This window comes from Diospyros lotus, chromosome 2, assembly GCF_014633365.1.
Source record: "Diospyros lotus cultivar Yz01 chromosome 2, ASM1463336v1, whole genome shotgun sequence".
Lineage (NCBI taxonomy): Eukaryota > Viridiplantae > Streptophyta > Magnoliopsida > Ericales > Ebenaceae > Diospyros > Diospyros lotus.
This window is the reverse complement of record NC_068339.1, coordinates 25,812,631-25,954,744: the sequence shown is the minus strand read 5'-3', so window position 1 is coordinate 25,954,744 and position 142,114 is coordinate 25,812,631. Positions and strand designations below refer to the sequence as shown.

Sequence of the window (142,114 nt, the reverse complement as noted above, 5' to 3'; positions counted from 1 at the left end):
ATGGAAATTCTAGTGGTGGAAAAGGGTCAATATAAAGCAAAGATGGAAACACTAAAGGGTACAAAGCTGCTAGCTCCTCCGTAAAAAAGAACTTCGGCCAGAACACTTCTGAAAAGAAATGGTACGTAAGTCCAAAATCCTATGTTTTCGTTGTAGAAATTATGACCGTTATCGTTCAGAGTGTAGAGTTGATTTGAAAAAAAGAAATTCTTAACATGCTCTGATGAGGTACAGGAGAAAGAAACTTTGTTATTAGCTTGTGGTGCCTCTGAAGAAGAACACCTTGGGGATTGGTATTTAGATACCAGATGCAGTAATCACGTGTGGGGAGGAGTTATTTTCTTAGTTGGATAAGTCGGTACATGCAGAGGTAAATTTTGGAAACAAAGCTAAGGTTTCAATTATGGGAAAAGGTAAAATTCTTATTCAGTTGAAGGATGGTTCCCATGAACATATTTCTATGTCTTTTATGTTCCTAGTTTGCATTGGAATTTATAAAGTATGGGTCAACTGCGGCGACCCCACGCCTGGAATCCCTATGACCAGCGAGTCCAAGAGGATGTGTCATAAAAGAAGGAATACAAAATAAAACTCAATTAAAAACATTCACTCCAATACCCAAAATAATAAAGGCTACAACCATTTGTCCATTCACGACAAAATAAACATCATTCTTTACATTTCATTGGGCTCTCTCAAAAGATACACATCAAGCCCTCATGAGAAAAACGCAATCATTAGCATGACACAAACCAATTGACATCCCAAGACCTTTTGATTTAGGAGAGCTCCGTACACATCTTACCCAAAAAAATATGCCCCACTAGAATCACCCTCCACCTTAGTCTTGTCTTTGCCTATAATGAATGATGTAAAGCAAGAATGAGCCACAAGGCCCAGCAAACATAATATGTAGGAAAATGACATGAGAACATGGATTTCAACATTAAATAGACTCAATCAGTATCAAACCATTAATCACATAAAACAGCAAGAGCCATCAAAAGATAGGAATACACAATAACACGAGTCCACAATAGATGTAGAACATGATGGCTGAGTAATAATGAATGGGATACACCATAGCACGAGTTAATAATGGATAAACTCATCAATGAGGAGCAATGCAACACAACACCATTAACATCATCACATGCACCATCCTCATATGCTCAATGAATAAGGTTTACAAATCTTTGAAACCACATAAACTCATATATATACATATCAAGCGACTCTTGGGGCATTCAGTTCAACCCTAGGCCTATGCCCATAAATAGCATACGATCCTTATCAACCCAAGGTCTTATCATATCATACGCCACAAGGTCTTTGGGGCTCGTTAGCTCAACTCAAGGACTATGCCCATATACAACAAAAAAACTTTGAGGCCCATTAGCTCTACTCAAAGGCTTGGCACACAAATATCATTCATAATACATTACATATAAAACATGCTCATGAAATGTTTTCCCATACACAAACTTCCATATGACCCAAAAATAGCTCTTTATCATGCTCATGCATCCACATTTATCCCCCAAAAATATTTACCCAAAAAGTGGAATCAAGAGGGATAACTTGATTTTAATAGTAGAAAAATGAGAGCATTAGTCAACAACCCTCAAAAAACGGTCAACGATGCTGCATGTTCTACACCCTAACAAGAAATGCATCATTTTCAAGGAATTATAGGGTGACACAAACCCTATTTAAAGTTCCAAAGCATTTCAACTAAAGCCAACAAGAATCAAGGGAGATTTACGATCATATCTATATAGACATGTTTCAAGAACTTTTCTTTTTAAATAGGGAGTTTTGGTTGATAAAACTCAAAGATACTTTGCTTCAAGAGTTAGAGAGCTAAAGGAGAGATTAGAACTTGTCTCTTAAATAGATAAGAGGAAGAAGAACTTGCATATGGAAAAAAGAATAAGAGGAACTTGCCTTACAAAGCAACTCCCTTGATTTAAGCTTGAAAAAAGCTTCTACAATGGTCCAATATATCCACACTACAACAGATTTTGCTATTAATGACAATTTTTTAGTGGCGCAATGAATTTTTGTCACAAAAAGTACTCTTTTGTGACGATATAAGCATTTCGTCACCAAAATTTGTGAACTGTTATTTTTTGGAGATGATTTTGAGATTTCGTTACAAAAATAACGTCATGCATAAGTTGGCACCAACTTTTAGTGCCAACACCTGATTGCGAAAAGTGATTTTGTGACGCTTTGTATGTGTAGGTGACGAAAAATAAAACGTCATCATATTAATTTACATTGGGTGACGATATGTTTGTGTCACAAATAAATGGATGACCATCTGTGACGCATTGGATATTGTCACAACTGTAAATAGTATTAGGTGACGTTAACTTTGGTCACCCATTGATAGTAATATTTTAGCTTGTTGCATAAGATGACGACTTTAGGAATGTCACTAATGAGTGTTAGATTTGGGGACAATATGATATGCATCACGTATACAAGAATAACCCATTTGTGATGCATGACATATTGTCACATTTGTGAATAATATTAGGTGACGTTCAATTTCGCCACCTATTGTTAGTATATTGTAGTTTGATGCATAAGGTGACGACTTTTCAAATGTCAATAATGAGTATTACAGTCGATGGTGATTTTCTTTTTGTCATGTATGCAAGAATACCTATTTGTGACGCATTACATATCATCACATGTGTGAATAGTATTAGGTGACATTACGTTTCGTCACCCCTTGTTAGTAATATTTTAATTTGATGCATATGGTGACGATTTTAGAAACGTCACTAATTAGTATTACATTTAGTAATAATTTATAGTGTCACATATTCAAAAATACATATTGTGATATATTACATATCGTCATATTGGTGAATAGTAATTAGGTGACGGTAAGTTTCGTCGCCCATTGTTAGTAATTTTTTAGGTTGATATATAAGATGAAGACATTGGGTAACGATTTATTTGGCATCAGATATGGAAGAATACTCATTTGTGACACATTACAAATAGTCACATTTGTGAGTATCATTGGGTGATGTTGAGTTTCGTCACCAATAGTTATTGATAATTTTTGTGTTGTGCACTCACTATTACATATCATATTGGGTGACGAAAAAATGTGTCACGTATGGTTATTCGTCAAATAATGAGTAATTAATTACTTGTTAATAAATAATTATTAATAATTTTTTGACTATTAATACTAAATTTTAAACAAAATATTAAAATTTATTCTAAATAGCATGTATATTATTTATTATTTTATCCAATCTTAATATCTTTTAAATTTATTAATATTCATGTTGAAGTTTCTTGTCTTTTGTCTAAGACAAAAACAAGTGAGACTAATAAACAATAACGTATCGACAATAATATAATTTTATTTTAGAAAATAAACTTTAAGTTGAATGACTAGGGCAATGTTTAAGTATCAATAAATGTATTTTTTTGTTAGATTATATGCATTTATTGTATTTTATTTTCAAAAATTGAAATAATTTTATTGGTTAATGATAGATATATTATGATTTAAATTATTTACTTAACTAATAGAATTATTCGAATGTTAAAAATAATATGTAATAAATGTATCTTATTTAAAAATAAAATTAATTTATTGTTATTAAACACACTTGACTTTGAATAGTACACTATAATAACAATAATAACTAAAAAATAATAATAATCCCAAAAAAAGAGAATGAGTTTTAAAAATTATTGTTATTTTAGAATGAGTTTTTACCATAAACTATAAAAATGAACATATTGCCGTGTCATATTGTTTTAAGTTTAATTTATTTTTTTAAATCATTTTGATTTTTGAATATATAAACCATTATGGTTAGTGGAATCCAATGATTAGTTTTGATAATTGGAATCACCACCCTATTAGGTGGCCGACAACAACGCTAAGGCTAGACTTTAGTTTAATTTGTTTGGTTAATTATTCAGTTTTGGTTAGTTTGATTATTTAGAGTTTGTTGGCCAATTCGATTCGATTATTATATGCAATTCAGTTATTTTCGTTATTACTTTTCAATCGATTTGATAACCGAACCCATCGTTTGCACACTTTTATGTGAAACAAAGTTATATATGGATTCAAATTTTTTAAATAATATTAATTTGATGCAATAATTTAATTATTTTATTATCATATTTTATATTATTATGATAAATTATTATTTAAATTATTTAATAATTATGATAATTTAAATTATTTTACACAGTTATCATAATCTGAAATTATTTTATTTTTATCAATCAAATAATTATTAATATTATTTTTATAATTTATTTTATTTTATTTAATAACTAAATAAAAAACAAATACATATATATATAAAACAACAAAAAAACAGTGACAAGAGATTTCCCGCCTCTTCCCCTTACCAAATCCCTAAATCCCTATTGCCCATCTCTTTCAAGTATACTGCAGGGTTGGAGTAAAGAGATTGAAGTATATTGTGATGGTACTTGTATCATCACATTTGAACAAGTTTTGTAAAATCTACTTTTTTTAATTTAGAACTTTTATTGAGATACTAATTAGATGTTAATTACTTTTTATATTTTTGGATGTATCATATTGAGATTTATTTTTTGTGATAGAGATTTGTTCATTATATATCAATTCATTTTGTGTGTAATATGATTATAGTATTTTTAATTTCAAATTTTAGATTAATTGATAGTGAGTATAATATTTGTCAAAGAAAAAAAATTACAGGTTTATACAATTTGCTACAAAAATAATTTTGTCACTTATTAGATTGTGCAATTTTGGGTGACGACTTATTTTTGTCACCAAATTAACAAGTTTAATTTATGAATTTATGACAATAAAACTTTGACCACCATCTATACATACAATTTTGAGTGACATTTTGTTTTGTTATCACTAAAGATAATATATAATTGTATAAATTTAAGACATTTTTAAATTGTCATCAATTGATTATTCTATTCTTTGACAATTTTATTAACATTACAAAAGTCATGCCTATAGTGACGAAAAGGTCTATCTATGACAAAAAAAAATTATTTTTTGTGACAAAATTTTATAAAAAAAATATATTTGATAGGTGACGATATTTATGCATCACCAATTAAGATACCGACCCAATTTATTAGTGACAAAATCAATATTTGTGATGAAAGGTAGTTATTTTTCGCAACGATCTTTTGTGTCACTAATTACATGATATTTTGTGATGTTTTAGTTTGCATCATCAAATCAAACTTTGATCAAACTATTAAGTGACGATTTGATATAATAGTGACGAAATATAAAAAGACTATAGTGATAATATTAACGTCACTGTTGTCACAGTATTTAGTGATGATAGAAAATTTGTCACTATAAGAAATCCCATCACATTAATTTTGTGATGATCTGAACTCTAAGATGACGTAATTTTATTGATTTTCGTGGTAAAATTACGCATCACTAAAGAAGGTTCCTTTGGTGATGACAAAAATTTGGTCACTTTTCCTTTATGTATTTGTGATGAAATAGAAAAAAACGTCACTAATTACTTTTACGGACCTAACGTGACGATGGTTGTGACACTATAAAATCGTCACCAATACAGTTTTGTGATGAAATTCTAATCATATATGACGATTTTGTGTCACCACTAATGTCCAAATTTCTTGTAGTGCCACCACCACCAAAATGGGAGAAACCACCCAAGGAAAGGGAGAAGGTGATGGAAGAACAACAATCGATCTCTAAAATTCCTTCTTAGAGCACCGATGATCAAGGCAGAAAGAGAGAAGAAGAAACCATCGCCTCATGAAACACCCTATTTTTACCAGCTTCTACAAACTTCTCCCCCCTATCCCTCTTAAATTTATCCACTGGGCGGCTTGGAAAATCGTGCCTCAACAGAAATCTATCGATAATTTGAAGGCATTTGTCGACAGCCAAAGACCAATCTTCATGAATGATCAACAGTCTCAACACCATTGATTGATAGTTTCCTCATTTTTCCCCCCTGAATAGTCAACAGACTACATGGAACAGGCAATCGGTAGAAGCCAATTTCCCCTCAAACCACCTCAAACGATTGACAACCTTAACACCATTTGTCGACCACCAGTGTCCATTACACTAAATGGTCGATAGCCTCACCCCACCTGTCGACCGCTAGTAGCTTCCTCCTCTCACGATGCTGCCTTCTACCTCATTGCACCAACCCGCAATCCCATAGATGATACCTCTACATACATTTACACACATTCACCCTTGCCTTACAATCGACAACCCTACATCCACTTATTCCATTTGACTTTGATTACTCAACATCAAATTTAGCCTATTTTATTTTGACTATTCAAACATCTCATGTGACATTTCTTCCAAATAAAATACATGTTACCTTTAGCCCCACTTAGCTCACAAATAACTAGTAAGGCATAATTAAATCAACATAGAATTAATTAACTTATTCCTTTTCATTTATTCTTTTCCCAAAATGCTGGGTCGTTACATCAACTATCTGAAAATGGACTTAAAATAATTATTTACAAAGGGGTTTATACAATTGATAATAAAAAAAATGAACTTGTTGCTAAGGTTAAGATGACTAACAATTGCATGTTTCATTTACCATTACAAACTGAAAAGATTTGTTCCTTTACTGTTGCCATTTTAGACACTAATTGGTTATGACATCTGCATTTTTGGTCATCTAAACTTTAATGGTTTAAGGGTTTTGGAAAATAAGAAAATGGTTATAGGGTTACCCTTATTGGAGAACTCTAATTAGTTGTGTGAAGGTTGTATTGTTGGAAAACAGCACATGGATTCTTTTCTAGTAGGAAAGTCACAAAAAGCAACGTAGCAGTTAGAGCTTGTGCACTCAAAACATTTGTGGACCAATGGAAACCGAATCACATGGAGGTAATCGATATTTTCTTACTTTCATAGATGATTATAGGAGGAGAATTTGGGTCTATTTTTTGAAACAAAAGTTTGAGGCTTTTGAAATATTTAAAGACTTAAAAGTCTACGTGGAGAAACAAAGTGGTTGTTTTTTAAACGTGTTTCATACAAATAGAGGTGGTGAATACACCTCTAATGATTTCTCCGATTTTTCCAAACATCATGGAATTAAACATCAACTTACAACGATCAATACACTGCAGCAGAACGATATTTCTAAAAGGAAGAACATGACAATAGTTGAAATAGCACACAATATACTAAAAGGTAAAAATTTACCAGAAGTGTTTTAGGCCGAGACAGTGTCATGTGAAGTTCAATTATTAAATAAGTGTCCTACAAAGAGTGTTCGTGATATGACACCTGAAGAGGTATGGAGCAGACATAAACCAAATGTTCAAGCTCTTAGAGTCTTTTGCTGCATTGCATATGCCTATATACTAGCTAAGAAATGGAAGAAGTTTGATGGTAAAGGTACAAAATGCATTTTCATTGGTTATAGTGATGTTACTAAAGGTTATAAATTGTTTTATCCTGAAAAAAGTGAAGTCATTGTTAGCAGGGATGTGGAATTCAATGAAACCGAGGCTTGGGATTGGACAACTAAAGAGAAGAAACAGATGGGGGTTAATCTAAATGAACCTGATATGGGTGATAATCTAATATTACAATATAAAACTCTAACACTACAAACCCTTCTAATTCTTCTTTGACTCATATTGAAGCATCCCGTAGTTCATCTCATAGTCGTGTTATGCCAACTCATTTACAGGGTTATATTATAACCAATGATAATGATGTGTTTGATGAGGAATTGGTAAATTTTGCATTATTTGCAGATTGTGATCCTCTCACTTTTGCAGAAGCAATTTAAGTTGATAAATGGGCTTATGCCATGGATGAAGAATTTCACTATATAGATAAAAAATGATACATGGGAGCTAACTTCTCTGCCACAGGGAAAGGAATCAATTGGCATGAAATAGGTGTACAAAATGAAGTTCAAACTAGATGGCCACATTGACCGGTTGAAGGCTCGGTTGGTTGTGAAAGTATACAAGTAGAAAACATGTATTAACTATTATGAAGTTTTTGCACTTGTAGCTCGACTTGATCCTGTTCGTATGGTGATTGCACTAGCAGCTCAAAAGAATTAGCAGATACATCAGATTGATATGAAATCTGCATTTCTAAATGGTTTTCTTGAAGAATAGGTCTAGGTCAACCCAGGGCCAGCCCAAGGCTTAATGGGGCCCTAGGCCATATTAAATTTTGCAGCCCTCCAAAAAATAATAAAAATCATTAAAAATTTATTTTTCTTTCTTTTTGAGATGCAAAATCATTAATTAAATCAATGATCTGATGAGCTAATTAATTTTATGGCCCTCCAAAAAAATCAACAGTCTTATGAGCTAATTAATTTCTTCCCATTATTTTTCACTTCAAGCAAGAATAGATTTTGTTGTGTTTTGCCTTCTGAAATTAAATTATTACAAGTTTAGAATAAGGATTAGGGACTATCAGCACAAGTAGAGAGGCGTTGGCTCAAAGTTTCATCATTTGTTTCTTTTTCCAATTTTTTATTCTACTTCTCTCTCTCTCTCTCTCTTATGTTTCTCAATGTTCAAACTTCAAGTCACACCTCACAATCACATTTATTGCGCAACACCAGAATATTGCTTGTTGTCCATCTTGATAAAGATGGCTACTGATGTACCTATATTTTTTGAGGCCCCAACCAGCAGCTACCATATTTTTTGGGGGCCCCAAAAAATTGGGGACCCTAGGCATAGGCCTCAGTGGCCTATGATGTTTTACACTTGTGATTAGTTTTGATGATGAAAAACATCATTTGGTTTTGATCCCCAAGTAACGAGTCAAGTTTATGGTTTTCAACAAAAATCAATTTCAAGTACTTATGTGAAATGAAAACCGAATGATCTATAATTTTTTCTAAGTCTAGAAGATTAGTACATTATAAGGAGACATATATGAAAATATTTTCATTTTGAAAAACTATTTCCCGATATTTCAATAGCTAACATTCATTGGTGTTAAAATGATTTTTAACGAATTTTTCAAGAAATAGAAAGTGTATATCTTGGAGGTGGTAAAATCGCAAAATCCTAAGTTTGTACTAAAAACCAAATTCTACTTTTTTATTGTTTTGATTTTTGATTTTTTAGATATTTTTATTGAATCCAAATGGGGGTACTTTCTTATTTACATGTATGTATTAAAGTAAATTGAAGGTAAAATATAAATAAAATAAAATGAGGACATTTACTTAAACTAGAGAAATGTAAATATGTTGTGGATTATATCATCAAAGCAGTGAATTTTTATCTTGGCAAACTGTTAACAGTTTGTTTCAAGATGTCGACAGTTTCAAACATTGCTCTTTGTATCTAAATGTCGACAATTCTTCATCAAATGTCGACTGTTTATGTCACAGACAGCTTCCAACGATTAGATTCTCCACTGTTCAAGTCTCCAACAGCTATATTTTTGAATGGGCTCGAAATGCTCTATAAATAGAGATCAAATGGGTGATTCAAAACAACTAAGAGGATTGATTTCAAGCTTATAAGTGTTTATTCTTTCAAGAGCTTAATTGTTTCATTTGTGCTTTATTTTTCTCTCTAAAGGCTTTGATTATCATTTGTATTATTTTGTTCAAGCCTTGTATTTCTATTGAGAGATCTTGTAACTAAGAGTGTCTACTCTTAGATCCTCTCCTTTTGTATTATTCTTGGTTTTCCTAGCTTGTTGTACTAGAGGACTTGCTTGTTGAAGCAAGGGGTTGAAATACTTAGCTTGGTGCTAGAGGGCTTGCTTGTCTAAGCAATAGGTTGTAATCTCCTAGCTTGTTGCTAGAGGGCCTATCTTGAGAGATAGAAGGTTTTTAGTGGATTGATTGAAAAATCCTTAATGAGGAGTTAAGGTAGTGGATTAGACTTGTTTAAGCCGAACCACTATATATCGGTGTGTCTCTTATTTGTTTGTGCTCTTTGTTTTATTTATTATTCCAAGCATTTCATTAATCCTCACTTTCATTAAAATCTCATTTTTCATCAAATGGATTTTCAAGGTTAATCAATTTTTTTAAAAACAACCCGATTCACCCCTCCTTGGTGTTGATGCCATTGCTATTCATATCTAACAGCCTATGCCTTGGGTCGGCCCTGGGTCGACCAACCCAATGGTTATGTGCAGAAAGGTCATGAAAGAAAAGTTCTTAGATTAAAAAAGGCTCTCTACGGTTTAAAACATGCACCAAGGGCTGGGTATACTCGGATTGATACATATTTCCAAGAAAATGGTTTTCTTAAGTGCCCTTATGAACCTACATTGTATATCAAATCTAATTCACATGGAAATATAATTATCAAAGGTTTGTATGTGGACGATTTGATTTTTACAAGAAATGATCCAAGTATGTTTGCAGAATTTAGGGAGGCTATGACGAGCAACTTAGACATGACTAATATGGGACTTATGTAACGGCCCGCCTCCTGGAGCCCCCACTAGCATAGAGAATTCGTGAGAGGGTCATTACTTGAGTGATATAGAACAGAAACACAAACTAAAAACTCAAACACCACCCTTATTAAAAGCATACATTTTTAATCACATAGCATTTCATAGACATTCTTACATAAGCGTTCATACCGTGAGCCCACATGTCTTACATAACATAGATCCATCTCAAAATTATAAAACATTATTCTAACATAAGCACAATGACACCCAAGACTTAGTCTCGGGAGGACTCTGCACTTGCTATCATGACTCGACAATCTAGACGCAACTCTGTCGAACGCACCTGATCTCAGAATACTCTTACCTGGAATGATGGAAAATGAAGATGAGTCGCGAGACTCAGTAAGCTCATGAAAGAAAAGCTGTAAGTTAAAGATAGGACTCTTCCCATGGCACCCCATGCAATTCATGCCAATGCAATCACGCCATGTCATGATCCATACGTGCCTTACTTCTATATGCATAATATAAAGTTAACTACACATAAAGGTCCTTGGGGCCCACATAAGCCACATATTGGCACCCAAGTTCCGCATACAAACCTGTTGCAGCCTAACATAGGCTACCATGTCATCATTCAATAAGACCCGTCTTTTCTTGACCTTGGTCGATTTTTCCTGACATTCAACGTTTGGCTTTTCCTGTCATCATAACATGCCTTTTGCTGACAATCATAACATGTATATGGCATGAGACCATCCAACCTTAGGTTCGGGATTCGTACTCCCCGGCTAACCTACCGGGTCCGTGCCTCGTAACCCGCTCATATCATAGCCTTGCACTTCCTGGCTAATCTACCGGGTCTTCCCTCGAGCCTCCCCCGAGCCAATCTCTAAGCCGAGCCGAAGCTCCCCCGAGTCGGTACTCCCGCCGCCCGTCCTAAGCTAAAACTCCCACGGGCTAGTACTCACGACACCCGGACTGGCATGGTACTCTCGCCCAAAATAACAGTAATAATAGAACCATGTAATGTAACACATAAGAAATGCAATGGCTTCTACAGCATAAACATGATGGCAAGGCCCCCATAAACCAAGCATCAGGCTATGCTGCGCTCACATAGGAATACACACATGCGGCATGCTCTAAATGCATATGTTCACCTAGGGTACCCAAATTGGCTCTCAGACCAACCAGGTCATATAAATGCTCACACATCCCATCACACACAAAGCATGATTCCCCAAATGAATGCAACTCAGCCCCTATGCAGCACACACATCATGATATGCACAAACAAATATGGGAATCTGGCAGTACTAGCCCTTCTGGCCCGTCTAGCGCTTATCTTAATAGCCGATGACTGCCGCCCATACATCCAGCTATCAATTGCCACGACCCACAATCGATAGTTAGTGGCTTTGTACCCCATACCCTTAGACACCCATATAGGCAACACTAAACTTTTATACTTTATACTTACCATTTCGCACACTTTATTCATGACAACATAGACACCATTATGTCATTCACATTCTCATCTCTTCTCATACCCAGGAAACCATCTCCACATTCATATTAAATTATTAACATAACCCCATAATCTTGACTACATCCGTTTTCTAAGCACCTAACCCCAACGGATTCGACATCATTCCCAAGGAAAGCGGAGCGATACGAAGCTCCGTAACGGACGGAATGAATGACACTAAAATATCATTTACTTAACTTATTTAATCACCAATAGACCTATTATTAACATACAAGTTATGGAATAGTTGCCACGCAGATTAGCGTTATTAATGTGTGGAACCAAGTCACGGTGAGGGAGGGAATAAAATACAAGAAACCCCAAAGACTTTCACGAGAATTAAAGATCATAAGGAGAGGGTTAGGAGCTTGCCTACAACCGGCTGCTTTCGGCCTCTCTTGTGTTCCCGTTGTGAAGTAAAACGTTTACTGCGATTAATAGAACTATGGCCTAAATTAATTAAATCTAACTGCATAATTTGCATAATCTAGCCGTGAAAAACTTATAATTTAAATATACAATGCTCAAAACTAATTTTACCCATTTACCTGAGTATTTTAAACAATGATTAATCTCAAAATTACCTTATTTTCCCTTACTTTTTCCTCTATTACCGCTGCTGGCTGCCTAATCTTCTTCCTTAATTTCTCCTACTCGGCTCATCTCCGGCATGCCTTCAATTGAAGCCTTTAATGGCTTCCAACTTGCTGCCCAAGATTCCATTTTATATAAAATTCAAGTGGCTTTTAAGCCACAAAAAGGAACGGCCAAAGACGCGGCCACGCACACGCATATATATATATATATATATATTAATTAATTTCATTTCATTTACTCTTTTATTATCATTATTATTATTAGTATTAGTATTATGATTTCTATTATTATTGTTATTATTTTTACTATATATTTTTTTAATTTTTTTATCCCTCTCAAACTCTCAAATACTCGATACGAACTTCCAATACCAAAACTTATTAATTATTGTTTACCCCAATATTTAGGGATGTTACAACTTATGTCTTATTTTCTTGAATTGGAAGTTATGTAAGGGATATTTATCTCACAAAAGAAATATGCATTAGACATTCTAATGCGGTTTAAGATGGAATCATGCAATCCTATCAAAACCCCCGTTCAAGGAAGACTAATTTAAAATATTTATTCATTTTTTATTTTATATTATAATATTATTTTATAATAATAATTGTAAAATTAACTTTATAATATGTATTTTTTTTTTTACGTCCAAATCTTCGAAATAATATCCTTTGTTGGGTTACTACAAAAACAGATTAAAAAAAATGTAAAATCCATATAAATACACATTTATGTAGGAAAAATAGCACAAGGTTAAGACAAAAATTAGATACAAATATGTATACAATTAAGGCCTATCAACGATTTTTTTATGTGTATGTATATACCATGTAACCCTATGGGCCGGTTACCTTTCGTATGCACGCTTAGGGTGTGAGATATGCTTCCATTGTCGTTTCTTCCGTATGAGTATAGGTGATCCTAGTTGAGCAAGCATGGAAATTCAGGGTGGTTTCTCTTCCATTTCTTTACCTTTTTAGGGCTTTTGCTTGGATACTTCAGCTTGGCTAAAGTATTCGGGTGGGGGTTCGACGGGTTTCCTCCTACTTTGCTAACATATGTTCCTGGTACTGCAAGAGTGGCAATAGTAGAAGAAGAGCTAAAGGATAGAGATCGGATAATACGAGCTGCTCGCGAAGGCATTTTAGAAGCCCAAGGCAAAATGAAAAAAGTATATGGCTCCAAACATAAGAGAATGACTTTTCGGTGGGTGGCATGGTGTATCTCAAATTACAGCCTTATCGTCAGTTGTCATTAGCTATGAGGAGAAATTTGAAGCTTCTAGAAAAATACCATGGACCTTTTAAGGTTTTGCAAAGGATAAGTAAGGTGGCGTATAAGTTGGAGCTACCTGTCTCTTCTAGAATACACCCTGTCTTTCATGGTTCATTGTTAAAGAAGAAGGTAGGGGAGGAAGTGGTGCAAATGCAGCAGTCGATGGTGGACTTGATAGAGGAAAATTTAATTCCAATTCCCTAGGCCATCTTGGATCGAAGAATACGAAAGGGAAAGCAAGAAGTGTTGATTCATTGGCATGGTCTATCTCCGATTAAAGCAACTTGGGAGAACAAAGATTTTTAGGAACCAATTGCCAAATATTAACCTTGAGGACAAGGTTGAATTTTAAGAAGGGAGAAGTTGATACGTGTCTATTTTATTTTATTAATTTATTGTTATTAGCTATAGCAATTGAATTACTGAATTCTTGAATAAGCCAAGTGGGTCTAGTCTTTAGCAGATAGTTGTTTTGTTGCCTACTCTTACTTTAAACATTGCAGAGATAATGGGATATTGTTTCCTTCTGTATATAAGTATTGATTGAAAAAAGTCAATAGAGGATATCTCTCAGAATCGTAAAGAAAAAATTTACTTTATTTTATTGGAGGTGCAGGGTTCTCTCGAATGATCCTGAATTTATTCCTAATACTTATGTTTTTCTTTGCAATTATTCAAAATAGGTAGAACAAGAAACAACCCATTTAGCTCGTCTGTACTAAAATGCTTTGATATTTTGACAATTGTTTTTGTTGATTTAGATACGTGATTCAGTTTTTCATCCCCTCCAATTCAACCTGTGATTGAGGTTAAACTATTACAAATTTGTCCCAAAAAAAATAGCACTTTCATGTGAATTCATATACATACATATATATATACATGTATGGTAGTCAGCAATAATCATTAACAAGAAATAAACATCAACCGTACAGCTTACTTACCCCTTATTAATCTTTGAATAATTATATAGATTTCTTCATAACAATCGTTGGAAAAAGATTAAGCAAGAGCAGAGACTTTTTGCTACCCCAATCACAATACCTTCAAATAGGTCTAAATTGCTCTTAGTAACTTGCATTAAGAAAGAAGGAATAGGCCGAATAGACTAATATATCCTGAACTTGGTTAATTTTCAATTTTATCATTTTTTGACATTTGCTTTAATTTGATCATCAAATTTTAACTTTTATTTCAATTTTATTATCGATCTAGCAAGTGTGTGTCCTAACTTACGTGACGGCTGATGTGTCAAATAACAAACAAGTAAAAAAAAAAATAGGGTCATTTTCGATCTTTAACTGTCCATTCGACATCCATAATGGAATCCTCACAACCAGCTTTATCACCAAACAGATGACAAAGAGAGGTTTTTGCTGAACATGTTGCTAATGTTGGGCAAAGCGGAGCTGCTGTGGATGGGTTGGGCGGGTTTCAACAGTGATGATCCATATAGTGCCAACATCGACTCTTCAATGGCAGTTCTCAACACCAACATTTGCGCGGCCACGAGCCTTCTGGTTTGGACTTGTCTAGATGTCATCTTCTTCAACAAACCTTCGATTATCGGTATTGTTCAGGGCATGATCACAAGCCTTGTTTGCATCACCCATGGCGTAAGCAAGCTTATAATAAATTTCCTAGGTGTTGTTGTTACATACATTTGTGTTGGAGTGTAAAGTAATTACGAGAAAAATTAAGACAAAAAAATTTAGCATGATTTAATAACGTGATAAATAATTAGTAACTTTGCAAGTCTTTACTTAATTTAAATGGACAAATGGATTCTAGAGTTATATATTTATTCTTGTTTGTTTGAAGGTAGGTACGTAAGAAACTCATTTCTTCAGGGAAGTATATATAGGGGGAATTAATTAAGTTCTCTTCGATCCCCTTTTCCTCTCTCTCTTTCTTTTAAATATCATCAAAAAGATTAATTGTTTTTCTCACCTTCATTCTTTAATTAATCCAAACATAACTTCTTCCTCTACGGACCATCTATATAATAAATTACATTAATTTAATTATCTTTAATTTAGTCATTTCTCAATCAATTAAATCATCTTACCATACTTGAAAAATAAAATTAACACATGCAAAATTATCATTTTAACCCCATTGACCAACCCCAATCCAATCTTATCATGTGACTACTTGACTCTTTAAGAAATATTTAGGTATATCTCCATGGCCAATGTTAATTTGATCATATCATGTATGTCACCAAGAACTATATATGGCCATGATCACAATTTGAGACTCTCAGCTTTTCAACTAACATTGGAGTGAGTGTAATTATTTCTAGATGTTTTGATTGATTCACATTGATTGATGTTGCAAGTCTGGTTCAAGGATGGGTGACTATAATAATGAGGGTTTTCTTTGGTAGTGTGCCATGGTTCACAATGATGATCGTCCAGAAAAGGTCAAAGTTGCTACAACAAGTGGACGACATGCTAGGCATCTTCCACACCCATGCCATTGTCGACTTTCTCAAGGGCATTCTGACAGGTCTGTTTGTAGAGCTAACACTTTGTGCCATCTTCTTGCCGATGACCAACTCTAGGGGAGGAGTTTACGATCAGTCGGCCACCGGAGTCCAAATCTTGAAATGGGAATAGAAGACTTAACAAGGTGAGCTTAAGAGCTAGTTAGTCTCAAATTAGTGAGGTTCCCACCTTTAAAATAACACTAGGAACCCAACAAAAGACCTAGACTATCCTCTTAGCTAATCATGATAGTAAACAATTCATAATAGAGTTGGTTTCATTAGCTTAGTAAGAGATGATCAAATTCCAATGAACTCTCAAGAATATACCCTCAGGCTTAACCTCTCCAAACTCACTTTCCCTTGACTTACACTTACACTTACACTTACACTTACGCTTAAGAAAAAAAAAAAAAGAGAGGATGGGAGCGGTCATCTCCTTTTTATATTGAACCTTTCCAAATTTTTGCATTTTTACCCTTAAAATTTAAAAAAAAAAAGGAGAAAAAGGCACACTTGGGTGGGAAGGGGCCTAAGTGGTCCCTTGACCATTTAGCCTACAAGAGCTAGCCTTGCGGGCTGCTTATTAGTCAAGGCCAACAATGGTTGGCCTTGTCAGCAACATGTTTGGCCCTTATGCCACGCAATTGGCCATCTTTATATATATTTTTTTCATATATATATATATATCAAGGCTTGTCTTATTTCTCTCATTTCCACATACCAATATTTGTATGCATCTGTTTTATTACTACTTTGAGTAATAATTTCACCATTTAACTTCATTCTTAACCAACTCAAATTAAATTAAATCCATATGATCAAAAAAATTGTCACTCAACCCATAAGTCATCTAATGAGTCACTTTGACCCGCTATAAGCTCAATTTCAAGAATTTGCTAGACACAAGCTATTTTTTTTTAATTTTTCCTTCAAAATAAATATTTTCCCAATTTACTCTATTATTTCTAAAATATGAAATAAAATTATGGATTGTTACATTTGTGATATCTAGACCGAGAGCACACATACCAGTGCGCAAATAACTAGACAAAAACTTAAAAAATAGAGAGTTGCATGCCCCCTAGAACACTTTATTTCTTTCATGGTGCTTACATATCTACTAACATGCTCATGAGGTGAAACCCACATACATAACATTGTGATGTGTTAGTTACACATGTTCATGAATCTTTGGCTTACATTTGATGGTGAATGATATATTAATACAAATAATTAGCTTAAGAGGGGTGAATTAAGCTTTAACCCAAAAACAAAATTCAAAAGTTAGCTTAAAGTGAAATGTAAATGAATTGAAAAATTGCAACACATGATGATTTATAGTGGTTCAGCTCCACTGCCTATTTCACTATCTTGGGTCCTCATTAAGAATTTCAACCAAACAACTTACTAGATAACTTTTAATGGGATCAGTTATAATCTCTTTACATGGTTTTTCAAGTCTAGATCAAAACCACTGCCTTTTATTGAATCAAGTGAAACCAACAACACCTTACAAGGATGGAGGTTTGCAAAAAGAAAAGCTATCAATAAGGTTCATAATACAATAAGGCTTCTCTCATTTTACAAAGGATTATGAATAGGAAGTGTAACTACTCTATATGTTTTTGCAATAAAACATATGTGTATAATGATGCCTCTTTGAACTCTTGAGAATAGCTTGGAGAATGATCAAGACGAAGCTTGTGTAAGTGTCTTATCTTTTTCTTGTCTCTTCTTCTCCTTTATAGCTTGTTGTCTTGAATGTTCTTCGGTTCTTGCCTAATGGTAAAAAAAATAATCCTCTTCTCTGCAAAGACATTCTCATTCCAACAATCATAAATGCATCAAAAATTCAAAATTTCATTTTATTTTTATCAAACAAACTTTAGACAACATTTAGTGAACTGATTATCATCTGAAAAGGCAAATCTATGAGCATTAAATACACATATAGCAACTAGCTAGTAATGACTATAAATTTAAATTTCAGCATACAAATACTTGAGTGAAAAATAATGATAATCGATTGATTTTGGCACATACTCAAGTAAACTAAATGATAATCGATTAGGCACAAGCTTCACTTGATTGCATAAATACTCAGTCGGTTACTTTTTATACTACAGAGACTAACTCTCCATCCAAGCTAATTCACTTGATTGTGTTATACTACATACTCAATTAGTCAGATAACATTATTTGAACACTAGATAACGATCAATCGATTGATAGATATATTTTAGAAAGAATACTCGATTGAACAAATTTTGGTATTCGATTGGACATGTTATCAATAGAGTATAAAATATCAAATGGTCAAAAGGAAAAGAAGATATAGAGACCTACTATTTGTTATTTGATTGACCTACTATTTGTTATAGAGACCTACTATTTGTTTTTTTCAAAGTATTCAACTAGGGTACTTAACCTAATCAACTAAATGAATCAAGATACTTGATTTGACATATACTTCAGTTGATTGCTTCCTTAGTCTAAAGACTTAACATACTTTAGCCATTCTAATACTTGATTGGATGATTTTGTTATTTGATTGATGCAAGCACAGAGGGTTTGTATTTTAGCACATTGTTTCCAATCAATTGGTGAACATGATTCACTCAGTTGTTGACTTAAATATTTGAATATATATTTCATCACTCAATTGCTATGATTCAAAGAGATATTCATGATTAATAAGCTGATACTCTTGAGCATTACCAAACTTGTTTGGATACTCGATTACATAGTAAGCCAAATATTTTTCTACTCGATAACTAACAAAAATTCACTCGAGTGGTGGTTTAAAAGATGATTAAAACAATCTTTCGCATGTCATTCACTCGAATACTTAGAAAGGTTAGAAAGTTCATACTTGAGTAGATTTGGATTCCCTTGAACTATGCATAAGGGCTCACTTGATTATTAATTAAAGTTTTTTATTAATATTTTATCATCAACATCATCATCATAATATATTAACTCGACACATATAAAATAGGTTGTCATTTCATTTGGATGAGTTTGGTGCTATTCATCTCGACTTGGGTGTGAAAGGTTGGAAAGAATGATTTGACTTGTGGTGTTAACCTATCTTTATATGGTCATGTGTATAGGTATCTACCACATCTATCATGAATAACAATCCCCTTTAAACCTTCACTAAATAATTTAACATTTAATTTGGCATAACATTATTGTCAAGTACTCAAGAAGGTAGAAAAGGGAAGGAGAAGGTGTATTATTAAATTTGTTTGTTTGAGAGACCTTTATGGCATTTTAGTGAAAATTGAGGGTAAATTTGGATCTTAGCCAACTCAATATGGTTTCTCTTTCTTGTGATCTATTTGTTTTATAAGATTATTTCTTTATTCTAGGACTTATAATCCAAATTCCTCTTTATATAGGTTTGATCTTTCACGCTGTGTTTCTTGAATTAATTTTGAGAAAGTTGATGGTATATTTCATTGTAAATAAAATTAAGGAAAAAAAATAATAACTCGAAATGATAACACCCCAATAATATTATAAAGTATTACAGAGATAGTCTACCCCCTTTCTTTAAGATGGCTTGGAAAGACCAAAAAAACTTGTAAGAGAGTCGAATGAATAAAGTGTTGTTTTGATTTTGATGATTTTTGATAATAAATATCTTAACTCAAAACTTTAATAAGTGTTGCTTAAACAAAAATTTTGAAATAAGCGTTTTAAACTTAGAGGTTTTGGACTTCAAGGTTTTGATCTTAAATAATTCATGAAAATAATTTTAAATTTATCTTTTAAATCAATTAAACCTTGGGGATTCTAAAATGTTGATCAAAGTTATAAAAGACAAAGAATGCATTCCTAAAATAGAAGAAAATCATCTAAACATTGAATCTAGTAGCAAAACTATCGACCTATTTCCTAATATCATCGACTGGTTTTTCAAAGTTAACATAAACTGTTGATTTCCTTTTTAAGACTGTCAACTGGTTAAGAAAAACTATCGACTGCTTCCAAAATCAAGTCAACCGATTTAGTAAATATCTTCTAAATCAATGTTTTAGGATTGAATAGTTGACTAGTTTTTCAAATTTTGAAATAAACTGTCGAATGCCTACTGAAACTATTGACAATTCTAATTCGAGAAATCTATTAATGGCTAGTTTTCTATAGACTGATTCTTTTCTATTTTGATCTCCAATGACTAGAATTCTACGGGGCATATTCAAAGCTATAAATACTAGGCACTTTGAAGATCACAGAAGTTGTTGAAAATAGTGGGATTGTTAGATCTTCAAATTAATTTTGAGCTTAATTTTTTCAATATTTTCTTTTTTAAGGCTTGATTTTATTTTGTAAATTCATTTTTAGCCTTATTATCACAAGATCTCACGTTGAGATTCTTGTGTTTAGTTGTGTAGAATATGGGTATGAAGTGTTTGTTGTTTGGTATTGTAGTTTACAATGCTTATAATGGTGATGTTATCTAATATGGAAATGAAAACGGAAAACATTTTTGATACGAGACAGAAATGGGTAAATGACATTTTTTCCAAAAAAAGTAGAAAACAGAAATACTGGGTAAAATGTAAATTAAAAAAATATAGAGATTATTTTATAAATATAATTTTTAATATAAATAATTATAAAAAATAGTTTAAATATAACACAAACAAGAAGCAAGAAGCAATTAGTGATGAGTGCGAAATGGAATGACTAAGAGAGGGAACGACGACTGAGAGACTGAGGCTTGATCGATGGTGACACAAGCACCAAGCAACAACAAACAATCGACGGCGAGTGCGAAACAGAAAAACGACAAGAAGGAATGACTGGCCAAGAGAGGGAACGATGACTGTGATATCGAGGCTCGATCAACAACGACATGAACACCGAGCAAACAAGAAACAATCGGTGAGGGAATGACGACAACAATCTTCGGGATTCAGAAATGGAAATTAAATTTAGGATTAAAAGACAAATGGTTAAAGATAGAAGCAATTCCCTCTCTAACCATAATCGGTCATCGAAACCTCGTTTCCAGTTGGAAAAACATTTTCGACAATTTTTTATAATTTGCGAAACGTCCCTAAATGTTTCACAAATTACAAAAACAACTTGAAAAATATTTTGGGACGTTTTTTATTTTTTCAAAACAAAAAAAATGTCTTAAAAAACTGAAATGATATCTCCCAACCCTAAAGGATGTTATGGTAAGGCTCTTAAAGGAATGACTTGTTGAACACTCTTTATTACCCATGATTGGAAAATTATTTTTTATACAATATTGTGCACACACACTTAATTTGATATTGTGCAAGATGGATTCAAGTTGATAAAATGTTTGTCTCCAAAATTAGAAAAATAATAAGTCAATTGAAATTATAAAGAAAATAGAGTATTTCTATGAATCTCTTAACTAAATGAAATTTAACATTTTTTAAGCTCGAATTTACTTTAAAATTGAAAGATGTCTTTCATTATTTAGTGCAGATCGAATAAAATTATAAGTATGATTCTTCAAAAAAAAAAAAAATTATAGAATAATTAATGGATACTTAAAATGCCTAACTAAAATAACGATATTATATATTTAAATAACTTATACAGGTGATGATGGATTTTAATAAAAATAGGAGAATTTCCTAAGATTTAAAAATGGTCGGAGGTAAGTATTTATTTGGCAATTAATTATTCCATAAAATTTTAATTTTTTTTAATTGCTCAATAAACTGAATTTATTTTAATGTAAGATACTGAGTTGACTGGTATATAATAATTGGGACGTCGCATATTGTTTGCGGAGCGCACTCATCATTTCTAGGGTTGCGATTTCCACAAACGGAACATCGAAACCCCTCTCGCTCGCTCGCTCGCTCGCGCTAGGGTTTCAACGATGATGCAACCGACAACAGGTGTGGCTCCGCCTCCCATGGCCGGCGATTACCAGCAGAGCCACCTCCAATACCAGCAGCAACAACAACAGCCATGGATGATTCCCAGTCAACAACAGCAACCTTTGCAGTATCAGCCACAGCCGCCCATGTACTACCACCAGCAGCCACCTCCTCAGCCGGCCGCCGCGGCGCAACCTCAGTACCAGGATGCCCAGCTTTCTAGCGCCGACGAGGTCCGCACGCTCTGGATCGGCGATCTGCAGTACTGGATGGATGAGCAGTATCTCATCAGCTGTTTCGCCCATACCGGTGAGGTACGTATTTATCTCTTTGCTTCCCCTCCTTGCTCCTTCTCGCTCTTGCATATATATATATTTGTGTGTGTCTGTGTACACATAGAGAGATAGAGAAATATCTATTTGCTTTCTATGCAGCAGAAAGAAAAAGGATTAGGCCTATTGGAACGCTCTGTCAATAAAAAATAAATGTTTGTGAGGAAAGTTGAATAGTTGTCAGCAATGGGCTGGTTTGTGTTTGCGGGGCAGGGGAGAGAAAATTCCACTATTTTTGTTTTACAGTAGAGCTTTTTAATTGCATTTGATTACTATACTAGTTAGTTGTATGATTATTTGGGGCTAGTACCCTCACAAGTGCATGTGCTATATTTATGGAATTAGTGTTGTTCTTACCCAATCTTAACATATGCATAGCGTGCTGCTTTTAACGCCTTTGTGTCTAGTATCAGTTTTCAAGTTCGTGTAACTTTTGACTATGTTTATCCATGTTAGATAAAGTTATTGTGTAGTTGACGAGAGTGGAAAGGATTGGAAGAACAACAGTTCATGGTGTATAATAAATGGAGATTATTTTTAGGTCTAAGATCTGAGAGACATACTTGGGATGGAGGATCATAGAGCTGTGCAGAGGTGTCTAGCGGCAGGCCAATTTCTTTTGACATTTTAGTTATTCTTTGGGGATTTGATATTTAATGAGGCCTTTATCTATCTGCCAATAAATTTAAAAGTTAAAACAGCGCACTTTAAACGGTTTTATTTATATTATAACAATGTTATTGCGCTGCTAATTGTTTCTGCTGCTAGTGGTTTTGCTTAAATGGCTGGCTAGAGTTCCCAAAAGAAGTGGGATGTTTTCTTATGTTGGAGAATATAAAATTGGACAGGCAAGACGTGTTTGTTGTTCAATTTTTTATGCAAATTGGCGAGAGTTAATTTAATAGCAGTAAACATTTCATTACTCTTGTAATTGTGTTCTGTGCACTTGCTGGTGCATAAATACAATGTAGTTATCTGGATTGTTTTTATAAGCCTGTGTGATGTATATTAACAAAGGACCTGGATACATGCATGTCTGATCCTTCATTTTCTGCCCCCCCTTTTGTATTAATTACTAGATGTGCTTACAGGTGATGTCTACAAAAGTTATCCGAAACAAGCATAGTGGTCAGTCAGAGGGTTATGGATTTATTGAGTTTGTGAGTCATGCTGCTGCAGAAAGAACTTTACAAGCATGTAATGGTACCCTGATGCCAAATGTTGAGCAGAATTACAGACTGAACTGGGCATCTTTTGGTGTGGGTGAGAAGCGTTCAGATGGCACCCCCGACTTCACCATATTTGTTGGAGACTTGGCACCTGATGTTACTGATTACATGCTACAGGAGACATTCAGGGCCCACTATCCTTCAGTTAAGGGTGCAAAGGTTGTATCTGACAAGATGACTGGACGGACAAAGGGCTATGGGTTTGTCAAGTTTGGAGATGAAAGTGAACAGTTACAGGCTATGACCGAGATGAATGGGAAGTTCTGTTCAACCAGGCCAATGCGTATTGGCCCTGCTTCTAATAAGAAGAGTGTGGGTAAGTTAAGTTGTACCCTTAAATGCATATTTAATATCAGTTAATATTTCTCATGTGGTCCTCGTATATATATGTCATGACCCTAGGAGCAATAGAAGGGCATCATTGTAATAGGGTTGCAATAGTTTGTTAGGATATTTTTTCCCTTTTTGTCTTGTAGCTTAGGTGGTTAGAAAGCCTTGTTTGGTAGCTAAAGTGAGGCTATATATATATTGCCTCAGCTGTGGGAAGAAGGCATGATGAGTATGAATTGAATATTCTGTTTTTCTCTAATATTCCCCCCCCCCCCTTCTCGGTGATCTCCTCCCTTATCTTCTTGCTGTTCTCTCCCTCCCAACCAATCTCTCCCCCAAGTTCTTCTCTAAATATTCCCAATCTTCCTTTCATACCCTAGCTCATCTTTAAGGGTGTGACAAATGGTATCAGAGCAGTTGTTCTTTGGTTGTGATTCATGCAATTTCGGTAAATAGATTCCGACAATTCTCGTTGGAATTGATTGAGTAGTGATTCGTGGATTCTGGCAAACTTTCTTAGTTGCGACAGAATCCACAGACTTCGGCTGCTGTAGTCGTGGCTCAGCGACATGGCTACAGAGCAAGTCGCGATCCAGTAGCTCTAGTAAGTATACGTTGGTTGTTAGGCGAAGCCAATTTGGTGGCAGATTCGAATCGGGCGAGTGTCTCTTAGATTGAATTCTGAAGGAGAAGCTGGAGATTGACCGTGGATGCGATTTCGGTAATTCTTAATTTGAACTTGGGAGGCGATTTACAGGAGTTGCAGTGAGAGCCCATCGGACTCTCAAGAAGTTGATACTTCTGACGTAGTGAATTTCGAAATCAACGCCGAGGCCTTGATTTCTGTAGCTTGTGCAATTCTGGCTATCCTAGCGGCTGGACCCAAGTCACCACATGGGATAAAGGCAAGCAAACCCAGGCGATCTTGGCTGTTGTATCTTAGTGACGGTCCTTAGCCTACTTCCATAGCAATCGATCCTCAATTCCAGTGAATCTTGTTAGTTGCAACACAGTTGCCCAAGGAAGTCGAGCAGCCTAGGCGATTCCAATAGCAATTTGGTTGAATGACTGCATCCTGGCAGTGATCTAAACTGGCGGTTCTTAGCTCTTGATAGGTGAGTGCAAGCAGCGAGTCTAATTAGATTTCGAGGAATCAAATGATGGGTCATAACCGAGAGAGCAAAACAACTCTCAGTATGAAATTGAGAAGCGAAGCACAGGTCGGTTCAAGAAGTCATGCATCGTTCCGGCAAATTCAAGTAGCACCAGAGGCGACGCGAACTGAGGAGCATTCACTATTGGTGTGGGAGTTTGTTGAAGGTGGTGACGCAGACAACTAGGAGGGTCGCGATTGGAGCGAACGATTGGTATGGGAGATCCACTGATGTAGGCAACGCGGACAGACAAGGAAGCTTCAGACTGGTGCGTTGCTTTCTAACCCAAACGGTGACTTATTGAATCCATCGCAATTGCTATCAAATTTTGAATATACCAGGCGAGAGCAAATTCGGGGCCGCCGACTCCTTCTGCTTGAGTTAATCGAGTGGCTCTTCTTCGATTGCTTCACCCTTCTTCCTCCATTCCCGAAGCAAAAGCAAAGCACTAAAAAATGAGCTTCCGTACTAGAGCTACTTTAGTAAGGAGTGCTATTGTGACACTCCAGCATTGAAGGTTGCTAAACCGAGAAAATTTTGCAAGATCAGCAATGGTGGAAGCAACGCGGATGAAGAACCTTGAGTCCCAGGTGTAGAAATTCCAATCGACAATCACTAATCTGCAGGCTCGAGTGGAATTACTAGAGATCAGATCCAATTGCACCCATGAAGCAATCATGGCAATGGATCAGAAGTTGGATTCCTCAGTAGGGGGCTTGGAGAGAAGGGTGAATGGAATCATAGATGAAGTAGGAACTTAATTTAGAGATCAACTACAGAATTTAATGGTCATGTTCTTTCGCCAAAATCAGTCATCTCTGAATGGATCAACTTCAAATATTCCAAAGAGTACTGGGAGGTCTTTTGCTACATCTTTCTCTACTCAATTTGGTGTTGTATCCCTTGTTTTTCATCATGCAGGAACCATTCAAGGGCTGCAGAGTATGCATGGGAGCTTTAATGTTCCTTCAAGTGGAATTCAACAACCTGCTGGAAGCCTTTCTAGTGGTTCTTTTGCCTCAAACAATCTCCCTATTGCCCTTTCTCAAATATCTCACGACAGGTCATTCAGGGGTGACAAACAAAGGTGGAATGAGTGTTGTTGGAAGCCCTGGATATAGCAGTGGCACAAATGGAGTTGGTGGTTCTATTCTTGGGAGTCTTCCAACCTATGCTGAAATTGGTAACTAGGGTGCTGTTTTAGGAATGGTAGTATCTCCAATTCTTGGAAATGTAGGATCTCGAATTATAGGTTCAATGGGAAACATAGTCAGTGGGGGAAATAGTGGGAGGAACATTAGCTCTGGTGAGGTTGTTGGGGGCAGCAGATGCAAAGGGACCATTTGATCTTTTTGCAAAAGAAGTTCATGTAGAGGGATATTCCAACAAACACATGGAAAAAAGAGTTGCTGAATTATTTGTATGGAATTAGGAGGTTAAGACTGAAAATTCAGTCAATATAAAGGAAGCTGGGGTCATAGTTAGCCAACCTTTTGTACGTGCACCAGCCCACATCGAAGAAACTGTGGTGGGAAAATTGGTAAGGACAACAACCGACAAATTTCAGCTGTTCACTTTGACCAACAGAGAGAGATTGATTTTGGTTGGGTTCCAGTCAAGGTGTACATGAGAACTACTACAAATTTGCTATGCATATAAAGAATTTTCAAAATTTCTCCATCCAAGCTGTGGAAGAGAAGGAAAAAGGAAGATGGGAAGCTATGGAGGTTTGACATTTCTTGGGGACAAGAAATGTTCTAAGGCGGAGGGAATTGTCATGACCCTAGGAGCAATAGAAGGGCATCATTGTAATAGGGTTGCAATAGTTTGTTAGGATATTTTTTCCCTTTTTGTCTTTTCCCTTTTTGTCTTGTAGCTTAGGTGGTTAGAGAGCCTTGTCTGGTAGCTAAAGTGAGGCTATATGTATATTGCCTCAGCTGTAGGAATAAGGCATGATGAGTATGAATTGAATATTCTGTTTCTCTCTAATATTCCCCCCCCCCCCCCCCTCTCTCTCTCTCTCTCTCTCGGTGATCTCCTCCCTTATCTTCTTGCTGTTCTCTCCCTCCCAACTGATCTCCCCCCACCCCAAGTTCTTCTCTTAATATTCCCAATCTTCCTTTCATACCCTAGCTCATCTCTAAGGGTGTGACAATATATGTATTTGTTTAATATGTGAAGTGCATTGCGTTCACACAAATTTCTTCCTGGTCTTTGGATGTCTATGTTATGATGTAGTTTAATTCCTCAGATTGGGTTTAACACTTTAGGTAGGATGACAATTGTTTGTGCAGTTTTGCTATCCGTAGTCTGCTAAGGAGTATTTTGAAGCTTGTTTCCTTTCAGCAGTCCTCTTAATTCTCAGATAAAGCATTAATTTTCAGAGTCATTTCTTCCTGTTCTTTCCTTTTGGAATTTTGGGCATTAATAATATGTGAATATTAAACCCTGCAACAACTTATAAAATTATTGTCTCAAAGCAGGCTTCCAAGATGGCTGTGTCATTTAGGGGCTGGGAACTGATTTCAGCTGAAATGTTTACCCCTGTAGTGCGTGTGGCCTTGCTTAGGTCAGTTTTCCTTTCCATGTCATTATTCCGTCCATCTGTTCCCTGTGGCATAACTTATGCTACAATGTCAAGTTCTGTCTCCAGTGCCTTTATTTATGGAGTTCAGTCAAGATTTATTTCATTTTCCGATTCCCATTCTTTATTACTTATCATTTATCAGCCAGGAGACTTGATACTTTGTCAGAATACGTCCTGCCATCTATTTATTAGTTTAATTTTTTATTTTACCCCTTGTTTCTCCTGTTATTTCTTGCCTTAAACTCATTTATTTAAATATTTCTTTTAACTTTCTGCTAGAGAGTCTCTCTTTCGACTACAGTTCACGGCATTGATAATGCCCAAGCTGCAAATAGGAGGCACAGATAAAATTTTTTGAATATACATATTTCATTTGCCTTTTGGCCCTTTCCCAGATTAGGTTGTTTTTGTTTATATGGGTCACTTGGGTCATGCATTTCCTCCAGAATTTACCCTTTATTCTTTTTTCTTGTGTCACTTTATATCTTTGTTGGGTGGTTTTTCTTTTTAATTTTAGTAATGGAATGCTTCTATTACTGGTTCCTGAAGTAGGTACTTGTTATACACTTATATATTTATTTGACAAGTAAATGTAAAAGAAAACCACTAGAAGTGATGAACCATATACAAAATAGTGATGTTAGAAATCCTAATTACACGAGTAGCTTGTTCCCAAATGCAAAAAAGACTAAGAATGTAAGAATGGATGTACCAAAGAAGAGGACCATGAATGGTTAGCCTAGGAAAAAAGTTAAATCTCTCAACACTCTTGAAGGCTTCCATACATCTTCCATGCCTAGTGTCCCTCTTGATCTGAAGAAGACTTATCCTTCAGACATGATTATCTTCGAAGTCGAGTAAGACTAGCTCCATGAATTCAAAAAATTGATCATAGATGTTGGCATCAAACTGCTATGCATCATGAATAGATAACAAAAGACTTGAAATATTGCTTAACTCTAGATAGTGAAAAGCAAATGATCATTGACTCCTAACTCCTTTTACACCTATGGCACTAATTAACTACAGCATGATTTTTTTGCCTAGATTAATAGAAAAAATAGAATCAAGGAAGGCTGTCTAAGAAAAAAAAAAAAAAAAAAAAGGTCATCTTGGGTGGAGGTTGGTTGCGATGTCCACAAGGACTTACCAAATTTGCAAGAGGTTGGTTGCGATGTCCACAAGGACTTACCAAATTTGCCTTGCATTTTTAACTTTTGACTTTTTTTACAGTGCATTTAACTATACATTTTCCATCAGCATACTGAATTTCATCTAGCTGTACTTCAAAAATTGTCACTTTTTCTAAGGTTAGTGGAGAAACTGTGAAATGTTACATAATTCATCCTAGTCTGTTTCTATTGCTGACTATAAAGGACAGACATGGCTTGGAGGGTGGGCCAGTGCTGCCAGCGACATTTTTGATTGTTTGTAAAACAGATGCGTGAGGGGATGTGCAGAGGATATGCATGTCCCCTCTGCAGATATTTCGGATGCATACGATTATGATTATTTTGTTTCTAAACCTGGATTTTGCATGCCTCTTCAGTTTCAACTGTACAATTCTTCAATTTCAGACTTTTCATGCTTCTATCCCCTTTTTCTGTGATTTTTGACTGAATTGTGAGGGACAAGGGTTGAAGGTGAGACAACTGTAGCCTCTGGACTGTGGGTTGTGACTGACCGCAACAATGGTGGATTGTGCTATTGGCTATGACTAACACCATCATCGGCAAGTGGCAATAGGATACAGATGAGTTCCTTGTGACTGGGTTTCAGGGTGTTGTTGCGATTATGCAGCGACTCTGGAGCATAGTTGTCAAAGGTGCAATGCACATAGAGGCGCAGCTCTGTGCACCTTATCACCACTGAGGCATAGTGCCATGCTTGAGGTGGTGCCTAGCTCATGCAAGGTGCACCGCCTCATGCAAGGTGCAAAGTGCAGGAGGCGCATTCCTTGTATATATGTGAATTAAAACCCTATTTCTTGTCCATTTGTCATCTTGGATCTCATTTCTTGTTGATTTGATTGCATATTCTTGCATATCAGTGAGGCAAACCTAGCGGTGTAAGTTAGAGGACTGTTGGATCTCTCACTCGACTAGATCCTTTGGCAATGATGTTCACTTACTAGAGAACTCATGTTTGCGTTCTGCTTCATTTTTGTTTCTTTATTCTAATTTCTTTTGCAATTTAGAAAAAAATAATTCTATGCTGTAATTGTTTTTCGCTGTCTGTTGCACTCTAATTTTTTTTTTTTCTTTCTTCTAATTGCTGTTGCAATTTAGAAGAAACTGATTGTTAAGAATAAATATTTTCATTGTGTGATCCACTGATTTTTTTTTCTCTCTCCCTCTCTTCTGATTTCTTTTGCAATTTAAAAGTAACTAATTGTTTTTCTGTAACTTTTTGTGTTGTGTGTTCTGCTTTAATTCTTTTTCTTTATTTTAATTGCCAAACAAATTATAAGAAAATAATTGTTTTCTTGTAATTTTTTTTGCAGTGTGTTCTGTTATAATTTATTCTTTCCTCTAATTTCTTTTGCAGTTAGAAGAAACTAATTATTGTTTTGCAATAATATTATTTGTTATTATAGGGTTGGTTAGTTGTCGTTTATAATTTTATGAGTTTACATTTCTATCTCCTTGTAGGTACATATTGAAAAGAATAGTGTATAAGTATTTTATAATTATTTTGAATAAATGTATCCCTCGTGCCTGAGGCGCTTCGCCTCACGCCTAGGCCCCAAGCACTAATTTGCTCCTCAGTGCGCCTTGTGCCTTTGACAACTATGCTGTGGAGCCTAGAGTTTGCTGGATTTTTGAATTGACTTTTGGCTTTGGGCTTCTTCTGTAGCTGTTCCTGTGTGTTGCAAAGTCTTTGGTTTCCATATATGTATAATATATGAAATTGATTTGAGTGGATTCTTTTTTGATACTTGATAATAACTTGATACATAATATATATTATTATATTACATTGAGCAGCGTGCATTATTTATTTAGCAATTGAATTCAACACTCAATAGTCTATTTTTACTTTCAAGGAATTCTCTGAACTTGATGTATTGTGGAGATATTATATTTTTCAATATTTTTTATTTTTTATTATATTATTTTGTATTAGATTTATGAATCTTAAATGCATATTATGAGTTTGGAATATAGTATTAATATTTTATTATGCAGTTAGAAATATAAAAATTTAGTATATTAATATTTTATCCCAATCATGTCCTACTTTTTTGAAAAATGCCGCATCCCTGTGTTCTCTTGTGCTTCATAGATTGCTGGTCATTGGTATGTTCTGTTCTGAAAAATTACTGACAGGCTGAACATGTTCTGTATTCATAATTTTGTGGACAGTACTTTTAGGGGCTGTTCAGATGTGAAAAACAGGCTAAACAGCCCTAGATTTCTGAAATTTGCTTCATAGAAAATAGAAAAGTTTTCGATTCAAATACAAAAATTTTCTAAATAGAAAATGGAGATCTGGAGAACCCAGTTTTCCAAAATTGAACTGTACATGGAAAATTCCTCAAATGAGTTTTCAAAATTTTCCTTACTAATTTGGAGATTTGGAAAACATGGTTCTCCACAAATTTTTTTCTAAACAATCTCCTTTTTCTTCTCTAACATAAATTATACAAAAGAAAAACCTCTTTCTCTCTTTCAAACATATGTTCCAATTTTCTAGATTGGATAGGTTTTTGTATTTCTAATGTTTGAATGCATTTTTCAATTTTTTGTAGAGAACGAAAACTAAAGATTTTATAGTTGGCAATAAAAAATGGAAAACATTTTTCCACAACCAAACAGCCCCTTGATGTCTAGCATTTTCTCTTGCGCTGTTACATTCTTGAGGACGTAGCACACTGTATTCATGATGTAAAGAATGCTTTGCTGTTTGTCTTTCTCATTCTTTTATGCTTTTAAGTAATGACTTTTTAACATGAGCTCTACAATTATATGGTTTTTACCCTGGACTTAGTGTAATAAGATAGCATATTTCACCCATGTGTGATTTTTTGATATTGGTAGATATCCTCAATGTTGCCATCTTGGGAAAACTGCCATGATTTGTGCTTTGTCAGTTCCTTCCCTTTTTGATGTTGATGGAATTTTGATGGCTTCAAATTAGCAATTATGTTTGGATAAATCCCTGTAATTTTTTGCTGGCATTGTTCTGCTGTGTGGAAGAAAAACAGAAAGGAAACATCTCCTCTTTTGATCATTATGCACCCAATTTCTTATCATCTTATCTTCCCATTTGCAGCTTCATATCAAAATACTCAAGATACTCAAGGAACACAGAATGAAGATGATGATCCAAATAATACAACTGTGTGTATTTTTCTTTGAACCATGGAAATATTACCCCCCCTCCCCTCATCTAAATCTCTCTGAGTTTTTATTTGTATGTAATGCTTGTGGCCAACCGTTCGTGTTGCCAGATATTCGTTGGTGGCTTGAATGACAGTGTTTCAGAAGACCAACTCAGGCAAGTCTTCAGTCCAAATGGGCAGATTGTCCATGTGAAAATACCAGCAGGCAAACGATGCGGGTTTGTCCAATTTGCTGATAGGTAATCTAAGTCCACCCTGTTCATCCCTTAGTTGGAATTAGGCAGAGAATTAACATGAGGAGTCTCCATCTTCCATGATGTGCAATGGCAGGCGGTCTGCTGACAAAGCACTAAGGTTACTAAATGGAACTCAGTTGGGTGGGCAAAATATTCGGCTGTCATGGGGTCGTAGTCCCTCAAATAAACAGGTTGCAAAATCAAATCTTAAAACTAACTGGTGCTTTCTACATTATTGAACTTAAATAACATTTCCTACTGAGTAGTCAAAAACTTGCTGTATTTGTCTGTTGGTGTTGTTCAGCCTCAAGTGGATCAAAACCAGTGGAATGGTGGATATTATGGATTTCCACAGGGATACGGAACTTATGGATACGCTGCCACAACCCAAGATCCCAATCTATATTATGGAAGCTATCCTGGATATGGAAACTACCAGCAACCCCCACCACAGCAACAGCAGGTAAGATATAGATGTGTTCGTTGATACCCCCCTTGGAAGTTTTCTCAGTGCTTAGAGAATGAAGTTTCCCCAGGAGTTTTAACATATGTTGATATCTTGTCAAGTAGTTATTCAGATATGAGTTTTCAATTCCTATAGTTGAGCCTATTGAATTGTTCGCCTTATTAATACCCGTGCCAACTTGAACTTGCTAACTGGAGTATCGCTTTTCTAATTATTGTCCTCAAAATCACTTTTTGGCAACCTCTATTAATCACATCATTTCAAAAGTTATGGTATATGCATTTACAACATAAGAGCATATTAAGCCTTTATCAGGTACATGTATTGTGTAGCTCTCCAGTAATTAATTTTTGTCTATGGCCTAATAAACTTCCGATGTTGTGCAGTGAAATTTGGATCTATTGATGAGGTCGGACAACATGGAGGTTGGTCCTTGTGAAAGAACAACATGAACGCCCATTGTTGTTTGATCACCCAGCCAGCAGCTAGTAGTGTTTGTAGGATGTTAAAATGGATAGAGGGATCTTTAACTAGCCAGCTATTTGCCTACTTTGAGTTATTTGTTTCTGTGTGTCCTATGGGTCTTTATCTCCCCGTGTGTTTCTGGACCTTCCCTTCATCTTACGTTCTTAACTGACATTCAGTCAATTAAATTAATTATTTCTTGATTTGTCGCTGGTAGCTTTTGATGCTGCCTGTGGTCCACCTGGCGATTTCTCTTTTTCCAATTTTCTGTTTTTTTTTTTTGTTTGATTAAATTTATGTTTAATTTTAATTCTTATACTTGATTAATTTAATTTAGCTTAATTAGAGCATGGGTGATGGAGCGGTGTGAGTAAAAAATTTAAATCAGAAAGATTTGCATAACACTTTCAAAAATGCATATTTATATGCTAGACAATATATATGCTAACATATATATTTGGTTATGGCATGCCCTAATCATGCCATAACCAAAAATGTAATTCGCATCATTCTTGATGTGTAAAAACTTGCTAGACAATATGTATGCTAACATACCACGGGAAAAGAAAAAAGAAGGCTCAGCCAACCTCAAAGCCTTGAAAGCTCAAGTTTGTAAATGTTGCTCTTGAAAGATCTCAACTCACTTTTTTAAAGGTTAATGTTACTCAAAAAGTTTTAGGTTTGGGTTATTGTCAATATTTGAGAAGGGATTGAAAGCAACTCAATTTGAGATCTTTATACGGCCTAAGTTGCCTCCCTACATTATTAGTTCTTGATGGATATGAATTTGAGAATGTGATAAGTCTTGGGCAAATAAATACACAAAAAATTCCGAATTTTGGATGATCGATAATTAAAATAAGTACCAAATGAAATAGGGCAGTTGACTAACCTAAGGGTGCTTAATTCTATGGTACCCAAAGTGTCCTAGTACCTTGAAGCTTTTAACTATTGGATTAATCTTGACTATTGGATTGAATAAAAGGTAACTTGTGCCAACTGGTCAAAAATTAATGATTTAAAAAACCTAATAAAAATTAAGCAAATTATAATAATCACTCCTAAAGTTTGATTTAATTATAAAAATTACTCTCCCATTTTAGAAATAGCAAGGATCACCCTAGTTGTTAAAACTAATATAAATATATATATATATAAACTTGTATAAATTAAAATCTATAATTTATTTGACAAATTTAATTTGATAAAAATATATTAAAATCTAATTTTGAAAAAATATATATATTCAATTTTTTTTATCATTACAAAAATAAAAATCACTGAAAATATAAATATATATTTCATAAAAGATATTTAGAAATTTAATTCTAAAAAAATATATTTTTTCCAAAAATACATCTAAATAAATTTTAGATGAAAAGATATTATATATATTATTATATTTTATATAAAATTGAAAAAAAAAACTATATATGATCTTCATATATATATATATATGTAAACTAAAAGTATATAAGATACTATTAAAAATTATTTTTAATTTATAATCATATATTTTTAAATATATAAATTAAAAAAGATCACTGCGAAACATCAATGATGGATACCTTTAGGTGCAACCATTATATCATGGGTAAGTGTGCAACCAACCTACTAAAACTAGAAACCCAAACCTAGCCAAACTTTTTGATTTAGTTTGGTTCGAGTTTTCATAAAAATTAATTTAGGTTCAATTCATAATATAAAAAAAATTGAAGAATTTAGTTTGGTTTTAGAAACGGGTATTGAAAAACTGAATTGAAGTCTAATAATTGAATCCAACTTGAATTCCAAATTGAATCATATACCTTTAGAATCATATACTTTTATTTATTGGATTTGCTCTATATTATTTGCATTTAACAATAATTCTATCAATGTTTATTCTATAATGAGGAAGTTTATTTAATTTTTTCTTTATTCTTTTTTTTTTTTAATTTAGTGAAAAAAATTTCATTTTTTTTGGAAATGGAAACCAAGCAATTCAGTTGAGATTTGGCTTAATTATACATTCAAATTGGTTTAAGCTAAAATAATTTGAAAAACTGGATTGTTATATTTGATCATGTACAATTTTTTTCTTTTCAAAAATAGAACTTTTAGCATTCCTAACTATAGGTACCCACCAATGATATACCATACCATGCTTATCCTTGTGTTGTAACATGGATACCTCTACATTGTTTCATGTATAGCCCAATGTTGTACAATAAATATCTTTATGTTGTATTATGAATACCTGCTTTATACTACGAATATTATAATATTGTACTGTGTCTATTCAAGTGTTATGTTACAAATATGTCAATATTATATCAAGAATACCTTAATGTTATACATGTACCATGGGTTTAGGTTACACCACTTATACCCTAACTTTGTACCATAAATGCTTGAATGTATTGTACAATGAATATCCCTACATTGTACTATGCATACCTATACATTATATCATAAACACCCCTAGTTGTACCAAAGTTATACAATTGATACTTTTACATTATACTACAAATAACTTTACATTATATAAGGAATACCGCAAGTTGTACCATAGTCAGGGGCGAATTTAAGTGTGAGCTGCCCTAGGCTGAAGCCCAGGGTAGCCCACAAGAAAAAAAAAATTAATAGGTTTAAAATTATAATTATTTGGTAATAGCCCACCCTAAATTCGCCCCAGCCCACTTGTCTGCTGAAACCCTTCTCTTCCCCAGGTCTTTTTCTTCTCTCGACTCTCGACCTCACTCTCGTTCACCCTCGTTTCCTCTCGCTCTCTGCTCTCTCTTTCTAGTTCGGCGTCTGCTCTTGCTAGCCCTAAGCCCTCGCTCTCTACCTCTCTTTTGCTCGTGCTCGCCCTCGTCCCCTCGCTCCCTGCATCTCGCTTGCTCACGCTCGCCCTCACTCTCGCTCTTTGCCTCACTCGCCCTCGGCCCCTCGCTCTCTGCATCAGCATCTCTCTTGCTCACGCTCGTCCTCAGCCTTTTTTGCTCTCGCTTGCCCTCACTCTCTGCCTCTCTTGCTCTCGCTTGCCCTTGCCCTTTTTTCTTTGCTCTTACTCGACCCCTCTCGGCTCTCGCTCTTGCCGGTCCTAACTGCTGCGTGCAACACTGTCTCTCGGCTCGGGTCTCGGCTCTCGCCTCTCTCCCTCTTGCTCGCCCTCTGCTCTGCGGCCTCTGCCTCTCGGCCTCGCCCTTGCTTGCTCCTCGCTGCCTCTGCCTTGATTCGATTGACATCTAGGTAATTTTTTTATTTTTTGCCATATTTTTTTACTTGTTTATGCTTGATTAGTTGATTTGTTGTTGATTGATTGGTTGAAGCTGTTGTCTTTTTTGAGCAAGTTATGAGTGATTTTTTTGCTAATTTTGTGTTTGCTTCAAGTTGGCTGTTTGACTGCTGCATTCAATTAGGAATACAATTGTTATATAACTTATATTGGCCTTGCATTTGCCTCAAATCTTGAGTTAAATATTTTAATTGTTCAATTATTGAATTGTGTTATTTTTTGTTTGTGTATCTTAGAATTTAGAATGGAACAACAACCTTCTGCGAAGAAAGGAAAAACATTGGATATTTTTTCAGAAAGAGAGATCATCATACTAGTGAAAGTACTTCAACTCATAATGTGCAAAATCAATCTAGTGAACTTACACCAATTGCTTCAAGTTTATCTCCTGAAATTGAAGCTTCTCCATCGTCAAATCCTGAATGTCAATGGTCTTCTTGTTGTCTACACTCTCACCCTGCAATTAAAATACAAAACAAAACACAATAAAAATTATATATATATTTTTTATTTTGGTGAGAGGTTTATACTCGTCAGTGTACGAGTACAGTTGTAGTCCAAATTTAAATTTATATTTTCTTGATGAGTCTAGGTAGTCCACTGAGAGATTTATTTATGACAAAAGAAAAAAAGAATGTCACACACACGCACACGCATTTAGATGAATTGACAACAAGGTTTTTTTTATGAATTTTTTAGATAACAAATACTAGGAAATAAAGCAAGGTAGAAGTTGAAATAAATACTGAATATGAGGATCTGAAATTGGATAACACTTGAGCTAAGACAATTTCAACGCCAACCTACTGATTTCCAAATTTTAGCAGACAAGGTTAGTAACATTAATTTAATTTCAGATATGAGGGTTTGTTATTAAATGCAATTAGAGATGATGATAGTTCTAGTTTAAGCAATCCCCATACATGATATGCGGGATTGTAGTTTAAGCAACTACTATAAATCCGATTGCAATTAATACACAAAACAACTAAATTAATCATCCGGGTTTGGGTATGATAGCGTTTCCAGTTCTAGTAACTCTCATTCATGGCATGAAAGCTCTAAGTTAGGCTTACGCTCCAATCCAAACCTAGTGATTTCTCAATAATTACTACACACCCATACTTAAATTTAAATTAATGTCACTCATTTTAAGCACAGCTTTCTTTGGGAATAATTGGCGTTGGACATTGTCCTTACCTTAACCTAAGATTAGATTTGGCTACTCATCTTTATTTGAAAGTTAATTGACAAGAATTTAAATGGTGTAATTTAAATAACAAAATTTAAATGACAGGAATTAAAATAGTAGAAACTAACCGGCCATTTAGGCGGTGGATAATTAAAAGACAAGAATTAAAATTACAGAAATTTAAAGGCATAAATTAACTGGTCATTTAAGCAGTGAATAATAAAGTAACAATAAATGACATTAGAATTTAAAAGAAGAAAGAAAGGAAGTAAGATCATAAGAGAAAATAATAGAGAAAAGAAGAGAGAATGAAAACAATTTTCAAATAGAGAATTCTAAGGAAACAATTAAATTTTGATTCAAAAATAATAATCTCTTTTACAAATACAATCAAGTGAGCTATTTATAGTCCACAAGATGCAATACAAACCACACAATTTCAATTATTCAACTAAACATAATTATATCTAATGGGCACTCACACACTTAAAGTTAAATGGATTTTAGCTATAATACACACCTAATATTAAATGGATTTTAGCTAAAATACACACATAATAAAGCATTCTTAATGTTAAATGGATTTTAGCTAAAAAAACACACCTAATAAAGCACTCACAAAACAAATATTTAAAAATAAATTTCTACAATTAAGTTTTTGATCTTCATCAAGATTAAAAATAATGCTTGGGCCTTCTCCAAATGATATCTTCCATGGGTTGCTCAAGTTGAGCCTTAATTCTTCATGGGCTTTAATTCTTCATTCTTCAATCCAATTTGAGTCTTCAAACCCACCTTCTTCATGCCTACAAGCAAACAATTAAGTGTTATTAAATTATATATTATGTATATATTTATATGATATATTATATAGTATATTATATACTTATATATTATATAAATGCTCCATGCATGCACTCCATTGTATATATGTATTATGTTATAATATATATATTATATTTACATATTTATTATATATATTATATTATATATATATATATATTACACATAACTATTCAATTAAACCAATTTAAAATCAAAACAGGGGTTATAATTGTAACAAAATTTTACAAAATTAACCACTAATCACTTGTATTGAACGGGATCCGAGGAAAAGAAAACAAATTTGTGAATATCCTATTAATGCACGGGATGAGATTAGATGAGCATATCTACTAGCTGGGCCATATCAACCATCACTTTTGAATTACAATAAGATCACTTTTGGAAATCAACGTCGGAGTTTTCAGAAAAATTGGTTCAATCAATTTAGGTGGTCAGAATATTCACCTTCAGAAGACAAGGCATATTGTTTCTACTATTTTCTATTTCTGAATGATGGTCATTCATCAAATATTTCGACGTTGGCTATTGTGGGATTTGACAATTGGAAGAGGGTTAACCAAGGAAATAAATGTGCTTTTCTTACTCATGTTGGTTCTGCACCTTCGTCACCCCACTTGAATTGTGTAAGAATGGCTGAAGATTTAATGAATCCGTCTCAACATGTTGAAAGGGTAATTCATTCACAAACAAAAGAGGAATCTCAAAAAAATCGCTTACGCGTAAAGGCTTCAGTTATAGTTGTCTGGTTGCTAGCACTTCAAGGTTGTGACTTTAGAGGTCACGATGAATCTTCATCTTCATTGAACCATGGGAATTTTATTCAAATGCTTAAGGCTTTTGCACAATTGAGTATGGAAGTTGATAAAGTTGTATTAGATAATGCTCCGAAAAATGCTCAGTACATTGCTCCAAATATTCAGAAGGATATTTTGCATATTATGGCTAACAGAGTATGATAGATAATTCGTGAGGATGTTGGAGATGAATGCTTTTGTATTCTTATGGATGAAGCAAAATATGAATCTAACCGAGAGCAATTGGCCACTATTTTGAGGTTTGTGAATAGTTGTGGTATTTTGACAGAACATTTTTTTGCAATCAAAAGCGTTAGTAACACCACGTCATTAAACCTAAAAAATGAGATATCTGATATTCTTGCTCGACACGACCTTCAACTTAGCAAAATGAAAGGTCAAGGATATGATGGTGCTAATAATATGCGTGGTACTTGGAATAGACTTCAAGCTTTATTTCTTAGAGATTATCCATATGCATATTATGTTCATTGATTTGCACAAAGGTTACAACTGGCATTGATTTCTGTAGCTAAGGATGTTAGTGTTATTTGGGAATTCTTTTCTCATTTAGATAATGTTATCAATATTATTAATTCTTCTTCTCAGCGCATTAGTGAGTTGCAAAATGCTCAAAAAAAAAAGAAGTTGAGTATATGTTGAGTATTGGAGAGTGTGAGTCTAGAAATGGAGCCAATCAAATAGGTAATTTGCAACGTGCTGGAGCAACACGTTGGAGTTCTCATTATGATTATGTAAAAAACATGATAGGCGTGTACTCTGCAACTTGCAAGGTGCTTGAATATCTTAAAGTTCATTGTTCAAAAGCAAGTTCTCGAGCTGAAGTCCGTGGCGCTTATAGACACTTTGCATGTTTTGAATTTGTGTTCAATTTGCTTTTAATGCACAAAATTATGAGAATAACTGATGTTCTTTGTCAAGCCCTTCAAAAAAAATCACTAGACATTTTGGCTGCTATGAGATTTGTTTCTACTGCGAAACTTATCATTCAAGAATTGAGAGAAGAAGGTTGGGAAGTGTTTCTTCAAGAAATAAAAGATTTTTGTTCAAGACACAACATTCACATACTGGATCTAGATTCTTCATATATGATTGGTCGTTGTAGTGATGAGACTATAGTTGAGCACCATTATCATTTTGATGTTTTCAATGAAGTAATTGATTTTGTATTGATGGAGTTAAATACACGATTTAATGATAAATCAATAGAACTCCTTTCTCTCAGTGTGGCTTTGGATCCCAGAAATTCATTTGAATCATTCAATAGTGATGATATTTGTACACTTGCAAAGAAGTTCTATCCTGAAGATTTTAGCAGTCAAGATATTTGTGCTTTAGAATATGAGTTGAAGTATTATGTTCATGATGTGATTGCTGACCAAAGGTTTCAAGTATCTACACTTGTTGAATTGTGCCAACAGTGGAAGGTCAGATACATACATTATGATAACTAGATTGATTTGTCTTGTATTGACATTACCTGTTTCTACTGCAACTACTGAGTGGGCATTTTCAGTAATGAAACTTTTGAAGACAACACTTCATAACAAAATAGAGGACGACTTCCTTACTGATTGTATGACACTCTACATTGGAAGAGAACTTGCTCTTACAATAGATGTAGATTCTGTTGTGGATGAATTTTTTGTTTCAAAACCTCGTCGAGCTCAAGTTTCCTGAAAATTTATTATATTGACTTTTTGGTTATATAAGAATTTTATTACATTAACTTTTTAAAATTTCAGCCCCCCCAACCTAAATTCCTGGATCCGCCCCTGACCATAGTTGTACTATATATACCATTAGTTATATCAAGGTTGTACCATAAATCCCTCTACATTGCATCTCACATACCCCCAAGTATGCCAAGGTTGAATAACAAATACCTTTGTGTTACACAATGGATACCTCTATAGTGTACTTTGGATATCCTTAATTACACTAAGTGTTGTAACATACTCTCCATTAGATTTCATCTGAAGAGCCTCCGGGGGAGTTTTCCTGTAGAAGTTAGTCTGGCCCTAAGAGAATGCCTGGAAGGGTCTTCGGGGGCCTCATTCCCTAAAGACTTGGGCAACCTTCCAAAGACCTTTGGGGACCAGCTTCCCTGAAGGGTTAGGCAGTCTTCCGAAGACCTTTCAGGGACTAGATTTCCTGAAGGCTTGGCCCATCAAGGTCTTACCGAAGCCTAACCTAGGGACTACTAGACACCCTCACCTAAAGGGGGTCGTGCCACATGCCCTCGTGCATGTGTTCCACGTGTCCCAGTCCTTAGAAGGGTATTAATACCCCCTAACCCCTCGTCTCCCAAATCCTTTGGCCGAATCCAAAGACATATCTTCTACTCTTCGATATATACGCTTTCGAAGACCTTTAACTTTTCAAGGAGCATTATTTGCATGTTGCATTCGCACATCAAATGCATCACTTTAGCACTAAGACCATGTCTGACCTAAGCAACGAAGGGCCCGTGCTAGAGAGATCCCTGCATGCCTTCTGACTGTCTTCTGTCTTTTGTCTTGCAAATTAGATGACCCTTCCGCACAACTCCTACTGGAGCCCTTCCGTATCTTCTTGCATTTGAAAACCCTTTTTCCTTCTGAAGCCACCTTTCCATAGGACCCCCTTTTGGGTGACTCCTTTTGAGCAGTGCTTATTCTTTTTTCTAGCCTTGTCGACTTTCTACTGAGCTTCCTTAAAACAAACAAGTTTCAATTGTTGTATTCCAGCCACAAGACCAAGGTTGTATCATGGATACTTCTATCTATAACATAACTACCAATACTCTATCACATTTATTCTTAAGTTGTACTAAGTATATCTCTATGTTATACTACATATATCCTTATGTTGTATAATAGATAACTCTGTGCAATTACACATATTGTAACGGCCCGCCTCCCGGAGCCCCCACTAGCATAGAGGATCCATGAAAGGGTCATTATTTGAGTGATATAGAACAATAACACAGGCACAATGACACCCAGGGCTTACATAATAAACATTCATCTCAAAAATATAAAACATTGACCTTAACATAGGCACAATGACACCCAGGGCCTAGTCTCGGGAGAGCTCTCCACTTGCTATCATGACTTGACGGTCTGGACTCAAACCCCACTAAATGTACCAGCTATCACAGACGTTTCTCTTACCTAGAATGATGGAAAGCAAACGTGAGTCGCGAGACTTAGCAAGCTCTAGAAAGAAAGGCTGAAGGGTACAGATAGGACTATTCCCATAACACCTCATGTAATTCATGCCAAAGCAACGTCATGTCATGCCATGCCAAATACCTTCCTTATTTCTAGATGCACAAACATATAATAAATTTCACATAAATTGTCCTTGGGGTCCACATAAAACACACACTGGCACCCAAGTCTAACACACAAACCTGTTAGCAATCTTTTATAAGCTACCTCCATACCATTTCCCTTACATGTCCATTCTTGTTGCTCACATCATAATCTATTGCCATGGGTCTCACCCCAAGATCTTTATGTTGTCGTGGGTCTCACCCCAGGGTCTTATTGTCGCCGTGGGTCTCACCTCAAGGTCTTTCCGTGGGCCACGCCACCGTGGGTCTCACTCCCAAGGTCTTATCGTGGGCCACGCCTACCACCCATACTCATCACCTATAGCCACACATTCTCACCATGCAGTGCAACAATTAGGAAATGCAACGGCTTTTGCAGCATAAACGTAATGACAAGGCCCCTATAAACCAAGCATCAAGCTATGCTACGTCCACATAGGAATACACACATGCAATATGCTCTAAATGCACTGGCTCACCTAGGGAACCCAAGTTGGCTCTTAGACCGATCGGGTCATGCAAATGCTTACAAACCCCGTCACACACAAAGCATGTCCCAACAATGAATGCAACCCAAGCCCTATGTAGCACACATCATGATATGCACAAACCAAGGCGGGAATCTGGCAGTACTAGCTCTTCTGACCCGTCTAGTGCTTATCGTAATAGCCGATGACTAGCGCCCATACATCCATCCATCAACTGCCACGACCCACGATCGACAGTCAGTGGCTTTGTACCCCATACCCTTAGACACACATAGACGACATTAAACTTAGTCACTTAAGCTTATCATTTTGCACACTCTATCCATATCAACATAGACTTCATTATGTCATTCACGTTCTCATCTATTCTCATACATAAGAAACCATCTCCACATCCATAATAAATTATTAACTCCATAATCTTGACCATAGCCATTATCTAAGAACCTAGCCCCAACGAGTTCAACACCATTCCCAAGGAAAGCGGAGCGATACGAAGCTCCGTGATGGTCGAAATGAAAAACACCAAGACATCATTGCTTAGCTCATTCCTTTAACAATAAACTCATTAATAAAATATAGGTCATAGGGTGGTTACCACGCAGATTATTATTATTAATGCGTGGAACCGAATCATGGAGATGGAGGGTTTAAAATATGAAAAATAACGAAAACTCTCGCAGGAAATGAAGAACATGAGGAGAGGGTTAGGAGCTTGCCTCTATTTGCCCAATTCTTGCCTCGTTTGTGCTCCCGTTGCGAAGTAAAATATTTCCTAATAATTAATACAACCATGACTTAAATTAATTAATTCTAACCGCCTAAACAGTATAATTTAATCGTATAAAATTTATAATTTAAACATAAAATATTTATACCAATTTTACCCACTTACCAGAATATTTTTAAACATTGAATAACCGCAAAATCCCTGATTTCCTCCCATTTCTTCCCACTTTTCTTCCAATTTTTTTGTTGGCCGAGCGCCATCTTCTTCCCCCATAATTCCTCTCTTTTTCCTCTCGATTTGGCCTGAAAAATGGCCAAAATTAGCCATTAAATGCTGTAAAATGAGCTGGCTTGGGTGGCAAGGCGAATGGGCGGCCCAGAGGTCGCCACGTGGTGCGACCAGTGGCTGCCTCGCAACCACCCCGCTTCCCCCAAAACGACATCGTTTCAGGGGCTTCTTTTGCTGAAAAATTCAACAAAATCCCCCCTGCGCACATGCTTCCCCTCGATCTCGATCCCGTACCCGCTGCCTGGCCGTCCTCGCGCGCGACCTCTCGCGCCACACGCGTCTTCAACATTAGTATGCCTCCAATTAATTTTAAACCCATCCCCAACTCACTTTCCAAAAATCGCAAAGACACCCCAAAACTTTCAGAACTCACCGTTACACCCAAATCCAATTTTCCTCTTATTTTACTTTCACCACACAATTTCCAGAAATTTCACTAATTTAATTTATTTTCTTATTTTCATAAATACTCCCAATTAAATTAATTATTCTAATTCTCATTTTTTCAAAACAACATAAATACACATTTTCTTAAATCTCCAAATACCCCAAATAATTTAATACTTCCTTTTAACTCACAAGTATTCAATAATCACCATAAATATAATAATTATTAATTATTAATTATTTTCAAATAATTTAATTAATTATCTTTAATTACTTATTTTCCTCAAAACCACATAAATAAATACTTCTTCTTAATTTCTCAAATATTCGGGATATTACACATATACCCTTATGTTGTGGGGTGCCTTAAAATTCTCCTAAGTTTTAAAGCAATTCTCGAGTTCTTTATTCCCTAGACAGTCTCTAGGATAGAACCTTCTCGAACCCCTGATGGGTCTCCTAGGACTAGCCTAGCATGCATATTTTTTTCCCAAGTCCAAGGATACCTTTTGGGGTTTCCCGGACCTAAGCCTAATGGCTTGAAGCCCCATTCGGGGCCACCCGGAGATAGCTATCGAGGTATCCCACCCTGAAGACTTTGTCAGGCCCTCCAGCCTCCTTAAGATACTCCTCAAAAGAGTTTTCTGACTCAACCATGGGTCCCACCACTTCGTTGATAAATACTTACCTCTTCGAAGGTAAACAGATCTTTTGGAACCCTTTTTGGACAAATGGATCTTTCTAGACTCTCAAACCTTTTTAGACTCACTTCATACATTTGTCCCAACATTCAATCTTTCTCTAAAACCCATTTGGAAATACAAGTATCCCTTTGGGACATGTAATAGACATACATTTGCATCATACTTCATACTTTGGACTACTGTCTGACTTAGGCATCAGAGGGCCTGCATGAAAGAGTCTCCCGCGTGCCTCTCTGACTTTCATTTGTGACCGCAGGCCAAGTTCCAGCCTAGCTAATCCGAAGGACCAGAAGCCCCTTCTCCTGAAGACCCAGTGAGGTCCCCTCATCTTGACTCCCCGAAGTCCCATCTGGGCAGCACATCCGGAAGCCCCGACAACCCATCCGGGTTCCTACCTCATCGTGTTTTGGCCTTAACCTGTTCCAAATCCATTTAACCTCACTCGTGACATCTTGAACCTTTTTTCGTGGTGAAGAACTCTGCTTTGACTAATCCCAAGACAAATAAATTTAATTATTGTAGTTAGGAAACAATAATTTGGCGTCGTCTGTGGGAAACAAACAAAAAAATATTGATTCATGGCTAAGGGAATGAGGTTTGTCTGAACTAGAAGATCTCAGCGCGAAGCAACCACATAGGAGAATTTGCCAGACCCTCATCGGAAACCAACAACACTTTAAAGAGGACAAGAACACTAGGTAGTCGGCTATCAACACCTCATAATGCAATACTAGTCTATGGAACAAACATTTCCAGTAACTTCCACACACACACAACCCTTATGCTTTCAGTCCTAAAGCCAACCTGCCCCAGAGGCTCTCAGTACGATCGAATACCGACTAACATACCAGGTCCCTCCGAAACCAAGAAATCCTCAATGATTTTCCTTGAGGAATTTCATAAATTGGAGCAACGATCAAATGCGTACAGCGCCCCCGCTACAACCGGCCGCCATCACCAATGGCTCCATCTTCCAGCTACTGCCTTCCGCCGGCCAGATCTGGCCACGCCACCGCCGCTGCCTGCTCCCTCGCATAGCTACCGGCCACTGCCTGGTTTTCCCCAGCCGCCACAGCGACCATCGCCACTTTTGCCATTGCTACCAAATCTGGGTTGATCCGACCCGGCCCAACCCGAATTAAGTTTGACCCATCCCTGATTCGACCCATTAGATCTGACTTGCACCCAATCCGACCTATCCAATTAGATCTGACGCATACCTGATTTATTCAAATCTAAGCCAGAACCTAGATCCAATATGCTAAGGCACATCATACCAAGACTCTGGCCTCGATGCGGTGCCTACATAGTCTTGCATATCCAATGCCCCCCATGGTGCTTATTTGCCCCTTACTTTAGTCATGATGAGAGAGCTATTGACTTTTTTGCCATTTACAGAGTTTTTGGTGTCAGCAATGCCTCATTCCTTCTGTTCCAGCTTCTGGCAAGGGATCGGTCAGAGACAACAGTTTCACTTACTATTGAAGCTTTAGCTCGGCTTCAAGATCTCGTTTATGACTGTGTATCTAACATTCTTGCTCCTCAACAACAAATTAGTGATTTGCAAGCTTATTGAGCTCATTTGTCAGGATTTACTCTTCCCAACCTATCCTGCACATTCCCAACCTGTTTCTCAACCTAATCCAAACCCAAACTAGAGTTTCGAACTTCCCATCATCCCAGAGAATGCCTCACTTCCTAGTTTCCTGAGGTTACTTCTCTACCTCACCCTGATGATACTAGCAGTAGTCAGATGCCACTCCCAGATGACATCGATGAGATGGGACTCGTCGTGTTTGGCAACCATCGTCGTCACTGAGCATCGGCACATTATCAGTCTATGGTTTGCCTTTTTCTTTTTCTTTTTTCTTTTTTTTTTTAGTAACTGTATGGCTTGATCTCTTGTAACTGTATTGATCATATAGAATGAATATTATGTTTTGGGTACTCCAATGTTTTATTCCCTTGTCTTACCCTCCATTGCACATTGATCATAAAATATCTCAGCCTCTTACAACTGTTTAATAATTAATCAAATCGAGGTAAAAATATCGACTTTTAAATATCACCTGATAATTCATGTCCTTAATTAAGTCACACATAGCTAAGCATCCAATAATTCAAGCTATCATTGGTAATTTCATCATTAAGAAATAATCCCGTTAAATATTCCAAAAATATATCTTGGTATTTTTCATTTTTCTTACGGTTTTTCATTGACTACAAGTGCCTATATCAATAGGCTCCTTATTTCCATAACTTCCAGATATCACTCAGCTATATCTCTCCCAATTTGCCTACCAGGATACCTAGACTAATCGTTTAGTCATACGAGAGTTCCATTCTCCAAAATCGAAATTCTCTAATTTCCAATCGATCTAGGTTTGCAGCTTCTCCTGCTATGACCTATCATCTTGGCACATCTACCATCACTTGTTTCTCTTAATCACGTCAAAGATTTGCATAATCCTTAAGACGACAATCCATAACTATACTCCCAACTAGAGCAGGTAGGTACTTACGTTACCTACGGTACTCCAATCCTCGCTGGATTTCTTCTTGAAACTCTAAAGTTTCATCACGAATCCCTAGATCCTCAATCAATTCTTTCAAGAAATTCCTCAAGAATCTCAAATCGATTTATCTCCGAAAATCTCGAATCAGATTACGATATCTAATTCCATTCATCTTCCGTGAACTCGATTTCCTTGCAATTATGGCTCTCAATCCACCATTCACCATGGTGCTTTCAAGTTCTCCTCGTCGGGTTGACCATCAGGCTACATAGACTAATCGTTTAGTCATACGAGAGTTCCATTCTCCAAAATCGAAATTCTCGAATTTCCAATCGATCTAGGTCTGCAATTTTTCCTGCTGCGACCCATCATCTTGGCACATCTGTCATCACTTGATTCTCTTAATAACGTCAAAGATTTGCATAATCCTTAAGATGACAATCCATAACTATACTCCCAGCTAGAGTAGGTAAGTACTTACGTCACCTATGGTACTCCAATCCTCACTGAATTTCTTCCTAAAAACTCTAAAGTTTCATCACGAATTCCTAGATCCTCAATTAATTCTTTCAAGAAATTCCTCAAGAATCTCAAACCAATTTATCTTCGAAAATCTCAAATCAGATTACAATATCTGATTCCAATCATCTTCTGTGAACTAAAACATAAGCTATTCGAATATGGTGGGATGTATTCGGATAAGAACTAGGACATCCGGATATGATTCAAGTCATCTGGATATCTTACTAAGACATTTGGATGCTATTGGAGACTATTTGAACATGAAATTCAACTTTTGAGATAAGCATTTGGATACTGAATGAGGCATTTGGATATTCTGGACCTATCCGGATACACGGAGAAAGCATCTGGATATCATTTGCAAAAACTATAGACTCATCCGGATATTACTTACAGAGAATAATAGACACATCCAGATACGACTCAAGGCTTTCGGATATTATTCATAGAAAGCCTTAAACTCATCTGGATACAACACAAAGTATCTGGATATCACTCACAAACAACTAGACACATCCAGATACAACTCAAGGTATCCGGATACTACTCACAATCACTGTTGGACACATCCGGATATGAACAAGATTTATCCAGATACCATTCACAATAGGCACTGGACTCATCCGAATGTGATACAAACCATCCAGATATATTGTTAAAGCCATTCGGATGTCACACACAGAACTTGAACCATCCGGATATGCTCGAAGGCCATTTGAATATCACTCACATAAAACTTTTTAACATATCCGGATATTACTCACAAACTTGAAAAAATTCATCCGGATATGAAAACTCACATCCAGATATCTGCAATTCTTAAACCCAGAACCGAACGAATAGAGACTTCTGATCTTGAACAAATTCTATTAAAACTACACAATTCCGAAGGAAATCTTGGGAAAACAAATCCCAACTGATATGCAACAATTCTAAGGATGATTCAAAGATAATATTGGATTGAATCGCTATAAAATCATGCACATCTTGATTATGCATTCACTATTTACGTATATATATATACACACACACGCGCACTGCAACTGACATAAAATTTGATAACTCAATGAAGAACTGGAATAATCTGGAATCAAACTTATTTGAACCTGTAATGGAAGGGATTACATGAAGAATACTTGTCTTATGCTTTGATCGGATTCCTCAAACGGTCCAATGGAAGTCTCCTAAGCAACCTTGAACTCTCTGTGTTGCTTCTTGACTTCTTGCTCCTTCACGGTGTGAGGAGAAATTATGGCTAATGGTTATATTTATACACATAACAGCCCTAGATCACACTCCTTCTACAACTTGGATTCCTTCTCCAAATCTAACTAGAAGACTCTCAATCCAAATCCATCTCATACATAGATTCTCACTCTCCCTTAAATACATAATCTCACTTAATTAATAATAATACAAAAATTATTATTAAAACTTTCAAATAATAATAAAACTCTAGAATTACCTTCATGCCTTTGCATTTAATTTTCACAATAAATAAATGCCATTAAATGCTATTTAAATACTATTCTTTCAATTAAAAATTACTACATTGCCATCTTGATAAATTTTTTTAACTCTAGAATTAAATGCTATTTTTTTCCTTCAAAATCTCTAAATTACCACATTAAATAATTAAATGAAAAAAAATTTTAATCAAATACTTCAACAATTAATTAAATAATTCTTGAATAAATAATGAGCCCTCTAATAGTTCGTTATATCACCGATTGTCGACATATCTCACGACGATGGGAAGAAACCCTATCACACGCCATTTTGTGTGTGTGTGTGTGTTATGGGTTCAATTTGAACTTAGATTCAATTTGGGTTTAAATTGAATATGGGTTGTCAACATATCTCAGAATGATGACAGATGTTGATCAATGAAAGATTGAATGCATAGGGTTTCTTATCATCGACTGAAGAAAGGAAAAGATGAACCCATAATAGAGAGAGAGAGAGAGAGACAGGGGATGGAAGGTGAATAGTTGACGAAAAAGTTGAATAGTTTATGGAAGTCGATAGGTTCCATTATTTCTTCTATCACCAAAGAAGGTGAACAATCGACGATGACTGGCAAGGAGATGGCTGACGATAGTTAGCTACGTCGTTCGTTTACATTTTTTTTCTTTTTTTTCTTTTTCTTTTTAACTTATATGTACATGTGGATCCCATAAATATTATTATTAAATAGCACTTGGCATGCCACATCAACATTGACACATGCCTTCTAAATTAATTTTAGATGTTGGATAAAATTGTACTCAATTAAGCCAATTGAGATATAATTATCAAAATTAAAACGATTGAATAAAGTCACAAATTCGTGAAAAGGTTTAGGTTTTTTTTACTATTTGCTCCTTATGTATTATGAATTGTTATCAATTTAAGTATTTAGTTGACACATAGGAATTGAATAGTGTTTACATGTTCTCAAAAATAGAAGAACTATTACTTGAACATTTAAATAGCTTCAAAGGGAAGATATCGAAGAGTTCAAGTTTACAATACTTATTCCTCCACAACTTGAGAATATTGAGTGTTTCTTCGTGTAAGAGCTTGGATTCTCTCTTCTAACCATCCATGGCCAAACTCTTCAACAACTTCAAGAGCTTCGTTAGAGTGATTGTAAAATGATGGAAAAGAGTGTAGCAAAGCAAAATAAAGCCTAAGAAGAGAGGTAGAGGTCAATAATATAGTGATCCAACTTGAAACTCTTCCAAACTCAAGAGGAAATTGTTTTTTCAAATGGTCATCATTGTAGAAACTTTAATAGTGACCAAGAATAAAGAGAAAAAAAGAGCTTTGCTCCTACTACTAAAATCAAGAGCACACCAGCACTACTGAAATCGAATTACCATGAGATAAAAATAAAAGTGACAGACTTGAATATTTAGTTACCTATGACTTTTACCAGTGATATAAGTTAAGTCTCCAATATTAATTTTACAAATTTTAGTTTTTATCATTGAATGATTTTTTTTTTTTTTTAAGTAAAGAGATAATTGAGGAGGAATATGAGGCTTTGGTAAATTAGTATATATTTTTATAAATATACACTAATTAAGAAATTTAGAATTTATAAACTTCATAGTGAAAACAAAATAAAACATAAGATCAAATCATTACATTACAAAATAAAAAATTATATAAAAGTAGTGCAAAATTATATATACATGTTGGTCCCTTAAAGTATGGTCACTCAAGAGATGTGTGAATTGAGAGATTAAAAATTTAATTATTTTAAAAATGAAAATCCTTGATAGATGATTTTATGAAAACTAATATTGTATAAATTTGTATAAGTGAAATTGTTTGATATATTTATTATGTAAGCCACAAGATGACTACAAGAAAATGAATAGCAATGGACAACACACAATATATAGTGGTTTGGTGTATTCCAAACACCTAATCCATTCTCTCAAGATCTAGCCGCTCTTGGGGGTGCACTAAATCCAACACCAATGTTTTCCTTTAACTCACATTGGAAACTATTACACACATAAATTTAATCGATTTTAGGCAACTAAAATAGTTCACAACAATGGTTTAAATGAATATAAAGATTTGTCCATTCTTGGACACAAATGAAACAATTAACATACACAAATGTACGAGACAATAAAAAAAATTATTGCATTAACCTCAATTGATGGAGATATTTGGATTTGGCTTGAGTACCTCTTCTCCACTTTGCCTTGAGCCTCTTGGATAAATGGACAACAAAGTTTGAGAGCCTTGGATTTGCTTGGAAATATGTTGAGAGAACTTGTGTGAGCTTTTAGATATTCAGAAATGCAAAAACTTCTCACAATTTCGAGTCCCAAATATTTATAGTTATTGCTGGACAATCTGCATAATGGTCAAATTTTTTTAACCGTTGGACTCGAAAAGTTGACTTTTCTAAAAGGGAGTCCACTTCCATTTGAATGAAAGTTGACTTCCAATACTAAAAGTCGACTTCTCCAAGTAAGAGTCGATTTTTCAAAAAACAACTCTCAGTTGAATCGACTCTACATAAATGGTTCTCGACTGGGTCGACTAAGATTATACAAAAGTTGACTTTTGACAAACTATGAGTCAACTTTCTAGAGCAGAAGTCGACTTCTTAATCCAGTTATTGAAAAAATAGTTTTAAAAGGAAAATAACAATTTTGATTATACATATACTATAAAAAAATATTTTATAAATTAATTAAAAATAATTAGGATCTATAATTTGTATATTATTAAAAAAATATCATTTTTAAAAATCATCAAAACTTAAATTAAGGATTAAATAGAAGAAGCTAGCTCAATAATACATAGCATTCAACTAATAAGGATATTATTTAAAAATAATGATAAAATATATTAATTAATTATATTTAAAATAATGATCAGTAATAATTATAATAAGTTTTATCTTTTTAAAAAGAAAAGGAAACAAAGGTGATTTCTATCCCACCATTTCACAGAGCACCATTCATCACAGCTCGTCCAAGTTCGCTCGCTCGCTCTCTCTCTCTCTCTGTCCCCGCCGGTATAATTCCTGGTGGATGAACATTAATTAGTATGTCTATTCCAAGAAGTTCTGTGCATCAGAGGTTGTGGTAGCCTTTGATATTGTTGGATTTTCTCTCCGAAATTGTCATTCTGGGCTTTGGGGGAATAGGGTTTAGGGGTTGATTTGGGGAATTGGAGAGGTGATGGCTCAAGCAGTGGAAGAATGGTACAAGCAGATGCCAATCATCACCCGTTCCTATCTCACAGCTGCCGTTATTACCACCGTCGCTTGCTCCCTCGATGTGCTCTCTCTCTCTCTCTCTCTCTCTCTCATGCATATATATATATATATATATATGTATTATATTACGTTATAGAAATGGGCGATTGCACTTGTTTGTTGATTTCATCTTTTACAACTCTAGCAGTTGAAATTCGATGAATTTTGGGTATCGTCGTTAGGTTTTTATTTTGGGTGGTTATTTCGAGATTGTGCATTTCATTTCTTATTTTTTTTACGGTGTGATGGACTAATGCATGTTGCAACAGTAATCAGCTGTTGCCTTCATCATTGTTTCGAAAGTATTATTGTTTAACTTGTAAACCTTTTTTGCAGATAATCTCTCCTTATAACTTGTACTTGAACCCTAAGCTTGTCCTCACACATTACCAGTTTTGGCGGCTCATCACCAATTTTCTTTTCTTCCGAAGAATGGGTAATTTGTTTAACTATGATCTTCCAAATGATCCTCGTAGTTGCTGTTTGTTATTCTGGTTCAAAAACGTTCTTCAACTTTTGATTGAAGTTGGGTTGTTACATGATGACTCTTGAACTTCAGATAAACTAAGAACAACGTTTCTTATGCTAATGAAACCACAAAGATACTAAATGAATGGAATTGAGAATCACAATGAAATGAGACATGGGAGATTGGTGAGTTCTTGTTCAAGTTTTCGTTATGCAATCAAACAAAACTCAGCTCAATTAAGCTTCACCTGCTAACCTGTGCTTTGTTATCTATGTTAAAATTGTGTGCCACCGCATGTTCTATTGCCAATCGTCCTGCTTTTTGTGCACCTGAATTCATATGTTTTTATTATCCTGATAGCTTTGCTTGAGCCAGACTGTATCTCCCTGTTGAGTACCTGTTTAAATCTTTCTCCAGTTGTTGAATTTCTATGAACATTCATGCTCAGTCACTTTTTTTTCTATTTTTTATTTTTTGGATACTATTTGGCTTGCTCCTGAATTTTCTAATGTTGCTGTGCTCTTCTATGAACTTCTTCCTTTGTTTACCACTAGTTGGCATATAAATACATGACTTATCTGTTAGACTATTAACTTTTCTTCTCTTTAATAACTCTTGGAATGGAATGTCACCCCATGGTGATGGTGCCCTGCATCCATGAGTTACCAAGGTGATAAATGATAGAAAATCAGTTGACTGGGGAGAGTGTGTTCAATTGGCTGTTAACGTTTTATGACTTACTAGAAAGGATAACCATGCCACCACTTCATAGTAAACCAACTTTTGTGTCAATTATAATGAATTAAGCTAAGATTGGATCATCTAATGACACATAAGTATTACTCAAAAAAATTAGAGTCCATGTATATTGTGTGCCTCTTGAGATGTGCTATCACTGTAATAGTCAATTGCTGTAGCATTTCCTTATATGTGGCAGCTAAATTTGTTTTCAGCTTTGTAGTGCATGCTCTTCCTCAAGTATCTTCTACTTCTTTTATGAGGCCACAAGTATGCTTCTGTTTGCCAGTTCCGAGTTCTTATTTCCTTGCATGCATCTTGCATACAACAGAATTTGGTAATACTAAGATTTATTGATACTGGTGTCCCATGTCAATCCTTTATGAGCTGATTATCCAATGTATTTTAATGACTTATGATGGTTACATAAGTTCTTAGGGAAATTTTCCGAAGTTGATGCCATTTCTGTAAAAGAGTCTACAATTGGGTGGGGCCATGTTTCTATTGCCGATATCAGACTAACCATGGAATAAATATTTATGCCTAGATCTGCACTCACAACATTTGGCTAGTCTGCTCTGAAAATTGAGTTAACAGCCATCCCAACTCCCTACATGAAAAGACTACAAACACCTGCAGGACCAAAAAGTATGTGCTTGTATAGAACATGCTTACTAACAAGATATGTTACAGCTATGCTGGTCATACAGTTTATCGATATGGTTCTCTGCAGTTAGTCAATTATGTCTAATTTGGAACTTCTTGCTCTAACTAAATCTGTACTTAGTGCCAAAAATATTGGAGTTTATTCAGACATGCACACACAGTTTCCTGCAGTTCATAGAACTTATTTTCTGACATTATTGTAGTTGATTGTGCAGACTTGGACTTTCTGTTTCACATGTTCTTCCTTGCCCGATACTGCAAGCTTCTAGAAGAAAATTCTTTTAGGCAAAGGACTGCAGATTTCTTTTATATGCTATTATTTGGTGCTACTGTTTTAACTGGGATTGTTCTCATTGGAGGCATGGTACCCTATGTGTCTGAATCGTTCGCAAATATAATATTCCTGAGCAATTCATTGACATTCATGATGGTTAGTGTTCTTCGGTTAACAATAAAATATGTCCGCTCAATAGAAGTTTTTAGGCAACGATTATTTTCGTAGTTTTTAGCATTGCTCTCCTTTTTACAGGTGTATGTGTGGAGCAAGCAAAATCCTTATATCCACATGAGTTTCTTGGGTCTCTTTACTTTTACTGCTGCATACCTTCCGTGGGTGAGTAATCTACTGTGTTGTTAACATAATCTTGTTAAATTAAGAGCTTGTTAGTGGGATTAAGGCTTGTGATTGTCGTTGTATGTCAAAATAACAAAAAAAGATGTTCATTCACAACAGCAACTCTTACTTTTGCAGGTTCTTTTGGGATTCTCTATCCTCGTGGGGGCTAGTGCTTGGGTAGATCTTCTGGTGCGTCTAAAATATTGTTTTCTCCCTCTTGTCTCACATGACCATTCCTGTGTGGTAAATGTGGTCCACATTCTTGGCAGCTTGGACCTGATACAGTGCTTTACTGTTAGTTTGTGCTGGAACAATATAAAACAGAATATGTTCATTTGCATTCAGCAATTTCGTTTTAATTGTTTCGGACATGCCATAAGGGGGGATCTTATAACTGGGTAAATGTTAAATGGATTGGCAGCGGAGTGCCTGCTAAATATAATTTTCTGAAGTCCCTACCCTATAAAAGCCCTTGACTGTATTCAGTAGGCTTGCTCACTGTGAAACATGCACTAGCGTACTCAAGACTCTTGAGTTGGTGGATAGCTAGGCCTTTCTTTTCTAAGTAAGACTCTCATGAATGGTCTAAACCAAGGAAGGTTATAGAGGTGGGGCCATGTCCACTCCAATTTATTGGAAAACCACATCTCTTGCTTGTCATAAATGCATATGCATATGCTTTACATTATGGGCCAGCTAAATTCTTAGTATTCGTTAAGGGTGATCCTAAATGGTAGACAATCATGGATCTAAGTGCCTTGCTAGCTTTGTGCTATCAATCTAGTTACCCAAATTGGTCAAGCTTCTGTCTTGCATTTTAGTGTTCTCACCTGCCGCCCATCGCTTTCCAGAAAAAATAAATAAGGAGAATATCCACACCCTTGTCTGCCATTCCTTGCATTCACCTTATTTCTTGGATGTACTAGAATTTGGAAGTTATGGGGTTAATGTTGGATTGAAAATAGACATTCTAGCTTACAACTCTGTATTGGTTATTGTCCATTTAATGTAACTCCATGCTTAGGGTAAATTATATTTGTGTTGTGATGAAATATTCAGATGGGGAATAGACATGAAACATGGATATGCTACAGAAGGTATGCAACTTCAAGGTGCATACAAAATATGCCTCCTTCTCCGTTTTCATTCCTGAGATTTCAAATCTAAAGACTCTTATGTTATTAACAAGGGGCTGTTGAACAATTATCCTTTTAAGCATGGACAGTAATAAGTTGCCTCTTGTGTGTTCCTGTTTATTCATTGCTTGCTGCTTTACTAGGTTATTATCCTCTTTAAAATAAGCATATTTTATGGTGCAGGGAATGATAGCCGGTCATGCTTACTATTTCCTTGAAGATGTCTATCCACGGATGACTGGCCGTCGACCCCTTAAAACTCCATCAATCATCAGAGCATTATTCGCGGAGGAACCTGTAGTGGTGGCAAGACCAGCAGACGTGCGTTTTGCTGCTCCACCTCCAGTAGAGGAAGTGCAACGAAACTAATCAGATCTCATGAAGGCTACACGGATGCTACTTTGCTTGCCTGTGCCCATCTGTCCATGGAATCAGTTGGATGTCCAAGAACGGAATTAGGATGACCTACGTTTAGGACGATACAGTTTTCTGACATGCTAGTTCATTGCTTCTTTGGTGTTCAATTTACTTCCACAGGTTTGGTGAGTATATTGTACTTCAGCCAGGACTGGGTACTTAACAGTTGATGTATAGGATCTTCTTGTTCATTTGTTTGACACTAAAGCTTTTGCAAGAAATTCGATCAGTCTTTGCTCGACTTCAAGGAGATCACCTTTGTCATTCATCTGGTTTTAATCATTTTGCTCCGGAGCTTTTCCAATATGATTTGGTCTTTGATCTTCATTTTGTATAAACTGGAATATTGTGTAGCATTAAGTCATTATCTTTTGTTGAAATGTTTAATTTTGGACACAACTCCCTTCTCAATGGCACAAAGGTCATCGTTATTAGAATACTTGTCTTGATGAAGTTGATGTGGCCAAAGTTGCCCCGACAACTAAGACATTTTACGCAGCTGTGAAATTGAAACATGGCTGTGGTTTGGGTCATTCTCCGTGGTTTATATTTAGCATCGGAGATTTTTGTGATTTGTTAGTTTGAATTATCAAGGGCATTAAAAAAAATAAACTAAATTCCACTCAAATTTCACGTGGTTTAAGTGAAATTTAGGATTTGAAATTTATTAAAAATGGTTTTTTTTTTTTTTTTTTATTGGTAAGTTTGTTAAATGCACTAAAACTCCAAACCAACAAAAGGGACTGTTGAAAAAAAAAAAAAACGAAAAACAGATGAACAGAAAACCATTATATATACATATATAAGAACTTTAAAATTCTAAGAGCCAGCCACAAGAGGTTTAGGTAAAAGTAACCTAAACTACAGGAAATCCGAGTTAAATTTACACGTTACTTGTCAGTTGTATAAGAGCAAGCCATTGCTGCATACTCATAATTCACGCTTCGTCAAATTCTCAAAGCCATTTTCGCACTTTGATTTGAATTTTGCAAGCATGGTTACAAGAGCCAAGAGGGGCATGCAATTCAAATGAATGGGAAGCAAGAACAAGAGAGTTCTTCATCCCTCCCTGTAAATGTAAGAAACCAATGTATTCAAATATGCAGCAATTCTTCTTTTTCCAGACTGGGACAATGGGGGTTGCGGGCAAACATCAGGATCAAAGTTTAGAGAAGTGTATAAATTTTGCCAAAAATCGTGAGACCGAGCAATGGAGTCTTGCAAGGGAGAGCATCCCAAGAGAAGTATATAAATTGATTGGATTGAACACTTGTGAAACATTATTATTTACATGACACCAACACAGCACACGAATCAGATAAAATTACCATTGATTTCCAGTAAGCTACAACTCACGGCTAAATGTATACAACAATAATAACATATCACGCCTTAATCTTACTAGGTCAAGTCGGCTGCTGCTAAATGTATAATGAAAGAAATAATTTACTTCTACAGGCAAATAGTACAGTATTCATACAATGATCTCAACAACCCTAAAAACAGAAAATATGTCGCACATTATCAAATTAAGAAACCTTCCTGCAAAAAAAATGTTGACAGTATCCAAACTTTCAAGCCACAGAATCCATGGAATGAAATTGTTATATCTGCATCAGTTCGGTGCAGAGAGCTCTTTGTATTATACATCCAATATAAGAGCCATACCAGGAAAACACATCTGGATTGATTGATTTTGTGGCTCTATTTCTCTCCCCCAACTCCATTAGCAACTAAAGCCGCAATCAATTTTTTTCAAGGTGAAAAGAATACTACCGCTGGGAATTTGTGATGTGCTCTGGCTAACGGATTGGGTGATATTGAGCTGATATTCTCTTTGGAGGCAACTTACGCAAAATGTATAGGACCAGGGCAGAAGGTAGGATCTCCACTAGCTGTTTTTGAACAATAAGAAGTCAAAACACATGCTTAAAGAAAATGTCTTCTCATCTGAAATCATGAAGCTAATATAGAGAAAGAGGTGGAGAGTACCATGTAATAGATCAAGTTTAAAACTGGATGATCCAATACGTCAAGTGATGCATCTGAATCAAAAGCAGAGAGAACAACCTGCATTGGACATTTTGAGTCAAAAGCCACGAGTAAAGCAGAGAGAACAATGAACAAATTTTATTAGCGTTTCGTCTCCATATAAATTCATGACCAAAATAGAAGGAAAAAGGACACAATGATAAAACTATTTGAAGCCATGCCCTATAAGTTCCACTCGGGCAGTAGTTAAGAAAACACTCTTCTTGAAACACCTGGTGAGTTGAAACAGTATGAGACCTAAAACTTACCACAAAGCATCTTATGAGGAAACAGGTGAAGCATATTGCTGTCACAGATCCAACCTGCAACAGTTAGCACGTATTAGTGTAATTAACTTTTTTTAATATTATAAAAGCACCAAGTTACTTGGACTGGTAACATTAAGTAATATAGATTTTATAGATGTTAGAAGAGAGTTGCTTCCCATGAGTCTGTGTTGTGTATGTGTGAGAGAGAGAGTTAACTTCAAAATCCCAACAATAAATAAGATGATATACTAGTATAAATGGTTAGATAAAGTCAATGATGCCTTCCAAAGTTCCAAATGGTAAGAGACGCTACATGGATTGTAATGGCAAGCGAACTTCTGTTCAAGTTTTAGCATCAAAGTTTGAACATTTGTTATAGATTTAAGCCTCATGCAACATGACACAATAAGTTTTTTTTTTTTTTTTCACTCTCTCCTAGAAGAGAGTTGCTTCCCAAGAAAGAGAGAGAGAGAGCTTCACAATCCCAACAATAAATAAAATGATATACTAGTATAAAGTGAGAAGCACCATTTTTATGTATTAGCTGTTACCTTTCCCAGCACTTATTGTTAAGATAAAGTCAATAATACCTTCCAAAGTTCAAAATAGTAAGAGAAGCTACATGGAATATAATGGTGAGAGTACTTCTGTTCAAGTTTTAGCATCAAAGTTCGAACATTTGTTATAGATTTAAGCCTCATGCAACATGACACAATAAGTTTCTTTCTTTTTTTTTTTTTTTTTACTCTCCTGAACCCCCCGCCCCCCGCGGAAAAAAAATAAAAAAAAAAATTATAACAATTGGATTATGTTACCACCATATTTAACGGCAGGACACAAAATGGAGAGTAGTTCAGTGAAGAAGCATGCAAGTTGGCAGGTTCCAAAAATATTAACATGAAATTTTTATTCATGGTATTTCCAAATGAGAGATTAAATAAAAACAAATGGATTTTATATCATTTTCCAGATAAATATCTTAATAGATCCTATGGAATACAACTCAAGCTGCAATTGGCAAAAATCTACATCCCTCTCTTGTACCATACTCATACGTGAAAGAATTTGATTAAACTAAAATAAAGAACTATTGGTAATTGAGCTCAAAGATGACAGAACCCCCTCCTTTATATGCTTGCTTTCATTGCTACTATTTCAATTTCCAAATGGCACTACTTCAATTCTTCCCGAACTGAGCTCAAAGATGACAGAGAGTTGAGCTCAAAGATGACAGAAAAGCAATTTCCTGCCACTATTTCATCTAAGTTGCTAACTTCCAATTATGGGAATGAAAATTTGGCACACAGGTAAGTAAAGTGTGAACCCGGAGGGATACAAGTATGTCAAGCAAAATCCATCAAAGAACTTTATGAAGTTTAAGTAAAGTTAGGATATTTCTATTTCTTAGATTCAGTACCTTGTCCTAATGGTGAATAACAAGACATTTTATTGTCTTTTAGATTCTTAATAATATTATCTATTTCAAAAGGATGAAAACCATATACTCCTCAAATTAAATCAATTTTGAAGGATATTGGCTTCTTCCCTTTGATCTGCCTATAAATTCAAATGGCTATCAAGTTTACTGTGACCGAAGAGATCTGGATCGCAATGTATTACTAATATAGAGTACAGTTAACATCAACTACCACCATAGAGCACAATAAACAATAGACACTTCCTTAGATTTCAATGGAAATGATAAAACCCAAAAGAAACCACACAACAAATTCTACAAAGTGTTTCATTATCCAGGAAAAAAAACTGTAATAGGACAAACCTCGTGAAGCTTCTTTCTTCTCCCTTTAGATTCAATAGGGAAGCGTCTCAGCATGAAAAATAACCTGGAAGCATTACATAGAGCAGCAAAAGGGGAAAGATGAGAAAACAAGAAAATTACGTTTAGGAATCCACGCAATGCTGATTGCTTTAGATTTTAGAATGACATAGATCCATGTAGATGATTTAGAAGATTCACCTTCCTCCATATAGCAAGAAACCTAATGCAGCCAGAAATGATACAACTGGAAAAAGTTACAAAAAAGTAAGCATGGGCAAAGCAATAATAATGTAATGTAAAGGCTGATTCAGAAGAATCTTCAATCCCCCCAGACAAAATTATTGAGTTGTGACACACATATAACAATTGGATAAGATGTCTAACCTGCAATAAATAGCTTCCCAATGAATTCCACAACACTGTTGTCATCAAACCAGAGATATATCCAAATACATACCTGACACCAAAAACTAATTTTTAAAAAGGTATTACTTAAAAAGGCTGGGGAAAAAATTTCAAGGGCTAATTTCTTCTCTGGGCATTAAAAGCCCGCTAATCATTGTTAGTCCACCCAACTTAAAGCCCTCAATTAAACCCTGATCATCTATCCTTGCTACCAAGCAGTGGAATAAAACCTTTTTCTGCAGAATAGGGAAGTCATGATTCACCTCTTAGTAAGGAATTCTGAGGACTAAGCAATGCACAACACATGCTAATACATTCCACACCAAACTTTCTGAAGTCCATATGCTTGATAAGAAGAAACTATCAAAAGCTAGACTCTTAGTGTGAAATGAGATGCATCCAATGGCCAGCTAAAAGAGTAAAATTTTCATAGAGAAAAGGGAGGAAAAAAAAGAAACTTGAATGAAAATTACTGGGTCAAAAGGAAAGCTTTCAGTGAATTCCTCATCATCAAAAGGCTTACTGCCAGACTTAGTTGAGACTTAGTTGTCTTTGTTGATGGTTCATAAGCGAATACAGGTCGAATGAATCAATTGAGCTGCTTGGCCTCACTCTTTTTTCCTATTTCATTTTCTTTGCTTTGTGCGCTTTACATTTTTTTTTAATTATTAATAGGAATTTTGTAATTAAGACCCCATGAATTGATTCAAATCTCATATTCATACTAGAACCATGATGATTCAATAAAAAACCCTAAACTAAGCCCAAGAATTCCACGAGTAAGAACCTTTGGATCATCACTTATTCCATAACTAGATAGAATGACCAAAAATCCAAAAAACAAAAAAACCTTTGTCTTTTGGTCAAAATAAGCATAAATCATAAATAAGAAAGAAGAAAAAAATTTCGATTTATAAATTCTAATTCTTTGGTTTTAAAAAATTTCGATTTATAAATTCTAATTCTTTGTTTTTTTTTTTAAATCCGGCTGCAATGTTTGAATATTAAGTATGAATCATAGTTCAAATATTTCTTAATCTATTTCATCTATTCCGTGTTCCAGACACTAGAGTAAATGTCCAACAAAGTAGAACCATCACTATTAAGATGCCAGAACAATTCACTGTATTGTTAATAGGATCAATTATAACAAGTCACACACTCATATTTCAGAAATACAGAAACAAAGAAATTTTGTGGTCAATCTAAGACTTTTCTCACCCCTCAATATATACTAAACGATTGCGTCCGACCACCTGATTAATGAAGACTCAAACCTAATCACCCCACTTTTGGAGATGAGGGAGACTTTACTCTATGTCTTGACTCGTCTGCTAATCTAATCCCAATGTCTTTGTTCCTGACAAGCTTGGATGGGACCATATCACTGTCATTTGTTTGTTACACAACATTGAATGTACAGTTCTTTTGTTCTTCCGGTTATGGTTCTTTTGCTCTTCCGGTTATGGTTCTTTCTATTCTTATTTCTTACTTATTTATTTTCTTTTTCTGACCTTTTTCAATCTTTTCTTCAAGTGGAATATTTGAATATGAGCCTTGTTCAACTGTGCCACCACACACCCATGAGTTGGAAATGGTACAAGCCTCGAGTAGGCATTTAGACCGGCATGCAGGACCTTTCTTGTAGAGGAAGGTCCTATCAGCTGGGGCTTCACACAAGGCCAAGTCACTTTCAGTTGTCAGACCAAACAACAAGGCTGAGGCTGCTGATACAGGGGTGGTGGATCGGCTCACTTTACACTTTCCCAATTGAAATGAATTCAAAATGCAAGATACAGCAATCACAACACGAGACTTGAATCGAGGATCAACCCCCCTCCTTGGGTTACAGAGGGCGTTAGCTCAATTCATAGCCTTCTTTTCTCCGTCCCTGTCAAGATAAAAAATGCAGCTAAGCATGCAGGTTGTTGGTTTAGCACAAGGTTAACTTGGCCACTTTGAGTATGAGTAGAAGTGCTCTCTTGCAGCCTAGATCTTGCTCAGCTTGATAGTTTCATACTGATGGATCGTAATAACAACAATTTTTTTGGAGTGAAGAAGATTATGTAAACACTCAAAATCTCACTTATCAGATTCCATTTATAGAAGACACCATTTTTTCTGAAGAATTTGCCATGATCCATCTGATCCATGCATAATATCATGAAAAATGGATACAAATTTTTGGCTGCTACTTAGTATCGGCTTCCCACTGGGTGGGATCAGCCATGTGCTTTCAGTAAGTGGTTGGAAAAAAAAAACAATTATACTTACTACACTGTAGATTATACAGTAAATCCATCCACCTGAAACTAATACTAAGATTGGGGCACAAAAATACAATTAAAAAGAATGCTTCATCTTTCAAGGCCCAGCATGGAAAAACCTACTAGGAAATTTACCTACAGATAGGTCCTACATTCAAGATTGTGCATTTAAATTAGTTTTTAAATCTTTTCAAGCAATTTTTTTCTGCACTTCTTTTTTGGGTGCAACCCCTTGAGAAATCATATCCATATGAATCAACATTTAACAAGTGATAGGGATAACTAGGTCACACACAAGTATGAAAGCCAAACTGGAGTGTTCATATGTATTATACTACAAGGAGAAGGCAAGAGACCTAACCACTCAATCCACACTAGTGCCTGAAATATCTGGCATATTATCTTTATCATGCCACAAATGATGGCCAATTTAAGACCAAGATCAGTGAGAACAGATATTGAACTACAAAAAAGCAGATTGCGCCAATATGATGCAAAATGCACAGGCGTGAGAGGACATGACATGAAGGTTTCTTGAACTATTGTAAATACTGGAATCCTCATAGTCAATCATCCAATATTAATCTTATATACTGCATCAAGTAGCACATCATAATCAAAAAGAGAAAAAGAAAAAAGAAAATAAGATTGTGGCATAGAGATACCTGTATGAAGTACACTCCAACATTTACTGAGATATAAACAAGCCGGAGCTTATCTGTTGGTAAACTTCTTGCCTGTGCATTGGTAGAAACATAAAAGACAAATAAAATTGAATGTGAATATTAGGAAGGAACATTGCATTCAAGAGGGCCTAAGTAATTAAATGATAGGCTATCCTTAGAATCATTAGTCAGTGCATACGGCACAAATAACTTACCTGATGATATATCTCTGCCCAAAATAGAACAAGGAGTGTGTAAGTTGAGAAAAACAGAAGTCCAGGAAGATCCAAAAGTACCAAAATTAGTACCTGATCCAAGATGGAGGCAGCCAACATCAGCAAAAAAGCCACTTAGTTTTCTAGACACAGATGCCATAACATGAAAAAGAATACTAGCCATTTTAATCCATTCAACTTCAGTTCAAAACTAGTTTGGTTAACAAGCTGCAGTTCTTTTTCTCCCCCTCCTAGTGAACAGACTTGACTAGTTGACTGTAATACTGGACTCTCAAAAAGTTTACAGAAAGCACTTGGAAAAAGAGTTCTATGTGAAATATACTAGCTTGTTAACTACTTCCAACTTAAGAAAGTTCTAGAAACTGGAGATACTTACAGACTGAGACATGAATACTGCTCATAAACATTTGACTAAAATATTATTTTTCTAAGCAATTGGGAATACAAAACTTTTGGAATAATAGTGTCAATGGGATTTGAAGAAAAATTTTAAGAACAGCAAGTTCAGCTGACAGTAGAGCGCGGCACTGACAGAATGCCATGAACTTCTACCACTTTCAATGTAATCAAATTCAAATATCTACCATCTCATTATCATGAGCGCACTTCATAGATAGACATCGAAAACAAGAAGCTGAAAATATCAAAAAGTTAGAAGACAACAATCAAGGACAATAAAAAGTGCTCTTTCCACTGCCAAAATAATGTGAATCCACTATGAAATAAATATGTTCCCATTTCATTTGTTTAAAGAGAAGGAAATCAGAATGAATTCCCCGGAATTTATTCAGTCTCTTGACTTTTTCATCATTAATCAACACATCAGACCATAGACATCCACTCTTTTTGATATTCCCTTCTTGGTCACAGATTTACATGGACAAATACAACTGTTGCAAGTAAGCTGGACAGATTTTTAGTTTCCTCTGAATAGCTCTCTTCCTTTCCTGGGTTAAAATGGTGGGCGCTCTCAGATCATACTCTTTTTTTTTTATTCAGACCTGGCTAACGGGGGTACACAGCCTTTTCGTAGTTTGGATTTCTGGCTGCAGCTTCATGATAAGTAACTGGTGGAACTCATTTCCATATTCCTGCTTTTTGGAAGCAGCCATTGATCTGAATCCAGTTTCACATGGTAGATCAGGGATTCGGCTCCAGAAGGGTTTCAGTTTTAGCTTCTAATTCTCATGCTTTGGTTGTGGTTGTGGAATTCAAATTGTGGTCTTGTTTTGAATACTTTTTGGTAGGTTTTATGGATTTTGTTGTCTGGGTCGTTCGGTGGCTATAATGTTCCTAATTTTATTTGCATTAATAAAATTCTACCTTCTTTCAAAAAAAAAAAAAGGGCTGCCGACCTATTCAATCACAAAAATAAAGAATGAATAAAAGAAAGCCAAAACACTTGCAAGACATGAAAAGGGCATGTGGGTCCAATCTGAAACAAGAAGCATGCAGAAACAATAAAAGCTTACCCTCAGGTGCAAAGTAAACACTAGCATGTGAAATCCAAATACAACTGCACGCACTGAAAAATGAAGTTTAAGAGTTAGATTTCGTAAGTAGCATTCCAGTGAAAGAAAAAAACCAAAATCATAACAATTACCTCCATTCACAATGAAGTTCAGAAGATGGAAAACCTTTTGAGTTGTCCAACCGTACTCAGGCACTCTCAGTTCAATCCTTATTAATTGAATCTGCATATGACAATATTGTAAGATTGGACGGAAGAACTTAAATATTTCATTTACAGCCCTAGTTATAGGATGAAATATTTACAACTTAGGAAAGATTACAATAATACACATTACGAAAGTATCCTAATTTGGAATTAGGAAACTATCCAAAAACAGAATTTAGAAACTTTCTAAAACCTTATCATTCTAGAAGCAACAGTCGTGGACAGCTGCTTCCTTGGACAGCTACTTTCTTGCCTTTCTTGAATTTCACATGCCTACACTCCTTCTCAAACTAGTGAATGAATGTCCATCATTCCTAGCTTGAATCTTCTAGAAGCCAATCCTTTTGTTAGAAGATCTATCACTTGTTTTTCGGATGGAACATAGAGTATTTGAATTATACCTTTCTCAAGCTTTTCCTTTATAAAATGCCAGTCAATCTCAATATGTGCTTAGTCCTGTTATGCTGCACATGATTATGAACAATGCTTATGACTGATTGGTTATTAGAAAATAACCTAATTGGCTCATTAACAACAATCTTCAAATCTTCTAGAACAATCCTCAAACCATAATAATTCACATAGACCAAGTGCCATAGCCCGCTTCAACACTTGACCTTGCCACTATACTCTGCTTCGCCAAGAGACCAAGTTCCCATCTGAAACACACAATATTCAGTAGTAGACCTTGTATCCATGAAAGATCCAGTATAATCTGCATCTGTATAGCCATGTATATCCAAAATACCACCTGATTTGAACAGAATTCCTTTACCAGGATTGTTTTCAAGTATCACAATATTATTCTTACAGCCTGCATATGATCCTCGGTAGAACTATACATAAATTGGCTTACTAAGCTCACTACATAGACAATATCTAGCTTGGTGTGTGACAAGTAGATTAACTGACCTACCAGCCTTTGTAACCTCCCTTTGTCCACTAGAGGACTATTGGCATCTCCTCCCAATTTAGTATTAGGTTCCAATGGAGTGCACACTCCTTTTCCTCCCAACAAGCCTGTTTCTTTTAAAAGATCTAGTATATACTTGCATTGGGATAGGAAAATACCTGCTTTGGAGTAGGCCACTTCTATTCCCAATAAGTATTTAAGTAATCCTAGATCTTTGATTTCAAAGTTCTGAGCCAGCTTGCTTCTTAGAACCTTTTATTCTTCCATGTCACCTCCCATTATGGTAATGTCATCCATGTAGACTAGTAATGTTGTCACCTTTCCCTCCAATGAGTGCTTGAAAAAGAGTGTGGTCCCCCCTACTTTGCTAGTATCCCATAAGCTTCATAGCTTTGGAGAACCTATCAAACCAAGCTCTTGGTGACTACTTGAGGCCATAGAGAGCATTTTTCAGCTTACACACTACATCTGCTCTTCTTTTCTCGAAACTTGATGTATGTTCCATGAACACCTCCTCTTCTAAATCACCATGAAGGAATTCATTATTCACATCTAGTTACTGTAAATGCCATCCATAGTGAGCTACTAGGGATAAGAGGATCCTCATAGTGGTCATCTTGGCCAGTGGAGCAAATGTCTCTAAGTAGTCAATCTCATATGTTTGGGTGTAACCCTTAGCCACTAATCGGGCCTTGTACCTTTCCAAAGATCCATTTGCATTATATTTTATATTGAAAATCCATCTACAGCCCACTGAAACCACCCCCTTTGGCCTATGCACCAGATCCCATGTGTTATTATTCTCCAATGCTCTCATTTCCTCCTGCATGGCTAGCTTCCAATTCTAATTCTTTAAAGCCTCATCCATCAATTTAGGAATGACAATAGTATCCAGGGAAGTTTATGCCTTTGGGACAGCCTGTGATAGGAGATATAGTTGGCTAGAGGGTGCTAAGTGTAGCTTTTAACCCCTTTTCTGATGGTAATAAGAATATCCAAATCATTAGGGCTAAAGTTAAAAGGATTTGAGGGTTGAATCATTTCAGTACCTGGCTAGGAATCAGATGTAGATCCTTGTTGAGGCTGAAGAATAGGTTGTTGTCTTCTATGGTACACAAATGGAGAGCCTTTGAACCTTACTGGGGATGAAACCTCTATTTTACCTGCTTGATCAAAAAGATTTTGATAACTGGGAAAAGGTGAGTGATGATCAAAATGATCAGAGATAGAATTAGAACCAGTAGGTTCTGATTCAGTAGGTATTTCGAGAGGGACTAAGTCTAGTCTAGAAAGGGAGCTCCCTTGGTCACCCATCTACTGATTTTCCCCCTGGAGACCAACGACCAAGGTGAAAAGAGCCCAAAAAAAAGGGTTGTGATTCAACAAAGGTCACATCTTTAGAAACAAAGAATTTTCTGGTAGAGGAATGATAGCATTTGTAGCCTTTTTGGGTAAATGAATAGCCAAGGAAGATGTAGCAAAGAGTCCTAGGGTCCAACTTATCCCTACTTTGCTTAGGAATGTGAACAAAGGCCACATAGCCAAAGACTTTAAGAGGTAGAGACTGATGTGTCAAGAAAATGGGATGATAAACACTAGATAGGTTGATGACCAAGGAGTTTAGAAGGCACTCTATTGATGAGATAGTGTAATGAGGACTGCTTCTCCCCAAAAATTCTCAGGGACTTGATGATGATGGAGGAGAGTTCTAGTTACATTTAGGAGGTGTCTCATCTTTCTCTCAGCCACTCTATTTTGTTGTGGAGTGTTGATGCAGGAAGACTCGTGGATAACCCCTTTTTGCTGAAAAAATTGATACAAGTGTTGATTAAAATAATCTCTTGCATTATTAGTCCAAAATTTCTGACTAGGAATGCCAAATTGAGTCGAGATCATTGTATAAAAGGGGGGCAAAACAGTACTAATAGCAGCCTTATCCTTGAGAAGAAACACCCAAGTCACCCTAGTGCAATCATCTATAAAACATATGAACCATCTAGCCCCCAGAACAATTAGGAATCCTAGATAGCCCCCAAACATCAGAATGAATTAGTGCAAAAGGATGAGAAGACAGTTTATTGCTAAGAGAATAGGAGACTTGATGATGCTTTGAAATTTCAATACATCACAATGCAAAGTACTAGGATTTAAATGTTTGAACAAATCAAGAAACATATTTTTTAGCAAATGAAAAAGATGGTGTCCCAGCTGATAGTGGTGGAGCCAAATGTGTGCAAGGGTTGTAGGAGACTGAGATGTGCAGGCTAGCTTAGGTTGAATCCCTTTAGGCATCAAATTCTTCCTCTTTAGAACATACGGCCCATTCCTCTCCTCAGCAACACCAATCATTCTTCCCGTGCCCATTTCCTGAAATTCACAAGTATGAGAGGAAAAAAATAATACGACAATTGAGTTCCTTAGTAAGTTGATAGATAGAAATCAAATTGGTTGACAAATTAGGGACATGCAAAACTTGTTTGACAAGAAGAGTGGGGCTAAGAGTGACACTACCCTATCCCTTTATAGGATAGATGTCCCATTGGCAATGATAATCTGTTTAGGAGTTTCAAGAGGCTTATAGGTGTCAAAAACAGTGAGATTATGGGTCATGTGGTCTATAGCCCTTGAGTCTAGAATTCACATGTCATCCTTAGTGACTTTTGAGGTAGTTAAAGAATTAGAATGAAAACTATTACCTTGAAGGTTACCTTGTTGGGTAATAGAGCATGATACATCTTGGATGGTTTTCAGGAACACCTTGAGTCTGTTGATTTCATCAGCATTTAGCTGGTTAAGCTCTGGTCCAGCCACAGATCCAGCCTTTTCTATAGTCTCTTCTTGCTTGTTGGAAAGATAGACTTGATTCCTAGAGGGTAAAATTTTGAAACCCCCTAATTTTTGTAGCACAGCTTCCTTCCCATGCAGCTTGAAGCAAGTTTCTCGAGTATGTTTAGGTTTTTTACAGTAGGAGTACCACAAACCTTCTTTCCCTTGAGACTTAGATGGCCCATTAGTCTTTCCTTATTGAGATTTGAACTTTAATCCTTCTCCTTTATTAATTAGCATGGCTAATCCTTCAAAAGTGGTCTCCCCCAACATGGCTATCCTCCTATTCTCCTTACTTCAAACAACAGAAAAGGCATCATTTAGGGATGAAAGCTTTTCTCTTCCAAGTACTTGAACCCTCACTTGGTCATACTTGATATTGAGTCTAGCCAAGAACTCCACAGTTCTATCTCTTTCAAGTATAGAATTGAGGGTGGCTGCATCTTTACCAAATACCATTTTAATGTCTTGGTAGTGGTCAAGTTTCAGCCAATTCCCATTCATCTTGTTGTAATATTCTATGATTGTTAGGGCCCCTTGCTTAGTGCTACTCAATATCATCTTAATTTCACAAATAACTGAAGCATCATGTACTTTAGAGTAAGCACGCCTAATTATCTCCCATATGTTTTCAGAAGTGGACAAAAACATATAATTTTTACTAACCTTCGGCTACATAGCATTCCGCAGCCATGACATGATCATAGTATCTTCTATATCCCAAGCTAGAAATCAAGGATCTAATGCCTTAGGGCTTGGAGTCGTTAAGTGACTCAGGTTTCCTCTTCCCTTTAGGAAGGTCTTCACCAACTGAGCCCACTGTAGGTAGTTCCTTCCATCCAATTGGTAAGATTGATGCATTCCAGGTAGATCTCCGGTAGGCAGACCTCTCATTGGAGCCTCAAATGAATCAGTCTCTCCTGAGATCATAGATGGACCAATCTCAGAAATTTCAGACATGTTTAGAGGGATAGATGGAGTAAAATAGTGCAATGAAGGCAGAACAGCAAGAAATAATTAAGGGCACTGATGGCTAGGGAATGGCGATGAAGGCCAGAAAAAGGCACAAAGCGCTGGAGGGCAATGAAGGCCGGAACAATCTTAGAAGGAAGGCTCTGATACCATGTAAGATTGGACGGAAAAACTTGAATATTTCATTCACATACAGCCCTAGTTATAGGGTGAAATATTTACAACTTAGGAAAGATTACAATAATACACATTACAAAAGTATCCTAATTTGGAATTAGGAAACTATCCAAAAACAGAATTTAGAAACTTTCTAAAACCTTATCATTCTAGAAGCAACAATCATGGACAGCTGCTTCCAGACAGCTACTTTCTTGCCTTTCTTGAATTTCACACGCCAACAAAAATAAAAAAATTTCAAATAGAAATTGCAAGTCCTGATTAATTAACAAGACCTTACACTTACTAAAAAAATAAAAAGACCTTACAATTGGAGTTTCAAGCACAACTAATACGAGCACACATAGTGTACCATACGACAAAATTTTTGAATTAAATCATGCCTGAAAGCATAATTCTCTCCTATAGGCTCATTGGTTGCCAAAAAGGCATTCTTGTGGGTTAGACCAGTGAAGCCGCAAGGCTGCATGGTAAATGTTCCCCTAGCCTTTTTTCATGTCTAATGTTTTGGGCACTTCTGATGTTTCTATTACCATATCTCCTCTCACTTGGTCTTATGAGACTGGATCTTTGGAGTCAAGTTACTAGCTGTGGCTAGTCTTTTCACAGTTTTGAAATGGGTTCTGGGTGCAGGGAGAGCAGTTGATTGTGAGGGTTAGTTTATGCTGTAGGTCCAAGGATGCGGAGCTTGGAAGCACTTTCTTTCTGGGGATAACCTACGCCCTGACAGGATAATTGTTGCTAGGGGTCATCCCCAAAATCGAGCGACTTCATTGGTAAGACTATGAGGGCTAGTATTCACTGTGAGGTTCTTCTGTGTCTCAGGTCAGACCAGGACTGAAGGATGGGATTGCCTGATAGGTTTTCTGAGACTGAAGTTTTATTGTCTGTGTTTGGCTGTCATGGAGCCTGACTAATGGGGAATGCAACAGAAAGCGATATTACAGGGCTCTCAAACTGCAGGAAATTGACCCTTCAGCATAGGTCTTAAAGAAACTGAGAATTTTTTGTCCCATTATAGGGGCTATTCATTGAAGGATGTGAGGCAGAGGCTTTTAAATTGCTTGAAAAACTGAACAGGGGAAGTACATTATAAGTACACCTCAAAGGGGTAAAAAATTCAGTGTTAGTTCTAGGAAAGAATGAGAGTTGAAAAGGATAATTTCAGGAATGAATCATGGAAAGGGTCATGTAGATCTCTAGGGAGAAAGGAGAGATACAGCGTGATGAAGTCAATTTCTTTATGATTAAGCACATTTTCTCCTGCAAAGTGAGACGACTGAATGATCTGGGAATGACTCGTTTTAGGAATTTCTCAAAAAAGGAGTATGGCCTCTTTGTCTCCAAAAGATGAAGTTCAAGGTTATGATCACCAACATATTAGAAGTCTTTGGGGTGGCAGGTTGACTGATTGGGTGGGGGGCTTAGGTCCTACCATAGAAAGGCTCTCCCCAAGAAGTGCTAACTAAAGTTTACCCTAGAACTCATAGGACCAAATAATATATCTGGAAAAAAAAAAAAAAAAAAATCGCCCAATAGACTACCAACATAGGATTGGTCATGACAAACTTTCCTTTAGGTCCTGGCATACTTACCAGACTAGTATCTCATATCTCAAAAATCTTACCTAGTCCAACCTCAAATACTTTCTTGGCCTACACCCAGTTGATGGCAGTCCTAGATTGACATTGACACTATCATGAGTTCTCACCCAACAAAGCCAATTGAAGTTAACTTTTGGTTTCATGAGACTAAGTAATATGTCAAAAACCTATAGACTACCAAATCAGATTAGATCATGACCTAGCTGTAGGTATTCTAGTATTACCCTACGGATACAATCAATAAAATTATATCTAAGGTGTCTCCTATTAGAGTAAGGAAGTAATTTGTTATGTGGTTTCTGAATTTCAATTTTTTTTTTTTTTCTGATAAATGCCAGATTCTTGATGTTATGCTAGAGGCAAATGAGTGTTTCTATGCTAGATTGAAGAACAACCCTAGTAGTCTTTTACGTAAACCTGACATTGAAAGAACCCCAGGCCAATTGAGATGTTCTTATACACTTACTGGATAGGATGGGTTTTGTTAGCTATTGTATTTCTACAGTTATGTTTTTTTCTCGTCAATTAAGTTTCCAGAGTTTTCTTCAAAAACTTAAGGGGTTAGGAGTTGGATGGGTTTCCTTGTTAGATTGACACATCTCCTCTTTGCAAATGACACTTCTTTTTTTTTTGTAGTGCATATAAGAGAAAGTTGAGAGGGGAAGCCTTTGATAATAACGATAAGATTGTTCCTTTTTGACTAGAGGGTCACGGGTTCAAATCATGGAAACAATCTCTTTCAAATGTAGTGTACAAATACAATCCACCTACAATCCTCACAAAGTGGGAAGACTCGTATAATGGGGGCACCCTTTTTATCAGAGAGGTTGAGGTTTGAAAGGGGCATTCTTCTTTGTCTAGACGCAATGTCATGGTTGAGGGCCAAGTTCACTAAAGGGTGAGATTTTAGTTATCAGAGGAGACCAAAGAGATAGATGTATTTGTGGTCGTCTTCCCTCTACCTGCCTTAGTTACCTTTGGGTCCGGGACATTCAGAATGGTGTTATTAAGAACACGTTAGCTGCTTGGGAAAGACGATCCCTTCCAAAGATAGGTAGAGTTACTTTGATTAGCACTATGTTGGAATGAATGAATTTCAAATGTGGGATTCATTTATTAATGAATTCTACATAGAATTCATTTGCAAGTGAACTCTCAAGTTTGGTATTACACAACTTAAAATATGAAATTCCATAAACTTACATTTGAAATAAATAAAAAATTGAAGTTTAATTTGTTCTTACTTCCTAAAATACTCTTGATATAATAACCTTTTTGCAGAAAAAAAGAACACAAGTTAAAAAGTGTCAACTATATTTATCTTTTACTGACCCATTTAACATTCAAACTTGTTGGGAAACTAATTATCTCATGGTAACCCGACCCCGGTAGGTATTGCAAACTTGTTGGGAAACTAAATTACCCCATGGTAACCCAACAGGACATTTCTTTTATTGTGAGTGTTATTAGTCAATTTTTGGATTTCCTTCGTGATAATCATTGGAATGTTGAGCCTCGCATCTTGAGATACATCAAAAGTGCACTGGGCAAGGATCTACTATATGAAGATAAAGGACACACTTAGGTTGTTACTTATTCAGATGTTGATTGGGTAGGATCACCATCAGATAGACACTCCACGCAACTTAGTACCATGGAAAAGTAAGAAACAAAATGTGGTTATCAGGTCTAGTGTAAAGGTTGAATATCAAGTTATGGTTGTAGCAACCTGTGAACTCATATGGTTTAAGTAATTGCTCTAAGAATTGAAATTTGGAGACATAAGGCAAATGAAGCTAATCTATGATTATCAGCAACTTTTCACATTGCCTGTAATCTAGTTTTTCATGAAAGGACCAAATATATAGAAATAGATCGCCACTTTGTTAGAGAGAGGGTTCCTTCCAAGATATCACATTAGTGAAGTCTAATGACCAACTAGCCGATACCTTCACTAAATCTCTTCATGGGCCAAGAATAACTTACATATGTACTGAGCTAGGTGCATACGACAAGTATGCTCCAGTTTGAGGGAGAGTGTTGAATATTGTATTTATTGTATAGTTGACCCAGCTGATTAGCTAATTTATAGGCTGATTAATAGGCTGATGCATGGCTGATTTGATAAACTGATTCATAGGCTGATTGAATAGATTGATTTATAGGTTGATTTGATAGGCTGTATTTCAAGCATAATTCTTTGCCTAATTTTATGTGGTAAATATGTTCCACGATTGACGATACTATAAATATAGATTAAAACTGAGATTCTTGCTCTCAAGCATTCAGCCAATTCTCTCCTCACATACTTAAAACATCAATTTTAACAACTAGCTGTAACCTCAACTAGTATAGATAATTGGACCCTGAAAATTTAAGCTAGAAGCTCTAACACACTCTAAATAAAAGAAGTCGTCCAATATTCAAAAACCAAATTCAACCGCTTTTCTCTAAGCAACTAAACTCAGCAAAATGACATACCTAACAAAAATTCAATTCAAACACTTACAAGAAAGAATGGAAGGAAACCAATATAAACTGAAGGAAATAAAGGTAATCCTTTAGGGCTCGTTTGACTGCAATTTCATTTTTAGTTTTTTGTTTTCGTTTTTAAAATTTTATAAACAAAAAGAAAATTTTGTTTATAAAATCTTGAAGGAGGAGACAAAAATCTGAAAATGAAATTGCAATCAAACGAGCCCTATAGATATCGAATTTAACTGTTCAAGTTATTGTAAGTTCCCAAAAACCCTAATTGTAATATCCACTAATCACGTCAACCAGAAAAAGATGTTGGACTTCCAACAAATAATGTATAGTCACGAGTCCTAGCGTAAAAGTGCTAGCAGAAGGTAACTTATGGGTTTATGGGACCAAGCAGTATACCTACAACCTCCCCCAATGGACTACCGATGTGTGATTGGGCAATCACGCACTTGAGATGGACGCTCTACCCCTCTCAGCTCCTCGTTCGGTCTGACTCCCCAAGACTAAGCTGGAAACCAGTTCAGTCGATTCCGAAACACAAACCAATTTCCCTCCTTTTCTAGTCAGCGACCAAAGAGTGAATCAAATTGTACAGTACAAGCACATATTCCAATTCAACGCCCCAAACAAAATCTGATGTATACATATATATATGTAGAGAGAGAGAGAGAGAGAGAGAGAGAGAGAGGAGTAAGGAGTAGGAACCAGGGCAACAGATGAAACTAGGGCGTAAGCGGCACAGAGAGTGAAAAAAATCCCATCCTGCCACTTAGTGGAGTCGTTGATCTTCTCCCACCAGCTGCCAGAGAGGCCTCCAAAGTGAATCGGCCGGAAGTTGAGTGGCATTCTCGTCATTTGGCTCGATCTCTCCCAAGCTCTCTGCAACAAGCAACAAGCAAACAAGTAGCAAGCAGAGAGAGAGAGAGAGAGCGAGAAGGGTGGAGCTTTCCACCAAGCAGTCTTTCTCAGCTTGGAATTTGGCTTTGGTCGGTATCACCTAAGCTTCTGGGATTATTTACATTTACAATCCCCAACTATTACTTATTATGATTAGGCCCCAACCTTAGAAATTGAAGTTAATTGCACAAACTCCCCTAAATAGTATATAGTTCACTTAACTATCGTTGTCTAAAAATTGAATCTATTTACCCCTTCTCTTCAGATTGTTCAATACAGCCGATAATAATAATAACAACTGAATTAATTAATACATTCAGAATTTATTTATAATTAAATTAAATAATATGAATTTACATTATAAAAAAGTCAAGTTTTATTTGTTTATCTATAATAATAATAATAATAATAATAACAGGAGCAGATATAGGAGACAGGCACGGGCTGTAGTCCATGCCAACCTCAACCCTCTCTTAAATCTTTCTTGGGATTTGAACTATTTGAGAAGGGAAGAGAACTAAAATCACTAATGGATTTAGGGATAGTCTTCTTTTAGATCTACCCTTAGATTGTCACAGATTCATTCTTGAATAATAATATATATTATAACGTCATTATAGATAAAAATAACATTCTTAATTTTAATATTTTAAATGGTCATTGTGTGACCATTTAAAATATTAATAATATATATTAATGATAGATGTTTATATTTTTAAAGCTAGGAAACTCTCACCCTCCCCATTCGGAACAAAGGACAAGGGCATGTTTGGATGGTTGGAATTGTTAGCTGATAGTTGAGTAGGCAACCCCAATTGATTCACGTGGAAGCACATAACATAAATTCCAGTGGTTGGTTGGGAGTTCCAGTAATCCCATATGTTTGAAAGTTGGATTTAGTAAAGCGACCCCCCGAAGATATATGAGAGGCAAAGCAAAAGTATACAACTTTGACCTTTAAATTAGCATATTAACCAAGCGAAGCATTAGATTAGATTTAACCCATTAGATTAGATTTAACCATCGTCATCACAAGGAAGGAAGGAAGGAAGGAAGCTGAACCCATCCATAACCATATATATATATATATATATAATTGAGTTCCCACTACTAGTTATAAGTTTACTTTTGCAACGACGTACAGGAAGATCAAGAATCAATGAATTTGCAAAAGCTGCGGCTGATCGTCCAGCTGCAGTGCCGATCGATGATCGGCCGGATTCCCAAGCCTATACATATATATATATGTTGCATATATATGTATATATAGCTAGCTAGCCTGGTTATATGTCACATGAATCCTTCAGATCGTCCTTGAGGTTCCGGTAACTGAAACCAGGAATGCCGTTCAGCCGGTGGCAGTCGGCAACTTCAGCGGCGGAACACATGCTCGGGAGGAAGCCGCCGCCGCCTCTTCTCTTCTTCCGTCTCAACGTAGCCATGATCAAGAAGCTGAAGCCTGCAGGCCGGTTTGTGGTGGTGCTACTGCCGCCGGATGGCGCCTCTACTGTGTTGTGATTCTGAGGCTGAGGCTTTCTGCAGCTGCCATGGCGGTCGAGTTCAAGCCGGCGAAAGTACTCTATTTCCTTCATCACCAGCGATGCAACAGTGCCACGAGTTCCCACCTCAACCGGGGCTGCCGCCGCCATGTCGAAAAGGAGAAAAAAAAAGGAAAGAAACACCAAAAGCAGAATCCCTAACTCAATCAGTGGAAAGTCAATAGAGCAAGAGCAGGGACGCCACGAACAAATCTTCGATCTTTATAACTCACAAGCGTTGAAGATGGCGATGAAGGAGGAGGAGGAGGAGGAGGGCTAATTAAGGCTAAGCTAGCTGCAGGGTGGATTATGGATCATCAAAAGAAGTGGTGTGTTTAGGGTATTTGTTTGTTGATGTCATTGGTGGGAGGACTCATGGTTCAGGAAGGGTTGGAAGCTTACTTTTTCCTTTATATTGGAAGTGGACAGCGTGACATACTGCATAATTGGAGCTGGGGATGGATGGAGAGAGAGGCTGTGATCATTCTTTCCCTCTTTCTTTTCTATTGAAAATTGCTTTCCCTTTTCTTTGTTTTTCCTCCAAATGATGACAACTCATGACTCTATTATTTTATATGTTTTGAGTAAGCTTAATTAGTGAGTAAGCTTAAAACATATGAAAAAGTAAAATTGGATAGATTTTCTGGTGAGATCTTATCTCAAAGTCTTTCGAGTGAAAGGGAAGTGGATTGGTGTTTAATTGTGAATGAGGTCTTTAATTAGTTCAAGCCTTTTAAATATAGCTTCCCTCTACTGTTTGTGACTTAGTGGTAAGATGTCAAAAATAGACTGCAAGTTTAATAAGATAATAATAAATACTTATATGATATTACTAAAGAGATATTAATTAGTACTTAGCAAGAGATTTTACTCGATTGAGAAATAAAGAATTAGGTAATTAAAACAAAATTTTATTTAAGAAAACACACAAACACATCTCTTTAAAGAATTTATATGATTATATATATAAACAATAATTAAAAATAGTTATCTCTATTATTGAACTAATTAAGTCAACCTTCAAGGTGAATTTTTTTTTTTTTCTACTTTTAAAACTTTTTACCCCTTCTTTTATTACCATTTGGTGCTTTTGTTTATGATGACATACACTTGATGGCCAATAATCATGTTTTTTAAAGTACTTTTATTACACCTCATGTTAAAACCCTAAAACTGAAAATTTAAGAATCTAAAAGGGACGTTTGGGCATCTTCTTTTTCACTAATTTGGTTACTTTTTAAGACCACAACCACAAGTAATGAAAACTTTGTATTTTTTTATTTTTTTTTTTTATAATTCATTCATATGAAAGTGACCTCTCAAATAAGAAAGAATTAATAAAATTGGACTCACCAATATTATAATGTACCACTAAACTATATATGATTCTAACTAATTAACTGATCTAATTATAATTTCTTACTTTTTGTTAAATTGAGAGGTTAGGTATTGTGAGGTACATTTTTTGGGAAATAATTTTTGAAGTGGGCTAGTGACTATTAAAATTAATAAAGCTGATTGTGACCCTATATATGAATATTTGCTTGGAATTTTTTAAGCTAATAAGAGTAAAAACTGTGGGTCTTTTTTTTAAATTTGAAATGAACATGATCGTAATCACCAATTCAATTCAATTTAGAATGATAGTTGGGCGGTGTGGAGGACTTGGATTGGCATATATTCAGAGGCATGACTTGAGGGGAAAGCAAAACTGATAGCCATAGAAATGAAATTAATTAATTGCTGAGAGAAGGAGGATCGATGGATCATGCATCACAATTAGAGGTGTTGTGGGGGTGTTGGCTGGCTGGCTCCAAAAGGTCTCAGGCGCCCACCTCAATCATCATCATATATATATAATTAATTGAGCAAATCCTTAATTTGCACAATTAATGTCAATTCGGCCAAAATTCAATAATTATTATTATTTTAATTGGTGAGATCAGAGATGTGAGCCCCCCCCCCCCCCCATCCTACCTGCATCAAACAAGTAGCAATGAGTGAGCCACACAGTCCTTCAATTTGTGTGTGTGTGTGTGTGTGAGTGAGAGAGAGAGAGAGAGCATATCCCAAGCAAGCAGTAGTCTGAAGTGAAGTTGCAGGCAGGCAGGCAGGCAGGCATGTGGCTGTTTGGTGTTCACTTCCTCACTTCTTCTGGGTTTCACAAATCTAATAATAATAATTAAATAAAAGACTTAACAAAATATATAGCATGCATGCAGCATTTAAATATTAGCTTTTATTCATATATATCTTTCATTCCCCCCCCCCACCCCCACCCCCACCAATTTCTCTCCCCCTCTATTACCCACACCCACAACCCCCCCGACTCAAGACGGCTCTTCCCCCATCATCCCTGGGGTGCCTTTGACTGCTTGGACACTGGACAGGAGGACACACCAGGATTGGAAAAGAAGAACAAATTAAGGATCTCTGAATAAAATATACAAAGACTATATTTATATATATATGCCATCGTTCCTCAATCTTTTACGAAAACGCTATTTCTACTGTTTCCTTTGTTTAGGCATAAAATATTTTTTTTTAAAATATCCTTTTTATTTTTTGATATTTGATTGACATAAAAAAAATACAAAAATCAAATTATTTTTACCTCTAAATATGTAAAATGACTTACTAATTTAAAATTAATATTTTATTTATTTATTTATTTTACTTTCATGAAACCATCCTTTTGTATATAAAGGTCAAACCCATATTTTTCTCACGTGAAAATTCTATCACCCTCTTAAATTTGAATCTAACTCATTCAATACTTAAACTTTATAATTTAAATATATTAACTACTTAATATGATTTAAAATAATAATGTGAGTTAGAAAAAATAACAATAAAAAAAAGGAAGAACAAAATAAGAATCGAACATTCCTTCCACCTTTTCTTTCGCCTTCGATCGTCGTTTTTACTCCTTTTTTTTGTCTCCCATCAACTCAAATAGAATAATATAGTCCCTTGTCGTATCGAGCAATCTTGATAGTGACACGTGAGATGAGCAAAAAAAAAGAAAAATAAAAAAAAAGAAAGAAACAAAAGAAGAACCAATCAATCCTTCTACGTTTCCCTTTACCTTTGGCCATCATCTTTGCTCTCTTTTCCTGTCTTCCCATCAATGTCACTTTCTTGATCAATCTCGACTATTCTTCTTTGCTCCGACCCATCATTTTTCTTTTCTAACTAACAACTCATTATCAATCTACCATTCCCTTCCCTCTTTGCTTTAATTGACAATCGACAAGTGACTCACCCTTCCTCGTCCTTTTTGCTCTAACCGACAACCTGTTAATCACATCCGACCCACCCCTCCCTTTCCTCTTTGTTCCAACCCACAACCTAATTATTGATGAGTTTGTAATTCAAAAGCCGTTAGACGTATTTTATTATTTTATTTTCACATATTTAATGACAAATCTATTATATGCTCAATACTAACTAAATAATTAGGTAGTTAGTAAGTGTAAATTACAAAGATTAAGTATTCAATAAGTTATATTCAAAACTCAAGAGAGTGATAGGCTTTTGTATAAAGTTTATGAGAAAAAAATATAAGTTTGGCCTAAATATAAAAGAATCTATATATATACATACACATGAACATAGATACATACATATAAATATATATACACACATGCACACGCAAATATACATACATACATATACATATACACTCATACACATATATACATGCACATGCACACACAAAAATACATACATATACAGACACGGGCACATATACAAACATACTATATATTCTTGATTCATGCATGCATGTATATATGTTTATATATATACATATACACATATAACTAATTTTTAATATAAAATATTTTACAATACAAACATCAAAAAATAAAATAAAAAATATTTTACATCTAAACAATGGAAGGCGGCAACTAGTTAAGCTATAAAAAATTGAAACCTAACACGAAAAAGTTAAAAAAAATGAAAATTAGGAACTGAAAATAGAAAAGTAATTTAAACATTGCTAGCGCAACCACTAGTTGTTATTTCCATCCTTTTTACCATAGAACCTTTATGGTTAGCCCGATATCAAGTGGCTGAAATTACCACTCACCACCTGTAAAAGAGTGATACTTTTGACACTTGAATTCGGGCCAGTAATTATGACTCCTTAATCATAAGGAGAATGAATGTTTTTTGGGTCCAAAAGTGGCGGCTGCCCAAATTTGATTTTTTTTTCCCTGTCCCTGTAAAAATAACGCAGTAAAATGGGGCCACAAAAAAAAAAAAAAAAAGAGACATGAATTATCACATTATTATAACAACAGATGAATCTGTACGCCTCAAAATTGGATGTTTCCTCTGATTAATTAATTATCTTTGATTATTCCACTCATACATCTATAACTCTCCCTCTCCTCTCCTTTCCCTTTTTCTTTTTATTTCAATTTTGTGAGTGTTTTTCAGTGTTCATATTGTCGTCGTCTAAATGCTATTTTCAATAGACTTATGATACATTGGGAAGGTGGCATGAATACCTCAACAACTTACGGTGCGAGGCAAGGGCATGTTGGAGGGCAACATCTACAGGCGCACCTTCCCGAAATAATGAATCGTACAACTGGCAGACGAACTGAGACAATTCCTCTTCATCATCGCCCCAATAAGGCATAGACCTCTCCCCGGTTTTCTCAGGTTCGCTGTCTTCCCAATCGCTCCTTGGACTGCCAGGTTCTGCTTCTTCCTCCTCTACTTCTTCCTCTCCAATCTCAAACTTACCATTCTCCAGAGCAGTGAAGTCGCCTGACCCATGAAATGTTGTCGTCTGCATTTCTTGGGGTTCAGCAGAAGGGCATATAACTGCCTTTGCACCCGAGTCCAGAAAGGCCTTGATTAAAGCTGGAATAGGACCGTATGTGCCTGTGCAAATTATTATCCTGTCCCTCCAAGCTCCAATCTGAGTTCGGTAAAAAATACAGAGAAATCATTGTGATTAGCAAAGATAAGAATGAGCCAAAAATGTGCAAAATGATCACAACAGAGGCAGCTATGGGCATCTGAACTATGTGACGGAAAATGCTATCCGTGCACATGCTTAGAAACAAGGCCCGCCCATTTTTGTTCCAAAACACTGAATTCAGTAATCCCAATATTTTCTCTCATATTTGTTCTCTACAATGTTGGGAAAGAAACATATACAATGATGAAATATTTATAGATGTTACCCTTTTGGCCTGAAAAATGCAAAATAGAAAAAAAAAAAAAAAAAAAGACTATAATTTTCCAAGAATTACATTCTCATATTACTTTTTATAATAGAACAGATAATTTGAAGGAACAAGAAGGTAGCTTGTATTATTTTCATTACATGTTTAATTGTTAAAAACAAATTAGCTGAACAACATCTTGAATTTTAACAGTAATGTAGAACATGGATGAACCAAGTCTTGGATATTTAATTTACTCCTATTCCATGTACATAATTGATGTGTTCCAGATAACACAGGTTTAGAGGAATTGTGCATTTAATATAATCCTTACCTGGCATCCTAGGAGAGACTATATACTAAAGAACTGTACATTTAACCTATCCTTACAACAACAACCAATCCTTGAATCCCACTTCGTTGGTGAGTTAAACAAATTCTAGCTCACTAATAATCATCTGGCATTTTAACGTATCCATATTCCATTCAAAATTCTAGGAGAATCAATACAAGAGAATGAAAACTATTTCTCCTTTCTTTATTAAGTGAACATCAGGCATTAAATAATTCACCCCGGTGACTTTTATTCATCCTGTATTGGAAATTATTATTATTATTTTTTTGGTTAGGCATCTTGGAAATTATTTATCTTAGTGTGATGATATGGTAACAGTACAATAACAATGATCTCTCCATTTCTTCTTTTCAACACGTGTCATTGAACATATATATACACATGCATATATAGATAGAAACTTGTCAGGAATACATAAGAGTACTACCTCCATCCCCCAAAATTTCACTGGACAAAAATAGCTTCTGCAGCTTGAGACCGTAAATTAAACTGATCTTACAATCTTATCCCAACAGGACTAATATCACCACTGAACATGAATGAGGGAATTCTAACAATCAATGATGTTGATAATTAAATAATAGTTTCCCAAGTTTCAGTAGCTTTGAGCATGATATTCCTGCTCATTGAAAGCCATTCTCCTAAACAACAAAAATCATATCAAACCTTGATCTCATTAGGTGGGGTAAACTACATGTATTCTAGCTTGCCAATCATGTCCACCTATGGTCATATTTTCTTTAAAGCCCTTATAACTCTCATACCATTACCTAATAATTTCTCACAATTTTTCTTGGTGAAAGCCACTCTCCTAAAAACATAACTTTTCTGATTAGGCACCTCCCACATTCCAAAGATTTTGATTCAAATAAGCAGGAAACATCCTCTTGAAAGAAATTTGTATTACTAACAATGCTGATTTCACATCCACTTTTTAGCAACACTAAACTCAGAAATAAAACCTTTCAGCTTTTAAAAATTTATCAGGGCATTTTTTATTTTGGATTAGTAAATTATCTTGACAACATGAAATGGCCAACTACAACTTATTTCAATTGAGCCAGAAAATAATTCGGTTGGGTCTAAATCAGCACATATCAGATAAAAGCTCAAGGAAAACTGTGCAGGTGTTTGTCAAATAAAACTTACAAGTTACAAAATTTAATGAAAACTCAACATTGAGATATTTGGACTTACCATCCACCGAACGTCATCAGGGGTTAAGTGCATAGAAGGGACTGTCCTACGGAACATGTATGCCCCAATTTCTTGGTCATCCTCCATAACCTTTATAAATATAGAAAAAGTGAAACAATTTTTATTATCTATATCTTAGTTATAAGTTGTAACAAACAAACAAGACCAATCCAGGATATGAAGGCATTGACCAAGAAGCATACTTGTGTTTGGCGTCCAATATATCGGTGAACAATGCATCCAATCTGGAAGTATGGTTTAAATGCAACCAACTCAGCAACAGTGGATATGTTGGTAACAGCTGATGTATACTTCTTGTCCTTGCCCCGCAACATTGACAGGAAGCTAAATTTTACACTCTGTACAAACTTATCTGCAAGTTCTCCAGGTTCAGCAACCACAAATACATCATTCTGCCAGCTACAGTAACACAAGCAAATTTAGGATCCACATTTACATATGGAGATAACACAGACAAGAAACAAGAGCAGGAAATTTGACCTTAATATTGAGCCACTAGTGTCGTTTTGGAGAGCTAAATGTACAATTCCTACTTGTGGAGAATTTTGTAACTTCTCATGCAAGGACCTGACAGGCAATGAGAGCTGCCTGGGTCCAGGGGGAGACTCAGGTGGTGAAGCAGCTGTTTTCCCAGATTGAAACCCATCCAAGCTTAAAGGTGGGACTAGATCTATTCTACCAATCCTTTGAGTCCCAATATCAGGACTGTACAGAAGTGGGCTTGACGGAAAGCTCCCAGTGAACAGTGGTGATACAAATGGTGTCGGGAATGTTGTCCCAGGTACAGCCTTCAAACTTTCTGATATCCCATTCATAAGAGACAATCTTATTCCATTTTCACTACAGAATTTCTCAAGTGACCTAGCATGGTGGAAAACTCGTCCTGAATCAAGACTATGAGAAGCTTCAACAAGTAAGACATTGTGTCTCCATCCCAGAGAGGGGCTCTTCTGGTTTAGCACTGAGAAGACAAGAAGTATTAAAGATCAAGTTAAAAGAAGATCTGAAATAACAAAACCTATGGCAAGCAGCTAAATAGTAATTGAGCATTTATACCAGTGTGTGAGGCCTTTCCGTGCTGTAAGGGTTGTGATTTCAAATACTCTGAGAGCTTCTCATCATGCTGATTCTGTAGCAGTCTTTCACAGACGCTCTTGAATGCAGAAGAATTACTTCGAATGTACTCTTCTGTTGCAGCCTCCAACCTTAGCCAGACAGTAGGATCAGTCTCGTCCAGCTCCATATCACAACGCTCATCCACTGAATTGTAAAGGAACATAGAATAGTAAATAAAATAACATGAATCAACTTTTCCTTGATACATGCCATTCAAGCTTGATCCAGATTGTTTCCCCAATAAATAGTAAAAAACAAAATAAGATAAGAAAACTGGGCAGTCTGAACTCTTTGAAGTTTAAATAAATGGCAGAATTCATTGAATTGCATGACCACATAAACACACCAATGACTGGAAAAAAAAAATCTATGGACAAAAAAATTCACCTGGATTGAAACGAAAATAATTTATTTCAGGAAGCATAGGAAGCAATGTAGTCAAAGCTTCCTCTACCCGGTCCACTGAACAAGCACTCTCAATCAACACTTGCCCAGTATCCAAATAACGCCATCCACCTTTTCGAATCTAAAATAGAACACAGATATATCAACAATGAATGGGTAACAGCTAGCATCTTTAGCACTATGGCATCTCCAAATGCACGGTCATTCAAAGGGGGTGTCAAGGGGCTTCAAAATTAAAAAACAGGAAAGGAGTGGAATAATGTCATCTACTTTCATTAGTGCTCCAGACCTCCAGGAAGCTTAGCCAGCAGTCCCTAGTTACTTCTTTTTCTTTTCATTAAGTAGGGTTATCTGGCAATTAAAACAAATATAATCCTACAGCAATTATCTGTTCACCAATAAGAGTGCATGCATTTGATACAGAAATGACATGATGAAGAAGACAATTCACCATTATAAATAAGTTCTGGTTTACTAAATAACCACTGACTAATATCCGCTGTAATGGAACACCATAGTGGGAACAACCCCCCCCCAAAAACTCTCTTCCAACAAGTATAATGGAAATAAAATGTTCAGAGAGAATTCAAGTTTTCTTCAGAACCTCAAAAATTATTCCAATGGCATAAAAAGTGAAATTAGAATTAGAGACCAGAACAGAGGTTACCTTTGTAGGAACTGAACCGCATCCAACAGAAACTAAACAGTCAATTTTTGTATCCGGCCATAAAAGTTGTGCTTCTCGTATGGCAAATATGGTTGGATTATTTGCTACAATAGCACCATCTTGCCAGCGAAACACGTCTGCATAAATATACAAAAAGAATGATGGTTAACATAAAGAAAGGACAGGCTAACATCATACATGTCCATGTGAAAAAATAGTTTACAACCAACTGATCAGTCTAGAATAATAGGAAAATACCGTCAGAAAAATCATCAAGATAATATGGAGCCGCAGAAGAAGCTCTTATAGCTTGCCATATGTGATGCTTACAACTTCCAATGAATGCATTGCGTTTGTATCCTAGGCCACTGAAGGCTGAACCTTCTGAAATTGCAGAAGGTACCTCGGGTGTGCCAGCAGGGTACTACACTTTGAAACCGATAAAACAATTAATCAAAGGAACACTGAATCAATGTAAATTCCAATTACAGAAGGATAATAAATTCATGCCAAACAACATGGAGTTCTCATATTGAACCTGGTAATTGCGGAATATAAAGGGCTGAGCTGGAACGACATTGACCAGAGTTGATACTACAAAAACTTTGGGAATGCTTTTCACAGCTGACTCAATCAAGAGATCACCATCCTCATCGGCACACATCTCCTTCAGCAACCTCTCAAACTGATCTGCACTGTGCTGCAAAGAAATAGTAACATTATATTGTCATAAGGTATCAGGATAGATTTACTTATGATAGGAGGAACACTGAGCTGATAAATCAATCCCTACCCTCAAATATTTCTTAGCACAAAACTCATGGAACTCATTTTTGGTTTTCCTTTTTTTTTCCTTTTGAGGGTAGGGGAAGGTTAAGCCAACAAAGAAAAAGTGATTGAACTAGAAGAATAAAAGAACTCAAGTACTACAATAGTGTTCTAAAATAAAGTGGTGTCAATATCTGTAAACCATATCTTATTCCAAACAACACATATTATGATAGCAGAATTAAATTTTTAAGAGATAACAAATATTTCTAGGAATTTTAAAGTTATTCTACTTTTGAACACTATATGCATCCTCTAGTCCAATACAGAGAAATTTAAGATGGGAAAGAAAAGGCTCTCGTACTTTAGATCCATGTACAACAACCCTAAAACTTTGTGATGAACTTTTGTAAAGCTGATCCAACTTTTCTCGCCAAGTTGCAGCTTCATTATCCTTTGGCACAGGTTCAGCGAAGACAAGTTTCCCTGATTAACAAGGAGCAAAAAATAATGAGTTACAGAAAATGTCAGAACGAATTAAAATGGTCATTCTTTGAGCAGCATAATTACCTAGTTTTTTGTATATTTCTTCACATTTTTCCAAGGACATAAGTTTGACTCCAAGAGCAATAGCAAGCATCCCACCTGTTGATGTGCCACATATAAGGTCAAACAACTCATGTATGTGTTTCCCTGTTCCTTTCTCAATTTCCTTTAAAATCTGCACCGTTGCAAGACCCTTCATACCGCCCCCATCCATTGAGAGGATACGCAAACCTTGCTTTGCAACAGGTTTCCCTCTAATAGCACGCCGTAGATTCTCATTTTCCCCTGTGGTCCATTAGTATAAACCTTATCAGGTTAAAGCAAAATGAATCTCAAATTATACAAATTAAAAGATATAGAACAAACCAAGAATTGCTAAAGCACGAGCAGCAGCTTTACGGACACGTGGTTCAGATGCAACTGTCAGCCGTAAAAGAAGTTCCCTCAAACTCTCAGAAGTAACAAGAGCCCGGCGGTTCTCTAGGCAAAAAGCTAGATTTCCAACTGCGAATAGAGCTGACTTTTGAACCTAATGAAAGATAAATCACCATATTAGATGAAGATGCAAACAATAAGGGTGCACCGTAGAAAAATCAAAGCCTAACTAGAATCTGTGAACTTGCCTCTGGGTTTTTATGTGCACATAATAATTTCAAGGATTTCAATAAATCCTTACTCAACATCTTTTGAGCTACAACATCAGAAGTAAAAGCTAAGTTGACCACAACTTGCAAAATAGAAATTAGTTCTTCAGGTCCAGAAGATTTCAACACTAATTTAACGGGTTGCATAATGTCAGATTTTATCAGCTGCAAAGCCACGATAACATCATCTGCAAGACATGACAGAGCACAGCATGCTTGCTCAACCTGAGACAAAGCAGAACAAGTTAGACAAGGAGCTGAACAGAACTAAGCAAGGAGTATCTTTTTTTCGGTTGTTTTGGGTGGGGGGGCTAACTACAATTTGCTGACTTACCACATGGCGGTTATCACTACTTATCATACTTATGAGCTGCCGTACAGCATTCTCATCTTTGCCAACAAACAAACGGTTTCCTTGGTCTTGGATTATCTTTGCAAGGGCAGATGCTAGCAGTGGGTGATGACAAGAAGAAAAACGAAATATAAGCGAGAAGAAGGCACTCAGTTTGTGTCGAGATGCACCAAAATAAGAACTATTCTCCATCTGCCACAAACCCACATGTCAATAAAGGCATACTTTACTTGAAAGACAAAGTGAGTTAGAAGCTCATAATAATTCCCTTATCATACGATACCTCTATCTGCACATTCACTGATCTTAAATTATCATCTGCCACAATTCTGATGTTTGCAAGAGACAAATGGCGAAGTTTGTGCAATGGCAGAATTTCAGGAAGAAATTCAAGGGGATTACCAAATAGTCTAAGAACACGTAACTCAGCCATAGCCCTGAATTAAACCAAAGAGGAGTATCAGACTTATAGCAAATGCGAACTACTAAACTTCATTAAGAATTACAGTACAAAAGGGTGAGCCATCAAAGTGTCATTAACTGATCATGAAATGACCTGAAATCAAGAAGAGGTCGAACCAGCTTATTGTGTTCCAATGACAACTCCACCAGTCCAACACACTGTCTCAACTCCACTGGTTACGGTTTCCAGGAAGAACAAGAAAAAGAGTAAGGTATACATTAGACCTCCAGAAATTTGAGGTATTTCATTCATTTAAGTTCAATCTTAGAGGATGCTTGGAACTAGGATTTTTTTAACATAATCAAAAACCAAAAGAACTGAATTTACTCATGTAGGCACATTATTGCATGAACATAAGTACCTCTATTTTCCTTCCACAAATCCTAGTTCCAAATGGAGCATTAGCAACCATAAATGCTGTTATCTGATGCTAAAGAAAAAGGATGATGCTATTTAGATAAAAAGAAATGGAATACATTTCCAAGCTTACCAGGTACTGAAACAAGCATATTGTAGTCAACACTTAGAACTTTTAAGTTTTTGAGATCCCCAAGCTCAGATGGCAAGACTGCTAGTTTGTTATTATCAAGGTATAGCGTCTCAAGAAGAGGCAACCGAGTTAACTCTACTGGTAATACCTGTCAACACATGCCGAAGTAATAACCACAAGAATGATTTTGCAATTGCAAGGATAGTACATAGGTATCTGTTAGCAATTCCTCTGTGATTAAAATAACTTAGAGAAATTGATCATAACTGGACAGGAAGCATAAACCTTTAAATTAAAGTTTCATTTATTACCCCCCTGACGAGGTGCCACTAATTGATTCCCCAAGGGAATTGGGCATCTTTTGCTAAACCACCTTAACTGAGTGAAGACCAAAAATTCTAAAGTATGACTGCAAAACTCTTTCTTGGGGGTCAAATAACTCATACCTTGTTCAAAATGAATGCAACACAGCAGAATCCAACTAACCATGGCAATCAAATCATTGTACGAATAGAACATTCCCAAAATGTAATTCTCCAAAGTTATTGATGATCCACTTACAAGATCAAATGAAAATCAGCTTTCAACGTGAGATCAATTAATTTCACTAACTAGCTTGCTGGAATTCAGGTTGTAGTGGGTTAGTCATACTTGGGTTGATAATTTAAAAGCTTCAAGAGCTTTATGAGAACAGTTTACAAAATTAATGAGCTTCCAAATGTCCTCAAGCATTACTTGTTTACATAATATGTCAAAATCTTGAACAGCACTAACAAGAGAACAACTAGCCAGGCCATAACCGGAGGGTTCTTTGGGTTAAAAAAAATGTATTAACATAAAAAAACACTTCCACTTGGTCTCAAATGTTTCCAGATGAACAAAATCTGTCACACAGAGATCAGGGCATTTCAATGTGTCAAACAAGTCTTAGGCAAATAAAAGGAAACCTTAACATACACTTACATATCTAATTTCTCTTCCAAACCTAACGCTGATATTTAGTAACAGAATGGAACGGAATAAATTATAAATGAGCGGAATGGAAATAAAGAGAATGGAACGAAAGATTCTTTCTCCTTGTTGGGGAGAGGATAGGATGAAAAGCAATGGAATTGGATGGAAGTAATGGATAGGATGAGCACTTTTAGTCTCCTTTCCATCCAATCTCCTCCAATTCGGGGGAAACAAAAAGTGCTCATTTTTAAGAAGATTGGATGGGAAGAGTTCCCATCCAACTCCTTTCCATTCCATTACTAAAAAGCCTCCCAAACAAAGAGAATATCTTTCCATCCTTCACAATTCCTTCCATTACTTCCCACTCTCCCAAACACACCCTTAGAATTGGGGTGCTAGGTTAGAAGCCTAACACAAGACCAGAAATTCGTGTATGTCTGCAAAAGGCGGATCAAATGTACTCAAGTTTGCTCTATCAAGCCAAGAACTACCACAGCTTTTATTCCGCAGACTACCACAGAACAACCCAACCCAACGTTTTAAGCTCCATTTCAAAAACCGGAAAGGTCAAATAGCATCACACCCAATATCTTCATCTTAATTTTTGTTCTGTCATCTACCAAACAGGAAAATATTTAAATACAAAAATAAGTGGTATAATTTACAGAAATACTCACCGACAACCCACAACCAACGAGGTTGAGCAGAGTAACGCTCGTCCAATGATCTGAGTAACTCACCACCCCATCCCCAACCGATGAAGTGCCTGCTGCCGTCGCCGTCGCCGTCCCCGGGGGCACAATACTCGAGCGCAACAGTCTCGTAAGCACCCCAATTCCATCACTATGCTGCCCGGACCCACCAACCTTGTACATCGTCACCGCCCTAAGCGGCTCCCTCCGCTTCACCACCTTCATATCCACAGCCACATTGCCCTCCCCCGCCTCCTCATCGGCCGCCTTCAATTCCAGTGCCACCGCGTCCTGCGGCAGCGGCAGCGCAACCATCAGATGAGACTGCAGCCTCAGAGCCACTTGATCTTCGTCATCGCCAGTCGTCCAATCAAGATCGATCCTGAACCCAGGCTCAAGATCCTGCGAGGCGGATCCCGTCGAAAATCTCGATGACGTCGACGGCGACGACACCGATGATGATGTAGGGCTGCGATCATCAAAGGTCTCTTCTGTCCCGTAGTTTAACGTCAAATGGAAGACCTCTGACGGCCGCTTCCAGCCAAGTCCCCAAGACATGGTTAGGGCTTCGTTGCAATGACGATCTGATCAAACATCAAGTTAAATCAATCGAGAAATGCAGTCCAACAATTTCTATCACTGTAACGTGACATTAATCTAGGGTTTTGGAGAGACGGATTGTGAGGATCATGATGGAGAGAGAAAGAGAGGCTTCTAGAGAGAGAGAACGAGGGCCAGTTCAGTTGAAAGTTACAGATCAAAGATTATGAAACTGAAACAACTATATACACCCCCTGTGAAATAGCTGTTTCCATTGCTTTTGCAGGGGTTTAAACGAACAAGACAAATGATACTACGCCGTTTGGCGTGATAGCCGAAGCTGCTGCTTCGTTCCAAACGGCGTCGTTTGGTTACAATATTGGACGGCTCCTGTTTAATCCCCCAAATGGACCTACAGAATTCAAAGCAAATTTGTCCTTTCCAAAAAAATCTAAATAATACATATTTTTTACGGAAATACCATCTCAATACTCAATTTTGATATTTTTTATGATATTTGTGTATTAATATATTATATTAATAAAAATATTATATTTTAATATTTAAATAATATTTTTATTTTTTTTATATGAGTTTTGCTAACAAATGTCCTTACAACACTTATTAGAGTGTGTTTAGTGTATTTTTATTTTAATATTTATCTTTTTTATAAATTTATAAAATATTTTAAAATATAATATATCTATTCTAAATATTATATAACTCTGCTGGATATGGGAGTATGTTTGGAAGTGTACAGGCTACCCTTACTATGAGTATGAGCTTAGGTTTTACGTAGATTATTTTCATATGACAAAATATAAATCTTATTGTTTTTTTTTTAACAAAAATGATGGTCGGAGACGAGCCTGCAATAGCGAGGGATGGGCCCTTGCAATTGGTCAATCTAGAGGACGACTGACATTTAAAAGCACTCTCACGCCCAGGATCAGTAAGAGAGTAAAAAATGACAGAATATCAGTGGATTAGAGAGAAAAACATATCTTAACTTTGAAGAGAACATGTTCATATAAAATAAAAAGAGGTCCTTCTACATGCATGCCTTGTGTGTTTATAGGGTAATGGGACGAAATATCCGGTGTCAGTGGAGATTTCCAAACAATAGCATGACATCAACGAGAGTCTCATTAATGTGGATGAGATATGCCATAAATGAGGATAGAATCTAGAGCGAGCGCGTAGATTTTCAACACACAATTGTAATGATGTTGCTGCAAGCCCAAAACCAAGTCGAGATTGTGTCATGAGAGATGGCCCAAGATTGGGCTGAGATTAGTCTGAGATTGGGCCATTAGAGATGGGCCGAGATTGGGTCGGAATAGTCCACTTATTTATACTTACGTGTTATTTAAGGAGTCGATAATATTTCTCGTTAAACTTTGATAACCCTTGTTCTTAATTATACATAAACATAATGAGTGATCGAGCAAGTACTAAAAATGAAATAAAGTCAATTACAAAAATCAAATATATAATTAACTTCTCAAGTAGATTAATGCAAATATCACCGCTAAGCTAACTTTCCATATTTTATTACATCATTGAAAAGTATATTGTACTTTTATTGTCTTTTTATTTTTATATATGTAATTAAATTATTATATTATATAATTTTTGTTTACTGTGTTATAAATGATACTAAAATCAACCCAAATAAACCAAAACCACTATCGTGAGAGTTTGAGCCAAAGAAATATCTAATGCTAACTCGGACGAATTAAATTTGACATTTTTTAAAAATATCAAAAATTAAAATATAAGAATTTGTCATGATTTAATCATTGACTTAATACTTTTATTTATTTAGTTATATTATTTTACGAATTTAAGAATAACCTTTTAACTATTGTTTTTGGACCAAAACTTAATATTGTTGCATTCAAAGAAAATAAAACCATATAGCTAGAGAACAAAAGCAAATGGAAGGCTACAACAAAAAGACAAATTATTGTGCTCTCCATTTCATATTAAATATAAGGGTGAGAATTCTTACTTGGGATGACGTCCCCTTGCGGACGCCCCGCCACGATATCCCTTTTCATGACGAGAAATTTAATTCGAGTCTGATCCACCCACGACTACACTGAGGGGAGGTGAGAATTCTAACTTGATTAGGCATAGATTGGCAATGGGCTGGGCTAAACTCATCGAATGCAGAGCAAACCTGCCTAGATCCATTAAGGCCAAATTAGACCCATATATATATGATCTAACAAATTTATGTGTGTGTATAGGTTTATATTTATAATCTACCATATTTATATATATATAGATTTTTAATTTTATATATATAAAACCTGGGTATGTATACATAATCTAGGTTCTTTAAATCAGTAGTCCAAATTATGTTCATATAAGACCGTTATATCAACTTGGGTTTTTGTATACTAATTCATTTTTTCTTTCCTTATCAAAAAAAAATTCCCATGGTGAATATCTATTTTTTAAATCCTAAATCTTAAACTCTTAGTCCCATAATTTACAGAAAAAAAAAAAACTCTTAGTCCCATAACTAATGTCAATTGCCCTTATCATTATTGTTTAAAACCATTAATTTGGCTGTTCTTTTTTCATTTTTACAATGTGGGATTGTGTCCTCTTAATACAAATCGGGGTCTTGAATCTTTCATAAGTAGTATTGGAGCCCTCCTACTCCATCATTGTGTTAGATGTTCTGTGATAGAGTTTTTAACTTATAATATATAAAAAAAAATATAATTTTTTTAAGATGATTGTCCTTGCGTGGTTCTCGGTACTCGTGCCCTTAATTACGACAGAAGAGGTAAATCGCAAACGTGTAGATGTAGTTAGTATAAGAATAACTACACAAAACAAGGATCGAATTCACGACCTACCGCACTGACATCGACATATCGCTTACCCGATCGCTTGAATTATGCCATGGAAGTAATTTTTATAAGTTTCTTTTTTCTTAACTTTGTAACTCTAAGTTTGCTAGATGTAGTTAGTATAAGAGTAATCTACATCGATTAAATAATAAATTCACATCGTTGATCTTAAAAATTAATGAATGAGTGTTTGAGCAAGAAATAAAACCAAAAGAAACTTTAGGGATGAAGGTAAACCATAGAGTGCCTCCATGAAAATGACCCAATCCACAGGGGCCCAAGTTCAACTACTTTAAAAGTCAAGTAAAATTGTGAGTTAATTAAGTATAAAGAATCGAGAATTTCAGTTTAAAGGTTCAACACAGAACACTCAACTATTAATCCTAAATTGATCGAGTAATGATTGTCAAGAGTTTAGAATTCAAATTTAGTATAAGTATACATCAAACTAAAATAAATTAATCAAGTAACTTTGAATATTAATCAACTAACATCTAACTCAAGTATCGATAAATTGATTGGGTAGTTTTGGATATTAATCAACTAACATCTAGAGTATTGGTAAAACAATCAAGTAACTTATTATAATATTCGAGTAATATTAGTATGTCTAAGAACAAAGTATAACAAATGTACTCTTTTAAGTTTAATAGAATAAGAGAAAAGATAATTGAGTATTATCCAAATAATTCTGCAAGAGTTCAAAGAGCTTGTTGAAATAATCGACTAATTAAGATCATTAATAGAGTAAAAGGTCACTTGGACTAAATCACTATGATATTAATCGACTATCCAATAAGATTAATCGATTAAGGATCTATATTTAAAAATTATTAACTATTATTGATTCTTACTCGAGTAACAACTAAGATTAATCAACTAAGATGTTATATTAATCTTGTAACCATTTCTGTTAATTAATTAATCTCTAATATTAATCAATTAATCATAGCAAAATTTCAAAATTATAACCATTACACTGCATTAAATGCAATTGATTTCTTGAATCCAAACGATCAAAATTACATTAAATACTGTTTGAATGATTTTGCATTAAATAAGCTTAAGATTGACCTGTTGCATTAATTTCTAACCATTGGCATTGAACAAAAATATATATATATATTTATTTTTAAGTTTGAAGGCTTTGATGAAATATATATCAATTAAATAGAAGCCTATATATAGCTAACTCTCGAATAGACAAAATGAGGAGAAGAAAAAGAAAAGAAAGTGATAGGAAAAATTGAGCTACACACTTACATTCCTCAACTGAAAAAGAGTTGAAGTAAAGAAAAACTTAGATTAACATACTCAGTCCTATTTTTATAGAGAGGTGGTTATATTCAATCACATCCTTTATACTCTCTAAAATTCTTTTCTGTGAGAAGCCCTTTGTATACTTGACTTAAATTTGCTCACGCTTCTTCCAAGTGTTTACCAAGCCTCGTACTTTCTCAATTTGTAAGGGTTTGTCCTTCGGCCTAAAATCAAAAAACACGGTGTAAGGGTTACTACTTGATCCTTGAAAAGGCATGTGTAAAGGTTATAGTCAAGCCTTTTGAAAAGCTATTGTATGGTTAGTGATTCAAATCCTTACTAAAGTGTTAAGGTAGTGGACGTAGAGCAATTGGGGCCAAACCACTCTAAAAATATGGTGTTCTACAGTTTTCATTTCAGTTTTTAACTTGTTGCTTGTGTTACTCATTTGTATAAAATTTTTATGGAGACCTTAATGTAACGATCCGCTCCCATTTACGGGCATCACCGATAAATAATCAATTGAATTACTCACCCGACGAACCACAACTGAAGGGTTTGACTATATTTCAACAGGAAACGCCCTAGGTGGGAACTAGACTTCGTCCTTCCCTTCGCTTCACTCAGGAATCGGTCCCAACTCAAACAAGAAAAACTCAGTAGACCGAGACTCGAAACCCGAAACCCGAGTGAGCTTCGCCTCTCTTCAACTCGTCTCATAATAAGCCAGAGATGACCCAGGCATAAAGCTAGCATAACAAACACTTCGCTGAGTATTGGGGATTTATGAGAATATACTTCACTGATCTTTACTCGGTCCAAAACTTGGCTGCTCCAACAAAGCCATATACAACGAACCATCTCACAATCATTTATCACACTATGATGATTATAACAACTAAATACATTTAATGCTAAACAACACATACATTTACTCACAAGGGCATATATACATAACACTACATGGCTACGTACAAGAGATAATAAAATACACAACTCGGGCAACACAGCTAGTTGCCACAACAGCCTCCCGGCGCCTTCCTTGCTTGCATCTAGACTTGCAATATCTACACATGAGGTAAAACCTCATGAGTCACAAAGACTCAGTAAAGGTGCAATACATGTAAATATGAATATAACCATGTTTATGTATGTCAATGCATGCAAATGAGGCTAGGCCCACTCATCCTCACAACCCTCCAAGATTTGAGGCATTAATCTATCAGCCCTCACAACACTAGTTCTCCTTATGGTCACAGGTTCACTAGATCTCGCATCACGCAAGTGTTAATCACTACATGCAAATGCAACATAAAAATATTATCAACCACATTTACCAACTTGCAGGACCACCTCCACATGGGGCCATCCCTTACCTGGCTTGAAGCTTCATCTCTGCCTCGGCATGAACTCTAGCCTAAACCTCAAGTTCCTTTAGGATTACGGCCTCCTAGGACGAACCTAGATGCAAACACACAAACTTAACTCCATTAACATCTGGCACTAAACCAATACCCTCAACTTCGCCACACATCGCAATACTCACTCGACAACAACTTCCAATCAACCCCACCGAGGGGTTCAATCCAACTAATACGACACAATTCATTTTCTCACATCATGAAATTATTTAGAAAAATAATTAAATTAATTATCTCGATTAATCTGGAGAAGAAAATCGATCAGACGCCTACACCGGTATTGGCTCCGAGCCGCCATTTGCTCCCAAAATCCCATTTTCGAGCTTCCGACACGCTCCTCAAGCCCCGAATTAATTTCTGGAATTTTTTCAGAATTTTCTGGAATTTCTTCCTATTTTCCCCATTTTCCAGAATTTTCCATTTATTTTATTTTGCTTTTCTTTTCTATTTTTATTTTCTTTTTATTTTCTCTTTTCCCTCTTCTTCTCCTCCTCCGCGCGTCTTCTTCTCCTCCCTCGCGCATGGCCGCACCTCCACGCACAGCTACCAGCCATCTCTGGCTTCCGCTGCCGCCATCACCTCCGCCGGAGTTGCTATCGTCACTTGTTGCCATCGGTTCCAGCACCGTCGCGCACTGCCATAGCCACCGCGAGTTGCCCCCTGCGCACTGTAGCTTCGGCGCGTTCGCCATGGCCGTCCCTGGGAGCTTGCAGCTCGGCCACCCCGGGTCACCTTCGACCTAGCCAGCAATCACGTCGGCCTCTAACGAGCTCGTCGGCCTCTTCCATGGCCGCCACCAGCTTCCTCGCGGCCGCTCTAGCTCTGCCTAGCGTGCTGCTTGAGCTTCCATGGCTGCCATCGCCGACCTCTAGTGCACCTAGCATCGACCTTGCTTTTAGTTGTCGTTGCTGTCGACTTTAGGCCGCCTCCGTCCACCACTTCGTTGGCATCGGTTCCTCCTTCCATGGCCACTGTAATTGGCCAGCGACGATCTGCCATCGGCCACCCCGACGGCTCCTCTTCCTCACGCATTGCTTCACTCGGCCAAGAGCTCTCTCCCCCCCTCTCTCGGCCTTCCCTTTCATTGCTCTCGGCTAATGCTTCTCCATCTCTCTCACTCTCTCTCCCTCGCGATCTCACGAGCTTTCTTCCCCCTTCTGTTTTGATTTCAAAATTTGAAATGCTCCACAGCAACTCACTCACCCGCATATATATATATATATACATAATTACAATTTAATCCCTTTATTTTCAGATAATTATACTAAAGGAACATATTAATTACATTTGAGGATTTTTACAATAGCACTTGCGCCCTCTCAAGGTTTTAATTGATTACCCTTAAGCCACTAAAACATTAATTCTCCAAAATTAAAAATTGGCTTTTACTCAAAAATATCAATTTCGTCCTTGCGCTTGTATGGGACCTTAATTCCACCCAAAAACACTTAAAGGTTGTCTTATTCTCAAAATCGGACCACCCCTAGGGTCCCCTCAGCTTCCTGGAGGTCCCATGTGGCCATTAAGTATTGGAACCCATTCGGGTTTATACAAAATTTATTCCAAAAATTATTCCCGATCGGACTGCTTCTAGAGCCATAATTCTCACCTCGAGACGCTTACCAATCTCTTATCCTCTTCCCTGGACATCCAAGTCCCGGGGCACTCCCTTTCATCAATTCGACAATTTTATTAATTAATTTCTCGAAACCGACCCTTGGGCTTCTCGGACCACCCGAGATCCTTTCGAAATAATAAAAAATTATTTATTTTTAATACCATATAATACCGGGTATTACACTTAATTCACCCCCTCTTAAGCTAACTTATTTCTTCAATCATTAACTAAGATACACATTAGCCATCACAATGGTAGCCATTAGAGATGGTTAAAACCTTAGACACTATGGTATTTTTTTGCACTTTGAAAGGTGCACTAACATTTAGTGGTAAATGTAAGAAATCAAACTAGTTTTTGAAATATTTTCAAAAACTAAACAAATAAGTAGCAAAAATGGACCTTTTCTTGCTAGACACAATGATAACAATCATATGCATATACAAAAACCATTAAATGGAAAACATAACAAGTAATGGTTACCTCAAGATGGAGAAGATACCAGTTTTCTATTTCATGTCTGACTCAAACCCTTTCACTATCTTTTCACTCTCTCATAAATAGCTTCATGAGAACCTTCCCAAACTAGCTCATTTATTTGTCATTGGTTGACCAAGCCACCCCCCACAAGTATAGGGGACCAAGTCAGTCCACACCTAGGCAACCACCAAAACCCTTCGCCTAACTTTTGTGCTAGTCAAGTCTTAATAAAGGTGATGCAAGGTTGTCCTTCAGATCTTAACAAGGATGATGATGTTAGTGAAAGTGCCCTTTATGCTAGATTTACAGTTTGAGATATAAGTGAGCGGCACTATTGATTATTCTTAATGATAAATGTCATATCTTCATTCATATCTCTCCATCTCATTTCTATGAATAAGTCCTTAGACTTCTTACTCTCAAGGTGTTCAAACTATGTGACTTGGATCTTTAGTTCAGGATTTCTTAAATGTATTCCCAGTTCTTAGACTTATCAAAAGGAGACTATGATCTATAAATAAGTGGACTAGCACATGGGCTACTACTATTGTTTAGCACATGGATGCTAATGGGATGGGGTGATGAGTCACATACCACGTTGCATGGGGATGCATATAGTAGACATGTGAGTGGGTGTTGGAGAACATCCATTGAACGTGATGCCTGCGACGATCACATGGCTTTGGCATTAATGATTGGTCGCTGACTCTTGATTGTGCATCTAGTCCTTTGACTAGAGGTGATATAGTTGTTGTATCATATTTTTTGATATATAAGAAAATGTGTTTGATGAAAAATCATATGAAAATCTCATATTTCGAAATAAGTTTTTCATATTTCGAAACATGCATAATTAGAGTTTTGGCCCTTAAGGTCAAATGTTTAAAAAATCCAATTTGTATGTATCATGTTTCGAAACTTTGTTTCAATGTTTTGAAACATAGTTCTGTTATGTCTCTATACATATTCAAAATGCTTCGTTATATGTTTGAATAAATTTAATTTTTTATACATCATGTTTAAAAACAATGTTTCCATGTTTCAAAACATTTGTCTGTCTTGTTTCTAAACATGTTTCGAAATGTATATTGATAAGGTTTCAAGTTTTGCTAAATCTATATGTTGTATTTCCAAACCTATTTGAAAACTAAGCTTATGTTTCGAAACCTATGTCAGCAATGTTTTCAAAATCCTTGTTAACATGTTTTGAAACATGTTTCTGAAGTATGTTATGAAACATTCTTTTTCATGTTTCGAAATATCTGACTTTGTCAGAAGAATATCTGAAAATCTGTCATGTTTTTTGCTCTTTATTTCAAAAGCTTATTTTTAAAAAATAATCCCCATACCGTGATATTCAAGTTTCAGATATGTTATAAGTGAAGAATAAAACCAAATCATTTTGTTTTTAAAAAAGTTTTCCTCCACTAATTTTACCTCTTGGTGCATATCCAACTGTAAATGCTGTATGTTTCGAAACATGGTATGTATGTTTCGAAACATCTATGTAAAAACGTGTTGTTTCAAACCCTAAAATGTGTGTTTCGAAACCTATTTTATTGTCTTGTCTCTAACGGTTATAATTAGCCAAAAATTTATCTCTTTGATATATATATTAGTTCTTTGAAGACAAGAAGCACCTCTCTAACAAGCATACACAAGTTTACATATCAACAAGAGATGTTTGCCACAAGCACAAGCAAATAAAGCTCTTTTAACAAGCTCTCAAAGAAGATCATTTCAATCATTTCTTAGTGTGCATTGTGGTGTGAAAAGGAGAAGCAAGCCGAAACCAAAGCTTTCATTCCTTCAAGCTCTCCTCAGTCCATACCAATAGGTTTGTAATAACTATTTGGTAAGGTGTTTTAATTATATTCAAATTGTTGGGTTGTAACAGATAAGTGTTATTTATCTTGTTCTAAAGTTTGATTTGAGTCTGTAAAAAACTCATTGTGTAAGGTTTTAGGGTGAACCGTGGTAAAACCCTTGGTGTCATTGATCGCTAGTGAAAGTGATTGTGGTTTGCAAATCCTTCAAGTGGGTAAGCTTGAAGGTAGTGGGGTAGGCAAGTGCCGAACCACTATAAATCTCGTGTGTACTTGATTTCCCATTCCTACTTGTTGTTATCCTTATTTTATGCTTTTAAAAAGAATCATTTTTGAAAATCTAAAGGAGTTTCAAAATTTGCAAATCAGTGGGTAAGGTTTCGAAACATAGAGACGGATTTTGAGATGGGTTTTGGTTCGTCGCAAAAATGCTCCTCACAAATTTTTGGACGGATTTTTTCGTCTCAAATTGAGAGGGATTTCGAGACGGATTGTTTCCGTCTCAAATTTGCGACGGATTTTCCCATCTCGAAATCCTTCTCAAATTTGAGATAGATTTTGAGACAGATTTTCCATCTCAAATTTGAGACGAATTTAGAAACTGATTTTTTCCCTCTCAAATTTGAGATATATTTTTCTATCTCGAAATTCTTCTCAAATTTGAGAGAGATTTGGAGACGAATTTTTTCATCTAAAATTTGATAGGGATTTTGAGACAGATTTTTTCGTCTCAAATTTGAGAGGGATTTTGGGACGAATTTTTCTGTCTCTAAATCTGTCTCAAGTTTTGTGAGGAAAAAATCCCTCTCAAATTTGAGACGAATTTTTCCACTCCGTTGATTTTTTCCATAATTTGTAATGGATTTTTTCGCCTCTAAATCCGTCTCAAACCTAAATATAATTAAAAAAAAAATTTTTATAAAAAAAAATAATTTATTTTTCTTTTAAAAAATTTTAAAATTCAATGTAATAAACACATATACGAACTGAAAAAAAAAATCCATACCATATAATAAATCCATAGAGTAATACACATTATCCATAAATATTAGAAATACATCATAAAATCTATCATCCATACTAATAACACGTCCATAAATAGTAAAAATACATAATAAATTCTATCATCCATACAAATAACGGATCTTTTTAATGATTTGAAGGATCCGGGTGCGGGATCATGAAAGGGTTCAATTACTGTCCTAACAGCTTCTTGAATCTACTCTGTCAATGAGCTCGACGACGGTGGCGGTGGGGGTGGCAGTGGCGATGGTAGGTAGTAGGAACCAAGGATGACATATGCTTCTGACCCCATCCCATAGACGCAACTCTTTTTCTTGCCACCCGCAACCTTCAATCATATTGATCTCTCGTCAATAACTGGCTGCGAGGGCTGGATAGCGTCATTATCTTCTAACTGGCCAAATGCCGATGCTTGTGATAATGCCTCGTGTTGTCGTGTTTGGAAGTCAGCCTGCAAGCATCATAGATACATGAAATAAGTTGTATTATCAAAAGGTCAGTTAATCATAATAGAATAATATAAAAAGACACAAATAATGTATACTTACATAAGTATTCTCGGACCTCGCATCAACAAATCCCGAACTGTCTCTCTTTCTATGTGTCGCGAGAAACAACTCAGCCTGCGTGGGTGGGCGACCAAATTGCTTTGACTACAAAGAAAAAAAAAGATGTTCATGCAAGAATTGTTGTTTCTTAAAAAATAATTATGTAAAATAAATATAATAAAAATATCAAATATTACCAGTCTTTTCTTATGCTCCGACATAGGAATGGAACCACATGTATGCAAACTATCCCCGACATTTGAAGCTCGATTTTTCTTTGCCTTTTCAGACTTGTTCTTGAATTCTGCAGAATTCCAATACTCTTTTAGGGCTTCAAATACAGATGGACACATCTAATCTAGTTTTTTAGTCAAATCTTTACGAACACGAAACAATATATCCGTCATACGGTCAGAGGCAGTCTTTTCAAAATTAGTCCTGATTTGATGTTCCAATTCACTATCCCAATACCAGTTCTTCTGTAATGTTAAGATAAAGTAAAAGTTACAGATAATAATAAAACATTCAAATATTACATACTACCAACAATATGAAAAAACATAGCAACACATTACCTTAAACTCGCCAAACCATATTTCTCTGATAGCAGGGTTTGTCTTTTTCCAACTTGGGTACGACCCCTCAAACTTACTTTGGATGATTCGGGAAATATCTCGTTTGCACAAATTATTATCAAACCTGTTAAAACACATGTTTGTGAACTCATGTGTTAAAATGAAAATTTCTTTGTTGAAGTAAAAATTATTAGTAAAATAAGGACTACTCACGAGGAACCCAATGGACGTATCATGTGACGATTTTGAGGGGTAGTCATGGACGTGGAAGAAGGCCTGTCATTGCTAGGGTAGGGTGTCTGTGGGCTAGAGGAATTAAATCTCATATCGGTCGACGAAGATGAATGTCCCCCTGCAAAATATATATATATATATATATGATTGTGAGAGGTTCGACATGCAAAGTAATAAATAAATTAAAGATAGAGTGTAGGGTATACCAATGTGATCCTTGCTATCACTCTGTCTGAACTAGCGAAGTCGTATAGACTGACCTCTGTGTGTCATATTATGTCATACAAAGCAAAAAACAGTTAATAGGCATGTGATAACAACTTTTAAATACTTGAGTTGATTTAGTTATTAGTTCATCATAATTAAAGAGTAACATAATCATAATAAAATATTCCATTCTTGGGTTATGGCTGCGCTTAACCTTGTGCATTTATTTCAAACAAACACATACAAAATAAACAAAGAAGAAACAAGCATGCAAGCACAAGGCGTTTATACTCGCCAGTGTACGAGTGTGCGCTGTAGCACAATTTAATTTTCTGGGAAAGTCCAGGTCGATTCACTGGGAGATCGTTAATAAAATGAAAATAGAGCCGCGATGTAAATTGGGTTGTCAGGCCAATTCATTTGATTTTAAGTGAACAAAAATGAAGTACTGTAACTGTAAGAAGTCTTGAGTCAAGGCAATGTTCAGTGCCAGTTCCATAACTTCCCAACAGATAGATAGGTACCAAAAACACATGTCTGAATTAATTTGAGGTTTTGATATTAAAATGCATCTCAAGATGATGGTAGTTCTTGGTCTAGCAATCTCCATACATGGCATGAGAGATTTTACGTTAAGCAACTACCATAAATTAAAATACAGTTAATATGCAGTAATCAGATAACCCATTTGGATTTGGATATGATAGCATCTCTAGTTTAAGTAACCTCCATACATGGCATGGAGACTCTAAGTTTGGCTTATGCTCCACTCCAAATTCAAAAATTCAATGAACGCGCAATACTCAAATTAAATCAGGTTTCTGGTAATGCATTCGAAGTTCGGCTATCTTGGGAAATCTATGGCATTGGACACTGTCCGCGCCTTGGCCCAAGTTTAAGCTTAGCCACACATCTCCAAAGAAAAAATTAAAGAGACAGGAATTAAAGTTCTGGAATGTAAATACTGGAATTAAAATTAGAGAAATGTAGATGAACAATGAATTAAAGTTACAGAATAAAAAGAACAGAACAAAAACTACAGAATGTAAGTAACTGAAATGAAGAACACTGGAACAACATGAAGAAATAAAAACTACTGGAATTTAAGAACAAAAAGAAAGGAATAGAACAGTGTGATTTTCCCCTTATTCTTGCAGAAATGGCGGATGGGGTCTCTCTTTGTGCTGAAGTCGACGATGAATATATATATGTACATATTCTGCAAATGGCCCTGGTCAAAGAAGAAATTACATCGCGTGCCACCATGGTCATTTGCGCATGCTCTGACGGAAGATCACATGGTGAAGCTGCTGTGCGCCTGCTGATTTCACGAGCTGGGCTTCAGTTTCGCTTTCAATGTGCACATGCGTGGGTCCCAGTTTGGACTTCTTAATTTAATCTCCAAATTAAATTGCAATTAGCCTTACTTCACGTCCACTGGTTCACGCTACATACAAAGAATATATGTTATTGATATATTATATATTATATATATGTATGTCACGCATGAATATAGAATATATATATATGTATTATATTTATATATTATATATTATATATTATATTATATTATATTTATTTTATTTTTACTATTTTTTTATATTATAGATATTATATATATTTTTATATTAATTTTTTTAAACCTGCATATAACCACAAATTGAATATAAATATTCAATTAAAACCAATGTTAAGATTAAACTAGGGGTATAAATATAACAAATTTTTGGCATTTTTGAGCATTAATCAGGTTATTGGAGCTAGGCCCATTATATGGACAAGGGCTCATTTTCATGTTCATGGCCTCATGGAGAGTTCGTTCCGACCCAATTACATGACATACCTTTCCGTTTTAGATCACTGAAGTTGGGAAAATGGTGTTTTTTTTTTTTTTTTGAGTGGGATAGGGGTTGTGTTCCTAAGACCGTATTCTTTTATGGATTAAAAATTGTTATTTTTGGGCATAAAAGAAATACAATTTTTGCAATCAGTTTTTAAAACAAGAACAATAAAATAAAGATGTTAAAAATAATAGTCAGACAGTGACGTGTATGATGGAAAGCACGTGTGGTTGGCCCCAAGTGCCATTGTGCCAATTATATATATTTATATGTATACATATACATACACACAAACACTGTGCTAAGTGCCAGTGTGTCATTTGGAGTAGAATGTTCTTACATCTTTATTTGGTTCCTTTAATTTATTGATGAAATGAGATTTTATATGTAAAACCATTTTTTTCTGTAGAATCAATCTCCATTCTTATCAGGTATTCCTGTCTTCCTCAAATTCTTATCAGGTAATATAAGGAAAAAATTCCAAATTTTAATTACTAAACATTAAAAATTCATTGGGTCCATAGATCTAGTGAAGTGATAGTGACATGTCATAAATATGTAGTCACCACATAAATAATTAATTGATGAATAAGAACACTTGTAATTAAGATTAGAAAAATTCCTAAGATAGTCTCTAAGTTATGCTTAGTTTTCATCATAAGATCAGATAAATCTAGGGAACAAATGAAATTACGGATAAAGAAAAGAGTACCTAAGTCGGTCAGCAAAACTGGAGACGGAGGCGATAACGGATGGGCGAGAGAGAGAGAGCAGTAGCAAGGGTGAATCCACGAAGAGAAAGAGAGATAGAGGTAGAAGGCAACCCAATGTTATAAGAAGACAAAAAATGAAGGCAGAGAGAGAGAGCAGCAAGGGTGAATCCACGAAGAGAAAGAGAGATGGAGGTAGAAGGCAACCCAATGTTATAAGAAAAAAAATGAAGGCAAAAAGAATAAGAAAAATAAAAAATAATGATGACCAAAAAGAGTAATGAGTATTTTGGTCATCTATGAGCAAAGAGGCGGGAATGAGAATTGGGGGGTGGGGGGGGCTTATTTCAGATTTGCATTTTTATTTTTTAAATATTTAGTTATTAAATAAAAAATAAAAAGACAAACAACAACAACTTTCACTTCTTTTACCTAAAAATAAAATTATAAACAGATAAACAAATTCAATCCAAGCTTTTTGACTTGGTAATGATCACAACTCTTAGCCCATCCCCTCACTTGTCTTTTTCATTCTTTTTTCAATTCTTTTAATATTAAATTATCAATTCTTTTAATGTTATCATTATTATTAATATTAAAATATATTAATGTTATGGCCCTAGCGAGAAGATTCTTAGCAATGCCTGTTGCCAAATCAAAAGTTGGCTTAAAAATATTTATTATAAGCAATTTTTTATAAATATAAAATTATAAGATTATATATAATAGACAGTTAGCATAAAATTTATCAAATTAAATATGATCATGTTATTAATCAGTCTAAAATTTAAAGCATATATTGATATCATTTTATTTTTTTATTTTATCAATTAATCGCAATCCTCCACAATAAATAAAAAAAATAAAAAATTCATCTCTACTCTTCCACCTTACCCTGGCGAAGCCAACAGTAGCCAGATGCCACCCCCAGATGACATTGATGAGCTGGGACATGTCCTGATAATTTTGCGTGTCCGGATAACTTTTTTCTTCTTTTCAAAATTTTTGGAATAATAAAACATTTTTTTCCCATAAAGAAAAATTTATTTTTCTTCTCCACTTTTTTTTTCCTTTTCCTTTCTTTCCCTTTTTCTTTACTTTTCCTTTTTTTTTTTCTTTTTTTTCCTTATTTCTTCTTTCTTCTTCTTCTTCCTTCCTTCCTCTATCGACCCTGCGCGAACAGCCACCGGTCGCCGCTGCCCTCTAGCGTCGTCACCACCTCCAATGGTTGCCATTGCCCCCTCTGCAACTGCTTCCAGTGCCTGCTCCGCCATCGGCCGTGAGCCACCGTGCGGCTTCTCCGCGCCCCAGCCGCCGATCACAGCTCCTCCCAGTCATCATCGCCTGCCAAATTGGCCCTCGCATCGGCCAAATCTGACACTTCGTCGCCACTGCTTGCTCCATCACCCAGCCACCGGCCATCGCCCGGCTTCCCTCGGCAGTCATTGCGCCATCGTTGTCCTTGTCGCTGCTACCAGATCTAAGTCGATCCGACCCGATCCGATCCGTTTCAGATTTGTCCCATCCCTGATTTAACCCATTAGATCTTACCCATATCTGATTTGTTTAGATTTAGCCCAATCTAGATCTATCATGCGAGTCCGGTCTCGATGTGGGGCTTGCCTAGTCTTAAATAGAGGATGCACTCCACAATGCATCTTTGCCCTTACTTCCATCGTGAGGATGGTACTACTTGCTTTGCTGCCATCCGTGATGTTTTTACTATCAGAAATGTCATCAACATCCTAGCTCCGTTTCCGGTCAGTGACCGATTTTGGGCTGCTGATACACTTTTCTTTGAAGCTCAGGCTTGGCTTCAGAATCCTGTCTATGGTTGTGTATCCCACATTCTTACCCTTCAGTAACATGTTAGTGATTTGCAAGCTTATCGAGCTTATTTGCAAGATTTACTCTTTGCTACCTATCTTGCATATTCCCAATTTGTCCCAGATTGGTCTTTCCTGCAACCCGATCAAAATCCGAACTGGAGCTCCGATCTTCCTATCATCCCAGAAGATGTTTCTTATCCTGATTTCTCAAAAGCTACCCTTCCACCTTAACCTGGTGAAACCAACAGTAGCCAGATGCCACTCCTAGATGACATCGATGAACTGGGACCTGTTGTGTTTGACAACCGTCGTCGTCACTGAGCATCGACATCATCATCAGTTTTATGATTTGCCTTTTTCCTTTAAGTAATTGTACGGCTTGATTTCCTATAACTATTTGAACATATGGAATGAATATTATGCTTTGATACTTTTAATGTTTCATTCCCTTATTTTACCTTCAAGCTTCCGTTGACTTCTCGGAAGTCGTCTATAATAATTCAATATTGCAGTTTAATTGGCAATTGTCATTTTGCTGTATCAAAAATTGTTCATGATCCGATTTCTTTTAGCACCATAAATCCTATATCGGGGTGCTTGTTAATGAATAAATTTTCTAAAATTTTGTCATGGCTAAATTTATTTTTTGTATTATTAAATGTATAAATTTTGTGATAATTAAGAATGGTAATAACTATTACAAATAGTGTGATCATTTTGTATATATTTAATAACTATTACAAATAGTTAATTATTATACATTTAATATATTTTTTAATTTATAAATTTTTATATATATTAGTTTATATGTATATATACTTTATTTTATACTTTATGTGCATGAAATATATTAATTTATATGTTTAGAATTTAATTTCTATATCTATAAATAAATTTTTTATATTTTATAAATTAATATTTTAATATTTTATATTTTATAAATTAATTTTACATTTTATAAATTTGAGAGGGAAAAAAATTTCTCTCTCAAAATTAAGACAAATTAATTTGAGAGGGATTTTGAGACAGAAAAATATCCGTCACAAATTGAGATGAATTAATTTCCGTCTTCAAAATCACTCTCAAATTGAGACGGATTGTGAGACAAAAAAAATTCGTTCCTCATCCATCTAAAAATTGAGACAGATTAATTTTCGTCTCCAAAAACCGTCTCAAATTAAGACGGATTTTGAGATAAAAAAATTCCGTCCCTACTTTGGGACAAAAAAAATTTCGTCTCAAAATCCCTCTCACATTGAAGCGGATTTAGAGATGGAAAAAAATTCGTTTCTAATTTGAGACAGATTAATTATCGTCTCGAAATTCGTCTCAAATTTGAGACGAATTTTAAAGACAAAAATTTATTCGTCTCAATTTAGAGATGGATTTTTTTCTGTCTCTAAATCCATCTCAATTTGAGAGGGATTAGCTTCGGTCTCTAAATCCATCTCAAATTAGAGAGGGATTATTTTTCGTCTCTAAATCCGTCTCAAATTAGAAATGGATTTTTTTCGGTCTCTAAATCTATTTTAAAAAGATCCGTCTCTAAATCCGTCTAAAAAAAATCCATCTCTAAGTCCATCTCAAATTCGTCTGTAATTTGAGACAGAAAAATTCATCTTAAAAAATCCGTCTTTAAACTGATGTTTTCTTATAGTGATAGTAGGTTTCGAAATATACCTTCTAGTAAGTTTGATTTCGAAACATACTCATCTATATTTTGAAACATACTTAATAGAGAGGTTAGTTTCGAAACTTAGTATCTTGCAAGCCAAAGTTATTTAAGTTATAGAAAATTTACCCAAATCCCAATTCACCCTCATCTTGGGATATACTTGCAATTATATAGAACTAACAATAGTGTCTTGTGCACTGGTGTCAGGGATTTGTTGTTAAGCAGAATCATTCGGTGTAAGAGGTGGGAATGTTCTCTGTGTACAGTGGTGTATGGAGATAGATGTCCATCGATGGGATCCATTAACCTCTATCGGTTGGAAGGTACATCTTGTGTGATCTATGTTGATGGTGATTGGAAATTCTCTGGCCAGGTTGAGCATGAGATTAGAAAGAGTTCCAATGTTGGATTGGCTCTGACATGTTACCTCAATCACATCTGTATAGATCAGATCTAACTATCGAGTCCTATGAGTTTAATCAGTCCACGACTCTCACTTGGTTAGGATATTGGTTAATGGAAGGACTACAATACATAATAATCGAAGATCCTTAATAGGTTCATATGAAGTTAGACTTCGCTACCATTAGGATCATCCTAAGTCCTGGCTAAAGGACACTCAGGATCTTTCATGGTGCTCTAGGGATTTGGAGAGATCCTCTTAGTAGGTCGATGGGGATTGGCCGACGTTAAGGAGTTGACGTGTCCTAATTGCTATATGAATGTAAACTTAGAAAGTCACACGCATACTAAATAATCTAGCAAATTAGTGATCCATTGCTGTTAATGGTTTCCTAGTCACTATTAGTCAGTGATGTTGGTTGCTTGTGTGTGTAGGACTTGTGGATCTATAGTTATGGGAGGCTAGTATTGGATAGCAGGGCCTTAGTGGCATTTGCACAAAGTTGGAGCTTGGCAGATAAAATCGGTCGATAGGTACATTGAGTGGTCGACTGGTGCTCGCATGCTGTTGACCAGTCGCATGCTATCGACTGGTGCATAAGGAAAGTCGACCTCCTTAAAATGGTCGATCGAGTGCCTCATGTTGTCGATCGATTGTGTGCTATCGAATGGTACAAAAGGAAAGTTGATTGCCTCAAAACGGTTGACCTGTTGCCTCATGCTATCGACCATTTCTTCTATTAAATGAGACGCAGCATTGTTGCATCAAAGCAATTATTGCTCTGATGCATGTGATAATGAAGGCATGGGATAGGGTGAGGCGTGGACGACAGACTCAGAAAAGGAAGGGAGATTATATGTCAGGGATTTGGTGGATTGAGGATGCTACCTGAACATGTGAGCTGTTCTCAACCATCTTTTCTCTTTTGCTTCTTCTTCCTCCTTTGCTCTTATTTGTTGTCCACTTCTTTTTCTTCCTTGCTTAAGCTATGGTCTTGCTTGTTCTTGCTTTGAGCTTGGCTGAGACAACTTCTTCATCACTTTCTCCCTCATAGAGAGATCATTGGAAGATCATCGAGCAACCGAGGAACAGATTGCGCATAGCTTTGGGTCACCTCCATCAAGAGGGTCTTAACATGGCTTCGTTAGAGGGTTCCGTGGCAGCTCGGGCGTGGATCGACTAGGTTAGGTCCTCTACCCTTAGGGAGGCAAGGTGGTCACCCAAGTGCTTGTAGGGATAAGGGGCTGACTAGGGCATGTTGGAGGCTAGTCACCTGAACGCTTGCAGCAGACATGGAGATCGTTGGATGCTTGTTGGTCAATGAGGAGGCAGTCACTGTATGGACAATTAACACTAGATCTATCTCCGAAAGGTATATCTAAAACCCCCTATGGCATGGGTTTTCATTTGTTTCATATGGATGATGAATATCGAGTCTTGTAAGGTTTATTTTGCTTTTCATTGTGTATGTTTTATGCTTCCGCTGCGCTATTTTTCTGTTAAAAAATGCTTTGAAAATAAAACTCTTGCATAGATCCACACTGAGTTGGGGTTTGTGGCATGCATTCCTGGCTGCCTTTTAGGTGATTGTCATATGATCATGGGATCAAGATGAAGAAAATGAGAGTAAGAAAAAAAGGTGAGTAGGTGGAGCAAAGGACGAAAAAGATGAATAATGCAACAAACAAGCCAAGAGATAAGCTTTTTGCGCACGATCGATCTAAGCACGAGGCACTCCTAAAATGGAGAAACTCTTCTCTTTTTCTTCCCACCAATTTATCTCTCTCTCTCTCTCCATTTAATGATTTGAAGAAACAATAAATGAAGAGGCAATAGAGTATTAAATGCGATGTCATTGAAAGTGATGGGAGATTAGCATGTGGGTACGAAACCTGTCCAAAGAAACTGTAATGACTCGTTATTAGGCTTTGGGGTTTTGCCGTATTTAAGTATATTTAGTGTATGTTTGTAGGGTGTAAGAGTGGGAGGTGGTTGTGTAATACCCGGTATTACATAGTGTTGGAAAATATATGATTGTCAGTCAATTTTAAAGGACCTTTAGTGGTTTGGAGAGCCCAAAAGTTGGTTTCGAGTAATGAATTAATAAATTACCGAATTGACGGTAGGAAATGCCCCGGAACTTGGATGTATAGGAAAGAGGGCATGATATTGGTGAGAGTCTTGAGGTGAGGCTAATGACGTTGAACGTAATCAGATTAGGAATAGTTTTTGGAATATAGTTTCTGTATAAGCCCGAATTATTGACTAAACCAAATGGTGGTAAGGAACATCTAGGAAGTCAATGAAACCGTAAGAGTGGTTCGGTTTTGTAAGTGAGGAAACCCTGAAGCGTTTTTGGGAAGGAGATAAGGTCCAGTGCGGGCACAGGGATGAAATTGATTTTTTCGAGTAACTATCGGTTATTAATTTCGGAGAAATCAAGATTTTGTATGGCTTGACGATTATTAATTAAGGCTTGGAGGGATCAAGTGCAATAAATAAATTTCTCAAGTGGAATTAATGAGATTTGGAGAAGGTTAATGTGTAATTTATATATGAGAAACTTGGGGGTCAAGTGTGCCACAGTGAAATTAATTTTGAAAGGGGTTTCTTCCATTAGAGAGCCATGTTGAGAGATTGGAAGAGAAAGAGAGAGATGGTAGTAGGCAAAGGCGGCCGGTGGCAACGACGGCTTAAAGCAGCGTGGTCTATGGCTGTGCTAGGGGGAGCAGTAGTGGTAAGGGAGGTGGTCGACAATAGCTCTGCCCACAGGTTGGTGGTTGTTGGAGGTGTAGACTGCGATGGCTCACGTGGAGGCGGCCAACAGTGGTCACGGCGAGTGGTGTTGGTAGTCGGAGGGACTAGAGCAGCAGGTAGCGACAGCGGGCTGCGGTGGGGGCGTTCGATGACGCCGATCGTGTAGTAGTTGGTGTCGGCTGGCGATGGCAGCTTGGGTAGTAGCGATAGTTATTGAGGCCCAGGTGGTGGCTGGTTGGCGAAGCTGCTGCACGTAGGAGCTGCGTGTGTGAAGAAGGAGGAAAAAGAAAAAGAAGAAAAAAGAAAAGAAAAAAATAAAAAATAATAAGAAAAATCTGGGAAAAGGGAGAAAAATTGGAGAAAAATTCTGGAAACTAATTTGGGTCTTGAAAAGCGTGCAAGAGGCTCGAAAATGGAATGTAGGCGAAATGTGGCAGTCAAGGAGGTAACACCAGGGTAGGCATTTTGTCGAATTTATCCTCCAGATGGGTTAAGGTAAATGAATTAATTTATTTCAAGTTATTTTCATTATGTAAGATAATGTAGAATAAGTGTTGGTTGGATTAAACCCTTGGTTGGGGTTGTTTGAAAATTGTTGATGGGTGGGTTTTTTCAAGGTATGGAAAAAATATAGACCCTAGTTTAATTTTTGATGTAGTGGGGTTTCTGTGTGTTTGCATCTAGGTTATACCGAGGAGGCGGTGATCTTAGAAGAGCTCGGAGTCCAGTAAGGCATTCTCACTCTTGGCAGAGAAAGCTTTTAGCCAAATAAGGGACGACCCTAAGGGTGGGTGACCTTGCGAATGTTTGGTAAAATCGATGAATATATGTTGTGTGCAGTTGCTTGTTATGCATGTTCTATAGGTGATCTAGTGGAGTCCTATAGCCATGGGGAGACTAGATGCATGCTGAGGGTAAAATGGGAGGTTATTGCCTCGAACAAGCAGGTTCGGAGGGCAGTGATACCTTGCCAGTCATGCATATTTACTTGTCATTGCATCTCATATATTTTATTGTTTACATTCATTTGCACCCTTACTGAGTTATTATGACTTATGAGGTTCCTTGTGTTGTAGATGTTGTAAGTCTAGATGCAAGCAGTGATGATGGCAGGAGGATAAAGTAGCGACTAGCGTTGTTTCCTGAGTTTTGTATGTTGTATATATTCTATATATATTCTTGTGTGCTAGATGTATATGTTGTTGGGCGCTAGGTGGTATCTAGTTGGTTGTAATCATCATAATGTGTAAAATGCTTATGAGATTTATTGTTGTATGTGGCCTTAGTTTGGTTGAGTCAAGATTTGAGAATGAGTAAGGATTGAAAATGAATTTCCCATAAATCTCCAGTACTCAACAGATTTGTAATATGTTATTTTGTGCCTGGGTCACCTTTGGCTTGTTGTGAGACCAGTTGAAGAAAGATGAAGCTCACTCGGGTTTCAGGTTTCATTTCACTGTGCTTCTTTTTATGATTGGGGACCGATTCCTCTAGTGGAGAGAAGGGAAGGACGAAGCTTAGTGCCCACCTAGGACATTTCTTATAAAAACATAGTCCATCTCTTCATTAATGGCTTGGTGTCTGAGTAATCCGATCGATTGTTCACTCGTGGCACCCGTAGGTGGGAGCGGGTCATTATAGGTTGTAAGCAGCAGCTGTTGACAGATTGCCTCAAATCTATTGATCGATTGAGGAAGCTATCGACATATTGCATTGAATCTATTGACAATTGAATATGTCGACCGATTGATGAAATTGTTGCCAGATTGCTCGAGACTGCCAATCGATTATTACAGGGTTCAGCTTCCCATGCCACTTTCAGGTCGATTAGGCAGTGGTGGAGCTTAGTGGGTGCCTTCTAGAAGACTTTCGCTCATGCTAGGACATTCTTACATCATCTAAGAGGCTATATAAATAGGGGGAAGATAAGAGAAAGAGATAGGAGCAATCGACCAAGAAGAATCGAGAGGAAGAAAAGGAAAAAGAAGAAGGCTACATCCGAGCATTTCTTCCCCAACTCTTTCACTCTTAGGTTGCTTAAGGCAAGTTCCTCTTCCTTTTCCTCTTCATTTTTGCCCTCTCTACAGTTTGAATTTTCTATTTTTTAGTCTCCTTTGGGTCTTTTGAGTTGTGAGCTCCTTAAAGGGCAATTTTGTTATATTTCTTCGCAAGAGCTTAAATAAGGCTTAAGTCTCCCTATGTTTCTTCATGGAATAATGCCTAACCATGTTGGAGTAGGCTCTACATGAGTGCATGCATGCTGGTTTATGTGATTTGGGTCCTTTATGTCGCTGTTCGATTTGCTAGATGTAGGGGATGTCGACTAATCTGACATGGTTCTCGATCATTTGGTGTTGTTGGAGGAAATTGTCGACTAGCTCGAGCAAGTAATTAATCGGTTGCCCTTGAGACACAAACTGTTGATCAATGCTCGAAAATCTGTTGACCGATCTTGCCTTGTTTGTATTTTAAGGCCTTTATTGATGTTTATGTGATGTTGGGGTACGGGTTTGCATCACTGAGGGGCCATGTAATATGAATGCTTGGGCACGGGCATGTTAGAATAACTAGGGTTGTGCACGTGCATTACATTGCGTGTATACTATGTGGGCGAAGCATGGCTTGATTCTCGGTTTTTTAGGGGCATTGTATCATGGATGAGCTTACAACGCTATTGCATTTCTTATATGTTGCATTGCATGGTTACTGATGCGCCCAACGAATTTATTAGCAAGATATACATCAATGGGCTAGGGTGACGGGAGGACCGTCCCGAGGGAGCTTCAACTTAATATATTAGTATGGGAGGTTCGACTCAATTTATTCTTGAGGGAGCTTTAGGTCGATATATTGGTATGGGAGCTTCGGCTCGGTTTATTATTGCGGGAGCTTTGGCTCGATATGTGGGTACGAGGACTTGAGCACATGGTGCAGATTTTGGAGTAGTGGTTTATGTTGGTTTGCTTGCTAATTCATGGTAGCGATAGGTTTGGATTTAGGGACTTGGGTGCTTGTGTGTCTTATGTGGGCCCGAAGGACCATTATATGCATGTATATTTATGTGTTTATTGCATGGTTTGAAATTCATGGTTTGTATGTGAATATGGATGTGCACATGTCATGCAAGTGGTTTGGGTTATTCCCTCATCTCTATTACCCTTTTGTTCTTTATGCTTGTTGAGTCTTATGACTCACCCTTACTTTTTATCATTCCAGGTAAATGGAAGGCTAAGATCGGAGGCGAGGGTGGCAGTATTTGAGGTGTTAGGTAACAAGGTGTACGGGGTGGTCCTAACCATAGAGTCATGGTGCAATATCCCAAATTTTCTAAAAGGACTAAAGAGTAATTTTAATGCGGACCATAGTGAAATTATCAAAAGATTAGGCGTTTTAATATAATTTCTTACAGTTATAAGTACCGAATCGACTGCAAGGAATGCCCCAGAGTGTAATTGTCTAAGAAAATAGATATGGTCTTGACGAGCATCCAGAGATAGTATTTATGGTATTAAAAGAGATCAAAATTGAGACAGTTTTCGGTACAGCTAAAATACAGCTTCAAATTAGGCTGAAAAATGGAATCGTCGTAAGACGCTTTTGAAAAGACAACGAAACCTTTGCAAAAGACAAATATAGCATAAGGATCAACCCTTCAGTGGTTTCAGGATGAAACAAAACGATTTTTGGCCAAAAAATGAAGATTCGAGCCTAAGTATAATTTTTTAAAATTCTTAAGGGAGGTCGAAACAACATTTTTTTTTAAACTTCGAGGGTTAAATGAGAAGTTTAGAGTGTGAGGTTCTCAACATAACTTTTGGAAAACTTAGGGACTTTGTGGAAAGGGCCGAAAGTGCATTTTAGAGATTTAGGGGGTGGAAGTGTAATTTTCAAAAGAAGCAGCCATGGCCAACTAGCAATCCCATCGCCGAAATCGGCCATGGGAGACCTGAGGAAGTTGCTGGGGGGCCTCAGAGCATGGCCAAGACAAACTTGTTGGCCCATAAATGGCCATAATCGTGTCGAAATTAGCCAACTTTTGGCCGAAAGTGGTCGAAAGTTTGGCCACTGTAATCGAGGGTTTGAGGGCTCTTTCAGTGGATTTTGGACACATTTGGGACAAGAAAGTAAGCTAGTGACCTGGAATGAAGCAAGATTTGTCATTTGTAAGCTAGATTTTGGCTATAAATAAGAGGGTTTGGGCCGAGGATTTTTTTCAAGTTTGGAGCTTCAAATCGAGGGTGTTAGTGAATGAATCAAAGCTCCAAACCATAAGCCTTTTGATCTCCACGATCTGAGGATGAATTCTGGAGAATTTGAAGCATTTTGGTGGTAGTTTGAAGGGTATTCGAGGCTTGGCCGGAGAAGCGAGCTAGTCACTCTGGCTAAGACTTTGGCCGACCGATTGAGGCCCTTTCAGCCATCTTTTGGAGCATCAAGTCATGCCAGGCTAATCGACAAGAGGAGGATAGCATCATGGTGGAGCAAACCAGATTCGTTGGCTAGCTGTTGCCGGAGAAGATGACCAGCGAGTGGTTGCACGTGCTGGTCGCCACAAGCAGCCACTCGCCCTAGCGCGTGGGGGTGTGTGCAGCATAGGTAAGTCTTTGGAAATTTTTTTAAAATTATTGGAATTTTATTTTAGGATTTGTTATGAAAAAATATTGGGAAAAGGGTTTGTGTAGATAATTATTTTAGAATATTAGTGAGGAAAAATGAGAGAAAAATAGGGAAAATGAAAAGAAATTAAGAAAAAAAATAGATCTATGATGCTTATTTAAATAAATATGATGATTAGTGTACTTTGAGGCTTAAGTTGAAGTGACTTGTGCGAATTTTGAGGTTGTCAAGCAAATCGAGATAATGCACATTTTTCAAGGCAATGTGTGAATATCGAGGTACCCCAATAAGCTTGACAAAGTAAGTGGGTCGACCCCCAAAACTTAATTTTATGTAAATGTTTTCATCATGTTGTCATGTCTTAATGTGAACATATCATGTAGATTGCATTTACATGTATTGATGACAAAGTATGCATATGAGCATGATGAGATTCACGGTCATACGTTGCATGGGTTTGGGATTAGGTACTGGAGCCATTGCTTTACCAATGGTGCACCCATACACCTCAGTCTAGTAGGGAGACTATAAAAATAGCGGGTAATCTTAAGGTGCGACCGATCCAAACATGAGAATTATGATATTATGTGCATTACATTCATACATGTGCATTAAATGTTTTGTTCTCTTACTTAGATGATTCATCATCTAACTTGGGCTTTACCCTTGGAATATTCAAACGTTTCAGATGAAGATTGTAGTAGACACCAGGATGAATGAGGCACGAAATGGCACTTAGCAAAGTGCATGATGAATTTAATGATGAATTGAATGTATGTTATGGAGCCCATGTATTTAAGTTCTACTATTTCAAATTCTGAACGTTTTGAAGAATGATGTCGTATAATCTTATTTACGGTAAATGAGGATGTAAGAATTGATTTATGATTAATGTTAAGATGTTATGTTTGATTCTACTTTCCGCATTTAATATTTATGATGATTCTCTTTCGAGATAAATGTATAAAAATCTTGGAATAGATATGAGGAATGATATGTTTTAGCATTAGATTTGAAAAAAAACATTTCAAAACAAAAATTATTATCCCAAATTTGCCCTAAGTTATAACACGCCCGAGAAAGTGGGTGTTACACATGGGGAAGTCTTATAGCTTTTTCATGTTTGGAGAGCGTCTATTACCCCTTAGTGTTGTGGTTGTATATATGTCTTTGTGTTATGTTAGAGGTTATGTTGTGATGTTGACACCTCCACATTTTTTGGCTATGTTTATATCATGTTTTTGCTGTGCTAAGTTGTTGTCTAGTGAATGTGCATGGTAGATATTATGCTTTCCTATTATCTTTCTGTGGGACTTTCAGTTTCCTGTGCTGATGGGATATTAGGTTGGGGGCTCTCACAAAAATAGTGAATCGTTGAAGGCAACCAATCCACAATTCAAGATATTTAGCCAAGTCAATCGACCATTTCAGAAAATTAGTCTACCGTTTTCCTTCTTCTTTTTCAACTTTGGACTAATCGTATCAAAGACTGTTATTAACTCTTAATAGGCCTTCCATTAACTCTTAATGGAACCAAGACCTCCTATTAACTCTTAATGGCATGCTTATTAACTCTTAACGATTTCCATTAACTCTTAATAGTCTCCCAAGGTGGACTCTTAATAATCCATTTGATCTCTTTATTAACTCTTAACAACATCATCATCATTAACTTTTAACGATGATTAAGAATACAGTGTCAGTGATGCATCACTAATCCAATGTTATGCCTATATGGTATGTGACCTTCTAGGTTTGCAGTTATTTAGCAATCAAGAAACGCGAAACTCTTTGAAGTTGATTGAACACTTTGACCTACTATGATAAACTCTCTATTTTCTCAAAGTGCCTTGAAAGGTCCTAAGCGCTAACTAGCATTATATCAAAATGATCCTAATGGCAATGAAATCAAATTTCAAGTGAGCCTGTTAAGTTTTTTTATTATCGTGTACTATAATTCTTCCATTGACTAATATCTTAACTGAGTAAGAGCCATGGACTAATTAAACTCATAGGACTTGGTAACTATGCCAAGATCCAATTTGGGGTGATTGAGATGACACATCAAAACTTTTTCCCCACATTAGAAACACTTTTCCAATTATATGTTGGCTAAGGCTTTCCAATCACCAACCAATTATGATCGTATAGGATGTTTATCTCATGTTAGAGGTCAATGGATCCCATCAATGATCACATGCCTCAATACATCAGTAGAACAAAAACCACACAAAGAACATTCCCACCTCCTAATTGGATGGTTTCACTCAATGATAAATCTCTGACATTAGTATAAAAGACAACTATATTGCCTCTAATTAGAGGACCAGTTACACAATCGAAGCTAGTAACAAATCATTAATCCTTTCATCAATGTGATTTGTTGCATCCACCACATTTAGTAGATGTTCAACCAACACCTTCAAATATGTCTACTATTTGCATCTCATGCAGTATGGCATGCGACTCACTATCTTTTATCATTAGAATCTCATACTAATCAAAAGTAATAGTTCATGTGCTACACCATAATATATTAGTCATCTTTGGAGAAATCTTAAGAGTAGGAATCACTTTAAGAAATCCTGTATTGAAGAATCTCATCACATATTCTTAACAACTTAAGAATAAAATCTTCATCAAGAGATCTAGAGACTTATTTATATATAATTAAAGAGGTATAAATGAAGATATGACCATTTAATTAATTTGCAAGATTATCATTTAGTATCCCATTACATATTAGATGGCATCTAAATCTAGCACTAGGGCATTAACACTAACATACTCATTATGAGATTTATTTTGAATATTTTTTTTTAAAGAGTGATAAGTATAATTTATAAAAAAAAAAGAGGTTAAGAGAAGCTAACTTGTGTGTCGGTTCTCTCAATTTATAAACTATTTTTTAAATTATTTTTAAGGTAATTTAAAATAAAGAGAAAAAATACGTGTTATTATCCAAACAAAAAAAAAAGAAAAAAGAAAAACAGGGGAAGAAAACTAGTTTTCTCCTGCATGATTACAGTTAAGCGTCAGTGCGTCATTTCACACTTTTATTATGGTTCGTGTTTCTTTTGCAAACGATACAAATAACGTAGTCTCACTCCCATCCTCTCATCTTCATCTTCTTCGATAAAACAAATATATTTATGTATATATATATATGTATATTTACCAATAACACCAAAAGAAGACTCAGAACCCATAAGAAGAAGAAAGGGAAGAGAATCCAGTGAGAAGTGATGGATGGCCATGGCTCCTCTTTCTCCAGCTTCAAATCATTGGTATCTGTCAACAGATTTCTCTCTGGAAGGCAATCTATCGACAAATTACCCTTAATATGTCGATTGACAAAGGCAAAAATCACCCGACCCTTTGCTTCTCACACCCGAACCTTGGGAAATTGGATTAAACTCTTAACAAATCTTCACCATATCAAAAGAGGCATCATTCCCAAACAAAATAGGGAGAACAAGTCCCTTTAGAAGCATTAACAAGGAGTAAACATAGGGAAGGAAGTAAAATAAAATCATGTAGTTGTGTTGTTCTCAAAATAGAGAGTTTTGTAAAAACCATTTCAAAGGTTGAAATTTCTAACTTATAACCATTAGAAGGGATGGAACTTGCCTTAGCTTCCGTCTTTATCAATCCGTTGCCCTTCTTTACCTTTAACACAACTTATAGGCTGCCATACATAGAGATTTACATCTCTTTTTAGCCATAAAACAAAGGAAATACCGAATTCTAAGCTAAGGAAAGCTAAAATGTGAGTTTCTTATCTTGAAATCCCTTCCTTGAGATCCCTAGCAGCCACAAGAAGAAGAAAAGTGAGCCCTAGCAGCTAGTTTGTCTCTCTCGAAGCTTCAAGCCTTCTATTTTCTTCTTCTTCCAACTTTTCTCCTTATATATATATATTGTACACACTTAACATTTGATTTATTTTAATCCCCTACTTTCCAGCCCACTTAAGCCACTTAATCACATTTACTTATTACTTAATTCCCCATATATTAGTGGTCATTTACCTTGCTTTTCCACATTTCCACCTCAGCCCATTATTTTGACTCGTTGTTTTTCCATTTAACTTGAATATTCAACCTTCTTTGCTTGCCCCTCTTTGGTCAGTCAACCTTTCTACTTTGACTTCCTTAATCTTCTTTAACCCTTTAAGCATCACTTTGCAATTATTAAATAATTCACCAAGTCATTCCTCACATGATAGGAAATTCTATAGAATAATACTATCTAAGTAGCCATAACACACTAACGGGGCGTTATAGTTTTTCCTCCAATTCAACCAAGTTTTCATAAATTGCATCTACGCCCGCAATTAACACTTAATGACCCTTTCACCATCTCATGATGAAACGAAGGCCCTCGTTAACTCTTAATGGCATGCTTGCCAACTCTTAACATTTTCTCCATATTAATTTGATCATTGAACCCAATCCGTTAACTTTTAATGGTGACATCATTAACTCTTAATGATGATTTTAGCTTTAATCGCTTAGTCAACCACCACACCCAAATATGCATGTGACCTTCTAGGTTCACTACTAAGTAGCAATCAGGACAAATAATACTCTTTAACATCGACTAAACATTTTGGTCTATAATAAGGATCTTTGCATCTCCCCGATGTACCCTGAAAAACCCTGAGTGACAACTAGCATTACATCAGGGCGATCCTACCAGTAATGAAGTCTTACTTCAGAATATAACCTACTTGGACTTTTGATTCCCATATACCATAATCCCTTTATTGATTATCATCCCAATCGAGTGAGAGTCATGGACTGATCAAACTCACTAACTTGATGACTGTGCTAAAATTAGTGTGGTGATATTAAGATGACACATTAGAACTCCTTTTGACATTGGAATACTTTCCAATCAAGTGTACTTTGGCCAAGGGCTTTTTCAATCATAATCACCACTGACTGCATAGGATGTTCACCTCATGCCGAAGATCGATAGATCTCATTAGCAATAAGTGTCTCCATATGCCACTGCACAAGGACCACATAGTGCATCTCCTACCTAGTAACCGAATGGTTCTTAGCAACGACAAATCCCTAACATCGACATACAAGACAATTGTGTTACCTCCGATCTAAGGACCAGTAACACAAATGAAGTCTGTGATAGATCATAGATCCTCTCAACCATGTGATATATCACATGCGTCACATTCAATAGATATTCCCTTAGCATCCACTCATATGTATACTATGTCCATCTCATGGATTATGGCTATAACACCTCGCTCTCTCAAGGCGTGTCACTATGCTGGGATTTTTCTTTATTTTACATCACAAATGATTACCTTAATATAAAAATCATATCTCAATGCCACGAGTATCGTATTTAAAAATCGTCAACATACAGATGTTTAACATTCCAAACGATAAGCTAAAGAATGATAAACCAAACACTTTGCGGAAGCAAAATCGAAACCTAATGGAATATTGTAATTTCTAAGGAAATAAATCCATACAAAATCATCATAATATTACAATATTCGGCAGCTAAATTAACATAAAATAGCTAAAACTTGCCACCTATCATCATTCTCACAACTTGTCTTAGCACTAGCGTAGGACTTATTACCCGACTTCCAAAGGAATCATATCTCAACAATCTCTTTTCTTTTTCTCTTGTTCGTCTTGCCTGCGATGTTGAATATCCTAGAAACAAAGTCCAAGCTAGAAGATGAATCTTCTAGGTGAGGGTTTAAAACAATTTCATGAATGTATGATGCATGGACATGAATGAACGCACCCTAGTGTAGCTTTTACCGGCATTCTAGCCCTTGCACAAAACCCTAGGCAATCATCTCGGCAATCATCCATGGGGAAGATCCATCCCCGGTATAGAAGACTCATGTGGTATCTGACAACACCCTTAAATTAACACCAAGATGCCTTAAAATTTCCAGAAACGATCCTCTGAATCTCGAGAGCAAAAGCCCCTTATCTATTTCACTTAATTTCTCCTCGAACTCATGTATCTAGTATCTGAAAGTTATGAAAAAACCCTTGGCCGAAACTCTCTATTTATAGCCACTTCGACCGATTATCCAGCTAATCGGATCCATAACCTTTCCCCTCAAGCCTGCTCCTAGGCCATAATGGTCTTGCTCTTCCCCATAACCCGTGATAGGATCGCCAGCGACTAGTGTGGCCATTTAATTTGTAGTGTTCACACTGCCTTCACACTTTGGCCCTCTCCTTTTCACTTTTTTACACAATAGCCCCTTTGATCTCAAACCCCCAAGTTCCCAAAAATTTCACTAAATTCCCACAACGTTTAAAAATTACATTTCAGCCCCCAAAATTTGAAAAAAATTCTCCTACACCCTAAAATAATTTCACTCGGGTCTTTTGAAAATTATCAGGTATTACAGTGCCATACAAATCACCATTCTTTATCATTATCATCTCATACTAATCAAATGTAGTATCCCACGTGTTAATTTGTACTCGACTAATCATAGTCCTCTTCTGAGAAGTGTAAGGACTAGGAATTATCATTAAGATATCCTTAATACAAAAGTCCTTAGTCACATATTATTAATACTTAAAAATAAGACATTTAATAGAAAATCCAAGGACTCACTCATATATATGATTGGAGAGCTATGAATAAATATATGACCTTAAAATATGAAAAACACATTTTATTATATATGCAAGAATTACATCATTAGTCCCGTTATTAAAATTGCTAGATGCCATCTAAATCTAGCATTAGGGCACTAACACTAATAGTTGGTGAGCTTGTTGTGCAAGCCACTCCCCCTTCCTCTCCACTTTCATTCCTTTTTCTTCTTTCCTCTTGCTCTTCTCCCATTTTCTTTTCTTTTTCATTCTTTGAGTTGGAGCTTCAAGAAAAGGAGATCTTAGTTTCAGTAATTACTTTTCCTCTTTGGTCTAACTATCTGAGCAAGGCAAGTTCTCTTTCCTCTTTTCCATTTAAGAGGCAAGTTCCTATTCTTCTTCTCTTTGTTTCTTGTGCAAGTTCTTCTTCTTCTTCTTATTTTCATTTCAGAAGCAAGACGGGTCTCTTCTCCAGCTAGAGTTATTGATTCTTCCCTCTTTCTTGTGGTTTTGTTTCTTGATATTTCCATTTTTTAATAGATGGCTATTGCTTCCTCTTGGTTTGTAAACATTATGGGTCTTCTTGGATTCTTGGTAAACCTTTTCCAAAGTCTTAATAAGGTTTGTGTCACCCTTCATTTTTCAAGGAATGATGCACTATTTGGTTACAATTAGGAGCAATGCAAGAATTTGGTGTATCTTGCTTGTGTTGTTGTTTTTGTTTGTGTTTTCTTTGCATCTAGGTCATTGTTGGTCGACAGATAGGCTTGAACTGTCGATTGTTGGGGCAGTTTCGTTACTTTCTATCGACTATTCCCTTTTTCATGTCTACCATTTTGTCTTACGTGATTCGTTTATGGGAAATTGCATTCTAGTTATTGACCAACCATGCCCAATTTGTCAATTGTTTGGGAGGAATGGCCTCTAGCGGTCGATAGTTGAGGGCCAGGTTGTCGACTGGTCGTGGAGTAGGCGCTTAACTGTCGACAGATGTGGCCAAGCTGTCGACTGTTTAGCCCCTACCACTATTCCATACATTCTTTAATGCTTCTATCCCCCCCCCCCCCCCAAATCATCATATTAATTAATAATGGATTCATTTGTCTTTTGATATCATGGTTGGTCATTACTATGAAGAAGATTAATCTCATGCATAGAGAAATGAATGCCCATGAGGGGTAGAGATAGGGGAATCATGCAAGCATGTATGATCTTATATGTGTGTATAAAATGGGTTTCATGTCTATGTTAATGAGTTATTGTATAACCATGGGTGAGTAGTAGTAGGGAAATCATTTATGCATATAGTTATTTTTGTATGGTATGGAGGTGTATGTGTTTTAAAGCCTTGGGTTAAGCTATTGAATGGGCCCTAAGGACTATGTTGGTCTTGTGTTGAGCTATTGAATGGGCCTCAAGGACCATGTTAGTCTTGGGTAAAGCTAAATCTTGAATGGGCCCCAAGGACCATATGGTGACTATATGAGTGCATAGGCCTTTGGTGGAGTTGAGTTTGTACGAGCCCCAAGAGCCATATGAAAACGTGTTTACCCATGCGTGTGTTATATTCTTATATTCTTGATATGATAGTATGCAGATATATGCATGTATGTATTGTAATATGGCATGATAAAGCAGGATATGGTTTATAGGTGCGATAAATGGTTCTTCCCTACTCGATCAATTCTTGTTATCCATGTTATAATTTATAATGCTCTCATTACCTTATATTATACTTGTTGAGCTTTGTGGCTAACCCATTCTCTTTGAAATCATTCCATGTAAGGGAAAGGTCGTAGTCGAGGGTGAGGTAAGTGGCGCCTAAGCCAGTGGGTTACTATGTGTACGAAGACATCCTGACCAAAACATCGTTGGGGGTCTATTTTGAGGGCATAAGAAAAAGGGATTTATTTTGCATTTATATTTTCACTGCCCCTTTCATTTTGAAATGTATGGGCAATTAAGCCTTAAAGAGATTTTAAATGCATAATGATGTAATGTATTATTTCAGCTCGTGTTGTTAGTGAGCAAGTTGGGAAATGTTCTTATTTTGAATTATGATTGTATCAATTTTAGGGGGACCTCCTCTCGGATTCCTATGCTAGCATGATTTCTGGAAGTGGGCTATCACTGTTGAAATCAACTATTACATGATATTTAAGATACTAGGTAAGATGACTAATAGATATAAGATTATGGGGACAACTAGGAACGTGTAAGTAAGATTAAAGAGGATGATGACAATGTATTTGTCTATAGCTATTCCTCAAACTCCTTTAATCAATCAAATCATGCCCCAAACCCTCAACTTCAAACCTATTTTATATAGATAATATCAACTACTTAAACACTAAAATCAACCATTCTCTTTATTCCTTCCTTTTCAAGGCTCTAGGTCGTATTGACCCAAATCTATTGTTTGAATAGACTGAATACATTTGCAAATTTTGGCATTGAAGAATTATGAGATATGTGGTCATTAAACTGCCCATCTCGACCATTCTTCATCCAATACTTGTCGACCAATTCTTAAATATTCGAGTGCCTACCTCGTAAGCCCACCATAGGTCTACAACAATCCTAGAGTAGTGCGGTAATTACACCGCGACATTCTTCTAATTTCTCACTTTAACCCCCTATATTGAAGGAAACTTCACTTGTGCCCTTGCCTTAAGGCCTTCATCGTTTAGAAAATGGCACAAAGGCCTTCCTTGGTTTTAGGCTTTCATTCTTATCTTGAAATTTTTGAAAAAATAAAGGTGCCACCCCTAAAATCTTACAAATATTCACTAAGATTCTTAAATTTAATAAAATCTTTACACCTAACACATTTTCAAATTTACCAAAATTCCCTCCAAGGATTCTTAACCTCTATAAAATTATCAAAATACCCTTTGACTATATTTTTTGTGAAATTATTAATTCTTTGGATATCTTCTAAAATTTTTAAGTATTTCAATATAATATTCCAAAATTTACTTAAAATAAAAAAATGAACATAATATGTATTTAAAATAATATATTGGTATATAAGGAGACTAGAGACTGGCCCATAACCAACCCCAGCCCTAGGGGAAATGAGGCCGACCAACGATCTTGGGCTGGATAGATAAAAAATAAAATATTCTCATGATAACCTCAGTATAAAAGCTAAAGGAACCTTAAGGGTTCTCTCAATTTTTGCAAACCCCCAATTACAAACCCCTAAATCTCTCATTCTCTTAATCTCTCTCTATTGCTCTCTCATCTTTTCAACCTCGGGAGTTTATCTTTCATCTCTACCATTTCATTTTTACATCAATCTCATCTTTCTATTTTTTGATCAATTCCTTTTCACTATAGGATAATTGAGAGTTACGATGCCTTTTGATGACCTAGGTGTTGTGTTGTTATTCCAAGAAGACTATTTGATGATCTCTCAGTGTGTGGTTGGAAAATCAATCGATTACTTAGTGGTCTCAATCTTCCTTGAGGATATTGATCGAATGTCAGAAGTTATGATTTAACAAGATTTCTCTTTATAACCTCAGATATATTTCTACAGCCATGATCTCTTCCTCGATATATTGCGATGAAAAGGTAAGTGATCGAGCTCTAGTGAAATTCCTGTTGATCTTGTTGTAGAAACTCGATGCAATTTCAATCTTGATATATTGACGTTCTTCTGATTTTTTTATATTGTTGCAATTTTGAGATCTATTAGATTTATTTCGAAATCTCTTTGTTTATCTTTATTGATCTGAGATCTCTTGGTTTTTTATTTCTTTATTTATTTGAGATTTCTTGGTTTCATATATTAATCATCAAGTTCATTTTGGAACTTATGATAATTTTGGTTTTAGTTTGGAGATAGCGAATATTCTTTTGTTTTTGTGAACTTTGATATCAATAATTATGACTAATATTGGACATTGTAGGGTAAATCCTAAATTGTCGTGAAGCTAATTGTTAGCGATGCGACCTATAGAAAAATAGTAGATTTGAAAGATGAATTCAACTTAGTGATTAAGGGAAAATTGAATTAAGTGAGGTGATAGTGAAATTTAACCATGGTAAGGGTTAATTGAGTAGGTGTACAATATATGTATGTATATGTATAAGATTTGAGGAGTTTATTAACCTCTTGAGATCTTGGACCATTTGATTACCTTATGTGAAAAATTAAAATTAGTAATGTCCATTTACACAACTTGTTATGGAATGATTAACACGAATTGGTAATGGACTTATTAGAGTGCTTGATTATCTGATTGATAGATCTTTATTGAAGTGATTAAGTTTTAGGGGTGGAACCTTAGAACTTTTGTTATCTCTTGAGCTAGAGTGATTCAAGTTTTAGGCCCTTGCATGTTCATAGTAGGTATTTTGTGAACCTTATTAAACCTTATGTTGTGTTGTTGTGATCGTCATGTCTTGGCTTATGTTTTAGTCTTTATGTCATCTTTCTATTTGCCACACATATTAGATGTCATTTAAATTTAGCATTAGGTCACTAACACTAACAATCTCTCACTTATACTAATGCTCATTTACAAGCCACTACTACATCGTCGCTTGGTATCTAATACCCTTTTTTTCAAGATGATGATCCAGTTGAGTATGTGTCAACGCTTTAGTTAATGGGTCTGTGACATTCTCCAATGATGTAATTTTCTACAACCGCACGTCCTCACATGCTATAATCTCTCGAATGAGGTGGAAGCGATGCTCTATGTGTTTGGTTTTCTAATGAGACTTGAGTTCCTTAGCCTATGCAATCGCCCCGTTGTTGTCGCAATACAAGGGTATTAGCAACTCAACGAACAAAACAACTTTGAGTTTAGCAATAAACTTCTTCATCCAAACAACTTCTTTTATAGCATCACATGCAACAACAAATTTAGCTTCTGTAGTGGAATTCGCAGCTTCATCCTGTTTGGATCTCTTTCAACTAACTGTTCCATCATTGCAGATAAATATGAACCCTGATGCAGACTTTCTATCATCATTATCAGATTGAAAGTTTGAATCTGTGAACCCGTCAACATGGAGGTCACCTCCTCCATAAACCAGAACCATATACTTACTCCTTTTCAAGTACTTAAATATATGTTTCATGACAACCAATATTCCTTACCTGGATCAGACTAATATCTACTAGTAACACTTATTGCACAAGCGATATCAAGCCTGGTACATAGCATAGCATACATGAGATATCCCACAACCAAAGCACAAGGAATCCTCTCCGAGCGTTCTCTCTCTTTGGGTGTCTTGGGAAATAGCCCTCTAGAGAGTGGAATGTTATGCTGAATGGGTATGAGACCATTCTTGGAATTTTCCATGCTAAAGCTAAACTTTTTTAACATCTTTTCTATGTACGGGCTTTTGGATAGACCTATCAATCTCCTTACTCTATCTCTATAGACATGGATTCCCAAGATGCATGTCACCTCTTCTAAATCCTTCTTAGAGAATTTATTAGATAATCAGATTTTAATTGACATCACCATGCCAATATCATTCCCCATAAGGAGAATGCTATCCACATACAAGATAGGCTCTTGCACCCTTACTTACCTTCTTGTACACACAGGGCTAATCTAGGTTCTTAATGAAATAAAACTCTTTGATCTTAGTACCAAACCGGATATTGCAAGAATACAAAGCTTTATTAAGACCATAAATAAATCTCTTAAGCTTGCACACTTTATTAGGATTGATAGATTCAAATCTCCACAACTATTCCATGAATATATCTTCCTGAAGATAACCATTCAAGAACACTGTTCGGACATCAATCTGTCAGATCTCATAATCATAATGCACAAAAATGGCTAGCATAATCCTGGCAACCAACAAGAAGGTATCCTCATAATCCACGTTGTAAAACTTTCTTAATTTAAGGGGGGTGAATTAAGCTTTCACCCTTAAAAAAATTTAAATAACTTGAATCTGAAAGTTAAAAATAAACTAAAGGAATGCAACACATAGAATATATAGTGGTTTGGCTATGCCTACTCCACTACCTTGGTTTCTCACCAAGTATTTTGTCCAATCAAGTACAAACCTTTACAACCAATGGCTTTTTAAATAGGATCAACCACAACCAATGCCTTTTATTAGGATCGGGCTTAACCCTTACAAGATCACAGATGAAATGTGAATAAGAAATACAAGATAAGGTATAAAATGATACTGAAATACAAACACTTTTCTTGGGTTTACAAAGAAATAGAAGGAGTGGAAGATTTAAGTTTAATCTTTATTCTTTTTTGAAGAATGTAAGCAGTAAGGCAATTCTTCGGAAGCTTTTAAAATCGAGAGGATATGGCTTTTTCAAGTTCATAACTTACTTCTTTCTCTTCAGACTCCAGCTTCTTATATATGGTTCTATTTTTTAATGCATCTGTTGAGTTGTCTATCAAAGTAAGAGAATGTTCTTTGTGTCTTAACTATCATTTTTTGTCTCTACAACATCTCTAAATTAAGTTAGAATCATCAAAATTCATGTACAATTTGTCTAAGAAGCATTTAATGTCTGAAAAGTAGAGACATATTCCATTTAATGCCCTGTAACAACTATATTTTTCAAATTTTGTCAAATATTACTCGAGTACAGAATGATGTTTAATCGACTAAGTTAAATCTTTACTCGAGTATAGATGTTTTGTAATCTACTATTTTTCTGACTTACTTGATTACAAACTGTTGTCACTCGATTAAACTTTTGAGATAAAAAATTTCAATGCATATTTGATTAGAAAGCTATATTTACTCGAGTACACATATACCTTTACTCGATTAACATTTTAAGTACTCGATTGCACAAATGATCTAGAGATTTAACATATTTCTAGAAGATAAATACTCGATTGCAAAGAGAGTTTACTCGAGTATACTTGAATTATTACTCGATTATAAAAACAAAATACTCGATTAATTTTTGTATAGTCAGAAACTTATATTATCTACTCGAGTACAAATCCTATTTAATTGATTATACTTGATCTTTACTCGAATTACATTGAGACTTGTAATCAATTATCTTTTGCACAACTTTTATTTACTCAATTACAAACAAGATATACTCAACTAAAATAATATGCCTTAATTGATTTGCCCTTAGGGCTTATCTAATAAGAACAATACTCAAGTATATAAGATTTTTACTGCAATATAAGAATTATATCTCAAAATTACGCGATTACATGAAGCTTTTTACTCGATTATAAGAACCAATCTTTTTTATCTAATATGAGATATTCCTACATTACTCAAGTAACATGAATTTGTACTTGACTAAGAAACTTGATTTACTCGATTGATCTATATGCATTTCTTAATTATTTTGGATATCATATATTAACTTCAACACACTACTTTGATTATCATCACTTACATAAATTATTCTATTTTCTAATCAATTCAAAACTCTAACAAATTAACCAATTACTCGATAAACACCTTGCTTCTGAGAATACCCTTTCACCACTAGTCGAGCTTTGAAGGTCTAAACCTTCTCGTCAGCACTAATCTTCCTCTTGTAGATCCATTTTCAACTTATAGGAACTATTCATTCAGGCGGATCCACTAGTGTCTAAACTTGGTTAGATTACATGGATTCCATTTCTGAATGAATAGGCTCATGCCACTTCTATACAATTATTATGGGATTTATTTGTTCATGTTATTGTTTGTGTATAGGATTTGATACATAACCCAAGGAAATGTAGAAGTGCCACTTCTGCATTTATTAGGTGAGTCCTTCAACACACTACATTTACTAGGCGAGTCTTTTTTTTACATGAACCATTTTCATTCTATCGAGAAAGATAAATGTTTTCATGTTACTTCATGATGCCCTTCCTATATATCTATCATAATATGACTACTGATTCTTCTTTACATATACTTTTTGCACGATCTCATTTATTCTGTCAGACATAATGTTTTTCCTATATACATACATACATATGGGATAAGTTAGTTCAAATCTTGGATGTTCATAGTAGGTATTCTGTGAACCTTATAGCACCTTGTGTTATGTTGTTGTGATCATCGTGTCTCGGCTTATGTTGTAGTCTTTATGTCATATGCATGGTGGTTATGCCACCATTTCAGATTATGGAACTCTATAATATATGGATAGTTATGCTATCATTTATGATTCTATATCTTTTGACTAATCCTATGTTATTGTTTTCTATAAAATGCTATATCTATTATAATTATTCCACACTACATTTTTGTTACATGTTTCTTGCATTCTTTCCTAGTAGACATATCATGCCTATGTTCCTTGGGGGTCACTTGTGGCTTACTGCTTCCCTTTTAACTTTTTTCAAGCTACTTAGTTATTACAATTGAGAGGGATGAGAGGCTCAAAATTAATGAGAAGTTGTGAAAGGGGTAAATAGGGATGATTATTGAGTGGAGGTAAACAAAGAAGAGGAGATGAGTGGTAGGGAGAAGGAACTATATGGCAATGGTGATGTACCCTACCCTAGAATAAAAAGCCCAAGGGGGAAAATATGGATATGATTGAATGCATAGGTTTATAGGTGGAAATAGTTACTAAAAATATTAGATTTTCATACTTTGAATCTAGTCTTCAATTAGACAGTGATTTTGAAAAGGGAAAAGAGAGAAGAAAAATCTTTTAAATCGTAAAAAATTTACATATAAGGTAGAAACAAATGATTTGAAGTCATAGAAAGGTGATTCAATGATATCTAGAAAAGGAAAACCCTTTAACTTGCATACAATACCTTTTCTTGTATATAGAGAATCAAGAAACAAGAAAGACATGGTTTGAATTCATAAAAGGAAGGCAATGCTGGTTTTAATAAGAACAAGTGCTCACACTTTTGTACTCTCCATGTGTGAGCTTGGGTCCAACTTTACTTTTGAAGGAAAACTTTTATAAATTTAGAAAAAGATTAAATGTCTTTGATATCTGTTGATAGGTATGAAACATGCACATTCTTTCTTTTGTAAGCATTCCTCGAAACAATGTGATGTCATTTGATGTCAAAGATAATTAATCTTATTTTGGCTTTATATAACTTTTCCTTCAAGAGTAAAGTAGGGCCCAAGCTCAAGCATGGAAAGTACAAAAAGAGTAAACTTTTTCTTATTAAAACTAGGGTTGCCTTTCTTTCATGAATTCAAACAATTTTTTTTCTTGTTTCTCAATTCTTTATATGTAAGGTGAGGTATTCAACATAAGTTAAAAGGATATCTTGGTAATGTCCTTTTCTTTTTAATAAGAATTGAATCAGTTTTTCTCTAAGTTCAAATTGATTTGTGTCTACATTCGTTCTATTCTTTATTGGTTTAAAAGACTCTTCTTCTCTCTTTGTTTTTCAATTTTCAAAATAATTGAATCTAATGCAAGGCTAGATCTAAAATATTATGATCTAATATTTTTGGGTACTAGTTGTAACACCCAAAAATTTTCTTTAAATTTTAAATGAATTTTATCTTGTGATAATTGGCTTGCAATGAATTAAATGGGATTAAGGATAAATTTTAATTGGTGTCAATGTGACCTACAAAAAAAATAGTATAATTGGATAGTGAATTCAACTTAGTGATTAAGTGCAAATTGAAATAAGTGGGGTGATAGTGTAATTTAACTAATGAAAATGTCAAATTAGTAGGTGTATAAAGTATATATACATGTGTGTGTGCGTGTGTGTGAAAATAAAAAAAGGAGAAAAAGAAAAAAAAAATGGTCATGCCATTGTTGGGATCTCATATGGGTGTATAGAGTTATAAAAACTTTTCACATCTCATATGCGTGGTGAAATTATACACAAAATCATTTGAACCTTTGGTGTTTAAGCAATATACAACATCCATTGAATATAAAATTGAGCAATTCAATAAGGTTGCCTCTTTAAAGAATCAAATTATGAAGTAGGAGAAGCTTCACAAGTTGACATTTTCCTCCTCAAGTGTGAAGGGTCTAGTTGGTTCACACGAAGCTAGCTTTCAAAACTCCTTGGAGCTCACTTTGTGCTAGTTGAAAGCTAGAAAAGATGTGCAAGCTTGTTGCTCTGCCTGGATTCAAAACAGTAGCTCAACACCTTGAGCAATTGAGAGAAGAAGAACAAAAATAAGAAGCTTCCAAAAGAAAGAAACAGAAAGAGTTTGTGAAGATCAGTAAGTTCTAGCATATTCTTCTTCTGTAATCTCTTAATTTATATGCTAAGTGGAAGATTAATTAATGGATTATGATATAATCCACCTTAAAACCATCCAACCTCATGGATTGACAAGTGGCATTGTGGTACCCCTACTCGAATTCCCCAGCTAAGCTGAAGAACCCGAGCAAGAGTGCCAAAAAGGCAAAGAAACAGAAGAGGAACCATCTTGGCTTGCCATGCATGCTCAACTAGGATCACCTGAACACATGCAAAAGATACAGGCAACGGAAGCATAACTCATATCCTAGGCATGCACACAAAAGATAACCAGCCCACAGGGTTACATGGTTTATGTATATAGATATAGAACAGTGCTAAGCACTCAAAAGAAAACAAACATGACACGACACCACAAGATACGTACACGTCAAACCAGGATCTGTATGACTGCCATGTACACCATCTATTGGAATAGCTTAAGGATTACTAGCCTCGCCCCCACACTTAGCTTTGCCCTTACCTGAAATAAAGAGAAGCAAGAGTGAGTCTCAAGATTCAATAAGCATATAAGAAAAGAAAAGCTAACAAGAGTATGGAAGCTAAAGAGTAACCTGCACTCCACGTGCAACAACCATACATTGCATGTCGATGAATCACATAACAGATATAAAGAAAAACCCTATAATAAGATATGCACATATCGATCCTTGGGGCTCATATAAGACACATGATACACAAGTCCCTGTCACAAACTTATCATTACCCTAAAAGGCAACATGAGTAACTCCCCGAGCCAAAGCTCCCTTGGGCCGGCGCTACCGAAACGTGAAACGACATGCTAACCACAACCGTAAACCAAACATCAACACAAAATATCTGCTCGAAAAGTATATGCCACCCAACCAAACGCTACTAGGAACCATGCAATGCACAAATATAATGCAGTGTCATAATGAGCACCAACGTGATACATAGCCCCAATAAAATCATGCATCAAGCTTTGCTCACCCATATAGGAAGTCACATATGATGCAATGCTTGTGCGTAGCTAACCTAGATATTAAAACCATCTAACATGTTTGTGGCCAAGCACACAAGTCATATGAATCCCCCAAATGCATAATCCTCAAGCCCCTGCATGCATTTGAAATGACAAAGTACTGGATTACAAAAATCACATGCATGATACTCTCGGCCACAACAACATTCCTGCCTTACCCAATGAGAACCAACCCACACAATAACCTAACTTCATTCCAACAACAAACAAAAGGGGAACTAAGCCCTTCAAAACACATAAGAAGAGACCTACCAACTGAGCAAGGATCCAAGCAAGACAATGGAAATAAACCCAACTTAGAAGTGACGAAATCACTTACAAGCTGAACATCGATTGCTATAGAAGTAAAAAGGGGAAAAGCTTGCCTAAAATGGAAAGGAAGTCAAACCCAGAAGCTTGGCCTAAACTTCCTTCTTTTCGTCTTCTACTACTTTCACATCTTATTCTTTATGTTCTCTGCTGAATGCTTTACAAATCCTCTCTTCTCTTGACATTCCCTCGGTTTATATAGGCAATGAGTAGAGTAAAGTGGGTTTAAACGTGTGGCAAGATCGGATGCAAAGCCTTCACCACTGACTGGAAGTTGGTTTGGCCGAGGAAGTAGCCTAGGAACTCATTTACAGAGAAGCTTATTCGGATATACTAGGGGCTATCCGAATATGGAAGAGTGTATCCAGATATGGGAGGGCATATCTGAATATAAGAGACAAAGCTAAGAGGGATATCCAGATACCAAGGCTTCCTATCCGAATACATGACGCAAAGATTTGACAGGGGTATATGAATACGAGGCATTGTATTCAGATACAATGCATTTCCAAGGGGAATATCCAAATAGCCCTCTAGGTATTCGGATACCTCACCAAAACTAATACCATATTCGAATACCTCACCCAAGACAAGCACCATATCCTAATACATCACACTCCCATCCAGATATCTAAGGCCCCAATTCGAATATAACATCATATATTTGAATACTCCAAGCTTAGACATCCAACACTTAATTAATAATCACAAAAAACAACATAATATACCTCATGACTAACCCACTCAACCTCAAGGCATAATAAAACATTGCATAACCAAATTTGGGTCATTAGAGGCGTGGGAGATGGTGATCAATCCACTAACAACTAAAGATTCCACGCACAATATGTCGTGTAGAAACAGTCGACGACATTGAATGAGTAGGCGATAGTTCATCAAAGGAGTCAACAGGTTGGGGTTTGTGAAAGATGAAGAATGCCAACACTTGGTGGATCTATGCAAAGGGTATGTGGGTTTTAAAAGTTTTTTAAAACCTTAAACAAAATGGAAATGGAAACAAAACAAAACCAATGCAAGACTCGGTATCAAACATACACTTGCATATATGATGCATTCTTCCATAGGGGGTTGAGAATCGTATACCTCAAGTCGAATGAAGTAGTAGCCAGTTGTTCAATACCCCAAAGCTCAAAGCTTTCGACTCCTCCAAGCTCCCACAAATTGCAATTGCTTTCTTCTGAACATATTGTCTTTGGGAGACCAACATGCCCCCGCAAGTGTCAGGGACATAGTCCGTCCATGCTAGAGCTACACCAAAACCTTTCAATGGACTCGTGTTAGGGCCATCTGAACAAAGGCAAGCTAATGTTGTCGGTGGTTCTTAAGGACGATAAATGGTTGTCTCACATTTATGGATCAACACAAGAACAAAAAGAAGCAAAAGGGGAGGAAGATCAACTTCTTAAAGTAAGAAGAAAAAGAAAACTAGAGTAGGAGGAAGAAGAAGAAGAAGAAAGCAAGGCAACCGATGGCTTGCAAGACATGCTCGAGGGAATAGTTCGGGCGCACCAATGTGTGCCTTCTCTTCTCATTTTAAATCTCTCCTTATCTCATTTATTTCCCTTAATAAATGCCCTGCAAAAGGCATAATTAAAAGCAACATAGCATTTAAAGCTCTGTTGCTGAAAGCAACAAATGATGGAAGCACATGGGATTAATCCCGCTCTCAAAACTATTGATCATTTACAAGAACCAATCAACCGTTTATAAGGCAATTGTCGACTATTTGTTCTTATAATTGTAACTTTCAATTTATTACACCTAGGCCCCGCTATTAAATCTTAATAGCCTTTCCATTAACTCTTAATGGAACTAAGGCCACCGTTAACTCTCAATTGCATGCCCTGCTAACTCTTAACGGTCTCTCAATCATGTTGATTCTTTTGTTAACTATTAACAACATCCAACATCATTATCCCTTTACCTTAAAGCATGCAAATTTTTATAAACAGTTGGTCACAGATGATAGTCTTCAGACTCTTCGAGGAGATGCATTGGGAGTGGCCTAAGGGCCTGGAGGGTCTTCAAGGTGAAAGTGCCTCGATGAGTTATGAAGACTCTTCGGAGCCGCTAAGTGAACTTGGCCTAAAAGAGTTTGGATGAGTCTTTGGGCTATGTAATTTTAAGGCTCAGTCGTCTCAGAGACTTTTCGGGGACTCTGAGGGACATGCCCAGGAAACTCTTCGAGGTCATCCAGGGATATGCAAAAGGCTTAGGAATTTTCTAGATTTTGAGATTTTGGGAATTTCTTTGGGTATCCCACAACAATAGCTCCACATTCTTTCCTTTGGCTGAAAGGCAAAGGGAAGTGTACAAAGTGAGTGCTTGATGCTCGGGAATTAGGATAGGGGCTAATTTAACATTTGATTGGACATTAATTATGAGTCACCAGGGGAGAGCTTTTAGGGGTTTTTTGTATTAGCCCACCTCTCGTAGCCCCTGCTAGCATAGGAGATCTATGAGAGGGTCATTAATAGAATGATATAAAAACAACTTGAACCAAATCACCATTAACATACCACATAAGCTCTCATTTGAAAACATCACAATGCAATCATTAAACATATACATTCCAGCAGAACAAAATTTACATCCTCTAAATATAATACATCAAGTCACAACATAGATATACCCTCAAGGCACAAGAGCCTAGCTAGCTCTAGCAATTCAACCCAAAAATTTTCCAAGTCCTTTCTTTAGGTAAGCTCTGTACACATCTAATGAAGCAACATCAGCCCCTGCTAGACTCGCCCTCAACCTTATCTTTGTCTTTACCTGGAATGATGGAAAGTAAGGGTGAGTCACAAGACTCAGCAAGTATATAAAAAGAACGGGAAATGGTTAGAACAAGACTTTTCCAGAACATCATGCATATCATGTTGTATATTGAAGCACACACTAATCCCATATACATAAATGACACACAATCTATGCCATGTCATATGTCATATCATAACCCATGCCATATGATTATATATCATGATACCCAACCATAACATAAATACATGGATGCACACATATGGTTCTTGGGTCCCCTGAAAGATGCACACACTGGCACCCAAGACCCTATATACAAACCTACCAGCAGCCAAGGACAGGTTACCAAATAAATAACATGTGCCCAAGGCTCTCGTATCACATCGACCAACGTCATATCCACCACCATTATCACATGCCAAAGGACTCACAATCACATCACGTCGAGCCCTGGCTCATATATCAAAATCTCATATCACATATCAATAGAAGTCGAACTCCCTTTCCATCATTACCAACAACCTCTCTATACAATGCAACACATAAGGAATGCAATGGCTTTTGCAGCATTAATGTGATGATAAGGCCCCCATAAACTAAGCATCAGGCCATGCTACGCCCACATAAACTAAGCATCAGGCCATGCTACGCCCACGTAAGAATTCACATAACCGAATGCTTTAAATGCATATGCTCACCTAACATACACAAGGCAGCACTCAACAAGCCAACTGTGTCATGCCAACGCTCACGCTCCCAACACATACAAGCATGACCCCCAATGAATGCAACCCAAGTCCCAACATCATCATGCAAAGCAATATAGTAACATAATGTAATGCAATGCAGCCACAAGTAGAGTTACACAACCAACCCAGTACTGACCATCTAAAACCTATCCCATTAGGGTACAACATCATTCCACAAAGAAATGTAGGGAGAACAAGCCCTACTTGGCTAGTGAATACAAAATACATCAATAATGCTTAAGAAGACTTTTCTAATCTCTCATGGAGTTACATCTAGAAGCGTTATCATTTAGCCTAACAATCACTCTCATCATACTCCAACAATGTCCCAAAATAAGTTATTTATCTCCCAAAAACTGGAGCAAGGCGGACCATCCAAAATAAAAGAATTCTATATTCTAAACAAAGATTAGCAAGGCTACTACAACCTCAAAACATAACCAAAAGATCCAAGGAATATGCCAAAAAAAAATTTATGAAATCTAGATTATGGCAAAAAAAAAAAAAATGAATCTCAATTTGAATAACACCACAGGAAGTTATGTTCCAAAAACTGGAGCATTGTTGGATTAAAATAGAAATCCCTAATTTCAAATGGGTAATTCGCAGGAAATTTATATGCTCAATACTTGTCCAAATAATCAAATTCCTATATCAAAACGAATCTTATCAAGTCTAGTTTACAATGTAAAAAGCAAATCTCAAATTGGATATAACCACAAAAAGTAATACCCAAAAGAGTACAACATGCACAGACTGAAATGGAAAGTCAACTCTTGACATGGAAAGTTGACTCTTAGAATTGGAAAGTCAATTCTTGGAAGAAAAAGTTGACTTCTACATCAACTTAGTCGACTCAGCCGAGAGCTTGATATATAGAGTCAACTTTCAGTCAAAATAGTCGACTCCTGAGACCCAAAAATATAAACAGATGAACAGAATGCACAAAAAATCAACCAAAACTTACATTGCTCAAATCCTAACCCAAAAATAGGCCATTCCTTTCAAAAAAGAGATGAATCAAGACCTCATTTGGACCATAAACCTTATTTACCAAAATTCCAAGAAAAATCACATGAAATACAAACAACTAGGTTGAAACCCACATATAACACAACAAGGTTGGATTTCAAACATTAATACCCAAAAATAGATGCTAAGGAAAAGGATCAAGATTTGCGTGTAAAGAGTAAAGGAAATGAGATCTTGCATATTAAAACAAGAAGGGAGAAAGAGCATACACTTGAAAGAAATGAAAGGAAAAGAACTTGCACATAAATAGAGAAGAGAAGAGAACTTGCCTCCAATAGTTTTTGTAGCCCAACAAAAAAACTAAGTTGCAAAAGTTGATATCTACTACTCCCAAAAACTTCAAGATCAAGATGGGAGAAGAAGGAAATGGAAAAGAAGAAGAAGGAAAGTAAAAGAACAAAAAGAGGAGGAGAAGAAGAAGAAGAAGAACTATCGTCGAGAGAGGGGAAGGAGAAAGAAGAAGAATGGTGGAAGAAGCAAAGGAATATGTAGGAGGAGAGGGGAGTGGCATTGATTTCCACTACCCACTTTTCTTGTTTCCCAAAATGCCCTTCACTCACACACACATGACACAAATATCCATGCCCCATTTAGTCTTTTGCCACATATTAAATTTTTTTTATTTCTCTTTTATTTATTCTTCCTTTTCCAATTCCCTCATTTTCCCTTCACTTTTTCTCATTTCTAACTCATTCATTAAACCCTCATTGGTTATTTTATCCTCTCATTTTCATTTAACTAAAATACATTACTTTGTGCACATGGGCTCAAGCCAACATTAATAGCCCAACTCATTTTTGGCCCAATGGATTTATTTTCAACTTGGCCTCAACCCATTTCATTCAATTTTTCAACCTCTACTTTTATTGGGCCTTCCAACCCTTAGCCCAAACCCATGTGTTGGTATATTCAACACCTTAGAAACTTTAACTTTCACTCTAATTTACACACACACATGCTTTGAATATTTAACCCACACTAATCTCATAATTTTTTCCTAAAGAATTACACCTAAAATAAACCCCAATCACTTTGGTTTTTCAACATAATACTCATTTCCATTAAATTTTTAACTTATTGGCCAAATAAATTATCTCCAACATTCAATTTAATTAAAGCCAAAATATAATACCCATAATAAAATATTAATGA

The 142,114-nt window shown here is 36.0% G+C and overlaps 6 protein-coding genes, 2 long non-coding RNA genes and 1 other non-coding gene across 12 annotated transcripts; 4 read left to right on the top strand and 5 right to left on the bottom strand.

Moving 5' to 3' along the window:
* Positions 1 to 22,116: 22,116 nt before the first annotated feature.
* Positions 22,117 to 33,569, top strand: LOC127794605 (polyadenylate-binding protein RBP45-like). Its single transcript, XM_052325856.1, has 7 exons — positions 22,117 to 22,534; positions 23,644 to 24,097; positions 32,128 to 32,195; positions 32,306 to 32,436; positions 32,528 to 32,624; positions 32,738 to 32,896; positions 33,286 to 33,569. The coding sequence occupies exons 1-7, from the start codon at positions 22,220 to 22,222 to the stop codon at positions 33,286 to 33,288; spliced, it is 1,227 nt and encodes a 408-aa protein (XP_052181816.1). The 5' UTR covers positions 22,117 to 22,219; the 3' UTR covers positions 33,289 to 33,569.
* On the bottom strand, positions 26,106 to 26,186 carry LOC127796133 (small nucleolar RNA snoR35). Its single transcript, XR_008021960.1, has one exon. It is a non-coding gene; the product is annotated as a small nucleolar RNA snoR35 (small nucleolar RNA).
* Positions 27,843 to 29,056, top strand: LOC127794606 (uncharacterized). The gene is made up of 2 exons (XR_008021703.1): positions 27,843 to 28,974; positions 29,017 to 29,056. It is a non-coding gene; the product is annotated as an uncharacterized LOC127794606 (long non-coding RNA).
* Positions 33,570 to 40,132: 6,563 nt separating the features above from the next.
* On the top strand, positions 40,133 to 46,989 carry LOC127794747 (uncharacterized). Its single transcript, XM_052325994.1, has 2 exons — positions 40,133 to 40,924; positions 46,852 to 46,989. The coding sequence occupies exons 1-2, from the start codon at positions 40,133 to 40,135 to the stop codon at positions 46,987 to 46,989; spliced, it is 930 nt and encodes a 309-aa protein (XP_052181954.1).
* A 5,910-nt stretch (positions 46,990 to 52,899) lies between these two features.
* Positions 52,900 to 57,530, top strand: LOC127795652 (derlin-2.2). Of its 2 annotated transcripts, none has more exons than XM_052327459.1 (6): positions 52,900 to 53,244; positions 53,559 to 53,658; positions 55,311 to 55,525; positions 55,625 to 55,708; positions 55,847 to 55,900; positions 57,031 to 57,530. In XM_052327459.1, the coding sequence occupies exons 1-6, from the start codon at positions 53,146 to 53,148 to the stop codon at positions 57,214 to 57,216; spliced, it is 738 nt and encodes a 245-aa protein (XP_052183419.1). In that variant the 5' UTR covers positions 52,900 to 53,145; the 3' UTR covers positions 57,217 to 57,530. The 2 variants fall into 2 exon arrangements, with proteins under 2 accessions (XP_052183419.1, XP_052183418.1); XM_052327458.1 differs by having other exon boundaries at positions 55,299 to 55,525.
* Positions 57,531 to 58,694: 1,164 nt separating this feature from the next.
* Positions 58,695 to 76,552, bottom strand: LOC127795649 (tobamovirus multiplication protein 1-like). Its single transcript, XM_052327454.1, has 11 exons — positions 76,280 to 76,552; positions 66,521 to 66,611; positions 66,390 to 66,442; positions 64,897 to 64,989; positions 64,682 to 64,753; positions 61,729 to 61,801; positions 61,543 to 61,588; positions 61,345 to 61,408; positions 59,565 to 59,618; positions 59,257 to 59,334; positions 58,695 to 59,159 (listed from the first exon to the last, which is right to left on the bottom strand). Exons 1-11 carry the CDS (start codon positions 76,427 to 76,429, stop codon positions 59,067 to 59,069), a joined length of 867 nt encoding a protein of 288 aa, XP_052183414.1. The 5' UTR covers positions 76,430 to 76,552; the 3' UTR covers positions 58,695 to 59,066.
* Positions 66,620 to 76,270, bottom strand: LOC127795651 (uncharacterized). The gene is made up of 3 exons (XR_008021842.1): positions 75,974 to 76,270; positions 70,205 to 71,254; positions 66,620 to 69,875 (listed from the first exon to the last, which is right to left on the bottom strand). It is a non-coding gene; the product is annotated as an uncharacterized LOC127795651 (long non-coding RNA).
* Positions 76,553 to 77,481: 929 nt separating the features above from the next.
* Positions 77,482 to 78,516, bottom strand: LOC127795650 (uncharacterized). The gene has a single exon (XM_052327455.1). The coding sequence runs from the start codon at positions 78,118 to 78,120 to the stop codon at positions 77,755 to 77,757; it is 366 nt and encodes a 121-aa protein (XP_052183415.1). The 5' UTR covers positions 78,121 to 78,516; the 3' UTR covers positions 77,482 to 77,754.
* A 3,785-nt stretch (positions 78,517 to 82,301) lies between these two features.
* On the bottom strand, positions 82,302 to 92,658 carry LOC127795647 (phospholipase A I). Of its 3 annotated transcripts, none has more exons than XM_052327451.1 (18): positions 91,851 to 92,656; positions 90,220 to 90,367; positions 89,808 to 89,901; positions 89,550 to 89,703; positions 89,249 to 89,458; positions 88,894 to 89,139; positions 88,637 to 88,799; positions 88,295 to 88,555; positions 88,089 to 88,210; positions 87,495 to 87,656; positions 87,215 to 87,380; positions 86,957 to 87,093; positions 86,272 to 86,410; positions 85,825 to 86,028; positions 85,249 to 85,729; positions 84,951 to 85,167; positions 84,748 to 84,837; positions 82,302 to 82,945 (listed from the first exon to the last, which is right to left on the bottom strand). In XM_052327451.1, the coding sequence occupies exons 1-18, from the start codon at positions 92,421 to 92,423 to the stop codon at positions 82,496 to 82,498; spliced, it is 4,017 nt and encodes a 1,338-aa protein (XP_052183411.1). In that variant the 5' UTR covers positions 92,424 to 92,656; the 3' UTR covers positions 82,302 to 82,495. The 3 variants fall into 3 exon arrangements, with proteins under 3 accessions (XP_052183411.1, XP_052183412.1, XP_052183413.1); XM_052327452.1 differs by having other exon boundaries at positions 89,823 to 89,901; XM_052327453.1 differs by lacking the exons at positions 82,302 to 82,945; positions 84,748 to 84,837 and having other exon boundaries at positions 84,966 to 85,160; positions 91,851 to 92,658.
* Between the last annotated feature and the right edge of the window lie 49,456 nt (positions 92,659 to 142,114).

Coding starts and splice junctions, on each gene's coding strand:
- LOC127794605 (XM_052325856.1), top strand. CDS start 22,220: ATGATGCAACCGACAACAGGTGTGGCTCCGCCTCCCATGGCCGGCGAT. Junction 32,437..32,527: donor TTTGTCCAATTTGCTGATAG/GTAATCTAAGTC, acceptor GTGCAATGGCAG/GCGGTCTGCTGACAAAGCAC. Junction 32,625..32,737: donor GTAGTCCCTCAAATAAACAG/GTTGCAAAATCA, acceptor GGTGTTGTTCAG/CCTCAAGTGGATCAAAACCA.
- LOC127794747 (XM_052325994.1), top strand. CDS start 40,133: ATGTTGAGTATTGGAGAGTGTGAGTCTAGAAATGGAGCCAATCAAATA. Junction 40,925..46,851: donor AATTGTGCCAACAGTGGAAG/GTCAGATACATA, acceptor CTTCTGTTCCAG/CTTCTGGCAAGGGATCGGTC.
- LOC127795652 (XM_052327458.1), top strand. CDS start 53,146: ATGGCTCAAGCAGTGGAAGAATGGTACAAGCAGATGCCAATCATCACC. Junction 55,526..55,624: donor ATTCATTGACATTCATGATG/GTTAGTGTTCTT, acceptor TCCTTTTTACAG/GTGTATGTGTGGAGCAAGCA. Junction 55,901..57,030: donor GTGCTTGGGTAGATCTTCTG/GTGCGTCTAAAA, acceptor TTTATGGTGCAG/GGAATGATAGCCGGTCATGC.
- LOC127795649 (XM_052327454.1), bottom strand. CDS start 76,429: ATGACGAGAATGCCACTCAACTTCCGGCCGATTCACTTTGGAGGCCTC. Junction 61,409..61,542: donor TTCTTGCTATATGGAGGAAG/GTGAATCTTCTA, acceptor TAATGCTTCCAG/GTTATTTTTCATGCTGAGAC. Junction 59,335..59,564: donor TCCTCATAAGATGCTTTGTG/GTAAGTTTTAGG, acceptor TGTCCAATGCAG/GTTGTTCTCTCTGCTTTTGA.
- LOC127795650 (XM_052327455.1), bottom strand. CDS start 78,120: ATGGCGGCGGCAGCCCCGGTTGAGGTGGGAACTCGTGGCACTGTTGCA.
- LOC127795647 (XM_052327451.1), bottom strand. CDS start 92,423: ATGTCTTGGGGACTTGGCTGGAAGCGGCCGTCAGAGGTCTTCCATTTG. Junction 89,902..90,219: donor TATGCTTGTTTCAGTACCTG/GTAAGCTTGGAA, acceptor AACCGTAACCAG/TGGAGTTGAGACAGTGTGTT. Junction 88,800..88,893: donor GTGCACATAAAAACCCAGAG/GCAAGTTCACAG, acceptor ATCTTTCATTAG/GTTCAAAAGTCAGCTCTATT.